At 37.2% G+C, this 133,444-nt stretch overlaps 5 protein-coding genes and 1 non-coding gene across 14 annotated transcripts in view; 3 read left to right on the top strand and 3 right to left on the bottom strand.

Annotated features, from left to right (window-relative positions):
• The first annotated feature begins 636 nt into the window (after positions 1-636).
• Positions 637-67,238, top strand: LOC106057937 (ceramide phosphoethanolamine synthase-like). Of its 5 annotated transcripts, none has more exons than XM_056037654.1 (6): positions 637-735; positions 16,469-16,534; positions 52,675-53,584; positions 57,674-57,796; positions 59,087-59,167; positions 60,454-67,238. In XM_056037654.1, the coding sequence occupies exons 2-6, from the start codon at positions 16,479-16,481 to the stop codon at positions 60,475-60,477; spliced, it is 1,194 nt and encodes a 397-aa protein (XP_055893629.1). In that variant the 5' UTR covers positions 637-735; positions 16,469-16,478; the 3' UTR covers positions 60,478-67,238. The 5 variants fall into 5 exon arrangements, with proteins under 5 accessions (XP_055893629.1, XP_055893627.1, XP_055893630.1 ...); XM_056037652.1 differs by lacking the exon at positions 637-735 and adding an exon at positions 47,667-47,856 and having other exon boundaries at positions 16,449-16,534; XM_056037653.1 differs by lacking the exons at positions 637-735; positions 16,469-16,534 and adding exons at positions 35,687-36,179; positions 47,667-47,856.
• A 1,255-nt stretch (positions 67,239-68,493) lies between these two features.
• On the bottom strand, positions 68,494-98,779 carry LOC106073537 (ceramide phosphoethanolamine synthase-like). Its single transcript, XM_056039693.1, has 6 exons — positions 98,658-98,779; positions 93,206-93,327; positions 83,309-84,194; positions 81,647-81,769; positions 79,795-79,875; positions 68,494-72,378 (listed from the first exon to the last, which is right to left on the bottom strand). The coding sequence occupies exons 2-6, from the start codon at positions 93,292-93,294 to the stop codon at positions 72,355-72,357; spliced, it is 1,203 nt and encodes a 400-aa protein (XP_055895668.1). The 5' UTR covers positions 93,295-93,327; positions 98,658-98,779; the 3' UTR covers positions 68,494-72,354.
• On the top strand, positions 97,842-97,914 carry Trnar-ucu (transfer RNA arginine (anticodon UCU)). The gene has a single exon. It is a non-coding gene; the product is annotated as a tRNA-Arg (tRNA).
• Positions 98,780-108,215: 9,436 nt separating the features above from the next.
• On the bottom strand, positions 108,216-113,407 carry LOC129927916 (uncharacterized). Of its 2 annotated transcripts, none has more exons than XM_056039751.1 (3): positions 112,722-113,406; positions 111,091-111,214; positions 108,216-108,282 (listed from the first exon to the last, which is right to left on the bottom strand). In XM_056039751.1, the coding sequence occupies exons 1-3, from the start codon at positions 113,188-113,190 to the stop codon at positions 108,228-108,230; spliced, it is 648 nt and encodes a 215-aa protein (XP_055895726.1). In that variant the 5' UTR covers positions 113,191-113,406; the 3' UTR covers positions 108,216-108,227. The 2 variants fall into 2 exon arrangements, with proteins under 2 accessions (XP_055895726.1, XP_055895727.1); XM_056039752.1 differs by lacking the exon at positions 108,216-108,282 and adding an exon at positions 110,681-110,778 and having other exon boundaries at positions 112,722-113,407.
• Positions 113,408-118,234: 4,827 nt separating this feature from the next.
• LOC106073538 (uncharacterized) lies at positions 118,235-119,995 on the bottom strand. Its single transcript, XM_013234133.2, has 3 exons — positions 119,772-119,995; positions 119,292-119,424; positions 118,235-118,593 (listed from the first exon to the last, which is right to left on the bottom strand). Exons 1-3 carry the CDS (start codon positions 119,896-119,898, stop codon positions 118,536-118,538), a joined length of 318 nt encoding a protein of 105 aa, XP_013089587.1. The 5' UTR covers positions 119,899-119,995; the 3' UTR covers positions 118,235-118,535.
• A 7,050-nt stretch (positions 119,996-127,045) lies between these two features.
• Positions 127,046-133,444, top strand: part of LOC106053705 (glutaredoxin domain-containing cysteine-rich protein CG31559-like) — a 49,624-nt gene continuing 43,225 nt past the window's right edge. The window contains exon 1 of one of the 4 annotated variants that reach the window (XM_056039211.1): positions 127,046-127,517. Coding sequence is in view for 2 of the 4 variants with exons in the window: in XM_056039210.1 (XP_055895185.1) it covers positions 127,127-127,137 (11 nt within the window). In the remaining 2 variants the exon portion in view is untranslated. The remainder of the gene's footprint in view (positions 127,518-133,444) is intronic. The other 3 variants (XM_056039210.1, XM_056039212.1, XM_056039213.1) reach the window with 3 other exon arrangements.

Here is a 133,444-nt window from a genome sequence, read left to right on the forward strand (position 1 = left end):
ACTCGGGGGAAACTCTGGTTTGACTGCTACATTTTTTTTCTAAATGTAAATATGTTAAAATTAAATTTGATCTGGAGATCTATATCTTGGACACATCAGAGGAAAGATCCGCTTAAATTTAATAGTGAGAATCAGCACTATTCATTTTTCACTAGGCGACCCCCAATAATATTTAGCGCACCTACTTTGGTAGAATTCTGTTCAGACTACTGTCTTTTTATGTCTGCAAGTCTAGATCTACAATATATACCCTGAACTAGAATTTTGAATTATTCAACACTCGGAGTAGATTTATACAAGGGCCTAACAAAGATTATTTTCGGAGAAAAAAAAAGGGGGCGGGATATGGACCTGTTAATAAATGTTACTTTTTTTTTTTGTATCATTCATTAATAAATTATGAAGAGCAAGGTAATCGTTATTACAAAAATTCATCAGCATCTTAAAAAGGAGAAATGGTCTTTAAAAAACAACAACCCTTTTTGGCTACTTGTTTACATTTCAAAGACCTCACAAGGCTTCAAGAATAAGATAGAAAATATTGGCATTTTTAGAACCATAGAGATTATCTAAATTTGGCTCCTCGCGCCAACATACCTGGCAAGTTTTTGAAACAGCGGAAGTAGACCTCCACTATAGTAGTATAGTATTATATTGTTAAATCTTGATCTACCACTTGTTAAGTTGTTATTGTTTGGATGCCAGTGTTCAACATATAAGTGGATATTTTACAAGGTAGGAACATTAAACATCTATAAAAAATTAGTTGCTAGTTTAGAAGCATATTTGTTTATGTATGCAGGCTGCACAAGATAAGTTGAAGTTTTACGGTTCAAGAAGTTGAACTTGATTTTGAATCGATGAACTTCGATGAAGATTGAAGTTGCAGTGTGTGAGTGTGTGACTGCAGTGAAGTAAAAAGTATTCTGATTATCATTCTGTATTGATAAGTTAAACATTCACGAATCACTGGACACTGTGTAGATATAGACTAGAATCTATCTAGAGATCTTGATTAGATTTCTAGAATCGTCCTAGACCTAGTCCTAGACTCTAAGACTGCCTAGACCTAGAGCCTAGACTAGAGTCACTAGAGACGTAGTACTAGTAGTAGAGTCAAGTCTCTACTCTAGAGTTTAGATTCTAGATGACTACTTCTGACTAGATATAAAATTATCATTCAGTTCTTGACTTGAACTTGACCTAACTAAATCTATAAAATAGATCTAGATATAGATCTAGGACGTAGACTCTACTCTCTAGACTACTGACTAGGAATGCTCAGCGTAGTGTTACTAGTCTAGTCGTAATCATTAAAAAAATTTTCTTTTCTTTTGTGAAGTAGATCTATCTAATCATCCTAATGTCTTTATTTCATAAGTCCCCCAGAGATAAGTCGATAAGTCATAAGATTCTGTGAGTTTGAGTGACACTTGTTACTTGTAGCCTTATAATATAATTATTAATATAATACTTATATTGCCTTATTACCTTGCCTTATACTTATAATAGAATTAGATCTAGATTTAGTAGTAGTAGATCTACTAACTAAAGCTAGAGTTTTAGTATAGAATTTGAATTATAAAGAAATCTAATCTAAGACGTCTAAGTCTAGAGAGTAGAGTCTAGAATTCAGAAAGATCTAGTTCTAAATCTTGATCAATTTATATATATTTATTACTTAGATCTATTTAGTATTATCTAAATTTAGATTCTAGACCACCTAGCTTGCCTAGGCCTAGATATATTATAAGAATGTAGTTTAGATGTAGATCTAGATTTAGATGATAGATCTAAATCTAGATGTAAATATCTCTAGACTCTATAGAGTACTCTAGACTTTACCATTAGATTATTTTAGATCTATACTATACTAAAATAGAAGAAGAAAAAAGGAACGTCAATATGACACTAGCTCCAGCTAGAATAACCTCCCCAGTGTGCAGCCAAACTTTCTGGACTGACATGGATCTCACAGGCCAGGCACAAGAAACAAGACCATATAATATTGAAAAATGCTAACAAAAGTGATTAAAAAATATTTTATAATTAAAATGAAATCCGCTCATGTCATCTTGATTCCACTAAAAAAAAATCATCCTGCTCTTAATATTTGTGTTAGAATTTATTAGGTCATTGGAATTTGAAGGCTGTTAGCTTAAATATTATAGATCAGATATTTCTTGTAGTAAAATATGAAAAGAATTTAATTATTTTGACAACATTTCATTATCTTATAGAGCTGAAGTTCTGCACATAAACTCAGGCTTTACAGCAACACATATTTTATTCAAATTTTAGAAAAATCACATTTTTATTATTTATTGAACTAATTTTAAATTGTTATTTACCCTTGAAACCCAGTGTTCCATCAATGGGACTCAGTGGAAATAACTATCAGCTAGGCATTGATCGTTTATTCTTATTACTGGACAGTAATATTCCTTTTTCACTTGGCCGCCCCTAAGAGAAGTCATACATATATTCTATATTAATTAGAAGTGTTATAAAATTGTGAAAAATAAAATACATACTTTTTACTACAAATGTTTAGTTTACTACAGTACTTGAACATAAAGTAGAAATTGGTTAATAAAACTTAAAATAAAAATTATATAAAGATTGGTTACTGTGACTAATAACACAGAAAACAAGATAATAAATACAAAATATAATCTTGAATCATACAAAACTCATAGCTAACAAAGAAAACAGCTTAGAATATTTTGAAATGACCCATAAATGAAAAGAAAAAAAAATATGTACATCACCATGACTAACCCAAAACTCTTGACAGCTTAGATGGCCCAACAATCCAGAGGTCAAGACTAAAATGCCTCTATGTAAAGCACTTTAATTCATCTAATATTAATATGTTGGTTATTAAAGGTTTAGATGTTAATTTTGATCTTAATTTTACTTCAATGTTAATCTTGGGTTAAAAAAAAAAATGATTGAAACTAAATTAACTAAATAACAAGACAACAATAAAATAGTCACTCACTTCCATTGTTAAAAATACAAGTGAGTGCAGACTTGGGGCAATAGTCATTTGTTTTAATAAGTAGTTAGAATAATAGGATAAGAATCAATAGATCCCAGGACTTCAGTGGTCAATACAACAGCATTTCCCACCGGAACTCTTATAAAGGCTGAAAAGAAGTGTGTTTTTTAAAGGAAGAATGAAGTGTGTCTATAAAAGAAAAAAAGAAGTGTGTCTATAAAAGAAAAAAAGAAGAGTGTTTTTAAAAGAAAAAAAGAAGAGTGTTTTTAAAAGAAGGAAAGAAGTGTGTCTATACAGGAAGAAAAGAAGTGTGTTTATAAAGGAAGAAAGGAAGTGTGTTTATAAAGGAAGAAAGGAAGTGTGTTTATAAAGGAAGAAAGGAAGTGTGTTTATAAAGGAAGAAAGGAAGTGTGTTTATAAAAGAAGAAAAGAGGAGTGTTTTTAAAGGAAGGAAAGAAGTGTGTCTATAAAAGAAAAGTGTCTATAGAGGAAGGAAATAAGTGTGTTTTTAAAAAGATTTATAAATATTATATAGTATTGAAGCTTAGGGTGTATGGGATGGTTGTAAGAAGCTAACTGCTGTATAGAAACAAACATTTGAATATGAAGACATTAAGAGTCATACAAAAAGCAGTTAAGTTTACACACTGCCAACATTGAAAGCAATTTCAATTTTGCCAGTGAGAAATCATTTTAGTTCAAAAGATAAAATTTAAGAGTAGAGACTTTGCAATTAGACAGCTGCATTCTTGTTCTTTGACCAAAATATTAACAATATTTTGCACTAGGCGTGGTATAATTTAGAAAAGATTGTTACTAAATTTAAATATGACCTTTACCCGTGATAGCTATTTTTATCACCGCAAGGTGGAGGCTGCTGGGATATTATCATTGCACTGAACTACAAAATTATCCAGATCACACACATCATTATGTCAACATGAAAAAGGAAAATTGCTACAATTACAAAGATAATCAAAATGGCTGACATTTGCTGCTGCTGCTATAAACACTTTAAAAACATTTTCTTGTGGAATAAAACAAAAAACGGCTTCAAAAATTTTAGGCAGAGATAAACAACCAAGTCTTTCATTCACAATTATCATAAACATCCTAGCAATCTTTCTTATGTTCAGTTCAATGCTAACCATTAAACAATCAATATCTTTGTATGCTGGCCAGACATAACCTATAATATATTATAGTATAATTCGATTTTCAATCATTACCAAAGTATAGCTCAAAGCTTTTCGATTAGGCCATTTTAATAAAATAAAATATGAGCTAAATTAGTTATTAGATAATATTTTCAAACATTTTTTAAACATTAACGTTATATCCTAGTGTTTCGTTGACTTTCTGTTTCATCTTTCTCATTATTATATTGGAGCGTTCAGATGACTAAACCAATATATATGATAAACTGCGCAGTGGTTTCCAAATCAGGAAACTCTCCATATATATAATAGTGTTCTTTCTATGGGGATGTTTTTGGGCCAGTGTCTTGTTCGGGCGGATTTCACTGCTTCCAATTTTGAGATTCCGGATTGTATGTTGTCTCATTCTGTTGTGTCCGGTCCTGAGGCGTTTATCTTGTTGCGATAGCTTATAGTAGGCGTCATCTTTCTTGTGATTCAGACGAGAGCTTGTCCATTTATTTATTCTATTCAGTATTAGTCTCTTCATTTCTTCTGTATAGAGTGCTATGTTCAATTGTGTGTTTGTTCTCCCACGCTTGACAAGTGTTTCATTGGCTAAAATGGAGTTAATTAATCGTCGCTGAAAACCAACTACAGTGAGTTTGCATTGTCAATGTTTAACTTGCGTTCTTGCTGAATAGCCTTTGATAATTTGATTCGCTGTTGCTGGTACGGGTTCTCAAGATCTTTCGATCATGGACATGTGTTTCTTGCCTTCCCTCTTTCGCATTGAAAGTGTCTTCATTGTCATTCATTATCATAAGACCCTTGGCTTGCGTCTTAAGGTTGCAGAGACGGTTCGCGTCACTAAATCCCTGCACTCTTCCCGGTCTGAAGCTGCCCTTAGCAGAATGTCAATACGGAGGGCCGGTCCATCTTTTACTTTGATTTTTGGTGCCGATACCATTGATGGCTTTAAAAATCATTTTATTTCTGAATGTCGAAAAAGTTGAACGTCACTGGGTTTTGGTTACATTTGAATTCTTTAAGGGATTTACATAGACATTTTAGGTCTTGACCTCTGGATCGTCGGGCCATCTAAGCCGTCGAGAGTTTTGGGTTTGCCATGGTGTTATGTTATATACTGTCTACTTCATTCCTGGGTCATTTCGGTAGCATGCGTTAACCCAGATGTCGATCACACCGTGATAGCACCTATCAATTGTGTTGATGGAACGATATCCGCCTAGTGAGAGTGTCGCTACCTAAAGTTCAACAGCACACTGCCACATGCCATCTCACTTTTATCTTTTTATCTAGTTTAGTAGCAGTGATGTTGTCATACCGGAACTGACTTATCCTTTGAAGTTTGACCCGTTCTATGTTGTTTCTGTCTAATATTGACTTAGTGCTGTAGCCCGGTCGATGTCCTAGCGTGTAATGTTAGAACATTGGAAGACTCAAAAGAAAGGTTTGCCTTAACAGTATTAACAGTAGTGTTTGCTCGCTTAGAACTTACACATGCGGTACTTATAGTGTCATCATCGCAGAGTCTTTATAGGGCACTTAAAGCTAAAAGAATTATCAAGCCTAATTCTAAGATGTTTACTGAAAGGTGAGATGGCTGAAACTCAGGCCGGTATAGATCTCGAAAAAAGTTCCCCACAAATGTGTTCTCATATTGAAAGGTTAACACCAAAGTTTGAACGTATAGATTCTCTCTGCAATCCTTCGTCACGACCTCTGGTATTCATATTTCTTCAGCTCGCTACCCTTGGACAGCTGCCACAGTTGGCGATGAAAGGATGTCAATGTAGTTTTTCCCCCCCCCCTCCTATATTAAAACTTCAGCTGATGGGGTGTCAATCAAATAGTTCTTGTTCTGCAACTTTCTGAACGATGGTTCTCAAAACTGCGCCGTGGTATCCTAAAAGGGTGTGGTTGCAAAAAAATAAAAAGGGGGGGGGGGAATAATTACACAGTACATATAAGCACTTAAAAAAAAAAACGCTTCACTTGTATGGGGGAGGGCGGTATGCGGAATAGATTATTTGACAAAAACTTTGACGCAACTGCTTGAACAGCATTCTTCCTATTGGCCACAGTTGGCTGCGCACATTAGTAACTTAATGTCGCGACCTCATTATTAGCCAGCTAACCGTTTTGTAGGCCGGCGGTTATCGAACCGTGTCCTGTGCTGCTCGCGTGTTGCAGACGACAGTATTTTCAGTGGTGGGGCCCCGGGGGCAAGATGTGGCCCATTAGTCTGAAGAGGCTGATGGCAGACACTGTATAGCAGTGAAGAACTGCATAGAGCGCAGTATAGGGGTTTAGGAACTCTCGTTGTTGTTTACTAAACTACAAAAAAATAAATCTCTATCAACTAGAACGAGGACACAAGTCTTTCCATCAAGTGGTATTTGTTACATAGGCGTAATTGAAAGACCCCCCCCCCCTCAAAGTTAGGTATTTCACACTTTGTATCCCGAAAGAGCCAATTCTAGGGTAACAAAAGAAGTACCATCGAACCAAACTGTACGGTCTAGTTGTTGGGCACATTCATTACGTACAGTTCTATACTAATGTACCCGCACGCCCCTTTCGACCATGCTGTAATTTATTTGGACACCATAGGGGTTAATTAATACCATTTAATAATTAAAAAAAAATGAGGATCGGTCTCTTTGTACTTTTTTTTTTTTTTTTCATAAATTAATGATTGAAGACGTTTTTATAAAATGCTTCAAAAATAGACTTTACTAGTATAAAATTAAACTCATTTCAATTTTGAACTACGCAATTCAACAGCGGAGAATACACATTAATATTGATCTATGTAGAGAGGTCTGGGTTTCATACCCCATTGTGACCACAGCTTTAGTAAATATTAGTACAACTCCTGGTTTATGATTGATTCGGTCAAGAGGGGGAAAAATGGGGTATATTTATCTAGAAATGTATACTGATTGTTAAGTGTTTCTTTGTGTGGTGTGCGTATTCGCTTGGAATCAAAGATGTCACTGTCATGCCGCAGACATGTTTTAATGTTGCATACTTGGAAAGTACAAACAGAAATTGACGTTTTGAAGTTCAGCCTGTATACAATCCTGTTCTCCTATGCATGATAACACACATCCAAGCCTCTAGGCAAATTATACTTAACGTTGGGTTGGTGATTAGTTTAAAAAAAGGGGGAGGGGGCGGGGACATGTCTTTCTATACTTGTTATTGCTCTCAGTTTTTTTTTTTTTTTTAGACGGGAAAGTTCTTCCTTGTTTTGTTAATGTGTGACTTAGCTCCCTTGGAAGACAAATTGACAAGAGATTGGTTTTGAGGTTTCATTCATTAACTTGCATCAGAAGTGTGAACGTCTTTCTGTCTAAGTCAATTTGTCTGTCATCCTGCTCTATGGGCGGACACGACTTTCTTAGCCTTCTTGATCCGTGGGCCTTTTTTTTTTGGGGGGGGGGACTCTGTAGAGTCACAATCTTAGTTCATCCTTTGTCTCGTGTCGTTGCATACCATTTGCTGAGTACATCTGAAAAGTTCATGTCTGGATCTGAGCGAGTTTGTCAAGCGCGATCTTCACAGCTCAAATGAAAGAGAGATTCCATTGGAATGTACTAGAACCTTCATGTCGCCACGACGCAAGGCGAAAGTCTTAAGATTAATGGAACAGTGCATCTTCGCGTGAATACGCCGACCCCCGCTGTGACCTGCTTATTTTCGTCACTTAACAGAAACCAAGTCGTCGTCTGCTCATCAATATCTTGCATACTTCCATGTTGAGAAATGGGTAGATCAATGCAAATGTAACATTTCAAAGACAAAGCCTCGACTTGGCTTTGCATACAAGTTTTTTTTTTTTTTTAATGCGCAGCTAATCATTATCGAGTTTGCTGCCATTTCTGTTATAGTGAAGGTCATAGAGCTAAATATATTTGATATCAACTGAGCGCAGAGACACTGTCTGAACTTTCAATTTATTGAACAAGTCAGTGATGTAGCTGTCAAGACAGCTAGTAGACTAAACTTAATATTAGCATACTTAATCACAGTTATCTGATCTTTGTTTACATTTAGGAGTTTTTCAAAAATATCAGTCTTACAATCTTTAAAGAGATAAAATACATTACTAGTTTTTTTTTGGCGGCCCATGAAAGGGGAAAAGTCGCTATTAGTTTTGTGTGGAATGTCTGTCCGTCCGTCCCGTTTAGATCTCGTAAACTTGAAAAGATAATGAAAATCCGACATCATATTTTAGGCCATTCAAAGTTCTGATACAACGTTTTTTTTTTTCTTTTCTGAAAGCGAAAAAATCTATTTTTTTAAATCACACACATTTATGTAAATGGTTTTAAATATTTTGTCTAAAAATATTTTTTTTTTTACATTTGTATTACTATGTTATGTAAGTTCTGTCATACTAACCACTACATTTACACACACACACACACAAAGTTCACATTCTTTTTCAAGAGAAAAAATCTATTTACTAATGCATATAAGTGGTCAATTTTTTTTTTTTTAATATTTGTATTGCTAAGTTAAGTAAGTTCTATCATACAATCAGTGCCGGTCTTAGGCCACTGCAACCTATGCGGCCGCAGTTGGCCCCTCACTTTCATAGGCTCCGCGCGAATTCAGGTGTAAATTATTAAATTAAACCATTTTAACTTATTATTAACTCATGCAAATCTCCTTGAAACAGACATAATCGTCATTTCGGGGTGTCATTTAATATGAAAAACGCCAATCCTACTCGAGGTAAAAACAAATGTCATCGTCAGCTTTCATTTAATTAAAATGTAATAATAAGGCGAATTTTAACCAAAACAACAAGTTCAAATACTTAATTTACTTTAATAGTCACTGGCATATAAAAATAGATCTAAATCTATCTCGACCTCGAAAGAAAAAAAAAGCGATATTTTGCTAGTCGATGGGAAATCTAAAAGGCAGATTCTGAATGTTTATCAGCTTTTTTGTTGGAAAACTATTATCTGCTGTAGTGTGGCTCGTAAAGTTAATTTGACAGGCATTTTGCACTTAGTAAACTGTAAATAAAAAGCAAAGATGAATTTATTTTCTAATATAAAATCTTACTTTTCACTTATTATCCTTATCCCTACCCAGACTGGGCCCCACGCTATCCGTTTCGCATAGGGCCCCGCAATCTGTAGGACCGGCCCTGCGTACTATCCACACCCACACAAAAATATATTTAGTATGCATATAAGTTGGATATAATTTAAAACAACAATTAATTAGTAGTTTTTCATATCATCACGAGAACTGCAGCAATTGACTAAACGAAAAAAAAAATTTACGGAAATGTTTTTTCTTGAGGATTTGAATAAGAGATTGACCTTTTTTCAAAACAATTAGATCAATTAGATATTCATTATAAGACATCAGTTAGGCCAGGTTCACATCGAACTCACATTCACTTTTCCTATCTTTTGGTCTGCTGGACCGCTGGGGCACCACACAAGATCTGTCAACCTTCTTTCTCCATTCTTCTCTCTCATTTGTCTTTGATAGAATTTCATTCTGATGTTCTTTCTGAAAATATTGAAACTTGCCTTTTTACCTGCCTGGGTGGACCACTTTGGGGGCCGATTTTTGTGTTTTTGTTTCCACACAAACTGTCTTTGTAACCATGTTTTTTTTTTTAATACGAGAAGAATAATAAGCGATGTGGCGAAATGAGGGGGCTATGTAAAGAAAAACTTAAGAAAAGAGGAAGATGGTGAGAAAATGTTTCAATTAACGTAAACAAAGTAAACACTATTACCGAAGCTATTTGGAAAGATCATTGTTGCCAATTAAATTAAGAAAAATAAAACTTTATGCAACAAGTGGAAAAGCTTAGAAATGTTGATTCCCTAGTGCTGAAATGAACACAAAATATGTATATATATTGTACTTTCATACTGCGAAGCATATCAGTTCTTTCGTATTTAGTTCTTTCGATACACCAAAGACTCACTTGATGAAAATCCATCCTTGCTCTGAGGATCATTCGGCATGCAAATGACTTCCAATAGAGTGTGAGTTTTGTTATACATGACTTCTCAGTGTCGTCCAACGTGAATGGCCGATATTGGTTTGTCCAGGGCTACCGTCCACTGGCCTGGCGCCAAGTGTGTATTCAATATTTTATTGTGTCGTCTGCTATGAGGAATTCATCTGACAGGGCATGTGTCTGTTGGGAGGTTATGATTTAGCTGTAAACTCACTCTGACCAATTGTAGGGTGAATCTCTCCATTTCCCTCCCCAGACACATCGTTTTGGTGGCCAATGAAGAGACACTGGTGTTTTGGAATTAGGGGCTTAGTGTAAAAAGTCCTTTTTTCCAGAACAGTGACCCCTGGGACTCTCCTATCGAAGCGAACGATCAATTTAAGTATGTATTTGTGTTTCCGCCTCATTTCACCTTTGAGCACCCTCGACTCTAGAAGGACTAACCCCTACTTTCCATTTTAAGTCTAGGCTCATTCTCTCAATGTTAGGCGTGTCATCTTTTGTAATTATTGCCATGCTATATTGTCAAAATGTGTCAAATGTTAATCACTGTAGTACTACAGTACGTGTGAATGCACAAATTGTTTAGTACATATGTCAGAAAATACATTTTAAATCAATTATCACATCCTAGTCGTCTAGTGAAACTTGGGACCTTGTTTAGTTGTTGGCAAGACAAATACACTCACCTGAAAAAAAAAAAAGAATATTTTAAATAAGGTGCTAAGAATCATTGTAGTTTCTAGAATAGTCTTTTGCATATATATCTATGGCTTCTTTCTGTCGCGATACGACTATTGATCATCTCATCAATGAATATGCCTGGGCATTTCTATGTTCGGAACGATGTCGCTCACACATCTGTTGCCCCCTCCCCCCTTCCACACAGCCTGTATCCTAAGGTATCCTAAGTGGAGATACATATTGGGATTAGCAGAGTCGCAGGCTCTGGGTGGAGCAATAGACAATAAAAGAAAGACTTTGTGACTTTGCTCTGTTGTTTTCTTTCTTTCTCCATTCTTCTCTGTCATTTGTCTTGGATAGAATTTCATTCTGATGTTATTTCTGAAAATATTGATACTTGCGTTTTTACCTGCCTGTGTGACCACTTTGGGGGGCCGATTTTGAGTTTGTGTGTTTCCACACAAATTGTCTTTGTAACCTTTTTTCCCCTTGTCTACTATAAATGTCATTTATGCAGTTTTTATAGTTGAAGTCTATGTGAAGATGCCCGATTGATCTAAATTCTAAATCTAGTCAACTCTCTTGTTGTATATGGCAACTTTACATACCGGTATCCTAAGATCACGACTATTATCTAAGGAACGTTTAAGCCAAGTTTAATTAAGATTGGTTTAACTTAAACGGTTTTGGTTTCTATGCAAGACATAGATCTACATAATAAATATACCTTACATTCTACTTTATATATTAGATATACTTGTAGCACTAGAGCTAGCTGTCTAATGGACCTCATTCAACAATCGTAAACAAACATTTAGCCACGTGGTGCTCTATCTCTTCTATATAACGTACGATCTCATGTTTAATTCATGATGGCTGTCACGTGACAGTTTTTTTTTTCTCGTTGTTTTATCAACAAGATCACGTGACTAAATGTTGTTTGTTTACGATTGGTGAATGAGGTCCGTTCATTTGTGTGAAGACTATGTAGCGTAATACACAGGTGGTCTGCTTTCTAACCAGCCGGTGTTACTTCACTGATTTCATAGTTCCTCTAGTTGCAATGTGTCGCCTCTTCCTTTAGCCAATTCATTTGGCTAGGCGTTGTAATCTCCACGCGGGGTCTAGTTCGGTCGTGGTACATTGTAATCCCGAGATTGCCCGAAGTGATGACAGCATTCGACTCGACCTGGACGTGACTCAGCCCTCGGGTGACCCAGTGACCTGCCTCGTATGAGGCGAGATGACTGCATCAATCTGTACTTCTTTTCACGAGACGGGTGCATTGTTTGAGACACTAAATGTTGTCAAAATGCCTAGTCAAATAAGTTGTTAATAGGAATAATGTTTTTTTTTAATGCACAGTGGCGTACATATATAGCTTTAACTCTTTCTCTCCGCCACACTACCTTATTATGGTTAAACTATTTGTATGTAATCAGGGAATGTTATATAAGGTGTACAATTATAGAAGAATGCATGCTCTTTTTTATAAAACACAAATTACATTTTATAAAAATCAAAATTTAATTTAATGGGGTCAAATCAACGTTGGTATTGTCAGTTAGCAGTCAAAGAGTTAAGTTTCCCATTTAAGAAATTTGGAGTTCGAATCCTGGCCACTACAGAGATTTCAAATTCTGGGTTGAGGCGCCTAGCAAATGTAGTGCCATTGACTCGCAACACTTTTTTTACAAAGCTTATATTAGCTCACTCCCGTCTGTCTGCCGGATACAATTGTATACACGATTTTTCTCTCAGGTCAATAGTTCGTGGAAATACGTCAATCAAGTGAAATAAATATTAACGAATCAGTTAATAATTAATAGTAATTAATTGATTTTTATTTTATATAGCATAAGTGAATGAAACTATGCAGTATTGGGAGATATGGTCATGATTTTGCGGTTTTTCCCTTTAACCTTTTTTTTTTTTAAAATTGTATTTTTTTTTTATATTTGCTTGTTATTTTTTTTTACTCTGTCCACATGTAAAATAGGAGATACCGGTACATCGAACACATCAACGATTCTCAAATTGTTATGTACTTTTGTTATATCGTTGTGCAACACTGGTGGCTTTCTTAAATCGAGTTCTTAAAAGTCTTAGTACTCGCTTTCAATGTATATCAGTTATAGGAATAGTAACCTGAAAACTTTTCAAACTAGTTTTTTTTTTTTTTTTTTTGACTTTGTACTTTTAAAAGTCAACACTCTGGCGGGCCGTAGTGACCTAGTTAAGTTTAGAGAGTATGTTAGTTTGTAAATAAATGTGTTACATTATATTTAGTGGCAGAATACGTAGTGACCTAGTTAAGTTTAGAGAGTATGTTAGTTTGTAAATAAATGTGTTACATTATATTTAGTGGCAGAATACGTAGTGACCTAGTTAAGTTTAGAGAGTATGTTAGTTTGTAAATAAATGTGTTACATTATATTTAGTGGCAGAATACGTAGTGACCTAGTTAAGTTTAGAGAGTATGTTAGTTTGTAAATAAATGTGTTACATTATATTTAGTGGCAGAATACGTAGTGACCTAGTTAAGTTTAGAGAGTATGTTAGTTTGTAAATAAATGTGTTACATTATATTTAGTGGCAGAATACGTAGTGACCTAGTTAAGTTTAGAGAGTATGTTAGTTTGTAAATAAATGTGTTACATTATATTTAGTGGCAGAATACGTAGTGACCTAGTTAAGTTTAGAGAGTATGTTAGTTTGTAAATAAATGTGTTACATTATATTTAGTGGCAGAATACGTAGTGACGTAGTAAGACGAATGACGTTACATAAAAGGGTTACATGAAAGAAGAAGATGGCTTGGGCTTGAAGCAAGAAATCTAGCGAAGGAACTGCTACTTAAAACTGACTGATTTACGATCATCCCCATTTGTAAATAAACATCATGTTGAATTCTTCCTAGCTGTTATCAAGTATTTAATTGTTTCAAGTGTATTGTTCGTATTCTTGTGTGTCCGCTTGAATGTCAACGAAGTCGGTAATTCTATGAGCTCTAAGTCAAGAGCAGTGAACAGACTTATTCAAGTACCCAAAACAGGCTAGAGGAAGAGGTCCTCAATACAGTTAAGAGACGGAATACTGAGCTGGTCATATTGTAAGACTGGACTCTCCACCCCTACTTTAAAAAAATCAAGGGGCAGATGAGATCTGAACACACCCCCATGACCCAAACATGATAATGAGAACGTAAAATTAGAAGACTAGCAATTTGTGTATTCTATTCTTGGAGCAGATCATTTTTGACTCTTTTATTTTGTTCACACTGTATCTGAGTTGCTACAGTGAAAGACAGGCGTGCACTGCTTTTGATATTTGAATCTCAAAACATATTGTTATTCAAAAACTTAATTCATCAGTTCTCTGGTGGACCCTCTTTTACCACATCCATCTATTTATTATAAGAGTGGACCCCCTTTTTTCACATCCCTCTATTTATTATAAGTGTGGATCCCCTTTTACCACATCCCTCTATTATAAGAGTGGGCCCCCCTTTTACCACATCCCTCTATTTATTATAAGAGTGGACCCCCTTTTATCACATCCCTCTATTTATTATAAGAGTGGACCCCCTTTTATCACATCCCTCTATTTATTATAAGAGTGGACCCCCTTTTATCACATCCCTCTATTTATTATAAGAGTGGGCCCCCTTTTTTCACATCCCTCTATTTATTATAAGAGTGGACCCCCTTTTACCACATCCCTCTATTTATTATAAGAGTGGACCCCCTTTTTTCACATCCCTCTATTTATTATAAGAGTGGATCCCCTTTTACCACATCCCTCTATTTATTATGAGAGTGGACCCCCTTTTATCACATCCCTCTATTTATTATAAGAGTGGATCCTCTTTTATCACATCCCTCTATTTATTATAAGAGTGGACCCCCTTTTATCACATCCCTCTATTTATTATAAGAGTGGGCCCCCTTTTTTCACATCCCTCTATTTATTATAAGAGTGGACCCCCTTTTACCACATCCCTCTATTTATTATAAGTGATATTTGTCATCGTGTACCGTGAAGGTAAAGCTTTAGAAATCTGGCCCTGTTGAGGTGATGGTAATGTGTTTGTATCTGTTCTCTCGTTTCTTCAGATCTATCTCACATAAATGTATCTCCCAATCCAATATTCTCATTTCCATAGTTTATTTCGCAACAGGTGCCTCCCTATTTTTTTCCCCCTTTTAAGCAACAGGTGGTCATAGGACTTGCGCTATTTGAATTGCGTGCATTTATAGATCTATCTGTAGACACTGTTAAATATTTTACACTCTTTTAAGTAAGTTCAGTTGCTGTGTAGAAGGAAAGATTCTACTTGTGGGTGATGCGCTGTGTTGTTTCTTATTTTATTACATTCCATGAAATCATGCGATAAGTAAAATCAGTTCCTACTTTAGGAAGCTACTTGCGGTCGATCATTTGTCATTCTATTTATTTCTTGTACTGCTTCATTATTGCGAGGCCAATCGTCTTAGAAGGCCTGATCATTGACCTGCAACGTCGCCGCCTGTCGGCAGTTTAAACCACTAGCACAGGTCTGTAGGACGTGCCAACGAGCTAACGGGTCTCCACTCCCCACAGGCTATGACGTCGCAAGTCAGTGTTGAGGCCTGCTATAACGATGGGCCTCGATTGTTGCAAGGAGTTTTACTGGTGAGCTTTGCACAATCAGGTTCGGTGTGCAAAATAGTCACTACGCTTCTGTTTCAAAACATTGTTTTTAGTAAGAGGAGAAAATAATTTCTGAAAACTGTTAACGGTATAACAAAAAGATTTTTACTGTGTGGCTAGTTATCTAGTAATTTTTTTTTTCGCGAAGATATACATAAATTTTCTAGAAAAGTCTTTAGAGCCTTTTTCGAAATCCAAGAATTTCTTGTCATCCATATATTTTTTTTTGCTTTAATGAAGGTGGATGCTAGCTAATAAAACAAAATGTTACAAACTTAATGAAAGGAATAGGCTATAACCGCTTACAATACAAAGAATGGGCTTACGTAATATGTCAAATACAAATTAATGGATAGTGAATGCAGTTATAAAGTAAAAAAAACCCTTGCGATGTATAGAGCAGATGATGTAAAGTCATCTGTTTCTGTGGCTTACGGTTGACCAGGGTGTCACGTGGCCAGCACAACGACCTAGCGCCAGGTACCTATTAGAGCGAAGTGGACTCAGAGGTGCCCTAAATATCACGAAATTAAAAAGCCTAGTTTTCATCAGGATTCCAACCCGGGACCCCTCGGTTCAGAAGAGCAAGCGCTTTACCGCTCAGCCACCGCGCCTCCTCCGTGCAGCGCCTTCTCTTATACTATCTGTTGTTCCCGCGTATTCGTGAACAATCATCTTTGTTTATCTTAACTGTGGCTTGTCACGTGACGCGCAACCTGGACTCAAAACATGTCATTGTTGTCCTGGGTTAGTATTGTATTTCAAGTGTTGGTGAATGCGTTGTGCAATTAGCATGTGTGTACATGAGCCTTCTGTTAGCCCCTCACTACCCTGGCAGTCCTCTCTTGTCTAAATCCTATTGTTATTACAGTTATGTCAACACATTCATTTATATTTATGATTCACTCGTTTATCTGACAGATCTGACCTCATGCCTGACACGAGGCTAGCAGCGGCGACCTCTGAGGTCCAAGTCCAGAAGCTACAGTAAGTTGTTTTATTAAACGTTCTTTTTTGCTTTGTTCATCTTATAAAACGTTTGCAATTTTTTCTCACTCTAAAATACGATAAAATTAACAATTCTTATTATCCTGAAAATTGACCTCTAGACCGTGTACACCTAATGTTTTGTTATAATTATCTTCTAAATTTTTCTTGCATTTCAATCAGTCAGAGGCGAGGGTGCATTCCCTTGATATCTCAAAGTAGATATTTCCATCGCTCTCTTTTCTTGAGAAATTCAAAAAGATAATTGTTGCTGATTTCCCGTGGCTGCGCAGTCCCAGCTGTGAACTATCTATTTTGCCACATACAGGGCAAGCATAACCATTGTCCGCAGGGGGTCGATTTAGATTTTTTTTTCGCCGTCTACGTTTGTCCTCGGCAGTAGATTTTCTTTTGGTCTCAAATGTGTATCCCGTGGCCTTCGTGAGTGACCTCCAGCTGTCTCGTTCTGAGGCCGCAACCAGGTGCTTTCTTCTATGTCAGCCAAGGAAAGTTGACGCCTAAGCTGGTCTTTGAAGCGTTTCCGCCTCTGTTACGTCGACCACCTTTTAGCTCACCATAAAAAGATTGCCTTTGGCATACGTTCGTCTCCTATACGGGATACGTGCCCTACCCAGCGCAACTGTTGGACCAAAAGAAGTCCCTCTATATTATCCATACCTGCGTTTGCAAGGACATCGCTGTATGTAGTGCCATCATGAACATACGGTGACACACTCCATAACAATGAGGCTATTTCATCAAAATTTATAATAGATTTGTAAATGTGCTTGTCTCTTGACGTTGAATAGGAATTCCCGGACCAATTAGAAGGAATCTCCAAAGTAATGTTAATTATAATAGTAAACCACAAATTGTATGTCGCCACAGTGCAGCGCCACCTTGTATTAAAACATATTAAAAGCTTCTATGGTTCCCCCTTTCAGACCTTGTGATCTATAGATCATCTGTTTCTCTGGCTCATTGTTTACGAGGGTGTCATGTGCCTAGCACAACGATCAACCGCCTTTACTTTTCTCAAATCAATGTCAGGTAAGACAGGTACCCATTAGAGCTGGGTGGACTCGGATGCGCAATAAGGATCCCGAAATTTAAAAATCCCAGTCCTCACCCACCAGGATTTGAACCCGCCCAAAGATCCTGAAATTAAAGTCTTAGTCTTCACCAGGAATCGAACCCTGGACCCCCAGGTTCGGATGCCTAGCGCTTTACCGCTCGGCCACCGCGTATTCTCCGTGCAGCGCTATCTTGTACTAAAACATATAAAAAGTGTACATGCATGAAGACAAATCCTCAATATTTTTTTTTTTTTTTTTTTGTATCTGGTGTACATAATACGGAAGTATCGAATGGCGAAGTATTGTCGTAATATTTTTTGTACGCATTATTTTGCTCTGTAGGCTAAAATTTCTAAGCTATCTCCTTTGTAGCGCAGAATAATTTTTTATTATCAAGTTGACATAGTCCTTGACCTTGTACATTTTGTGTAGTACACATTTTCTCCCGACCTTACCCTATTTTGATTTTCTTACGTTTTTCTGTAGGTTCCATTATATCGCCAACACATTTCCCCGTATCGCTTTCCCCCCTGTTTTCTCTTACTGATATCTATTGTCTTCGAGAGCTTAACGGGATGCTGAAAATGGAATTTCGAACAGAGAGCCTGCCGTCCCATCCTAGTGGCGCTACAGCGCATGGAGGGCTCTGGCCTGCATCTTTCCATTCAGATCTCTTTTGAGCCATGCGTCTCCATACCCAAACTTGTTGTAGATCTGCCTCTGCATTCTCAACTCATCATATTCGTGGTTTAAACAAAGAGCCGGCAGCTGTAATTAATGTAATTAGTGAAAATCTTTCAATATGCAACGCATTTAAATTGTTTGAAACCTTCACTTTTAATGAACATGTTCTTTAGAATAGTCAAAGTACAAATCAAGACATAGTAAACCTCATATTGTTTGAAACCTTTACTTTTAATGAACATGTTCTTTAGAATAGTCAAAGTACAAAACAATACTTAGTAATCCTTATGTCTCCAGTTCGAATCCCGTTTAGTGCAGTGATGTTTTTTTTCTTATTGGGAGTCTTAGAACTTGTAGCCATGACAAACACACCGAGTCTTTGACATTTCTTTGGAAAAGTAACAGTGTTTGGACACGCTAGTAACCGCCTGCCTGGATGTTATATAGTCTACGGACTACCTAGAAGATTGTGGCTTACCACGGGTCTTGAGCTGCCTGCGAAAAAAATAGTATCAACCCAGGACTAGCTTGAAATTTTCAATTATCGCGATTATTGATTATCTTCTTATGTCTATAAATAATATATTCGTTTATCATTACTTGACTGTCCTGGCGTGGCTTCGCCTCAGTTGACCATATTCATTAGAAATAGAATCTCGTGGATTCGTCTCGCATAGAGTCTTTCACATTCATTCCATGTTTTTAACCATTGCTAGTAGTAATTACATTTACATATTTAATTTTTTACTAATCATTGGTAGTTAAACGGAATAGCTTCCTATAATAAAACTAGATTTGGAAGCTGATTGAGTTCGGAAGCGTTATAAAGGGGAGATCAGGGCCAGTTTGCCCTTGCTGGCTCATTGAAGAACACTTGGCTGCAAATTACCTCCGAAAGAAACTTCTGGAGAGCTCTTACACGGGGTCCTCGGGCATATAAATGATACCCAAGACGCACCACCCCAGAAGACAGGCGCAGACGGCGAAAAGAAAATTTTAATTGATCTCGTCAAGCTGTGGCTTTTTGCGTCACACTTTACACAAAAAAAGCGCTCCAGTCTCTGCCTCTTGAATCTTCGGACTCGTAGAGTTTCGCCTTTTTTTTAAACGCTATAACGACATTTTGTGGACATCTAATGAATTCATGTCGTTGAAAACATTTAGAAAAGTCCTATGACTCAATTATTTGATATTGTTTTTAAAGCTATTTATTTTTTAAATAGCTGTTTTCCTTTTTCTAAAAAGTAGTCAACCACCAACTGGCAAACTCTGAATCTCCCAGAGTGACAGGGAGAGAGTAAAAAAAAACAACACCCCAGAATGTCGTCTGCTTGGTAAGCGATCCGATAAAAACTAATCAATCTCTCGTCCTGCTGGCGGGAAACTAAATTATAAAATTGGCAGCCAGTCCAGTGACAGTCGGGGAGTGGTTGGGGGGGGGGCGGATGGCGGACAGCACAAGCCTATCTGTTAGGCTTATGGTTTTGAAGATTAGTTTATGGGTCAGTGCACTGGTGATGCCAACTATCAGATTATGGAAAGTATAGAATCTACTTCTGCGCAGAGACGATATTGTAGCAGCACAGAGTGTAATGCATTGTGTGCGGTAAGGCGGGGCTGTTGAGAAATATGTTTTTTTTTTAATGAAATTACTTGTTTAAATGTTAGTAAAATACTTTGATACCTAAACTCACTTAATAATACATTGACGGTACAATTGTACACGATGGCAGGTAGGAAGTCTCAATTTTTTAGAGAATCTCAATTTTAGGGAATCTCAATTTTATTTTAGACAATCTCAATTTTAGGGAATCTCAATTCATTCTGTTAAATGCCCTGCAGTTGCACTGTTTTTCAATGCCAAATAGTTCAATCTAATAGATACGGTGGTGCCATTTTTCATAGCAAGTCTTCATCATTGAGTCATCCCGATAACTGAATAATCAGAATACTTCATCCGTCATATTGATCTATTGTTGTTTAATTATCCTTAGATAGTCCAACCTTTTACGTATAGTAAACTATGGAAAGATATTATAGATACAATGAATTGTAGAGTGTAGTAATATAAATAATGTTTTAACTTGTCAAGTTTTTGTTGTGGTCAATCACTTTTAGCATAATTCAATACTTTCACACATTATACATTTTGATATTTAGGAAAAAAAAAATTCATTAAGAAACGTAAATAAACTAGTTCCTCCCCCTTTTTTTTCTCATTAAAAAAAAAAGTTTAGAAATGCAGTGTTCGGGCAGGAGTTCTTCTTCCTTTAATAAACAATCTGTTGGCATAGCGACCAGCCATATCGACCTAGCGCCCGTCTTTGTAAAGTTTGAAGAGAGAGACATCTTCATTGGTTCAGTGATCGAATCTGTGACCCACCCTGTGCACCAAGTTGCTTAGGAGAAACACATCCTTCTATATTCTTGATGTTTGTCGGACTATTTCACCCAGTGCTTGGCAAACCGTTTTTCTCATATGCAAGCTTCTGATTCACTGCAGTGTCAACTTAATTACTATGATAATTTTTGACGAGGCATCTCTCTCTCTTTCTCTCTCTCTCTCTCATATCGTTTTAGGAAGCATACCCAGATTAGGTCAACTCCTATTTATATTTAGATTCTGCAGATTCGCTGATCGTGGATCAGGTTTCACATCTTATGCTAAGTGTATGTAATTTATGGTCACTAGTTATTAAAAAAAAAGATGATGACTGCTACCTAGTGTGAGATAAAAAAAAAAGATGATGACTGCTACCTAGTGTGAGATAAAAAAAAAGATGATGACTGCTACCTAGTGTGAGATAAAAAAAAAGATGATGACTGCTACCTAGTGTGAGATAAAAAAAAAGATGATGACTGCTACCTAGTGTGAGATAAAAAAAAAGATGATGACTGCTACCTAGTGTGAGATAAAAAAAAAAGATGATGACTGCTACCTAGTGTGAGATAAAAAAAAGATGATGACTGCTACCTAGTGTGAGATAAAAAAAAAGATGATGACTGCTACCTAGTGTGAGATAAAAAAAAAGATGATGACTGCTACCTAGTGTGAGATAAAAAAAAAGATGATGACTGCTACCTAGTGTGAGATAAAAAAAAAAGATGATGACTGCTACCTAGTGTGAGATAAAAAAAAAGATGATGACTGCTACCTAGTGTGAGATAAAAAAAAAGATGATGACTGCTACCTAGTGTGAGATAAAAAAAAAAGATGATGACTGCTACCTAGTGTGAGATAAAAAAAAAAGATGATGACTGCTACCTAGTGTGAGATAAAAAAAAAAGATGATGACTGCTACCTAGTGTGAGATAAAAAAAAAAGATGATGACTGCTACCTAGTGTGAGATAAAAAAAAAAGATGATGACTGCTACCTAGTGTGAGATAAAAAAAAAAGATGATGACTGCTACCTAGTGTGAGATAAAAAAAAAAGATGATGACTGCTACCTAGTGTGAGATAAAAAAAAAGATGATGACTGCTACCTAGTGTGAGATTAAAAAAAAAGATGATGACTGCTACCTAGTGTGAGATAAAAAAAAAGATGATGACTGCTACCTAGTGTGAGATAAAAAAAAAAGATGATGACTGCTACCTAGTGTGAGATAAAAAAAAAAGATGATGACTGCTACCTAGTGTGAGATAAAAAAAAAGATGATGACTGCTACCTAGTGTGAGATAAAAAAAAAGATGATGACTGCTACCTAGTGTGAGATAAAAAAAAAAGATGATGACTGCTACCTAGTGTGAGATAAAAAAAAAAAGATGATGACTGCTACCTAGTGTGAGATAAAAAAAAAAGATGATGACTGCTACCTAGTGTGAGATAAAAAAAAAAGATGATGACTGCTACCTAGTGTGAGATAAAAAAAAAGATGATGACTGCTACCTAGTGTGAGATAAAAAAAAAGATGATGACTGCTACCTAGTGTGAGATAAAAAAAAAGATGATGACTGCTACCTAGTGTGAGATAAAAAAAAAGATGATGACTGCTACCTAGTGTGAGATAAAAAAAAAGATGATGACTGCTACCTAGTGTGAGATAAAAAAAAAAGATGATGACTGCTACCTAGTGTGAGATAAAAAAAAAAGATGATGACTGCTACCTAGTGTGAGATAAAAAAAAAAGATGATGACTGCTACCTAGTGTGAGATAAAAAAAAAAGATGATGACTGCTACCTAGTGTGAGATAAAAAAAAAGATGATGACTGCTACCTAGTGTGAGATAAAAAAAAAGATGATGACTGCTACCTAGTGTGAGATAAAAAAAAAGATGATGACTGCTACCTAGTGTGAGATAAAAAAAAAGATGATGACTGCTACCTAGTGTGAGATAAAAAAAAAGATGATGACTGCTACCTAGTGTGAGATAAAAAAAAAAGATGATGACTGCTACCTAGTGTGAGATAAAAAAAAAAGATGATGACTGCTACCTAGTGTGAGATAAAAAAAAAGATGATGACTGCTACCTAGTGTGAGATAAAAAAAAAAGATGATGACTGCTACCTAGTGTGAGATAAAAAAAAAAGATGATGACTGCTACCTAGTGTGAGATAAAAAAAAAAGATGATGACTGCTACCTAGTGTGAGATAAAAAAAAAGATGATGACTGCTACCTAGTGTGAGATAACAAAAAAAGATGATGACTGCTACCTAGTGTGAGATAAAAAAAAAAGATGATGACTGCTACCTAGTGTGAGATAAAAAAAAAAGATGATGACTGCTACCTAGTGTGAGATAAAAAAAAAAAGATGATGACTGCTACCTAGTGTGAGATAAAAAAAAAAGGAGGTTGGTGGGAAATGCTACATGTTTTCTTGCTACAAAATTACAGCAAAGTATTTTGGGATAAATTAAAAATATTTTTTTGCAATAAGTACTTCATCTTTTTTAATTATTCTCCTTTGTCTATGTCGGTAGTGTCCCTTGTCGTAACTTTCATCAACCAAGATTACTATCTTCGGACTGACAGCCTAAAACCTAGTGTTTGTATTTGATATTCTTAAGACTATGCTTAGGACATATAACCCATTTATGCATAGCTAATTAGGTTTCAAATTTAACAAATATAAAATATAAAAACTAAAATCGATAAATAGAAATAGATTTGGTATAGAAGTTTTGTATAAAGATGTTTCCAACAGTCTGGTGGGACCCTAAGCATCTTAGCTCTTTACGGTTCTCTGCCTGCTCTCAAAACAAATCCGTTCCGGTAGTCTCCCTTCTATTATCGTATCTAGTCATTTGTAACTATTAACTCTTTCTCTCCGTAATTATTTACCACATTCTGGTGGAATCAACGCTGGTATCGTCAGTTAGGAAAGAAAGAGTTAATATCTGTTATTGATAGCACAAATGAGATGATGACCGTTAATAAACCCATACCGGCTCGGCCGTCGCCCGGGTGACCTAGGGCCGCGCCTACCGTTACAGACCAGGGCGGGGGTGAGAATTATACTACTGGTCCATGCAAAACTAAAATAAATACCATAAATAAAATCACCATAGGAACATGGAATGTGAGATCACTAAGAGACGAAGGAAAAGTTGAAGAGCCCACACATGAACTTAACCGACTCCGTTTTAACATCATAGGACTCTCTGAAATGCGATGGAAAAACTTAGGTGAAACAACAACAGAAGATGGCCATAGACTGGACTACAGTGGACTACCAGATGTTCAGGAACAAGGAGTAGGATTTCTTGTACACAGGAACTACAACAACTGCGTTGTGAATTGTTACCCTATATCCAGCCGACTCATCTCCATACGTTTAAAGGCATCACCCTTCAATATCACCATCATTCAAGCCTACGCTGCTACATCAACATATGACGATGAGGCAGTAGAAGAGTTTTATGATCAATTACAGGAAGTGGTCAATAAGGTCCCGAAAAAGGACATCCTTGTTGTACAAGGAGACTGGAATGCCAAAGTAGGAAGTGACTCCTATCAAACCTGGAAAGGCACTTGTGGAAAATACAGTAACCTCTCAACCAATGAACGAGGTCGAAGACTGTTAGAATTTGCGAAATACAACAATCTCTTACTGGCTAACACACTAGGATGCCACAAAAAATCGCGTATAACCACATGGCACAGTCCGAACGGAGAGCACCACAACCAGATCGACTATATCATGGTGCAACAGCGTTTTAAGACAAGCATCCATACAGCTAAAACAAGAAGTTTTCTTGGAGCTGACATTGGAAGCGACCATGACCTTGTTATGACGACCCTTAAAGTACACCTAAAAAAGGTAACAAAACAAGGACCTACCAGGATACAATTTGACCTGGACAAGCTGAAAGACCCCCAAGTAGCTGCCATATTCGAGGCACAAGTAGGAGGACGCTTTGCAGCCCTCAACATCTTGGACTCCAATGACCAGGATATCGATACGCAAGTCAATATGCTAAACACAGCAGTCACAGATACAGCCCTGGAAATATTAGGGAAGCTCCGCCCGCCCAAAAAACCCTGGGTAACAGAGGATATACTCCAACTCTGTGACAAGCGACGGGAGCTTAAAGGGAAAAAGCTGTCCGACCCAAAATATGTCCAAGAATACAAAAGCGTCAACAAACGGATTAGAAAGGGGATGAAAGAAGCGATGAAAAAGTGGATAGAGAATAAGTGTCAAGACATTCAACAGGGACTTAATAGAAACAACAGCAAAAAAGCGTACCAATTAGTAAAGGACCTCACTACTTCAAAGCATGGAAGAACCAACACAATACAAGACAAAAACAACAAATGCTTAACCGAGGACAAAGATGTGTTGAAAAGATGGACGGAATACTGTTCAGAGTTGTATAACTTTGAAATCTCAGGAGATCCAGAGATACTAAATGTCCCGACAGTTTCCAACATTGACGACTATCCGATTCTTCGCTCGGAAGTAGCAGCAGCAGTAAAAGCCCTGAAAAAAGGGAAAATCGGCCGGAGTTGACAACATTCCTGGCGAACTTCTTCAGGCGGGAGGAGAAACTATGATAAACGCACTCTATATGATTTGCAACAAGATCTGGCAATCAGGAGATTGGCCCAAACCCTGGACCCAATCACTCATAATAACCCTTCCAAAGAAAGGCAACTTACAACTCTGTCAAAACTATCGCATCATCAGCCTCATAAGTCATCCCAGCAAAGTACTGTTAAAAATCATATTAAACCGGCTAAAACCGATAGCAGACAACATCATATCAGAAGAACAAGCAGGTTTTAGACAAGGTCGCAGCACAACAGAGCAAATCCTAAACCTCAGAATACTCTGTGAGAAATATCTCCAACACCAAGAGAATCTTTTCCATGTCTTTATTGATTTCAAGAAAGCTTTCGATCGAGTATGGCACGGAGCACTCTGGGCGACAATGGAAAAGTACAACATTAATAAAAACATAATCAAAGTTATCCAGAACCTCTACAAGGAGGCCACCAGTGCGGTGTACTTCAACAATAATATTGGGGACTGGTTCAAAACCACAGTTGGAGTAAGACAAGGCTGCCCACTGTCACCAACACTCTTCAATATCTTCCTTGAAAGGATAATGGAAGATGCCCTCGAGGGCTATGAAGGTACTGTTAGCATTGGAGGAAGAAGAATTACTAACTTGCGCTTCGCAGATGACATTGACGGCCTAGCAGGGACAGAAGAAGAACTAGCTGACCTGGCGATGCGCATTGACAAGACTTCCGCAGCATATGGCATGCAAATAAATGCCGAAAAAACTCAAATTATGACCAATAGCCATCAGGGCTTTAAAAGAGACATCAGTATTGGAGGTGAAAAGCTAACTAGTGTTAACAGCTTCAAAATACCTCGGAGCTATTGTCTCAGATGAGGGAACAAAACCCGAATTATTGGCCCGAATAGCACAGTCCACAGCAGCCCTTTCAAAACTTAAAATAATATGGAAAGATAAGGGCTTAGCCCTCGGCACCAAAATTAGACTGATGCGCTCTCTGGTCATGGCCACATTTTTATATGCTTGTGAGTCGTGGACGTTGAATGCAGAGCTTGAGAGGAGGATCCTAGCAATGGAATTGAGATGCTACAGAAGGATCCTAGGCGTCACATTCAAAGACCGCATCACAAACCAAGAGATCAGAGACAGGGTTACTGTAGCGATCGGAGCTCATGACGACCTGCTTACTATTGTGAAAAAACGAAAGCTTAAAACCTTTGGCCACATTACGAGATCTACGGGGCTCGCAAAGACCTTTCTTCAGGGAACAGTGCCAGGGAAAAGAAGAAGAGGCAGACAGAAAAAGCGATGGGAGGACAACATTAAAGAATGGACAGGCCTGCCATTGAGAGAGGTTCTGAACAAGGCAAAAAAAAAGGGAGGAATGGAGAAAGACGGTCGACAAATCTTGCCTGGTGCCCCAACGGTCCAACAGACTAAGGGATAGGTAAAGGTAGGTAAAGGTAAAGGTATTGATAGCACAATATTGATTGAAGCTCCCATTTCATTTAGTTTGACATTGACGAATTAGTGTATGGTCAGCCTTAATAAGCACGTGATACAAATTTGGTCTAAGTTGGTTGTTGAGACTCGGTCGTTTGGGTTGTAGCTACCGAGAGAGAGGTTCTCCAACTAGGCGTAAACAATCTCTTAACTCTTTCTCTCCGTAATTATTTACCACATTCTGGTGGAATCAACGCTGGTATTGTCAGTTAGGAGAGAAAGAGTTAATGCAGAGCTTGGGATAACACTTCAACAAACTTGAGAAACGAAAAAAACTGAACCTAATTTTTATAGAGAACTATTCACACATTCAGCTTCAGTGTGTATGTCATGAAACCTCAGTGTGTATGTCATGAAACCTCAGTGTGTATGTCATGAAACCTCAGTGTGTATGTCATGAAACCTCAATGTGTATGTCATGAAACCTCAGTGTGTATGTCATGAAACCTCAGTGTGTATGTCATGAAACCTCAGTGTGTATGTCATGAAACCTCAGTGTGTATGTCATGAAACCTCAGTGTGTATGTCATGAAACCTCAGTGTGTATGTCATGAAACCTCAGTGTGTATGTCATGAAACCTCAGTGTGTATGTCATGAAACCTCAGTGTGTATGTCATGAAACCTCAATGTGTATGTCATGAAACCTCAATGTGTATGTCATGAAACCTCAATGTGTATGTCATGAAACCTCAATGTGTATGTCATGAAACCTCAGTGTGTATGTCATGAAACCTCAATGTGTATGTCATGAAACCTCAGTGTGTATGTCATGAAACCTCAATGTGTATGTCATGACACAAGTGGTGATGTTTTTAAACAATTGAAAACGAAATGCAACTCCCTGTATACAAAATACATGTCTTCCTGTCCACTCGTCTGTAGCACGTCCACTTTTCTAGATAGCCTCCACTACGACAGACCACCTCATGGTTACACCAGAGTCTGTTCAGCAAATAACAAAGATAATAACAAACCAGTCGCCTGCCATATTTAAAAAATTTTTTTTAGTAAAGTTTACGTCACAAACACGACCAAGCACTCCTTAACTGGTACAGACATGTAGAGTGAAATAATGCCTTGTTAGAATGGAATGCACTGTAAGTGCTAGTTGGACGCGATAATATATTTATCCTCTTTATTTGATGTTGTGGTTGCTGTCAATAATTGGGTCGCCATTATTTGCATATTTTTTTTAACTTTAACATCTGTATTCCTTGCTATTATTAACACCATCGTAAATATTACACCAAAGGGTGTCTTGTGCTAGTAAGTCTGATAAGGAAGTGAATTATGGAAAAATAGGCTGGGGACTAACTAAGCTGTCCATTGGCTGAGTAAAATTTAAAAAAAAAACGTTGGGTTGACTAATACTTTGTTGGTGGGTCTAGTTAAGTCTTGTAGTATCAATAATAAACGTTATTGATTACCCTGACACCATTTGTCCGAGGGCATAGAATTAACACTCGATCAATGTCAAAACTATCATAAGTTTAATATTATAAATAAATAAAAAGAATGAATGAAAAGTGTTGTTTTTTTTTTAAGAGAAAGTATCCGGGTTAAGTGATTGACCTTATAATATTCCAACCATAGACTTTTAGATCTAGACGTAGAAGGCGATGCGCAAAATTTCCATGAACATTCATTTATTCAAGTCTTCGAGGCATGCGGAAATACCCGAACACGTATAGCCCGTGCAAGATAAATATTTTCTCGTTCTCTTGCCAAAATTTAAATGTATTCCTTTTTTTAGCGGCCCCCGTAAGGGGAAAAAGCCGCTATTAGGTTTGTGCAAAATGTCCGTCTGTCCGTCTGTCACACTCAGATCTCGAAAACTAGAAGAGATATGAAAAATATTATTTCATCATTAAATCCGGCTTGAAAAGTTTAGGTGCAACGGCTACTTTTGGTTTTCTAAAAGCAAACCGTTTAATTTATAAAATTAATTATGCAAGCGATTTTTTCATAAAAATACACCAATTCTAAAACAATTACGTAAATGTAAGGGAGGCAATGTTACAATATGCTAACAAAGATGGACAATTTTTGTGTATTTTCAGTATCACTAAGTCAAATATATTTTTAAAATGTACAGGAAATGTTTACAACAAATACAAATAATAGTTAAAGACGTTTTTTTCTGGTCAACTAGCTGCTAAAATTAAAAGAAAACATTTCTGTTTGTTTATAAAGGCTAATAATGCACTTTGTATGTAAATATCACGCACATTTTTTTAAATGGACTTTTTATGCAGCGATTTTCGTGCAGTAGCGTAACGTCGCAACATGATCAGGTGCTAAACCAATTCCTTAAACTTTTTAAAAAAATCAGATTTTATTTATTTTTTGTTTAGTGCCCCCATCCGAATAAAAGAAGCTTATTTTTGTGCGTTTTGTCTGTTGGTCGGTCTGTCCGTCACGATTAGATTTAAAAAACTAGAACTCTAAAAGCTATTGAAAATCTGATTTACCCTTTAATGTTCCTCCCATAACATCTCAATAGTTTTAAGTATCTAAAATTTATTGTTCCGGATTTTTTTGTGCAAAACTAATCAACGCTAACAAATGTTTGTTTGCTCTTCTAACTTATATTACATTCAATTTCCATGCTTAAACGTTGCAAAAACATATTATCAATAATATGTTGTTCCGTTTTTTATGTAAATAGCATATTAATGCTAAATCATAATCTCTATACTGACTTATATTTCATTAAGTGTAAAAATGTTCCGGATATTGTTTTATAAAACATGAATTATGCCTAATGATTGTTTGAAATCGCATAAGGCTTTTAAAAAAAGTAATTTACTAGAATTGATTACTGAAAATTACTTTTTAGACATTTAATTTTCTTGTAAAACATAACATAGAAGTTTTGTAATCGATAAAGAAAGTTCCGGATTTTGTTTCTTACAAATCGTCGCCAGAAATTTCCGAATTTATTTAAAAATCTACTAACGCCAAATAATTGTTTGAACTCCCTCTTCTAATTAATAAACAAATAATCTTCTCATTTACGAAATAATGTTTTTACGGATTTTTATGAAAAATATTTTAACTCACTACTCTCTTACAGTGCATTTAACTTTCTACCTAAAACATTAAAAAATCTAATTATCGTTAATATTATGTTCCAATTTTTAAGGAAAACAGAATCCAAACACCAAAGTAAGGTATGAAAATCTCTCCACGTGGCTGTAGTACATCTAATTTTTATACGAGACCATCCAAAAAATTTAATTAACGGTATTACATTTATCTGAAATTCTCTTTTTCTTTTACTATTTATACAAACATCTGGAACAATCTATTATATAAACTTTTCAATTGTGTTCATACCTAAAAATTATTGCGATGTTTTGAAACGTAAAATAAAGGTTAATCAATTTTTAATAACTTTTAGTTGTTTTTTTTTAATATCAAGATGACGGACAGACCGACTGACAGACAAAACGCAAAAACAATGTGGCTTTGATCCTTTTTAAATAATATCTATTAGAACTCAGTGCACCAATGTCTATGAACCCTCATTAAATATCTCGTGTAAATAAAGACATTTTTTTTATGGTACCGATACTAGCCTATTGTGAGGTAATGGAATTTTTTTTCTTTGACGTCATATGAATGGACTCTTTAAATGTAATGTTAAAAGAACGCACTCGGTGCACCAATGTCTATTAACCCTCGAAAAAATTGCTTGTATTAATGAAAACATATTTTAGTCTAACTAAGCCGTGTGACGTAGTGTTTTTTTTTCCTTTGACGTCACATGGAATGAATTCTTTAAATGAAATGCTAAAAGAACGCACTCGGTGCACCAATGTCTATGAACACTCGAGAAATGGCTCGTGTTGATAAAGGTGATTTTTAGTCTAGCTAGGCCTTGTGACGTAGTGTTTTTTTTTCCTTTGACGTCATATGGAATGAATTCTTTAAATGAAATGCTAAAAGAACGCACTCGGTGCACCAATGTCTATGAACACTCGATAAAAGGCTCGTAATGATGAAGGCGATTTTTATTCTAGCTAGGCCGTGTGACGTAGTGTTTTTTTTCCTTTGACGTCATATGGAATGAATTCTTTAAATGAAATGCTTAAAGAACGCACTCGGTGCACCAAAGTCTATGAACACTCGATAAATGGCTCTTATAGATGAAGGCGATTTTTAGTCTAGCTAGGCCGTGTGACGTAGTGTTTTTTTTTCCCTCTGACGTTATATGGAATTAATTCTTCAAATGAAATGAAAAAAGAACTCGGTATAGTAATGTTTATTAAGCCTCGTTATGTGACTCGCGTTTAAAAAAGGAATGATATCTTGATTTAGATCTAATCTAGATTTTTAAAACTAGATCTAGATTTTTATTACAGTATATCTAGATCTGGATTTATATTCTAATTAAAATTATTTTAGAGTCTAGTTCTAGATCTAGTTTAGACTAAAATAGACTAGATTAAGATGTAGAATTTCAATTTCTAAACTTAAAGTGTAAAAAAAAAGTGTAGATTTTCATTTCCAAACGTTTTGATCAATATTGTAATGTTTTAATATACTAAAACTAATCTAATATTTTTTTATTAAATTTAAATTTACGGCAAATGAATCTTTGAAACATTATTACTTTTGACCATCGGATGGCTGCCTGGTCGTGCGGTTTGCGGGCTGGACTGTCGTTCAGATTTATGGATGGCCCAGGGTTTAAACCCTGCCCGCTCCCATCCCCCGTCGTCCTGCGGGAGGTTTGGACTAGGAAGTAATTATCTTCAACTCTGAAGGAACATCCGAAACGTGTAAAACATTTTACATCAAAATTAAATCACCTCTTGAATATTATTTGCGAATATGCAGATCCGACAGGGATCCGACTTCGACGGGGGCCGCCTCTGAGTTTGTGTAACACAAACTCTATTTGTAATCTTGTTTTTTTTTTGACTTTGAAAAACTATAACGGTCAAACCAGAGTTTGGCCATTGTGAACAACGAGCTAGTAATTCTTCTCCCGGCGATATGCAGCAGCTATCAATTTTCTAGGGAAAATCGTTGAAGCCGTTTTCGACATCAAGTGTCCTCCCATCTAGGTTTTAGGTTTTTGACGTTTCCACGAAGTTACGACTTGAGTAGAGGTATTATAATAGCTTTATTGTTGAGAAAACTGATCGAGGAGTCGGTTTCTACAAATAGATTACATACATTTCGGAGTCGCAAACGATTTATTAGGTGATGGGGAATCAACTCCTTCAGTGGCCGCGTTCGCTACAACCAATTGTACCTGTGTAGAAAACCTCTTCTATAAAGCGAACTAAGATTTGTTTCCTTTCTTGCTGAAGTAAAAACTAAATATCTATATTTCAATTCACTGTGTGTGTTTATGAGAGTGTACAATGGCTACTTAAAACACAATGTTGACAGTAATGTTTCAGAGTAAATATTTCTATAATGAAGAAAACTCCCCCCCCCCCCCAATTCAGGCTCACGTCCTCTGCTTTTGTTCAGACCATTAGCCGCCATATTTGTCTTTCAGCTGGGCACTAAACAAATCCTGGTTGCTTGGCTTGGTCAGACAATGGATCTTTTGTTACCAGCCATTACAGCAGGCTGATATCTTAGCTACTTGTCCCATTCAATAATGACAGAGATAAGGAAGAAAAGAATGGTGTGTGTGTGGGTGGGGGGGGGAGGCTGACGGCTACGGATATAGTAGAGTTAGTTTATATAGTTAAACGAGGAGTTGGCTAAGGCATCAAACTAAACACACTCATATATAAGCTATACATTGTTGACCTCCAAACAGTGTTGAATTGTAGCATTGCCGCTTATTATTATCTAGTGTGGAACAATATCCCATAATTCCTTATCTTGCACTAAAGCGTTGTGAAAAGCTATACATCTAATTCACTGGTACAGAACAGAGTTGTCTATTTGGTACAAACCATAGCGTGATAATATGTCATTGCAGCATAGAGTTTAACAGAACATTTTTAAATCGAATATACAGGACGACAGTTTTTAACTTCTATAAACACTGTTGGTGGAGGATCGCGACAACCTTTTGTCACTAGTGTAGCAAAGTAAAATGTCCATGTTATTTAGCGTACCAAACCTGCATGTACATATAGTCTTATATCTACTATTTTGATTAAGGTGTATTACTTTGTACTGATTAGCTTACGCGTTGTTTATTTAGGTAATAATAATAATAATAATCTTTTTTGTCCTTAAGGAAATTTGTCTTACAATTTGTGCATTAAACCAAACAAAAAACATTATAACTACAGAAAAACCAAAATGTACATTCACACCAGAGTCACTCATTGTTTACATGTGACAAAGCTTACATCAGATTGTTTCTATTTAATGATTTGATTGCCGGGGGAACAAAAGAGTGTTTGTGTCTGTTTGTCTTTGCTATCGGTGTCTTGCATCTCTTTTGTGATAGTAAAATCACAAAATCCTGACCCAAAGGTTGATTCTTTATTTCTAGAATCTTTTTTTATGGATGTTTGTCTCAAACAGCTGTCCAAATGAGGTTTGTTTGTTTGCCAAGGACTTTACCAGCCGCATTTAGGATTCTAAGTAGAATTGGATATTATTACATTAATCATCACCTCCCCCCCCCTCCTAAATGTCAGTGGACGGGCAAACAAAATTCTGAATACCTTTCTGTTATATTCACTGTTTTGGCAATGTAAAAATTTGTACGATGTTCCACTTAAAAGAAAAATTTAAAACAGAAGTCTTTATTAAACATTCATTCATAGGTATAAAAACCAAATTTATTTCATAAATATGTAATTGATGAAAGATTTCTTTTCCTTAAACAAATCACATAACAACAACATTGTTATAATTTGTTTCAACACATATACACTCTCATACACAAACATGTGCCGACCAGCTCACACATACGCGCGTGCAGCGACCTCCTTGTATTTGTCCTCCATCCTTGACCAGACCCGTGTGAGTGTTGAACAAGCGTCTTCATTGTATCGGAATATCGGCCACTATTTCGCGGAGGATCAATACTGTCTGCTTTATTGTCCAACAGGTTATAAATATTTCACCTGTGGTAATCGCTTGTGTGCGCGCGCTCGCACGGTGCCTTGCAGGCCGAGGAGACGGCGATTCAGAATGTGATATACACCCAGATTAAGCGGTGTTATCAGTTTACATGTATGTATCTGTCGTGACGTTTTCAATATAATACTCAACATAGGTGCCTGAGATGTATAACATGGAATGAGATGCCTCTTGTAAATCTTATGTTTGCCTTCGACTATTTGCTCCGCATTTCTTTCTAGGGGGTTCCTAGCTTAGTGCTGTCCAATGTTTTCCAGCCCTGAGGACATAGTCATTCTTGACTTATTAGTCAAGGGCCACATCGCCGCTAACATTGAGCCCTACTGAACCGAACCAAATCTGTACACGCTATTTCTCCCACTTCCCATTCTCGGATCAAGTTAAAACTTTGCATAATTGCCTAAAACAAAATACGAATCGATAAAAAAGGACCCTTTAAAATTAATAATTAGTTGTAATTAATTATATTTTGTTTTATATAGTAAAAGTGATATAATTCTTACAGTATTGAGAAACACAGCTGCAAATGTGCAGTTCTTTCCTTAATTAAAATATTTTGTTTTCTAAAAAGTCTCGAGGGACCGGATAGCACAGCGTCACAAGCCAGAAGTGGCCCGCGGGCCGTAGTTTTGGCCATCACTGATTTCGTTTCATTCAGTTTATTGTTTTCACTTTTAAAGTTACTCTCGGACTTAGCATTTTGAATGCGGCTATACTTTGTAGGTTGCAGGTGACTTAGGAGTTGTCTTTTAACTTATTGACTATTAGAGTTGACATTTTTAGCCAACAACAATGATGAGGGGGGGAGGAGAAAGTAAGAGCTTAAACTCCCGCCACCGTCAAACTCATCCCCCACCTCATGCAGAAAAACAAAAACAACAAAAAAAACAAAGTAGTTTGTTCTCAAACGTCTACGCTATAATAAGATTGTACTGTTAATGCTTTTGTTTTGAGTTAGCCGCACATGGTGACAATTGAGACCCGCTGTAACAAACATTCTCATACTAACACTCTAACATTGAACTGTGCTCTTGATACAGTGCAGGCTTCCTCGATTGAAACACTCAGACCCAGTTATCCGGTAGGGTAACATTTAATCGCCTTCCCCGGCCCTATCGCTGATCAGCTGGCATTACCATCTCAGGAAAACCACTTGGTTCCCTACGCCTCAGTGTCCAGGGGCATCAATTTCAGCTTCTGGTTGTCTGCAGCCACGAACGTCCTATTCGGTTGCTGGCAATGAGCTCGTCCTTCAGCTTGATCACAAATGCACCATGAAACTTTAGACTTATATTTATGTCCTCTGTGACCAATGTGATTAGGTTTCGGTAAAAAACAACACATTTTTATAGACGTGAAAAAACACAACTAACTACAACACTTATAAGCTAGAGATCTATTATGTCTTCATCGGTGTGTTTGTGTGTGTTTGGTGTTTTTGTTGTTGTTTTGTTTTACTGAAAATAGTCCTCAGAAATTTATATGGGAATCAAGACTCGAGATGAATGTCTGTGTACCATTTACGAATGTCAATGTCTTCTCTGAAAGGCAGAGAGAGAGAGAGAGAGAGAGAGAGATGGCAAAGATTACAATAAAGTTATCAAATAGTATTTAAACAAGAAGCTTTCTTTCTTTCCTTCTTGGTTAATTAAGCGTGTGGCTATGAACAAACAAACAACAAAAAGTGCATTACTACAATTTAAAAAAATCAAATGACAGCTTGTACAGACACGTCTCTTCCCCCCCCCTCCCCCATTCGGCACTCGCTCCCAACCTTGCAGCCCCCTTCTCTGTAGTTAAGTTTTCAGTGTTTTGGTTTCGATTTGTCCCCGTGTTTCGAAGACATTCTGATCGTATCAATGTGATTTGACCTGAACACCATGTAGTTCTGTGTTTATACCCTTAGTGTCACTGCGCACTCCAGCGCTCTGATATCGTGGCAGAAAAATAGGACTCTCGTGCGTGTGTGTCGGTATTGAAGTCAGAACTTGTCTGGTGTTTCAATCGTTTAGTTTCACCTGGTGTGACGGACACACGAGCTGACATTGCTGGTGACCCTCGCCCGAGTTGCTTGAAAGGCGACGTTTTTTTGTTTTTGTTTTTTTTTTTTTGTATGAACACAAAAAGCATGGTTTGTTTAGGGACGTTGGAGACTACACCCCTGTATTGTCTCAGGGGCAGACCTATGTGGGGGTGTGGAAACCAGTTGTATTGAAGCTCACTGTGGATATGTAATGCATCCTTCAGTATTCCGCTTTGAAGTGGTGTAGATATAAAGGATTCATCTAGATTCGATGTACATCTCAGTGATTAAGAAAGCTATGGACTTCCCCAGGTAAGTGGTCCTCACCTAAACACGGCGTTTTCTGATTCACAATGATCTTACTGCAGCCACACACTGCAAACATGGAAATTCGTTTAAGTCACGCTCATACACTCACTGGCTTTTCGCGTCATCATAGTTTTGATTTCACTTCATCATTGATCCAGATCATAGAGTTTGTATTGACAGTAAATTGTGAAACAGAGCATAGTTAACGAGATCTCGTGGCTTCGTTTTGAATCACGATATGGTACAACGATGTATATGTATTGGGTGCATTCAAGATGTCTCTATATTCAGATATAGTACAACGATGTATTGGGTGCATTCAAGATGTCTCTATACTCAGATATAATACAACGATGTATTGGGTGCATTCAAGATGTCTCTATACTCAGATATAATACAACGATGTATTGGGTGCATTCAAGATGTCTCTATACTCAGATATAATACAACGATGTATTGGGTGCATTCAAGATGTCTCTATACGCAGATATAATACAACGATGTATTGGGTGCATTCAAGATGTCTCTATACTCAGATATAATACAACGATGTATTGGGTGCATTCAAGATGTCTCTATACTCAGATATAATACAACGATGTATTGGGTGCATTCAAGATGTCTCTATACTCAGATATAATACAACGATGTATTGGGTGCATTCAAGATGTCTCTATACTCAGATATAATACAACGATGTATTGGGTGCATTCAAGATGTCTCTATACTCAGATATAATACAACGATGTATTGGGTGCATTCAAGATGTCTCTATACTCAGATATAATACAACGATGTATTGGGTGCATTCAAGATGTCTCTATACTCAGATATAATACAACGATGTATTGGGTGCATTCAAGATGTCTCTATACTCAGATATAATACAACGATATATTGGGTGCATTCAAGATGTCTCTATACTCAGAGTACAACGATGTATTGGGTGCATTCAAGATGTCTCTATACTCAGATATGGCTGCCTGGTCGTGAGGTTTACGCGCTGGACTGTCGTTCGGATTTATCGATGGTCGAGGGTTCAAATCCTGCCCGCTCCCATCCCCCGTCGTCCTGCGGGAGGTTTGGACTAGGAAGTAAACTATCTTCAACTCTGAAGGAACATCCGAAACATGTAAAACATTTTACAAACAAACATAGAGTACAACGATGTATTGGGTGCATTCAAGATGTCTCTATACTCAGATATAGTACAATGATGTATTGGGTGCATTCAAGATGTCTCTATACTCAGATAGAGTACAACGATGTATTGGGTGCATTCAAGATGTCTCTATACTCAGATATAATACAACGATGTATTGGGTGCATTCAAGATGTCTCTATATTCAGATATAATACAACGATGTATTGGGTGCATTCAAGATGTCTCTTAGCATTTAGATTGGCGTCGTGTCAAACGACTAACTAAAAGACTTACCTGTTTATATATGACTTAGTTGCTTATTCAACGACTGAAATTGTGTTTATTGAAGCGAGTACATAACTGTCACTGACTCTGAACGTTATTCGTTACGGAGACTTACTTTTTATATCAAACACTTGCATATCAAAGTTTACTATAGCACATATTGCTATTTTAATTTGTTACCGAATTTTACTACATAATCTTGTATAATAATAATTAAGATAAGATATTTTTTATTGAACCAATCAAATGGAAATTCATTTTGACTACAATTGACCATCTCAGCGTAATTACTGTACAATAACAATATAGATGCAAATACGAACAACATTCACATACGAAACACATACACACTCACAACCAGCGCTTTATGAGTTTGACTTCTATGTACTTCTCGATGACGACAGATGATCTTGTAACACTCTGACCGAAAGTGGGATGAAGAAGTTTTTAAATCTTTCTGTTTAAATCCTAAGGAAAGGAGACGACTACTTCGTTCAGATCTTATGTAACAGTGGTTTAAATAAAAATCATAATTATAAGGCATTATCTTCAATTTGGAGGATTATGGATGAGTGCTTATTTCATGTGAGTGCTTATTTCATGTGAGTGCAGTAACCACGTGACAACGAAGACCCAGTTTTGAAACGCATATATTTATCCACACTTAATGCAGACAAAGACCTTGTCCACAGAAAAGCGAAGAAGAGATTCTTCAATAATCCTTATATAATGTATCTTTATTAGGTCTTAAGAACGTAACAGCCTATATATTGTAGGTTTGTATAATAGCTCTTGGAACAGATCAGGTCATACGGCGTAGTCATACGTTCAGGTCTTATAGCAGAGTATGTAAGCATGTCTTATTGTCACGCAACATAATTATTCAACACTTGTTTTACTGCGCTTTTACGTAGCTAAAGAGGAGAAGGGGTGAACTAGTGATTGACAGATTAATTCACTGCTTATTTATTATTATTAAATAAAATGGCAAGCCGTTCTGTTCATAATGACGTAGTACTATGTTTGTTCATGTAAAATGCTGTTCAGTTTTTTTTTTTCGTTACTTTTTAGAACGCGTTGATACGCCCACTTCCCTGAATAGATCTTTTTTTCTCTCCTGACACTAGAGTGTGTGTTCTCTCTCGTACCACGCTGGGGGGGGGGGGCAATGTGTGTGGGGGTGAGGGTTACAAACTGTAACTTCAAAAGTAGGATTCAAACTGTTGAACCCCCCGTTCAGTGGGAACTGGTTTCAGATGACATTGGGTCCTGAACACGCACACACAAAAATTGGGCTCTGAACTTGAACTGTCGTCTGATTCTCACCTGACTGGTACGATGTGGGTCTAGTTCTTTTACCTGCGAGTACGTTCACGCTTGGCTGGTTTCAGAGCAAACCTGCACGAACGCCCACTTTGGATCGGTCGTCTCTTGGTCCGCATGACTGTTTCTTAACTGGCATCGTTGAGGCAGAGCTTAGTGTGACTTGTGTTAGAACTCCGTGACGATGCCTCTTAGTAAAGCACTGGGGGCAGGTCGAGACACTTGAAGTCCTTCAGACCAACTAATCCACATGAACTGGTAAAAGTTTTCTATTGTTAATATAAAACTTAAAGTTGGAAGAGACTTCTTTTAAAACAAAACTGAATGTAAACGTCTTTGACTCATATATACACAGCTTTCAACTTCAGTGAAGATGTCTGTCTTTAAAGTGAAGATGTATGTAGAAACAAAATGGAAATATACTTTTAACTCTTAAAGTGCTGAGCTTTTTTTTTTTTTAACACTTGAGTACATACAGAATGGAATTACAATTCTAATGTTTAGAGGCTAAACTACCACACGCGTCTTAAGGGTTGAACAAAGTGCAACTGACTCTAAAACAAACCCACACGCCCCTCTGTCTCTCGCTTGTCCTCCCCCCGGCTTCCACTTTGACTCTTTTATTGATGACCTCAGCTACGACAGACTGCCTCGGGATTACATCAGGATCTATTCAGCTAATAGTAACACATTGTCCGCCATAGTTTTACTCCTAGGGCCAACATCAGAAACATAACGTACCCCAAACAGCCCTATGGTCTGTCTGCGCCCTGACTCTTACCCTAACCTCATCTACGACATACTGCCTAAGGATTACATCGGACAGAACCTATTCAGCTAATCGAAACAAATGATCCGCCTCACTTGTACTCATAGTTGCATCAGAAACACACACACACCTTATAAACAACATTATGGTCTGTTTGTGCTGGCGGCCCCTGCCCCTGAGCAATGTCTTCAATCATACATTAGAAAAAAAAATTATAATTTAGATTTTTTTTTGGCCACACTTACTTAATTACTTTGAGCATTCACGTGCGTACGCATGACAAAGGTTTGAGAATTACTGACGGGCATAAACATTACACTACTAACCCTAAGGCGTTGATTATAGATTCAGGCGTAGAATAGAAATGCATTTTCACAAGACCTAAAATATGTTGAATAGTTTAAATTTATGTATGCAATGATAAAGGAGAAAAACATATACAAGACCGTTTATTACTCTGTACTTAAAAGGGTTTAAGATCTGTCCCTTGCTACAGCTAAGGTTGTCTGGGCTTAAATTTTGTTTCGATATTTCTATTACTCGATTACAGTTTTGCGAATTCCACTTTAGGATTTGGTTGAAACGAATCGAATCATAGAATCAACAGAAATAGGTGCTATGATGTGTGCTAGTTCGATTTGAAATAGTCTTGAGGCACTTGTGCATTTCACCTAATTGCAGTAAAACATTGATGTGGTTGAATTTTAAACGTGTAGCCTAATTTATATACATTTTTACACAGCTTATATCAACTCACTCTGTCTGGTAAAAAGTGTGTATACGTTATTTCTCCCACACCCATTCTCGGATCAAGCTAAAACTTCGCACAATTATTCGTTGACTTAGACAACACATGAATCAATAAAAATAAAAGTAGACAATTAAACGATTAATTACTTGTTATTCATTATTTTGTTTAATAGCAACAATGGAAACTAATACTCCAGTATTAACAGATATGGCTAAATGTGTTGGGTGTATTCCCTTTAAATAATTGTTAAGGCTATTTCACCCTCATGCATTCCCCGATCACGTTGATACTTTAAACAATTATTTATTGCACCTAACAAAACAAAATTAATCAATAAAAAATACTCATTTAGTCAATAAATTATTGGTATTAATTATTTTGTTTAATATCAAATAAGGGAAATAACGTGTACATTGTTGGTAGATACAGTTTTAAGGATGGAGTTCTTCCCTTTTTGATAAGCTTTTTTTTTTTTTAAAGGATTTGTTATATTTTGCTTATTTCAACATTGGGTTTGCTTTTGACATGAAAGTCTTAGACGTTCTTTAAGTACTGAAGAGTATAGCGACCTAATCCTAACCTCCTAAAGGGGATAACAGCGGGCAAAGTTGAACTCTGGACTTAGTGACGACTGTCCGAATCGCATACCACACCATGTACCACGTTACCATCAGAATTGGTTTCTTGAACCCGAGTCATGTAATGAGTCTAAAAATACTTATTAGCAAGTGAACATTCCTTTCAGAGAATCCATTTAGTCTCACTCGTGTACACTTGGCGTTCTTGATTAACTCTTCTGGACGGACCCATGTCTTGTATGACGTGTCCAGACATCGAGCTGTATGATGTATGTCACACTAACATGACAGTCACAGGACACTGGGCTGATCTATGTCTTGTTTTGTGACGTGTCCAGACATCGCGCTGTATAATAATAATAATAATAATAATAATCTTTATTGTCCGTATGGAAATTTGTCTTACAATTTGTGCATTACACCAAACAAAAGACATTATAACTATAATAAACCAAAGTGTACATTCACACCAGACTCCCTCATAATTTACATGTGCCAAAGTTTATACCAGATTGTTCCTATTTAATGATTAGATTGCCAAGGGGAACAAAAGAGTGTTTGTGTCTGTCTTTGATATCGGTGTCTTGTATCTCTTTTGTGATGGTAAAATCACAAAATCATGACACAGAGGGTGATTCTTTATTTCGAGGATCTTGTTAAGATTTTTTATAAGTGTTAGTCTCAAACAACTGCCCCAATGGGGTTTGTTTTTGGCCAATGATTTTACCAGCAGCATTTCAGATTCTATAAAGTTTATTTTTATTTTTAATGCTAAGATTGCCGTACCAGGCAGTGATATTGAAACTAAAAATATTGCCTGATAAAACATAGCCAAGTCCTTTTCGCTAACATTAAACGAGGACAGTTTTCTTAGTAATCGTCAGTGTTCGTTGTGATGTCACACTGACATGACAATAACTGGTCGGAGCCACGTCTTGTTTTGTGACATGTCCAAACATAATGGTATATGACATGGCAATCACAGGACACTGGACAGACCCACATTCAATCTCAGCCATGATAAGTCCACTTAGCGACTATTTGTGCAATAAACTCCACCGCTTTTAACAAGGTATTAAAAAAGTTAAATGTAAATATCAACCAGTGGCGTAGCTTAGGTGGGGGAAGGAGGGGGGAGAATTTGAGAATCCCCCGGGGGGCCCCCAAACGAGTGTTTTTTTTTTTACAATAAGTATTAAATATTACGCAAAATGCAGGGGTCCCAAAGAGATAAGGCCCCCCCCCCCGGCCTCCAAATGATCGAAAATTCCTAGCTAGGCCCCTGATATCAACAGATGCGAACGACTCCAAATGTGAACAAGTCTCTGTGATATGAAGGTCGTTATTTGTTGGAGATTGAGAAGTTGGTCACGTGAGTTTAAGACAATTTCCTTACGGACAAAAAAGATGATTATTATTATTAATTTTAATTGAAGCACGTTCAATTCGTATGTATACTAGATGACCTTAGTGACCAGCCGGAGCCCGGGACGGCTGACAGCTTCTGAAATAATATTGTTACCAAAGCTTTGTTTGGTGTACATGCCTAATTAATAATTGAATGAGATGCTAATGAATAGGTAGAGCTAGAAATGGATATAAGACTTGTACCGTTGATTAGATTGAACTGGTGATTGGAGATTTGTGAACTGTAGATGCTAGAACTAGAAATGTATGGATCACAATAAAAGTTGCTGTTAAAACGACGTTTGTTTTTCAGAAAACAATAACTCGCATACAACATTCCCTAGTAGAAATTTATTTATTCAAATCATTGTGAACCTTTTTAGTTTACGATAAGCTTATTCCCCCCCCCCTCCTTTTTTTCCCTTTCTTCTCTCCCCTTCTCTCTCTCTCTCTCTCTCTCTCTCTGACCTCTCTTAGTATTATCTATCAGTAGTGAAATATTGTGGCCCCCTGCCCTATCCAGTGTTAGGCGTACTTCTGGGTAGTTCTAAAGTATTGATTTCACCTAATGGAGACTTATTCTAAGCTGTGGACGATCTACACCTGACTTTACGAACTGCCAAATCAATATTTACCTAGAACTGTTGGTTGCTGTTTATGTGGCTAGAGTGTATGCCTAGTGTTGCTCAATGTAAGCATAGTATTACTAGATAAGTGGATACTATTGCTAGGGGTATGGCTGATAATACTAAATTGCGGTGAATGTTGCTAGATGTATAGCTTGTAGCGTTGCTAAAATTCATGTCAAATATTTGGCTAATATTGCTAGAGGTATGGCTGATATTACTAGATTGTGGAGGTGTATGGCTAGCGTTGCCAGATGTATGAATTATATTGCTAAAAAAACATGTCTAATATTGCTTACTTAAGTTTGCTACATGTATGGCTGATATTATTCGATGCCGCTATATGTGCCTTATTTATGTAAATGTGGTTAGTCAATGCCTATGCTAGATTTAAGATTGACAAATAAATAGACTAAACACATTTAATTCTTTTTTATTATCCGGATTTTACATTAAATTTTCTGGAGCATTAACTAACAAAACACCGTCCAAACACCTGCATCTTCTCGACACCAGTAAATAAACATTGCAATTGATAATCTCGAATCAACATGGGCAGGGCCTCCTCCCACCTGAGTGACGTCATGTTGGAAGGTAACTCGGATTTCGATCTTGACAGGTGACCCAATTATAGCTAATAAAATTGATTTTTTTTTTTTAGTTTGACAGGTATTCGCGGCTTGATTGAAGACTTCAGTTGAATAGGTCGAGTGCCCACATTGCAAAGTGTTACGACATAAAATGAACTTATTTGTTTATTGGTTCGAAAGGACTCTATTGATCTAGTCAGGGTTCATAACTCTAGTGACCCTCTTGAAAATGCCTTGCTGCACAGAATGTATTAGAATATGTTCGAGCTCCATTTGATCTATTTTCAGCTTTTACACTTTGAACTCAAGTCAAATAACAAAGGGTCCGCTTAGCTATGTTATTGTAAAGTAATGTAAAGAAACAAGATATTCGAAGACACAATCTAACGATTATACCCCCCTACCGAGTGGCATAGCTGGGTTGGAAGGGGGGGGGGATGGGGTCCGAATTCAAAAGTCCCCACGTGCCCCCCACGAGGCTGGCCTCCCAAATAAATGCCTTAATTTATTTTATTTTTTTTACATTGAATATTAATTATTTCGCCACTGCCATGTTATCTTGCTATTCACGTGGAGTCAAAACTACTAGACAGCATTGATCTAGAAATTCTAGATGCTGCTGCACAGAAAGCACGACTTGAGGTGATAGGAATTGAGATTTGTCACTTGTGCATAATCTCGTTAGACACCTGTAGGCTATTATTCATTGAAAAGATTCTCAATGATTATTTATTTTAGTAAGTACATCATCTCATGACATGATATCGAATGTCAAAATGTTAGGGCTCCTAAAAAGGACATCCCCCCCCCGGGGGCCCCTAAATCCCTAGCTACGCCATTGCCCCTCCCACAAAGTCCTCATTTTAATAACTTGAGAGTGGCTCCTCATTCTCTAAACGCCGTGACTATATGTCGACTGGTTGCTCCAGATTGATATAGTAAGTTAAACTAGTTTTTCGTACCCCTAGTGGTGAACTTGCTCCATAGGTTTAAGACGCCGCCCTGGCTTCAAACAAAAACTATGTTCTGTTCCTGCTCCCGAGGCACGACATCGATCCGTTCTTCCTGGCTGCAGACGATTCTTTGCGTTTCTTGGAATTGAGAGTTTGATAACATTAGCATAGAGCTCGTTCCTGCGTAGTCGGCGGCGCGAAAGGGAACAGGAAGAAAAGTTGGTTTGTAACTCTCAATTCCAAAAAAAAAAAAACAACGCTAAGAATTGTATGCAGCCAGGAATAACGGGTCGATGTTGGAAATGGGCGGTGGGTGGGGGGGGCGAACTTTAAATACAAAATACAGGGTACCGTGTGTTGGTACTGATAAAGCAATACCTTATATACACCACCGTCCACATATCAATGCCTGTATTGAAAAGAGTCATCATTACCATTATTATTATGAACGAGGATTCGTTCTCTGGCACCGCCAGGGTCGAGTCCCGCTATAGAGAAAATTCATTGTAGTCCCTTCAGTGTCCACTGAGGAATTATCTAGTGATGTGGCAGGCAGCGAGAATCTTCTTAGGAACGTTAAGTGCCTTGAAGGTATCTGTGAAGTCAGTTGTCATTATCCCCTCGGATAGTGTTACTGTTATTTCAGATAATTTCCATATACGCTTAATCTCCAAGCCTAGGTCAGTAGGTGCCCCTATATTGTTTTGTTTTTCCATTTCAGTTTTTCTCACATTATGAGCCAGTGGTACGGCGATGTCAATGGATTGTTATTGTTATTGTTGTATTTGTATCACGTTTTACAGGTTCCTATAACTTACTCACCGCTCTTTACTCTTTTTTCCTGAACTAATGGAGGGGGGGGGGCGGGAGTATCTGAGACGTAAAAGATATTTATCAATATCGAGTTATAATATAGGTCAGTGTGTTTGTAACGAAAGTTAGCGGATGTAAAGAAATCATATATGAATACAGAAAGGCTTAAGATGGCGATTAGAGCAGTGACTGTGACTAAGCAGGAAGTATACAATTAAAATACCCCCTAGGATTTGGTTATCATTTCACGCATTTGGGGATGTATGCTGAAGAAGCGAACCGCTTTTATGGCTTTTTATATTTCTGTCTAAATCCTGCTCATTTTATTTCATTATTAATGTTCCGGTGTTCAGCATCTCTCGTCAGATTTGCTGGTACCTACACAATTGATTCTTCATTACGAACAAGACATAAGTTTGATCAATTGCAGATGGTACTCGCCCCGGCATCTGCTCGGCCGTAGGAGATAACCCGTGTATTGATTGTCATGTTCAAGGGAGTTCACTCTCGTGGTACTTTGTAGTCTAAAGTGGAGGTTAACGCGTCTAGTCCGTTTCCGTGTGTAATAATTGCGGCATAAAGTTGGAAAGATCAGCATCGTCACCAGCTACAGAGATTCCTTGTCACTTTGCTACTTTCTGGGTTCCTTAATCCACTACTTATTGGGTTCCTGAACGTCCACAAGCAGTGCATGCCCCTTGATTCCCAGAAATTGTATTTATTTTTTTATGACTGGAACATGTCCCCCCCCCCTTTTTTTTTTAAAATTATAATAAACGGGCCACATTCTTAAAGATCACCCTAACATTCAACCTTCTTGTTTGTTCTCTCCCAGGAACCCCCATTTTTAAATATTATTAATTTTTTTTTTTTTGTTTACTTGCCGCATCGTAATTTCTCCGAAATAGACTTTTGAACTGATTTGGAAAGACCCGCTTTATAACGCGTCCACTGACACAGTCGCACAAATGCTATGGGGGCCCTGAATTCTAGTATCTTTTTTACTTATCATCCCCCCGCATTGCCCCCCCCCACTCATTCTCTTTCCACATCTTTCTTTTTTTTCTCCTTCTCTTTCTCTATCCCTCTTCCTCTCTCTCTCTCTTTCTCTATCCCTCTTCCTCTCTCTCTCTCCCTCTCTTTCTCTCTCCCTTTCTCTTTCTCTATCCCTCTCTCTTTCTCTATCCCTCTCTCTTTCTCTTTCTCTATCCCTCTTCCTCTCTCTCTCTCTTTCTCTATCCCTCTTCCTTTCTCTCTTTCTCTATCTCTCTTCTCCCCCCCCTCTCTCTCTCTCTTGTATGTAAACATCTAAACTACAACTTTTGGACTACAACTTCTCCCCGTTCACAACAAAAAATAAAGTTGTAGGAAGAGAGAGCAGGAAAATGTGTACACATGTAATCCAGAGTTCAATTTGAAAAGAAAAAAAAAAAATTTTATCCTAATTCAAAACTGACTATTGATCTCTTCATCTTTGTCTAAACATCTAATTGGTTCGCGTGATGAGGCTAACCAAACTAGACGGGTCGGCAAATTTATGAGCTAGCCAGAACACATTAGTGTCATAATTCAGCTTGTTTTAAGTCTTAAACCTAGAGCCTAACTTATACTAGTCATTGTACTTCACAGCTGCACGCAGGCAAGATTGCTGCTCTCACGAGATTAGTATTATCATTTATGAAGTGAATCCAATCATTAGGGTTTATATACAAACAAACTATGGCGTCCAACAATGCTCCTAATCTCAAATCCCAAATGCTCGCTTCACTACGCGCGGTTTTAAAACATCAAAACGTTGACCTATTTCAACACATCGTCTGCTCCTGTGGTGTCGGTATGTATGTGTGTTTGTTTGTTGTTTATATTTTGCATTGACTCGCCTTCACGTGATACAACTCGTGAGCTGAGTTTGGGTAGGGAAAATTTACCGCCCTTTGTAGCCTTTTATGAATCATTTTATCTTCTTATGCAGTGTCTTTATTTAGAGAAAACATAAATCGGGAATATCCGTTTTGAATGTGCCCGCTTGGAATGGACAGAACACAAAATTAACACGCATTAATTACAACCAGTTTTAAGGAATTTATCTTTGGCCTTTATTCGTGTTTATTTATTTATTTTTTCTTTTTATAGCCTAGAGATAAGACTGATCAAACGGGTCAGATAAGATCTAAAAAAAAATGTTTTAAAATTTGAATATGGAGAATATCGTGAGATTCAAACTAATTGTTAATTTCTAATTTTTCCCCAGTGTGTAAGAGTTAGAGCTAGTTCATTAGTGGCGTGTGTGTGTGAGTTCTGAGTTAGCATGTGTTTCTTTGCTGGCCTCGTCGCCGACGTGTGGTAGACTGGCTGGTGGAACAGGTTGGGTGTTTTTAAATGGCCGAGAAGATAGGAGTGCGCGGTGACACGAGTAGTTACACCTCACTGATGGAGTGTAGGTGAGTACTAGAACTGTTTATATACTTTCATCTTCGTCACTGTCAATTTCTGACATTCTCTCTTTCTCTCTCTCTCCGTTTTTCTTCTTTAATGTTATTTCTTTTCCTGTTTGTCTCCCTTACTGCTTGTAACGTAGGTCATCACGATGACGTCATCATTGTTTGCGGCTGCCGTCTCATGCTCGCTTTTGGGGCGTAATCTAGAGACACATCTAGGCGATGCTCTTGACTCAATGGGCTGATAGCCATTAGATGGTGGAAATCATCAGCATCAAAGTCCATTTGAGTGAGGGCTTGAGAGGTCTAAATCCTCTCTTGCAAAGGCCCTGGACAGAAACCCTGCTGTTATGCGCAGTGTATTAATGTCACAAATTCAGGTCGAGAATTAGTGGTTTTCCAAATCTGTCTAGACGGTGATGGTGGAAATAAAATCTGCTAGATCTATAAACAGTACTGTTGTAAATTTAAGGGAAGCGCTCAAGTTTGAGGTGATGTCAAGAAACACAAAGCAGTGACTGCATACCTTGGGTTCGTTTCTGCCAAGTAGTCTAGTTCTACCAATAAGTTCTCCGGTCCTTCCTACTACGCTTCAGGCGCCACAGCCGTATAACAGCATTGCCCATTCTTGTTTCAGCTCCACGGCGCGATAGTCTCCCAGAGTGACCTGGTAGGACGAAGAACGCCTCTATCAGTAAACTCAATAGCTCCCTCTTGGGCGGAAGGAAACTTCTCTCCATCTAGACAGCGCACTTTCTTGTCCCGTGTTGAATTGTGGGTAATATCATGCTGGGTGGCAGTGCGCAGGGCCACGCCACACTATTACTGTAACTCGAGTAGAGTAAGAATTGTTGACATCAGTTTACAATGTTTGATACCCACACACACTTTTAAGGTTCTGTATCTTGAAAAGTCCGAGGATACCAAACTGTAAGCTATTACCCCTCATTAGGTGCGGACTGAATTATTAGTCTCAATAAACGTGTCATCAAAACTACATCTGGCTGTTAATATTGAAAGCCATGGGTTCACCTGGTGGCAATGAACTTATAAACTAATTAGGCTAATTAGAAGGTTCCCAATATTATAAAACTTAAATGGACTCGTAAAAAGTCATACAAATGTGTAAGGATTCAATCCTTGTGATTTCCACCTCGGGAGTCAAGCACTTCCCCATTTTGTGGCTGAATTTCATATCACATGTTGTAGCCCATTCAGGTCTGAGGGATGAAATATTACATCCGCCTAGTACTGGGTAGAAAGTAGTGATCGCAGTACGATACCAGGATCGATATTCGATACCACCGCCTGCTCCTCTACTGCTGTACACTTTCATAGGTTGCTTGATGCCCTGCTTAAATAGCCTAAACAAAATGCCCATTCTGCCAGAATCGATTTTCGGATGAGCTGTCGGAAATTAAGGGTTTAAACCATATTTAAAAAAAAAAACAGCTTGTATCCCATTTTTCAACAAGAGCACCATTTAAAAAAACATCCGGAGAAAAAAATGAATGTATGTACTCTTTTCAACAAGTGGGGGATGAATCTGATTTAAATATTTTTGCCCTTTGCATTGTTTCTGTATCGATTCGTTCTCTAAACAAAAAAAAAAGTTCATCTTTTAATGTTTAGTTTGTTAGTCTTTCAAGTCTTTCTTCTAGACATAGCGCATGTAAGGATAAACCCTAACACGAAATGTCTATTGCAATAAATTTTCGAGTCTTTTACAAACTCAACATTGATGATTTTCTATAGTGGAGATTTCCAAGTTCAACTAAAAAATGTCAAGGACGCTAAATTGACCCTCAATATTGCTAACAAAATTTTTAAAAGTTCTAAAATTCTTAACGTTTTTTTTTTTCTATATCTTTGACCACCTTTCAGAACTTTTACTCTTATACTTTTTTGTTTTAGTACTTCCAATAAACAAAGTATATTTCTGAACTATGACCCTGTCTCATCAGCTAAAGAAACTAAGATCATCAATCTTATGAAGTTAGATCTTTGGCAAACTTTTCCCTTCTTACATCGGCTAGCGTGGTGCATATCTCTTATGAATATAAAGTGGCATTCAGTTGCAAAGATGACTGATGTATTTGCATATGTTTGAAACCCTTGGCGTCTTTAGTATTACTTTCTTGGCATAAGTTCTGTGAAGACCTTGAGCGTAGTGTGTGGGTATGCAGAGCCTAGCTGGGGTTGTTTTGTTTTACACAAGGCGGCGTTAGTTATCGATCTATACTCGCATAGAACATTTTAGCAACATCTTATCTGGATTACCTGGCACTTTCTTCACGTATGCGCCTTGTTTATTGTGCCAGATACAACGCACGTCTGGTCATTTCAATGATGTCAAAACCAAAAATACCGCCAAGTTATGTAATCACTAAGCCTATTCTGTATAGGATGATCTAATTGGGAGCGCTAAATTTAGCCCATGACCTCAGTTAGGCTAGTACACACTTCAGCCAACAAGCGACTTACAGATAAGGGAATTTCTATTTCTGTCGCATAGTTCATTTTAAGTATCAGGAGATTGATGATGTATTTATTTCTAAGCTAATGTCTGTTTAGGGAGGGGTATGCTACCTTAGCCAATAACTGTCTCTTAACTTGTTGTCCATCAGTTAGTCAGGGTTAGACCATTGGGGGTCATGTCAACGTGACTGACCGATTCGGACGCTGCCACTCTAATTATTCACATCACAGTTTAGGTGTCCAGACTGTCTAGTCGATAATTCCACTGTCTATCCCACTCCAAACCTAGACCTCCCGTAAGGTACTAACCGCTTCAATAATTGATTGTTGGCCATGGACTCGATGTTTGTTCTTCTGTGACTGATGCATAACTTTAAGACTTTGAACATCTTAAAAAAAAACAACTTAGATTTGGTTTCGAAATTCTTGAATTTAAAAAGATTTTTAAAGCCCTGTAACAAATTTAGAAGAGATAAAAATAATAATGAACTCCATGACTCGGAATCGATATTTTGATTGCCTCACAAAACGTTGTAATCGAATACGTTCGTAAAGCATGTCGTCTGCCTCCGTCTTTCAGAACAAACACATAAACAAAAACTTGCTTTTTTGTTATCAACACAATCTTTCAAACTTCAGTCACGCTGTTTTTTTTGTGTATTAATAGATGCTAATTATTTATTCATAGCTGGCTTTGTGAGGAGAAACGAAATTTTTGTTAAAGAGATGAAATGGTGCAAGAAGTGGCGACATTTACATTTTAACCTCGAGTCTTAATAAAACCTGGCCATTTATGGTTTTTATTGTTCTTGCAAAACTTTATTTAAAAAAAAACAACAACTTATTGGTGCCTTTAGGCTGCTTATAAATCAACACGATTCTCTTGTCTGTCTTATTAGAATGTATTGCTTGATAAATTAGTTCATATGAATAATGCAGCTCTAGTGCTTTTTTCACGCGTACACAGAGACCCTGCCATCCTTATGATAACACTAATCTACTGTGTGTTGGTGTGTATGTGCTGACATATGAGTGTGTCAAATCTGCATTCATTATTAGCAGTTAATGAATCGTAGGCATTGATAACCAAGCAATCAATATAGCTGCAGAGGTAAAAGGCCATTTGTACTCTTATTATGTATAGTGTATGTTATTGTTTTTATCTGGGTTGGATATAAAACATCTGAAGCCCCATCAGATTTTAAAAGATTTATTCATACTTTCCCTATTTTTAATCAGGTTTTTATTTTTCATTCTGAGTGATAGTAGTGGGGCTCTATTTTTTTATTTTTTTTTTGTGGTTCTATGTGATGCTAATGAATTTATGTGGAAAAACTGGAGTGGATCTCAAGGTTCATCTATAGGACATTTGAATTTTCTTTCAAGTTTTCTAAAATTCAGGCATAACTTTATTTGCATCCTTTGGGAAATAAAGTCCTATCAGTTCCCATTTCTGAGAGCTACATTGTGCTATGCTATAGAAAATGTACCCAAGCATTGATTTTTTTTTGTTCTCAAAAATTCAAGTCTGTGCATGTTTTTTCATGTTTGATTCATGGAAATCTGTTTCGGGAATACACTAACCTAAAGGGACCCCTTTCAGTCTAGTGTTTATAGCAACCAAAGCAGTGAAAGGCAGCTATTGTGTGTGTCAGATCAAAAAGTAAAAGCACTATTGTGTTCAAGTGTTTTCTAAATACCCTGATATTTGAACTGGCGTACTTATACACTTATCTTCTTATCCTTGTTATTTATTGATTACATTTGAAAGATAAATGCATTCCAAGCATAACCTCTGCATGTTATCAAGTTGCACACGTTGATAGAGTTTTCTGTTTGATTCAAGTTTTATATGATCAAAAGGTCTACTATCTCTACACTACTATACAAGTCAAGATATAAGCTATATACGCATGTACCTTTGATTTTGATGAAAATGACTGAATGATTATGTCTTTTTGTGTTCTTCAAAATGCACATCCTAAATTTTAATTTCTTTTCCATTTGTCAGCATCAGCAATTTTAATTTTAAAAAAATTTAAAAAAAACTAACAAAGAATAAATCAATGGGACCTGGTATCTGAATGGTAAACCAAGAAGTCTTGGGTTTGAATCTCATCGAAGATTGGTTTTTTTTTTTTGGACACCCCTAAGTCTGTCTAATTCTAATGGGTACTTGACCTTAGCTGGGGAAAGTAAAGACAGCTTACCCACATGACACCCTCGTGTACAGTCTGACATAGATTAGAAACTGATGACCTTTACCAAAAATATTTGATGTTTTATTTTTGATGAATGTTCCTTTGCATTTTCCTCAATAGTATTTATTTTTAATTTTAACAGATTGAAGAATTCACATGTACTATGTCCATGTCCTCAATTGACTGCATACTGGACTCCTCCCCCGTCCTGGGTCAGAAGGGCCTGCTGTTGTGAGACCATCTCCAAGATGTCCCCGTTTGGTTTCAGTGTTTTCAGAGATGCCAAAACTTGCTGCATATTCATTGGTCTGATCCTGCTGACCTACTATCTCATCATGGACATTATACTCTTTATGAGGTTCAAGACAGTGGACATTGTCGAGGATTCCAAAGCAGGGGCCCAAGATGAATTGTACTCGCCCTTCACACACTTGTCCGTCAAAGCCCTGATGAATGACCACACCAGCCAGTACATCATCAGCCCAAGCGCTGAGTACTTTGACACCATCACCCAGTTCTCGACCAGGTTTAGCTTCATCACACCTAACATCATCTCTTTCACTCATCTCTTCTTAGGCTTCCTTTCTGGCAAGTTTGTGGCCTCGGAAAACCTGCACGATCGCAGGGTGGGTGTGGTCATCTTCCATATCCGAACCTGGCTGGATGCTTTTGACGGCGTGGTCTTCCGGTCGCAATCTGGGACACACCTTCAGTTTCAGTCTGTCCGAGCGACTTTGGGATACTATGTGGACACCACCTGTGATGCTCTTGGGGGTGTGTTCCTCTGTTTTGGAATACTTTTCTATCTGTGGAAGAGGTTTGACAAGCCAGAGTTGCCTACTTGGACTAAAGCTCAGGAAGCTGCCTCAAAGACTGGGCTCTTAACCAATGGGCACACTACCAGTGGCAGAGAAACCTACAGTAAAAAGTATTTATTCTGGAAAGTCTTCTGCTATGGCCTGTGCTTGGCTTGCGCTGGGAAATTTTGGGATTTGACTGTAGGAGATTTTAAAGAAATATTTCAGACTCCTTTAAAGGATCCTAAATTATCTGTGAGTAGCTTTTTCTTGTTAAATATCTTAGTGCTTAATGTTTTGCTGTGTTAAATTGTCTTTTTATACAACTTGATCTAGATAAATTTAATATAAATAACTTAATGGATAGCTAGAATGATAGAAAATTTAATATAAATAACTTAATGGATAGCTAGAATGATAGTAAATTTAATATAGATAACTTAATGGATAGCTAGAATGATAGAAAATTTAATATAAATAACTTAATGGATAGATAGAATGATAGTAAATTTAATATAGATAACTTAATGGATAGCTAGAATGATAGAAAATTTAATATAAATAACTTGATGAATAGCTAGAATGATAGAAAATTTAATATAAATAACTTAATGCAGTGATGCCCAAACTACGGCCCGCGGGCCATATCCGGCCCGCAACATGGTTTCATCCGGTCCGCCGAACATCGGAACAAATTGGAAAAAAAAAAGGTTGAAAAATGTATTTTCCCTACGTTAATCTAATGTATAATATTCATATTACTAATTTTTTTACAGAACGTGTATTTTTGGCGAAAAAAGTTAACAGATTTTTATTCTTAGACTATGCCACTGCTTTCAAGAGCTGGCCATGTCCTTGACATCTTGGGTGTGTAACACAGGGCATCATTACTGCATTCTTTTGGTTCGTGTTCTTTTGGTATCAGTGCGAGTAGACTCTGAATGTAGAAAATTGAAGAAAATATGGACAGATCTTTGCTTTTTTGTGTGATACATGATAATAATCCAACATGTTTGATTTGTACAGATTTGTGGCAGCTGTTAAATTTCTTGGTGCTTTTAAAGAATATAACATAACAAAGATATAGTAAAAACATTTTTAAAATATGCAGACATTGTTGGTTTGAGCCGCAAAGAAAAAGATTGGCAATTCACGTATAATTGAGTGAGTTGAACCATTGACAAAAATATTTACCAAAAAGAGACAAGAAAATGAGTTGGCGGTAAGGGAAAACTACAGAATGGTTCGCATTAGAGTTCAGAAATGAAGCGTCAGCATCACTGACTTAATGGATAGCTAGAATGATAGAAAATTTAATATAAATAACTTATGAAAAAAAAAATGAATTTATGTATGTCTTAGTGAGCATCAAGGATTCTGTGTGATTGAACACTCTCTCTAGTGTTAATTTTATTTTTAAATATTTGAATGTAATGTGTAATTACTTAAGATAAATACTTTTATGCTTAAGATATTGCTTGTTAACAAGTCATCTTCTTTAATTTTCCCTTTTTTTTTTTTTTTTTTTTTACAACATATATATATAATATTGATTTCTCAATCTGCAAGGAGGAAAAAAAAAAATCATTATTACTTATTGTATTATTTCATAAGTGCCTGGAACAAAAATTTTAATGATTTGCTTTCAAGACATATTCTAAGGTTTCTAAAGGCCAAACCTTGACTCACAGCAAGCTCCCCCTCCCACTGAGGGAAGAAAAACAAAATTTCGACTGCCCCAGACTTGCTAAATTCGGTCACCAGACCTGGGAAGACAAACGCTCTTGGCCTGTTTAGTGGCATAGGTGCATAGCACACAACTGCAGTGTATGGCTTTTAGAATTTCAGCCTCTCTAGCCCTGAATAGAGTTTGATAATGATTGATGATCTCAGCATTAAAATTGAGAGCTTGTTAGTGGCTGGCTTTAGCTGGGATGATGTTGACTGCCTCAGAACTTCTGAGCCTTCTGGAAGCTGAAGGAGACTTTACAGATCCTAATGGACAAACTAATTAGCAATTAGCATCTTGAAGTCTTTCATGATAAAGTAAACAATTACAAGGATGCTAAATTGAACTTCAACTAGCAAACTAAATGGAAGACCTTAAAAATGGATTCTGTTCAAATGTACAGTAAGTTATACATTTAACTTTAAAAAAACACATCATTTATCAACACTCCCTCACAAGTAAACTCTGCACTCTATACAGAAGAAATGAAGAAATTAATTGTAGATAAAATAAATGAGAAATGGACGATCTCCCATTCAAATCACAAGAAAGATGATGCTTACTATAAGCTATCCCGACAAGACCAACTAATCTTTTGACTCAGGACCAGACACAACAGAATGTGACAACACATGTACTGGAAGCTCAAAATTGGAACCAGTGAAATCTTCCCATGTGGAGTATCACCAGAAAATGCCGACCACGTCCTCCAAAACTGCTCTCTTTACCAAGAGGCCCGTATAAGACATTGGCCCCAAATCACCCCAATAGAAAGGAAACTATATGGAGAGCTCCCTGATTTGGAAACCACTGCGCAGTTCATCTCATGAATTGGTCTAGTCATATGAACACTCCAACATAACAATGAGAACGAAGAAGAAAAATCAACACTCCCTTTATTTTGTATACCAGATGTATACACCAAAAAGCTTGCTATTTATAGTTGTTCTCCATCTATGCAGACTCCAATATTTGTTTATATTTCTGTTCTTTTAACTGATAGGAAGCTTCTATTACTTTTTTTTTTTTAAATATAATGTAAGAGATTAAATTAAAAGATTAGTAGCAGCAGCTATCAGGTGGTAGATCTATACAGCCAGTTCAATGTTTGTGTTTGTCTGAATGTTTCTAGCTTCTAACAAATGTATAAAGCTCAAAGGGAGTTTGGGTAATAAATGTTCCACTTTGCTGGTACTGTTATCTTAGGCAAATGTTATTGCCTGACAATGCTGGACACATTTTCTTATCCCTAGAACACTGTTGCCCTATTTATAGCTAATCAAAATGTAAAAGAAAAATCCTACAATATTTGTAATCAAAGAGATTTTGTCATTCCAGTAAACAGTAAAAAAAAACAAAAAAAAACCCTCCTAGTAGTTTAAAATATAAATATGGAGTTTGAAGCTTTTAGTGCTGAAACTAATTATGAATAAACATTATATATAATAATAGCAGCACTAAGGCACTGACGTTATTTAGAGTAGAAAGGGAAGAAATTAGGGTGAAACAGACAAGAGGAGAACTCGAACAACTGACCCTGACACGGCACCATCGCCTAGCTGCGACCAAATACCAGTCTAACAACCACTTCGGCTATGCAGCTCTCCAAAAAGAGCATTTAAGTCAGCATTGTTAAAATCTGTCGTTGAATCATCACCCACATTTCTGTCGATGTAGTCCCCACATGACTAACATTGAATTGGGTTAATGAATTTGAAAAGTTACTTAACTACTATATTATGTTTGGACTATGTGATGTAAGCGCAAATAGTTTATATAAACATTCTAAATTTTTCATATGAATATTTTGAGTCTCAATATTGAGAAGATAGGGTTGAAAAAGATCTTATTTATGTTATATGCAGTTTTAAGTCCACAATATTTCTTTGATTGTTGAAATCTTCAGCTTTATTGAGAATAATATGAGAGGAGGACAGTGATTTTTTTTTCTTTTAACAAAGCTCAGTGCTAGAAAAATAATTTTTTTAATCATAAGTTTTAATTATAAGGGATGAATTTTTTTTTTACAACTGAAAAAAGTTGTTGGAAATTACTGTAATCAGTTAAAATCCTGCACTCAATAACCTAGCAGTCCTGATTTCTTGGCCACAGGCAGGCAGGGGGGAAAAATAGTTTTTAGGTACTTTTAATTGTAAACAGTTTAATTGCCTTCATAAAAAATTTTATTTGAGGTCTGTCTTGCAAGGTAAATTATTGTACACTAGTGCTTCCCAACCGTGAGTGTCAATATGACACTCCTTGAAGGAGCTCTTAAGGGTGCCTTTATAACGCTTGGTATTGCCAAAAGATCAGACTGTACTGTTTTGGGATATTTTTTAAGATGTAGATCATTGGTTACTATGATATATTTAGGAGTTGTACATTCTGTAATAGTACTTTCACTAAAGGACATGTATAGTTGGTTGACTGGTAAAATAAAAACTTATCACGATGGGAGATTTGTGAGATGAATGAATAGTATGACAATAACTGAAACAGTCCCATGATGCAACATCAGCATTGATCTAGATTCAAACTTAATATCTTATAATATTATTACTATTTGATTCTGTATCACGTCTCTACTTCATCTTGCTTACTTTTTGTCTTATCAGATGCTACAGTTTGAACTGTGTCACTCTACCACAACAGTCATATTGTTCTACTTGTGGAGAATAGTTGAGGGACAAGCGTTGTTACAGTATATCCTTATCCCTATCATCATTGACAAAATATGGGTAGGTTTTGTTTTGCATTGCAAGTAACACTTTTATTTACCTAATTTTTTTTAAATCCCAGAAAACATCTGAGCAGCCAAATTTTTTTAGGGAAATTAAAGCAAACTGGGATGAGTGGTCTTATAGTAATATCCAGTGGTCCACAAACAATAATTAAAACAAAGAACATATAATCAGAATAATGGCTTTCAGCAAAAGTGATGTCTGTAACTTCACTCTGCCATGACATCGGCATGTTAATGAATGCATATATGCACTGCATTGCACCAACTAAAGAAAATGTACATCATGGGGAGAAACTAGTCTCATTCACAACATATATCAGGGACTGATTTAATTAAGATAGTGAAAGGTTTTGAGTTGCCCAGGGTGTCACCCTTATAGGGGGCTCCCACATCTTAATATTTTTTGAGTTGCCCAGGGAGTCACCCTTAATATGCTTATTAAATTTAAAAAAAAATTAGTATCTAATTTTGCTTCAAAAATTTGGCATTCTTTTAAATTTTTTGATATTAAAAAATGAATTTATATTGAAAGTGTAGGGACCGCCACTCCTGTCCAAAGCTTCTACTTTTTATTAAAATCTGGCACAAACATTTATTAAAGTAAAGGTAGTTTAGTTTATGCTGTTAATAACATGATAAAAGTTTAGGTGGTTTTTATTTAAATAATCTTTTTTTCTATTTATATGTATACATAACACATGTTTAATTGGATGCACAGGATGTCAGCAGATTCAAAGTTTGGTAAATTTGTTATGTTGCAAACTTTTGAAAATTTTACAACTTTTGTGTTGTGTTCATTTTAGATTCCATAAAATTGTCTACAGTTTTATTGGCTAATTCTTCTATTCGAAACGGATATTTATATAGAAATACAGATTGTTCCTAATATTAAGCATTGAAAATGTTGCCAAATGTTGCTTATTTGATTGGACAAAATTTGCAAGATCTATACTATAGACAACAGCAACAAAAAAAATTACTAAATTTGAAACATTTGATTAACTATACTGTACTTAATATACTTTTAACTCCTGGCTAGAATAGTACCCATTAAAAACAAATGTTACAGAGGAGTCTTTTCAGATCAAAGTTTTCTTGTTTTTGTTTATTTTTTTGTACTTGTTAACTTGATTAGAAACTGCAGAGATAATTAAATTACATCTACAGGGCAACTGAAATAATCTTAGACAATTTTGTTGCTTTTATTGCATTTAATAGGTAATGCTTTTCCTTTTGGCATAATATTTAAATTACATTTCTCTGTTTTTTGTCTGTTTTCTGACAGGAGTTCTTAAACTATACCCAGTATATACTCCTATTCATTATAGTTGGTCTCTACCTTATCTGCCTGTTATACATAAGACATGTAAGTAGATTTTAGTGTTTTCCTTACATATACACTCATCACTGCCTTTCAAGCTTGACATTGTTATAAGTGAATAGCTTTCTCGGCAGGTTAATACTATTTAGTCCTCTAAAACAGTGTTTATTATCTTGGACTATTGACATGATGCAAACAATATATTCCATTTTTATATCCTTCAGTAGCTGACCAAGTGCTGCTGTGTTCACAAAAGCTTTAATTTGTCAGCGGCCTTTAAAACAGTGTTTCTCTAACTTTTACTGGTGGTGCCCCCTAAACCAAAAAAAAAAATTATTGCGCTGTCGCAGATAGCTAGGCTATCTGAAGGAGTGCTGTACGCTCCACCAGCGTAGTTCTGAAACTAAAGTGGGATAGACATTCAACACAGTAGAACATATTTGTTTGAATTTGGCTTGGTCCTTCAGTGAAACCTTTTATAGCAGTCCTTTTTGGCTCCAGCAAAAGTTGCTAGCAGAATGTTACATCACTGGAAAAAAATGTGACCAAACGTGACTTCCTTACTCTAGAATCACATTATCGAAGATGTATTGAAATGTCTTTTTTAAGTTGTATTTTTTAAATTGATCTTATTGCTGATGCTTCTCACGAAAACAGAATGAAAGGTTTAATTAAAAGATAAATGATAGGACATGACATATTTAATCATTTCATTTTTCAAACATCACTAGTACTTGTTATGCTAATCTATAGATTTCTAACCACAATGCAAATGCAAAAGATATTTTATCCTTGGGGGGAAAAAAATGTAATTTCAAGGGTGTGTCTCTGTATGAGAAACACTGCTTTACAAGGTTAAATTTGTGATTTAAATGTGCTGACCTCCACCTCAGTCTTTTCTTAGATGGACTTTTATCAATGAATTCCATTTTGTTAATTGAAATTTGGAAATGGAAGATAACTGGAAATGTTGCATTCATGAAGATTTGATTAAAAGTTAATTATCCATAGAGTAATAAGCTTTGAAGTGACTAATTAACTAGTTTTGGACAGATTGGGGAAGTACTTTATCAAAACATTTGTCAGCAATTTTGGGCAAAGAGGAGTTGAGTGCATTAAGAATGATTCAGCTTATCTCTCATCAAAAGTGAATCACATTGCTAACTTAAGGTTTTCTAAAAATGTAAGACATAATATGTTCATTACCTTTGTTGAGCTAAATCTCTCTTTACAATGATAGACATTACACAAGCTTCTACATGTCCATATTTATATAGTAATCATAATTTAAAGAAAGTCACTTCATTACATCTGTTGTCTTTGTCTTTCAGCTAAGGACAACATTGGGCCTCTAGCTGAATCGAGTGAAATCGAAGACTCCATGCTGTGTGACTACCACATCGTTTCCTGGCACGCTAGTAATGTGGCCATTAGCATTCTACAGCAGGGCTACAACTCAGCCTCAGGTGTGCCTACCTTGTGATTGCCTCTACGTCCAACCTTACGTGCCCAGATTCATTTTCAGTCTTGTATTTTTTTATTTCCTATATTTTTTTGTTTTGTTTTGTGGTCGCTACATTTACTCTCCACCTAAGCATCATGTAGTTCCAATGCACACAATTACTGGGAGTATGATTTCCTCCACGGATCATATGGCCACCCCTCTCTTTGTGTGTCAGCTCAGTATTCTTTAGAGGACAGTGATACAAAATACTCATATTTAAGAATTCTGCTAGTTCCAAAGAACTGCAACTGTCATCTTCCATAAAATTAAAATTTTACACATGTAGAGTTATTCTGTTTCTACACACCTTACTTCAAATAACATTGTATGTTTCTCTGGATCCAGATTTAAATAATTCACAGTGTAATAGCATGACTACTTATTTGACATGATATTACTGTTTTAATATCAGATACATAATTATATGTACAAGTTAATCAAAACAAAGCTGTTGAAGTTAAGTGGTTTGTAACATACCTGGTCATGTGGTATGTGCTCTGGACTGTCATTTCAATGGTTCCAGATTCATATCTGTCCTGCCATCAACCCCTATCATCCTTAGGAGGTTCGAGCAATACTGAAGGAACATCCAAAACATGTAACACAAACAACATAGATACCTTCAGCGATATACACATTACAAACTGCATGTTACTAAAAGCTTTTTTTTAAAAAAAAAAAGGGCTAAAACTTTTAGTTTCTTAGTATTTTATGAAGGGTACATATGTTATTGTATGATTGAAAAATGTGACATATGCTAAACAGATGAGGCCAGTTAAAATATTTATCATTATGTCATAGAAAGATAAAACTCGTACGCATAATGCTTTGATCATCTGCCATTTTATTCCTTCATATCAATTCAAATCACGTTTTATTTTGTAGTTTTTTTTGCTGCTGATGTACCCGATGCTAAGATCCCTGAAGCTTTTATGTACATTGTAATATTTAAAATTTGTAATAATATAAAAGTATTGTGGGTTTTTGTCCGCTATGTTTAAATATCTATGAATTTTGAAAACTTAAGAATTAGTCACCCCCATGTACTGGCAGAGATTTTATAAATCTTATCCTATGAAATATCAATCTTATATTACAATATCAACGCATTTTTTAAATAGTGTATTGAATTTTTAAAATTTTTTTTTAATTTTCTAAATGTTTAGTTATAGTATCTCCAAATTGTTGACAACTTAAAGTTATAATATCAGTTCAACGTTTGTATTTATATTTGGCCATGACCCAGAACAAAGAGCTTAAACACGGTAGAGTTAAGAGCTGTAGATTCATTGCTTACATTTGTATATTGTTTTATTCTGTTAGTTGGTCTTGAAGTTTATGAACATTAACTGTTGCATAATAAAACAATCAAATATGTAACAGTAAAATGAAATATGCATGTTTAAAACACATTAATATGAACTATTACTTTACCATCTGCCTAAAAATATTTACCTAGAGTAAGAAACAGTCTCCAATTAATATCTAACATAAAAAGGGTCACAGCACCTTTGGCATATTAGATTTTTTGCAATATTTTTTTTGTTCGTTTTCACATTATTTCAAATTGTAGCTCTTGTAGTTTTAACTGCTGCTTTCTTAACTGTCCAGTGTAGACTGTTCATATTGTTTCATAAGGCACACTACAGCATACTAGTTTTTATTTTTCTATTTTATTTTTCTATTTTCTTTTGCTTTCAATGATAGCAAGAAGGCTTTAAGTGAACTTGTTGTTCGTTTTAAAAAAGCCAATTAGTTTTCCGACCATCGTGTTGTAATACACATCCAAAATGTACATAATAGTCTACAGGCATATAGCAACATTCAACATATTGTTAAAACGACTGAAATGGCAATGACTGGAGAGAGGACTTTATTCAGTTCAGTGTCAGTTATCTTACTGTCGAGAATGGGTTTAGTTTTTTTTTTTTTTTTTTTTTTTTTTTTTTTTTTTTTTTTTTTTTTTTAGTTTTAAAACTTGTAGTGCTGATAAGTACAATTTTTTACAATGTCAATAACTGTACAGGGATGCCCAAACCTACGGCCCTTGGGCCATATCCAGCCCATGACCTGCAGCCCCATTGACACTTTTGCTGACGATAAAGCTGCAGTGTTTCAGTTCCTTTGTGATTTTTTTCTGATGATGTGGCCCTCGGCAAGTGTGCCTGAAAGGAATACAGTCGTCCCCCCCCCCCCCGGGCTGAAGAAGGTTTGGCATTGCTGACTCATAAGCTACTGTTTCACAAACTATAATTAACAACTGCTGAATCAGCTTGTCTGTTTGTGTGTGTGTTCAAGTTAAAATTTGTAAAAAAAATATTTTTTTTTTATTATAGTTCAAAAAGAATGTTGAACGTTTCATAGATCTTTACAACTTTTTGGATTTTTTTTATGTGTTTCCAACTCTTGTTTGTTTCTTCTCTACACGCTTATATTTTTTGTGAAAATAAATGTGTTAAAATATTGGCTGCAGTTTGTTAAGTAGAGAGAGAGAGGAGGTCAGATGAAGCCAGAGTTTAACTTTCTTTTTGTTATTGTTATTACCTAGAAAACAGTCGCCTAAGTTGGTTTTTTTTCTTATGTAAGGAAAAATTGAGCTTAACCTGCAGTCCAACACAAATATGTTTTAAAAATATTGGTTTGCGATGTAGAAAATCTGACATAGAATAAATAAATTTAATATAAATTGAAACTAAATTATTGGAAAACTCAACCGTAAAATATTACTTAGACATTGTCCTGTTTGATCATCTGTTATTGTCTGGCCGCATTCTCATTGTAGGAGTGTTGTCACTAGCTCATGTTGTGTTCCTTACAATTGATACATATATCTTGATATATATATATATATATATTACGTAAAATATACATACATTTCAATTATTCTCTTTTCAATTCTGCATGGACATCAATACCTTGAGTAAAAATGTTTCTTGACTTTAACATTTCCAAGGAATGTTCTTTTCTGCCAGATTCAAAGGGAAATAACTATTAGGAATAATTCAGGAGTACTCCAGTTTAAAATGTTAGCCAGTTTAAGCGCCTATTGTGATATCACTTGTTATTGTTTTCTGTGAAACTGAAAGGACATAATGCATGTATAGTCTGCTAGATGTTCTCAGGTCTGTTGGTTTCTTGTAAATAATGTCCTGGAGATAGAGATTACATTTGGGCACTTTTTTTGTTGCGCTCTGCTAGACTTAACATATTGTGAAGGCAATGCACTAATCATCATTTTAGTCTGTGGAAAATTCATGCAATATATTTGAAAGTTATGATTGTGCTCTTGGGGCAGTTACTTGTACAAATGTAAACACATTCCTTAAATTTATTTACTTACAGGATTCAATAACTTGTCAAATAGAACTGTGTTATTGGTGGCAACATTTTTTTTTCCAATAATTCTTTAATAAGTCTTTTGTTTTTTTTTCTTTAATCATTTTATTAACCATCTTGTGTTGTCTTTTTTTTTTTTGTCTGTGTTGTGTAAAAGTAATGTTTTGTAGTTTTGATTCTCTTGGGCTAAAATGAAAATATTGTTCTGCCTTGATATCACATCAAAAAGTGTTTTTTTATATCACATTCGGCGATGTATTAATGTAAAGATTATTTGCTTCAAAAATGTTTCGGTGTCTTCTATTGAACTGCAAATCTGAAGTGTTAGTAAATGAGTATCTTCCAGACTGAACTCTGCTTACAAAGTTGGTTAGACTTTTTTTTTTTCAGAGAACTTGTCAATCTTTGATACCATTATATCAATTGCAATGATACCATTATATCAATTGCAAATAAATTACTGTGTACTTGTCAAATAATTACATATCAAAATTCAGTTGGGTTATATGTCAATTTTTATATGTCAACTTTTCTCAACTTTAAGGAAACCTTTTTTTTTAAGGCTTGTCATTCTACCTGTGAAACTTGCCTATATAATTTAAAAAAACAAAACATGACATTTTATGAAATTTAATCTGGTCATTTATTCAAATACAATAGAGTTTTATGGAAACATTTTTTTCTTTCAATTAGATCAAATACCTTCGGATGAAGATTTCAGATGAAATTTAGATTTTACTCTAGTCATTCCCAAAATGAATCATTTTATCTATAAAGTAAGGGAGATAATACAAAAATCTGTTTCATTACTATATTTTGTAATACAAATATGTTAAACAGAGAGGTCAAAGTGTGTCCACCGAAGAGTTCTACCAATAGTTTTGAAAGTTTCTATTATCATATTTAGCTCACATCTGCTTAATTCTGCGTACTTTGTACGTTACTGATTTGATTTTTATCAAGTTACATTTGTACCTGTGTTAGCATTTGTATTACCAGTGTTAGCATTTTTATATATGTACAAGATTTTTTTGAAAGAAATTAATGTTTTTTCTAACAGCGTTTATTTTTTTACAAAAATATTCCAGGAAATTTAGTGATTAGCAATAGTAGACATAGACTCGAGGCTATTATAATTGAAGTAATAAATGATACAGAAGTGTCATAGATGACAGGAGACAATTTGGTGAATATGTGGGCAAATAAATCAACCTAAGTAAAGATAATTTATCAGATTTGATAATCCCAAAGAAGCTATTATAGTAAGAGACTTAAACACCAGAGTATCCATTTCTGGATGTGGGCACTGAGGGAGGAGTAGTCCCTGAGCTAATTACTTTGTTTTAGAATTTGAAGTGTTTTGTTCTTTTGGTTTCATCTACCATATATTGGGCCCATATGACCTGCACATGCATATATCACGCACAAATTGACTTGCCGTAAACTTGTCACAGTAAATTACTGGTAAATCAAAGATTCTCTGCCGCATCGGTACTCTTTGTTTTCTTGAGGCTTAGAATGAGATGTGCATAAAACTTTCCAATGCACATTTCAAAGCTACACAGCGAACTATAGGAGGTATAAAGGCCACCGGTACGTCCATAGATTTGTTACCCCATGTTAATGGGGAAAAAGAAATTTTGTATACCAAGCACAGCTGCCATCGGTTTGTAAAAACCGTTTGATCGTCTTATGAGCTGAGCCGAAGGCTCTTTGAGCAAAAGTTTGAAAAAAAAACCTGTCTGGGCGCCAAACAGTAAAAAAAAAAAACCTGCGTGAACACACAGTTCTGTTTGAGAGGAGACCCGAGTCAATACCTATGTAAAGAATTGCTGTTTCCAATGCCTTTGGCCCCGGACGCATGCTTGGCTGAACATGGCTGAAGGCCGAGGACACCGGGAGCCTCCGCCATTTTCCTTCGTTATACCAAGCTATACTCGCTATTTATGTATCAGTCCCATTGAGGAACAGCGCATGGATGTGTGACAGGTTTATGGGGACTCTTTTGCAACTCCGCCCGTGCAATGAGTGGACTCTCGTCTACCCATGGGCATCCCCAGGGGAGTTATGTTTCGCCATTCATTTAGCCTAGTTACCCCCTCAAGTAACCGTTTCCACCTGGGTGCCATGATGAGGCAGAACAGCGTACCCAGGGTTTGTAAAAACCTGAATAACTTGTGGGTTATATGTGTTAAAATACGGTATTTCTGTGTAGCTTTTGGGCTGTATGACTAAGGGAGAGCAATTGACTGTTGTAAAAGCCACAGTGTAATCTCATAAACATTTCTTAATTCTATGTCTACTGGCCTTAGCCCTTTTTCCTTTGACCAGAGTACCGCTTTCAATTATTTTACATAATAAATTTGCATAATGAAAGAAATTTGAAATCTATGTTTGGTTTCAATCTATTTGTTTAGTTTCTTTTGGAGATTTTCACTAGGTGAAAATAAAACAAATTCATGTTTTTAATAAGATGAGAAATTGTATTAGACATCATAATAATGAAATCAGTCATTCAATCCTTTTGAAATATGATTATTTTTTTTTGGCAAGTCTTAGTAATTGTGTTATGTACTTTTCAAAGGAAGCAATGATTGTTGATGGAACAAAGCAATTATTTTTGTTTGCAAGAGCTGATAAAATGAGGCTAGAAAAATAACTTTAAACCTTCTCTTGAGTAAACTAGTAGTGCAAGTTTTATGAGAAAATTCCCCACACGCCCTTTTTTTGTTCCCCTGCCACCATTATGTAACTCATAAACGAGATAATTATTTGTTCTCGCCATTTAAGTGGTAGATGTTACATTTCAGCGATATGGTGGCCCCATCATTTGTTTCATCTTATTTGCTTTGAGTGTTGGCTGTGGGTTAAAACTATGTTGCACCGTCCCATCCATCCATTTCATTTTTTTGTAATGTATATACAGGTTAGTGCAGAATGGTAGAACTCTTCTGTGCTGTTTGGTTAGTGTGTGCATTTTGGTTTGGTGTGGATTGTTTAATTTCCATTATTGTTTCCAGTTTATATAGAATGTAGGATTCCTACACTTGTTTATAAATGATATATACAAATATATATATATATATATATATATATATATTCTATACTATTATATATTTATATGTAGCTCTATATAGTGTGTTTCTGGTTTGTTTGAAATATTTGCCTTAATAAGACAGGAACTCAAACAAAGTTTAGAGTGGACTGCCAGTGTATGTGCTGCTCTAAAGTTGTAGTCCAGGTTCTTTTTGCAATTTATTAAAAGATACAAAGAGAGTTACTGTTCCTTGTTTTGATTTTTAAAGAAACATTTTGGTTTTTGTTTGTTTTTGTTTGTGTTAATTTTAGACTTTTTTTTTTATAGTTTTCTTTATCATTTATCAACAATTAGTTACCACTTAATCTGATACATTAAAACAGTAAACTAGAAATACACTTGATTTTTTTTTTTCAGCTACCTGCCAGGCCGTATGTGCTCTGGAGTGTCACATCAGTGTTCCCCTGCTCAAATCTTGTCCACAGCCATCCCCTTCCCCGTCTTTCTGCGGGAGGTTTAGTTAGGGTGTAATAATCTTCCATTCTGTAGGACAGCGTGCGGGAGGTTTAGTTAGGGTGTAATAATCTTCCATTCTGTAGGACAGCGTGCGGGAGGTTTAGTTAGGGTGTAATAATCTTCCATTCTGTAGGACAGTGTGCGGGAGGTTTAGTTAGGGTGTAATAATCTTCCATTCTGTAGGACAGTGTGCGGGAGGTTTAGTTAGGGTGTAATAATCTTCCATTCTGTAGGACAGTGTGCGGGAGGTTTAGTTAGGGTGTAATAATCTTCCATTCTGTAGGACAGTGTGCGGGAGGTTTAGTTAGGGTGTAATTATCTTCCATTCTGTAGGACAGTGTGCGGGAGGTTTAGTTAGGGTGTAATAATCTTCCATTCTGTAGGACAGTGTGCGGGAGGTTTAGTTAAATAGTTTAGTTAGTCTAAATAAAAGTAATACCCCCAACTCAAAGGGTTTAGGTGGGAAGGGTAGTAGATGTATTCGCCCCCCCCCACCACATCCCACTCAATCGGCTAACAGGGAAACGACATAATATAAAGATCGGTTAAAGTATCAATAACAAGTTTTAATTATATAGATATTTAATTAATTCTGTTAACAAGCTGTGATTTTTACACACAAAAAAATTGGACCGCCCCCCCCCTCGAAAATTTAGGGGGGTGGGTGGCTGATTAATGCCATTGCCACGTCCCCACCCCACCAAATCGACCAACTTTCTAGCGGGGGGCGAAATAATCTAAAAATAGGTTGAAATATAAATAATTACTATATATTATTAACATAACTATTAAATTCGTATACAAATCGTGTGATTTCTTTACTAAAATTCGTCATCGGAGGGGGGTCGGCCGAGTGGTGGGGGCGATCGTCCCTTTTCTTAATCGTATCTTTGTAGTCAAGAAAAAAATATTGTCAGCCATTGTTTTTTTTTGTTTTTTTAAAGTTACTGCTAGCACTCATAAACAGGAAATGGTCTAGAAGTTTGTAATCTGACCACTACACTGTTTCAAGCCAGAAAGAAAGATGGCCATTCAGATAAATATGCACTTGGCAAACTGTGGTTCTGAATGTGTAGAGAACATGTAAACATCAGCTGGGTCTCGTAGCCCCGTGAAAGCAGTTTTCTTTAATCTTAAGGAATCGAAGTCGTTTTTATGATTGATTCTGAAATTCTTAAACTTTAAAAAATGATGTTGCTTAAAAAATGAAAGTTTGTTTTAAGTAACAAAATATTTTAACAAAATCAACGCTGATTCTAACGCCCTCGTACCAGACTCACTTCTGAAAGTATATATTTTATTAAACTACACGAGTCACAATTTGATATGTAGTATATGTAAACATACAAATTTGTAAACACACCATGTTGGAGTTGGGGCAAATATTTGAAGTGTTAGCAAGGCGAGAAAGTGACAGGCACTCTTACACAACGCGTTCTACAATAACTATGATAATGTATACACACACATATAAATAAATAAATTGTTATAAATTCTCTCTATTCTTCCGCTCTTTTTTTCTCGTTTTCTCTCTCATGTTTAATAAGCATTTTTAATCAGTTAAAATCAAGCCACACAATACTTGAGGTTCCAAGACCATTTACATACAGTACCAATAAATTAATACAGATAAATGCACTTATAATAATTATCAAGACACAAAGTAAGTGAAAAAAAAATGAATCGATCGATCACTACGCAAAACAAAATAGTCCTAAGTTTTACAAAGACTTAAACAAAAGATACTGAAGCAAAACGATTCAGTTTGGTTCTACATTGCCTAATGGCTGTAATAAATGTGGTACAAAAATCAAATTGATGCGCTCCTTTGGTCATGGCCACATTATCCTTGCGAATCTTGGACGCTAACTGAAAAACTAGAGAAGAGGATCCTAGCAATGGAATTAACTCTTTCTCTCCTAACTGACGATACCAACGTTGATTCCTCCAGAATGTGGTAAATAATTACGGAGAGAAAGAGTTAAGATGCTATAGAAGACTCTTTGGAATCACATACAAATACCGCACCACAAATGAGGAAATCCGAAACTCAATCTGGCCCCGCGATGACATTCTGACCATTGCAAAAAAAAACCCGCAAACTAATTCTGTACAGCCCTATCAGCCATAAGATCCACAGGTCTCGTAAAGACCTTTCCGTGTGTAAAAGTGCTACAGAAATGGAGAGGCAGATTTAAAAAGCCATTGGAAGAAATCCTCAAGGAACGGATAGGCCCAAGCAGGTCAATAAAAGAGACTCTAATCCTGTCAAAAGACAAAAAGAAAGATGGTCAACAGTGGTACCCCATCGGTCCAAAAGACTAAGGGACATGGGAAGGTCATAATAATTTTTAAAAAAAAATCATCCATATTAATTTGCCTACTTAGGACGCCGTCTGCCAACTCTTACTTTTATTGATTCGCACTCAAACACAAAATCGAAAATTTAATAACTTTGTCATCAAAATCATTATCTGGTTTAGAGCCAAGAATACTTGAGCTTCCAGTGGCAGAGTGGGAAGAAGGACATGTAACTCCAATCACTCTGTACCTAATCACCTTAGAAAAATCAACAACAAACTACATTAATTGGCGCTGTGAGCAAACAGGTCAGAGTGACCATGTTTGTCCATTTCCATGAATAAATTAAAATAATTGCATTGAACGTAATTATAAATAATTTGAAAAAAAAAAATTTAATTTTTCAATCCAAAAAGAAAAATAAATTGCTGATCGATTTTATTTGGTTATACTGGAATATTCCAACACGATTTGCAATCTTTAAAAAAAATAGAAAAGAAAAGGAAATTATAGATTATAGTTCTTCCCAAGACCAATCTTTTTTTTTTTCTTCATTTTCTTTTTTTGGTTTAAAAGAATCAGCCAAAAATCTAAATGTTGGCGATTTATCTGACCAAGGCGACTGCAGCCTTAAACTAAAACTAGATTTGTTACAGATCTCAACTTTGCGGAAAACGTCGCCCTACAACATACAAGAGGCTTGAACGCCACGCCACAGCCTCCTTTCAACTAAACTGAGTGATAATAAACAATTAAAGAGAAGTTGTTATAATTTTAAAAAAAAGAGAATACTAAAACAAATAATTAAAAAAAGCTATGAACGTATGGAAATCACTTGTTAATGCCATTTAACTCAAAATGGCAGGGTTCAGTCCCCCTTTTTTTTTCTTATACAAAATTAATTAATTACTACTAATCGATTAACTAATTGGCTAATTTTTTTGATTGATTCATGTCTTAGTCATCGACTGTGAATAATTATACGAAGTGGGAAAATGTACTTTGTAAAACTTATTAAAGAGAATAAATATGTATATTATATAGGCCTACGTCCACATCTCTCACTAAGTACAATACATTAGACTATTAGACTTATTTCGATATAAAGCAAAGTAATCAATTACCAATAAGCAGTTGTCTAATTGTTTAATATTTTGATTGATTCATGTTTCCATTCATGAATAATTTAGCAAAGTTTCAACTTGATCCGAGAATGGGAAGTGGCAGAATATCATATTTAAACCTTTTTCAAACCTTTTACCAGACAGACTAGATAGACAGACAGAGTTAGTCGATATAAGCGTTATAAGAATGAATTAACTAATCTCACAAAATGCAAAATGACAGACTTTTGATATTGTAGATTGCTAAATCTGGACAGAACAGTATCAAAGGACGCATCTTTATCAAGAGAATTAGTCTCTGACTAATTTCAAATATGAGTTGATAGAATATCAGAGGCGGCTGGCGAGTGAGGAACCGTCCCAGGCCCCGTGTATCAGGGGGGGGGGCGCGACTAAGAAAATCTTTTGTCACCGTCAGCCCATCGTACAAATATTCTTGGCCCTAATACAACGTGTACACTTGCCCATGGCTCCGCCCATGCCACTGCTGAGAATATACAGTCTAATGTGATTCAAGACACATAGCAACAATTGTCTTCCGAAATGGACAACTGTAGACCTCTAGTACAGACCGCGAAAATAATATGACCTAAAACAGACGGAAAAGGCAGGCTTCTGCTCCATATGTTCTCTGTGCTGGACTTACGTGATTGCTAGAATTGATTTGCATAGACATTAATTGCATGTCTACGCCAACTTGACGGCAGAGGCGTCCTGAGCAAAACGTGCGCCCGGAAAATGTACTTTTTTTTGGGACCCCCCCCCCATTTTTTATAAACATCACATAGAAATATAAGCTGCGTGGCGCCCAGGCCATCATGCGCCCGCCCCCTCACTACGCCTCTGAATTGGCGTAACGGTAATTGGCATGAAATACCCAGCACTCATCTTGTTAGTATTGTGACCAATGAAATTTTAAAAAATGAGATGGGCTACCTTTGATATCTATTGACTTAACGAAACAAACCAAATTACAAAGCTTCAAGACAAAAAAACACATTAGAATGTTAAGATCTTTAAGATAGACATTTTTCGTTGCAATAGCAACAGTACTAAAAATAGTTGTTGAAATAGATCAATACAATCTTAAAACATTGAACATAAAAAGAAGGTGTTAGCAAAGATATCACATGACTTGGCTGTTTGCTGAAGATTAAAAATGCTAAATCCATAACTAGCGTTACAAGATTGGATGAAGATACAGAAGGGTCAATCAAACACGCATTCTCAAGTTACAGGTTGATTGCCTTCTCGGCTTGCTTGGAAGTCGCTCATAGCCTGGGAGACAAAGGTTAATGCTGATTGATCTATTTATTTATTTTGCAGTATACACCCACTCCAGGGATTTTTTTATTTATTTGTTCTCAGCTGGTTGTCGTAAATGTCAACTTAATGAAATGTCATCTTAGAAATGTCATAACAGAAGTTGATCTTTAATCTAAAATTGAAAAAGAAAGGAAAATTAATTAGAAGTGCAATTTAAAAAAAAAACAAAACATTTTGTTTATAATTAAGAAAAACAATTTGTTACGATGATTGATCTTCATTTTAAAAAAAAAAATTCCTTAAGAAATATTTCAGATGTTTTTATTGTCAACATTTTGTTTAAAATAATTATGAATATAACATGTGGCTATTTATAAAGTCTTAAACTGAACATATATAAGGACATCATGTGGCACCGTAAATCAAATTTTGGCCATAGCCGCGAGAAATATGAGCCAACAGGACAGTGGCCTGTCCTACAGTGTGCTATAATAGCTTGCTCAGGCCTGGACAGCCTCCACCACGGGGAAGTGCGGTCAGGGCGCCTCATGCGCTTCCAGACTCCACGGGCTTTTTGGGACTTGTCCCAGCACTCAAACCACTTTTCCATTTCTGTTTTTTGAATTATAGCCAGAGCATGATAAGATAGACTAGTACTAGTAGACACAGAGTACAGCTATACTTGAGATTTGATTCATGTTTCGCCATTTTGTTTCTTAAAAAAAAATATTTCATTGTATTGTGCGAGGCCCCCCTCAATCGGTAGCCCTAGGCGACACCCTAGTTTGTCTATGCCTATATATGTTAATGGGCGCACCTGCACCTCCGTGGATTCTAGCAATTATTTGTGCTCTGTCAAAGCAATTAAAATTTAACTTGAAACTGAACAAGTGGTGAACAAGTGGTGAACAAGTGGTGAACAAGTGAACAAGTGGTGAGCAAGTGAACAAGTGGTGAGCAAGTGAACAAGTGGTGAGCAAGTGAACAAGTGGTGACCAAGTGTTGAACAAGTGGTGAACAAGTGAACAAGTGGTGAACAAGTGAACAAGTGGTGAACAAGTGGTGAGCAAGTGTTAAACAAGAGGTGAACAAGTGGTGAACAAGTGAACAAGTGGTGAGCAAGCGGTGAACAAGTGGTGAGCAAGCGGTGAACAAGTGGTGAACAAGTGAATAAGTGGTGACAAGTGGTGAACAGGTGATGAACAAGCGGGAAACAAGTAAACGAGTGGTGAACAAGTGAACAAGGGGTGAACAAGTAGCGCTTCCACTGGTGACTGAAGTACAGTTGTTAAGATAAGTTAATTTTGTTGTAACCTAGTCTCAACTTAACAGGAATTGAAGGCCGACCGTGTACGTGCACCCCTCTGAATTCTGAGTAGCCACATTTTCACCATTTTGTTACGCTTTCAAATCAATTAACTTCTGCTAAGTAGCAGCCTAACAAGTCATGCTTCCATTGAAGTAGAGCTGTGCAGATATGTTATTACGTTCAGAAACTAGAATAGACAAATCTGTCGCAAATCTGTCGCAAATCTGTAGTTCATGTCCCACCCTGTCCGCTTTATTATAGGCTTGCTATTGTTTGCACTATAAAAGGCTGTCAAATATTCTATAGCACTTTAGTCGTCACAATTTGTTTTCATTTGCACATAATCATAGTTATAAGGTATAGAGTATGATAGATGTTTTGTGTTGTTTATTTATTTATTTTTGTCTCGGGGGGGGGGGAGAAATCTTGTCTGTTGTCTTTCGACAGTTCTTTTCAAGAAAAGTAAAGAGTGTGTGTATTTACGTATTTCTTCTGGAACAGCCCAAGCCAGAGCGTCGATGATAAATGTACCTCTTTTGTTTGAGACATAATGGACTGAGAAATATGAATCCATTCGCGCTTTAAGTCACAACTTTGAGATCTTTTACTGTTTGGCGTACCTTAAAATAACGGCTGTAAGTGAAACCAGATAAACTGCTTATGTGTAATCAATGGCTGCTTCTCATGTTTTTTTTTTTTTTATGTCTTTTAATAGTCGTCATTTCGCCCGCTCCCATCCCCCGGCGTCCTGCGGGAGGTTTGGACTAGGAAGTAAACTATCTTCAGCTCTGAAGGAACATCCGAAACATGTAAAACATTTTACAAACATTTTTATTGAGCTGGTGCTGCCGATAATTTGCAGTTTACTGACAAATGCTCATGTTTGGATTTTGGGAGTTATTACATAACAAGGCTTTACATTCTTGAACCAGCTTCCCTGATGTTGCAGTCTATCCAACTTAACACAGTGGCCGCTTAACTACACACCAGCAGTCACATAAATGGCGTTTTCAAAAACAAACTTGACTATGTTAAGGAACACTCCATAGATGGCATCTTCAGGAAGGCGAAACTGCTGGCAGAAAAACTTGGTACTGGGTATTTCTGCCTGGTCTTGCAGTTTGCGCGCTGGGCTGTCGCTTGGATCTATCGATGGTCCCGGGTTCAAACCCTGCCCGCTCCCATCCCCGTCGTCCTGCGGGAGGTTTGTACTAGGAAGTAAACTATCTTCAACTCTGAAGGAACATCCGAAACATGTAAAACATTTTTATTGCTGCTGATTCTGACGATAATTTGCAGTTTACTGACACATGCACATGTTTGGATTTTGGGAGTTATTACATAACAAGGCTTTACATTCTTTATCTTGATTCGTTAGTCTCTTCATTACGTCTATCTTTTCAAGCAATAATAATGTTCAGCCCAAATTCTGTTGTCTGCATCCTAAAACGATGCAAAAGCTGCAACGTAAAGAACAATATCAAAACTGCACGATAAGCGTTCATCGACAGCTTTGTCTATTGCGATGAGAAGCATTCATTAGTCAAGTTATTGACAGTTTCGGCAGCCACAGTCAACGTTTGCAGTTTTTCGTTTGATCGACCGTTGGAAGGCACGGCCGCCTGGGCCGCACGGATAAAATTAATACCGTGTATGGTAAATAGTTAGTTCACATGATTACTTTTTTTTTTCTTTTTTATGAAACAAGTATTTACAGTGCACTTAATATTACACAGGTATTGGGGGGGGGGGGGGGGCGGGCGATGGGTGCACCAGTTCTTTTCTTTACTGTTCTCCGTAACAAAAAAAATTGAGGCTACGACTTTGAGTTATAGGTGGCAACTTGCACCCCCCCCCCCCCAATTGCAAAAAAATCCTGCGGGCTCCCATGTATATATATATATAAATGTTTATGATCAAGACTCAACATTGTTTAAAATAACATCAAAAGGACTTTAAGCCCCATTGTCACAAGTATATAGATTTTCCCGCGCTTTTAAAAATAGGTCACATTGCAGTCACTTTGACGTCTGCTTGTGGTTTGGTCATATATTATTAGCCGCAAAGTCTAGTTATGGCTACAACTTACAACAGTGGATTTATTACCGCACCGTATGATTACTGCAGTCCTGAAGTAGATTTGAGTATAGGCCGCATGAATGAATCTTATGAGTGATCAAAGTCCAAGAAGTTGTAAAATGAGCTATCAAACTCCACTTAGTAGAAATATATACATAACGAAAATGAGAATAAAAAATCTATTCAAAATGTAAGAAAAAAAAACCCCTTACTTTTTTTATACACCTTATAGAGCGATTATTTTGCGCTTAATCCTTTATGAATTTAAAAAAAAAAGGATTTTTGTTTACCTTGCCCCCCTCCCCCGAGAAAACCTAGACCTAGGAGAAGATGCGAAAAAAACGTGCCCGTTCCAAAGAAATATCGCCTATAAAAGTAAATGAAAGGGAAGTTCCCCTACGATCTTTAGGGTAGTTTATATAAAAGTCAACTGTTTCTGTGGCCCACGGTTAAGGAGGGTGTCATGTGGCCAGTACAACGACCAACCGCCTTTACGTTTTTTCTTGACTAACGTCAGGTATCCAACAGTGCTGGGTTGACTCAGAGGTGCCCTAAAGATCCCGAAACTAAAAATCGCAGTTTTCACCAGGATTCGACAGTAATGATGGGCCTTACATGTTGTAGGAAAACGGAAACTAGTCCAGAATGTATCTAAAACAAAATTCGCATTAAAAGGATTAGAGATTTATAAATAATTCGATTTTTTGTGGCTTGTAGCCAGAGCAGGGGTGGGCCATTTACGAATTCATGCACCGGATATTTAGGCTCCCGGAAATGCAGGCATCCGGGCATCCACTTTTTCTCTAGCCGTTAGAGTTAGGTTAGGGTCCTGCTCATTCCCATTCCCACTATAAAAAGACAATTTTCTCCAGACTTCCATTTTAGCATCTTTGTACAATGCTATTTCATACCCAGGGGCGTAGCTATAGAGATCTGGGGGCCCGATGGGATTGACCTCATTGAGGGCCCCTTGCATTTTGACATTCGACATTATGACATGAGATAATGTACTTAATAAATATATAGCCCTACATTCAAATTGGTACAGTATACTTGTGTCTAGTATTTGTGACTCCACTGACATTAAAGCCATGCTAAGTCTATTATGCGTCATTGTGCTCCTGAGTTGTTTTTGTTTTTATTAACTTGAGCATTGAGAATTATCTCTCACATGACGCAATGGAAGTGGCCTGGGTTAGCTGTATTCAAATGGATGTTGCAAGGTTTGAGAACACATGATTACCATATGAAGCCAGCTTCCTCAATATGTCAATTGGGGTACCCCGTCAAAATAGCGCTAACAAAATAGCGCGGACAAAATAGCGCCGACAAAATAGCGCCGACTAAATAGCGCGAACAAAATAGCGCCGACAAAAAGCGCCGACAAAATAGCGCGAACAAAATAGCGCCGACAAAATTTGTAGGTCAAGTAGTTAGGAACCCAACAAACTTTCCCTTGACAATTTACTATTATGGTTTAAGATTAAGTAGTCTTCTTCCAATACACAATGATACTCCTCACTATTTTGGTACAGTCACTCATCCATTTTACAGATCTATTTCAAGAATTTTACCTGGTAATGAACATTTAATATACAACAAAAACCAAATAATCATACACAACACTCAAAAAGCTGTTACATGAAAGCCTAGTGAATAGGATTAAGTGGGGGGGGGGAGTTCTTGGGGTGACAGAATGCAAGGACACATTCATAAACCTACACAGCAAAAATATCCCACCAAAAGCTAGAGAGATAAGTTATAGACTTATCTTTGGGATGAACCCTATGGTTAGAAAACGAGCAAATGACCGTGAATGTATATTATGCCATCTTGAAAATGCTGATAATGAGAAACATATGTATTTGGAATGTCCATTATTCTTTAAAGTTAGAAGTACTGTAAGGGACTTATTAGAAGCAAACTGTGGCAACTATGTAAATGTTAACTTGTCTATTGTTTTAAACAAGCTGCCAAAACTAAAAAATAAAATGGTACAAAATTTCAACTTGATTATTGTTTCCGAATACAGGAATCTTGTTTGGGCTAGCTGGCTCAAAGCTCTACACAATAATAAGGTGTTTGATCCTAATCACTTAGAATTGAAATTTAGAAAAATAATGGATTTTTGGTAGAGAATTATCTAGTTTGATTTTCATATACTTGTACAAGGCTTAGGTAGTATTCCGGAAATGGGGTGTTGGGGGTCAGGGCTATTTGATATTGTGTTGATTGTTCTGGGGGAGAGGATACTTGTATCATTTTTCTGTCTCTAGTGGGCTCAATGGTTAGGATGGTTAGGTAGTATGTCTTTGATATTAAATAATATTTCTATTACTATTATTATATTTTTAGGTTAATCACTTTTGAATTGTTTTTGATTTAATACTTGTGAATTATGAGAACTTACAAATAAAAAAGCCCACAAAACAGGCAAGATGGCCATAAAAGAGGCACATAAAGCCCAAAAAAGAGGCGAAGAAAAGAGGCCTAAGGTCCAAGGTTTCCTATGATGATAAAGCTAAAATTGAATAGCGCAAATTCTGAGGTTTCCTTTAAAAAAAAATGTGATTATTTCATCTCGGAATTATGTTTCGTTCTAAAACTTCTTTACCGACGCTCTAAAAGTCTTTGTTAACGTCTAATGATTTAGGCTTACTTCAAGTCTATAATGTATGGTAAGTAACACGTATAGCCTCCCTTTGTTATCTTGTTTTGCTTACCATTGTTAGGCGCCTGTGTCTTGTGCAGACAATTCGTAACGGAGATAACATTCAAATAAGAAAAAAAAAAAAAGCAGTCGAAAGGCCAACACTATAAAGCAGTAATGCCCAAAGTACGGCCCGCAGGCCAGATCCGGCCCGCGACGTGGTTTTATCCGGCCCGCCGAATCGTCAGAACAAAGTGTAGAAAAATCTCCCAACCCACACACACGCCATTTATGTGTTTATGAAAGGTAACTATGAATGAGAATCTACCAGGAAAAGTGAACGGATCTTTACAAGTTGTGGCACAAGATTATAAGCCAGCATAATTGTTTTCTTAAGTAACTAAGGCTGTTTAAAAAAAAAACAACAACATAATAAAAACGGCATTATAAACCAAATACGACTGCATACTTGGTTTGAGCGGCGAATAAAAATATTGTTAAAATACTCCCATAAATTAGAGGATCGATGGCAATATTTACCAAACAGAGACAAGAAAATGAGTCGTTGGTAAAGCTAGCGACAATGTTGCTCACATTTTAGTAGTAGAGAAATAATGCAAATTTCCGACGAGTAAAAAACTAAACATCCAATATCCCATTAATTAATGTAAGTACTAGATCCAGAGTTTGTAATAACATTGTTTCAGGTCAATTTCTTTTCGTATTTGTACCGTTTCGGTCATGTGGCCAGCGACTCGAGTGTCGGAAATTAAAATGGCCCGCAGGTCGAATTAGGTTGGGCATCACTGTAGTATAAAGGTAGTCGAGGCTGATGAACGACGTCGAATAAGAAGTTTAAAACGTTATGAAGGGAACCGTCGAATGTCGTACCATCTAACCTTCTACCTCAGAGACTAAATCCAATCCTTGCTCTAATCTGGAGCTACCAAAAGTCTTGTGTTTTTACTTTCATTATCCTTCCAAAAGTAGAAAACACCAAACTGTGGGAGATGAGTGGACAGAAAAATATAGAAGTGCAGCTCTTAGAGAGGAAGTGGAGATGGATTGGTCACACCCTTAGAAAAGATACCAGCAACAGAGCTAGGCAGGCCTTAGAGTGGAACCCCTAGGGAACAAGACGCAGAGGAAGACCAAAAAGAACATGGCGACGCAGTGTACTTGAAGAAGCAGAGAATACCGGGAAGAGCTGGGAAACCATCAAAAAGCTAGCAAGAGACCGTGGAGATTGACGTGTTTTTGTCGAGGCCCTATCTTCCACGAGGAACTCAAAGGAGTAATGGTGATGATGATGATGATCCTTCCAAAATCCTAGTTTTGTTGTAATAGTCACGTCAGCCTCTAAACTCTAAGCAAAAACTTTCCGTTTGTAAGAAACAAAAAAACTTTTTCGCGCCAAAAAACCTAATCGTGCTGTAACACCTTATGTTACCTTATGTTACTGTGCGGTAAATCACAGACCTATATTGTCTGTGTCTATACTATCCCGGGCCTCGTTAGGATTGGGCCAGGCTAAATTACTAAATACCTACCTGTTGGACATGGATGACCGTGATGACGTATAGCGGTACTGTGACTGTTAATATCACCCAAGGTATGTAATGAAGAAACTCCTAAAAGTTAAAAAAAATAATAATAAAATACTTAAAAAAAAATAACTTGCTTATATTTAACGAAATTGAATTCAATTATTTTGAATCAATCATGAATTTTATTTTTTAATAATAACAATGATGTGATTGGAAATGTTTTTAATTATTTGTGTTGTTTCGCGCTACTTCCATGTATAGCGAATGTTCAGTGCGCTATGGTCCAATCACTTTATTGGACCAATTATTGAAAAAAAAAGGAGGGGTGAGGTGGGGTAATCTGGGAGAAGGTTTCAGTGTTGCTTTTTCAAGAGCTTTTTTTTTTAATTCGAAGTCAAGCTTCCATCATTGTAGGTCGACACGTTAACCATTAAGCTAAACAATTACTTATACAAATAGAAGGTTTTATAGTCTAAAATTTCTATTGTTTAAATTTATATCGAACGACCAAATTCTCTAAGCAAGGCTTATAGATCATTAGCTTAGTCTGTATAAAAAAAGTTTCACCAGACAGACATTGTTGAATTAATTAGTTAATTTCTTCTATTCTTTCATGTGTTGTCATCGACTGAGCAGTTTCAACTTGACCCCAGAATGGGAAGATTTTACCGTGACAGACAAGAGTTGAAATAAGCTTTGCAAAAAGTTTAGGAGGCGCGGTGGTTTCCGGAGTGTCCGAAGTATTCGTTAAAGAAATAATCACTAAATTTAGAAAGCCTTCAGGACAGAAGACTCAAAAGTAAAGTACCAATTATTCATAAAACACTGAACCATAATCTTCAAATACAAAAACAAAATTTAATAAAATACTCTGAAAGACACAAAAATAGAGGGATGTACCTCGTATCATATGCTAGGACAAATTTGTACAAATATCCCTAGTGCTATTAGAGCATGGAATGGGTTGCCTGAGCTAGCCAGGAAAGCCAGTGACTTGGCAGAATTTAAGTCATTGGTTTATGTCACAACACACACGATGTCACAATGTGTGTTGTGGTGCCGGGGATTTTACTTGAATTAAAATGGTTGAATAAATGACGGCCTAGGATTCACAATAAAAGATTCTTTGTAAAAAACACAACTCTGGAACTTTATTTAAATATAAAACGTAAGTACAGCTTATGTACAAGTTACAGATCAACACGTATAAATAACATTACAAAGGCTTTAAATCAGAGCTCTTAGAAACGTGACTATCTACTATGGAATTCTTTCATCGACTGGCCTTCTTTTTCCCTCGTCAATTCTCTGGCGCTAACTCTTTTTAAAAAATGTCTTTATTTATTTTCAAATCAACCAATAGATTTGCAACATCATAATTACGTCTTGGGTAAAACCTGAGGTGCTGTCAAGGGTCTAAATTTGTGGGGTAATTCCTGAGGCTCAGTCAAGGGTTTATATTTCTATTTACACATAAGCAAATAAATCTATAATGGCATCTGTGACAGTTTATATGCATGACTAAATGCATGACGCGTAGGACGTAATCATCTTCTTTTCTGAAGTAACGTCTGTATTATATAAGATAAGATAAGATTTGAATCCTGGTGAAGACTGGAATTTTTATTTCTGGGATCTTTAGGGCGCCCCTGAGTCAACACAGCTCCAATGAGTAACTAGTATTAGTTGATCCCCTCGTTAACAGAAACAGATGACCTTTATAGTCCACGGGGTCTGAAAGGGAAACTTTTTTTTTTAAGTATTCACTATCCAAAAACAAAGTGTCCAATGGCATGTGAACGCGTCTGATCCCCTCCCCCCCCCCAACATATACAAACTTAAGGGTTGTACTTACCAAGACTTTGTCCATATAAATGGCTACCTGAGTGTACGTTATAACTGTTTGTCCACTTAGAAATCTCCAGAAGAAGAAGATGACCAACGTACTAGGCTCGTGACTCAGTTCAAACTGAAGACTCTAGAAACGGTAAAATAATTGTTAGTAAAAATGATTTCATTCATAGCAGATTTTTTTGTATCCTGGGTATTTTACTCCATCTAACTATTGTCTGCGTTGAGGGGAGAGGGGCACTTTTTGCGAGAAAAAGTAAACAGGAGTAAAGTTTCTATTTCAGACCTTGCGATCTATGGGTCAAATGATGTTAAGGTGCCTTCCGGAATTAACTCTCACTGGCATAGAAGAAAGCAGCAGACAGCATATTGTCTCTGAAAGACGTTTAAACTACTGGAAAGCTCGCGCGAAGGTCGCAGGCCGAAGAGAGTAACAGACGACAAAAGACAACATAGACAATATTTATTGTGCTTAAAAAAACAAATTTCTTTAAATTAGTAATAAATAATATATGTGTGGTTGTTTGCTATCGCACAGGAAAGTTGAAATGCTTATTTTGAAGTAAATATTTTGGATACAAATTTTCTTAACACTAGCTTGCATAGAAGGAAATATTCGTCAATTTTAATGTTTCGTCATTGATGTATATCAGTGTTTCCCAAACTGTGTTCCGCGAGGCCTGAATAGGTGTCCCACGAACTACAGAAATAATTAGCTATAAGCCACTACGTGAATTGATCTCTCTAAAATATAATAAAGGGTTCCGCTAAATACTAAGAATGCGAAGTGTTCGTTAAAGAAACAGTTTGGGAATCACTGATCTATAGTACTGTTACAACTTTGTTTCCAGCAGTTATAAGTACTACTAAACTGTGCATTCAATAAAGCCATTTTAAAGATATCAAAATATTAAATAGCAAGTCAATGAAAAAATTCGAACCCGTGAAACTAAAGCAGGTCCACAAACCGAATATTTTATCATGTAGAAGTTTCTTTTTTTTTAAATGACACTTTTATTATAGTTTTGAATTGTCGTGAATGACCCTGATTGATTTTAATCTTCCATGCTACTTGCAACGTCAGAGATTTTGGCGTCTTGTTTTTATTGTGTTTGTTGCGAGGTACTTAATGTTACTAGAGTATCGATCTCCTTGCTAGTATTGATTGAATTTAAGATTATTCGCATTTCAAGGTAGTGTTGTTGTTTTTTGGTCTTCGTGTTTTCAAAAATTTTGATTTCAAATGAAATTGGTTTTTATGGTTACATTTTATAAGCTTGCACTTTAAATATGTCTTGAAAATGTCAACAAGATTTTTAATGTAACTCTTTTGTGGTGTGCTCACTGTCTGAAGTCTCATGTCTGAGATCCAAAGTCTGAGGTCTAAAGTTTCAAGTCTTATGTCTGAGCTCCAAAGTCTGAGGTCTAAAGTTTCAAGTCTAATGTCTCAGGTCTAATGTCTGAGGTATAAATTTTAAGGTCAGATGTGTGAGGTCTAATGTCTGAGGTCTGTAAGACGTGGTAGCGAACTATTGGTCTAAACTGCCCACAGGTAGGGACGTTGCAGGTCGGGGTTGAGGCCTTCTGTAACAAAAGGTCTCGGTTTAACTAACTTTGTTTTTCTCTATCTTAGGGTCTATATGTACTTATGAGGCTAACATCATACCGAGAGTTCTTTACTCGTGAGCTCAGTCTGAAACACTTCAGTAAAGTCTTTTACAGCTCTGTCCCAACAGATTCCGGTCACAGCCAGACACAAACCAAGACCAAAGATTTGAACTATCAGATGCCTGTAGCTCGAACAGTCTAATTTGCTGACCACCGTGTGGCCGCTGGTCATCCCATCGCATGCTGCTTTCTCGTGACAGTATACTGGCAGCGTGGACGTGTATTTGTTCGGCGAGCATGTCTTATACAGGTAGAAGATAATCCCAGCGGTCAAGAAGCAGCCGCCCAGCGTATCGAAGAGTCCGTCGATGACGTAGCCCATGGAGGAATACACGGAGTTGTACTGCAGGTGGACGCCCTCCCTTGACCGGAACACCGTCCCGTCGAAGGAGTCCAGCCACGTCCGAAAGAAGTAGATTAGAACACCGAGCTGTCGGTCGTGGAGTTTGTCAGAGGAGATGAACTTGCCCGCGATAAAGGCACACACCAAGTGGACGAAGGAAATGACGTTTGGGGTCACCATCGTGAAGACGGAAGAGAATCCGGTCAGCGCGTTGAAGTACTCAGCCGAGGGCGTCATGACGTAGTGCCTGACGTGATCGCTCAGAACGGCCTTGACCGACAGATGAGTGAAAGGGCTGTACTTTTCGCCCGGGTGGCCAGCCTTGGAGTCTTGGGCCAAGTCCGTCACTCGGTACCGCGCAAACAAGAACACGTCCATGATGGCGAAATAGGTCAGGGCAGTGACTGAGAGTGTGACCCAGCATCCCCGGCTAAGACTGAAAGAGAATGATTTATTCTCACAGAGTAAACGGCGTGGCCACAATGGGGGTGTCGTCCAATATGCCGTCAACACGTGCAAAGGGCACGCTGAGTTAGATGGTCTGAAAAGAAATAAAAAATTGTTAATACAAAAATGAAGCTCAGTTATTTCTATATAAAAAAAAACAACAATAAACAAGTTTAAAAACTCAGCTTGTTCCAAGATATAGTCGTTTCTCAACTGTTTTGAAAGAGGAAATTAACTCTTTCTCTCCGTAATTATTTACCACATTCTAGTGGAATCAACGTTGTTATCGTCAGTTAGGAGAGAAAGCGTTAAGGATTCGCAAGTCTATGGCATGTTTTGACGGACAGGAAATTAATGAGTTCCAAGTCTATGGAGTGAAATTTGGAAAGTTACAATACCAAAATTCAGACTGTAGACGGCTTAGAGCTAGAACTTGGCTTCCAAAACGAGGGATCTCGATTCGAATCTTGGTGAAGACTGAGATTTCGAGCCTCAAATGGATGCCTGGTTTGTTAATCTAACTACATGACACCATCGTTTAACGCCGGCCTGAGAAACAGAATAGATTTAAAACATCAGCTCCTTGCTTACATTGAAGGTTACCAGATTGATTTACATAGGCAAGTGATGTTTTGGGACATAACATAAAGTATTGCAAGTGTAACTATCTAAAAAATTCTTCATTACTCATCCCTACTTTCTACTAGAATAGCAGAACACAGATGATAGAAGCCTTATTTGTTCTTTAGGTTTGAACTCTTCTCAAAAGAGAGGGACACTTGGATTTAAACACAATTTCAGTAATCGAGTTATGCTTTGTTTATTGACCTCACCATCTTCATCTCTAGACACATATCTCTATCTCTAATGACCTATGCCCTGACCTATGAATCACTCGATTTCTCTTTATTTCGTTCTGTTTCATCTGCTTATATCATTACCCTTGTATCAATAGCCATCTAAATATTGAATTGATCGATTAGCTCCCCTACCCAGTTGTCGATCTTTATTTGTGTCTTTCCAAATATAGAACACCGTGCTCTGTTAGTCTATGAGAAGTTTTAAAAAAAGAAAGGCAAAAGTACTTTGCTCACATCCAATTGTTTCACGCCCTGTGTTAGAAGTACCCGGTACTTTGCCTTTTATATAGACATCAGTGAAGGATCCACTATATACTATATAAGCTACAGCTTACGTCCTGCGCCCCCCCCCTCTTTTTTTTTTCGACAAAAACATTGTCCGAGTGAATAAGTTTTTATTATGAAAGTTTTTGTTATGCAAAATAATTATTTAAAGATGTATTATTTCACAATCTATAACCTATATAGACAGGCTATAAACTGCTTAAATATTTCTCAGTTTCACCTTCTAGGCATTCCAAAAGCACAGACATATAATATCTGGGCTTAAGAAGGGTCAATATCTCAATCAGCTAAGGGCCTGCTTGTCACAAATAAAAATTCTACGTTTATCTATTACTCCAGGGCCTTTGGCAATATTTTACAATAAGTGTCACTGTCACCTATATCTTAGTCTGTTGGACCGTTGAGGCACCACGCATGATCTGTTGCACGTCTTTCTCCATTCATATATATATATATATTTGTTTTTTACAAGAATCTCTTTCAATGGCAGGCTCATGCATTCGTTTATGTTGTCTTCCTATCTATTCCTCTTCTTTTTCCTGGTACTTTTCCCTGAAAGTCTTTTCGATCCCTGAGGACCTTGCGTTACGGCCATAAAGTTTTAGCTAGCGTCACTTGACAGTGGTCAGCAGGTCATCGTGGGACTCAAGTGACACTGTGATTCGGTTTCGAATTTATGCATTTGTGGTGCTGTCTTTTTAGCTGATATATCGGATACTTCTATAGATTTCGATTCTAATTGTACTAACCATTAATATTTGTTCCATTAAATAGTATCGATAGAAGACTAGTATAACATTTACCTTAAACTGTTGTTTATAATGAACCAGTTTTGTTTGTGCTCGTGTGTTTTTGTGTACAGGACAGTGTTAGTATTTTCTGTGTGTGTGTTTGTGTTTGTGTGTGTTTGTTTGTGTGTGTATGTAAAGTTCTAAAGGCAATAAGATGGACATTACCAGCTATTAGGGAGGACAACATTGAAATGGACAGGGCGCACGCAGCTACTTTCCCCAGGAGACGCCCCATGAAGAGAGGCGTTTTATGGTCATCGTGGTATTACCCGAATCTAAGCCACTTCATTAATGGTATTGATCCTTGTTGAAACCCGTGGTAAACAAAGCAAGATCGAATCTCCACCCCTGGATATGCTGTCAACACTGTCTTTTCACGGCTCGTTTTTTTTAGTGGCGTTATGAACTCTCTTCAACTCGTACTCTCTCACCTCTCTCTCTCTCTTTTTTTTTTTCTCTTTTTATTTCCTCCCCATCTTTCTTTTCCATCTCTTTTTTCCCCACCACCGCTCTCTCTCTCTTCCACATCTCTCTCTCTCTCTCTTCCAACTCTTTTTCCAACTTTCTTCAACCTCTCTCTTCCTCATCTCTCTCTTCCTCATCTCTCTCTTCCTCATCTCTCTTCCGACTCTTTTTCCAACTTCAACCTCTCTCTTCCTCATCTCTCTCTTCCAACTCTTTTTCCAACTTCAACCTCTCTCTTCCTCATCTCTCTCTTCCAACTCTTTTTCCAACTTCAACCTCTCTCTTCCCCATCTCTTTTTTCCACCTCTCTGTCTCTTCCACCGCTATCTTTCAACACTCTCTCTTTCTCTCTCACAGCTTTCTCTCCCACTTTCTGAACATTTCCATCTCTTCCACCTTTCTCTTCCACTTATCTTCCACTTTTCTCTCTTTCCCTTTCCACACTCTATCTCTTCTATTGTTTCTCTTCCACCTTTCCTTTTCACTTCTCTCTTCCATCTCTTTTCTTCTCCCCTCCTCCCATTCTATCCATTGACGACCAAACTTTTCTTGACTGTTTTCTTTAATTAATTAAGATTAAATAGAATTGATTAATAACTAGTGTGACCTTTTAATATCGCACTTTTTTTTAACGCGCTGGCATCTCTTAACAGCTTTTTCTTAGCACGCGCTTGGTCGGATAATCTTACGCCGAGCATTTCGAGACATTTCACATACGAGTTTTATTTCCATGTCACTGTACCATACATTTATATTTTCATCTCCATAAGTTTTAGACCTTTTTTTTTTTTTTAGAGAGGAAAGACATTATAGGGCATGGAGGTATCAGCCATTAGCTCTAGGTGTTTAGATAGGTCAAGCAACATAGATGAGTACATAGAAGCAGCTGATTTGATTTATTGATTCTGTTTGAGTCTTCCATCGTTAATTAGAGGTTTTTATCTTAATTACGTTTTTTTTTAGTTTGTACATTTATAGTATAGATAGATAGATAGATAGATAGATAGATAGATAGATAGATAGATAGATAGATAGATAGATTGATTGATTGATTGATTGATTGATTGTTTAGATAGATAGATAGATAAATAGATAGATAAATAGATAGATAAATAGATAGATAAATAGATAGATAGATTGATAGATAGATTAGATAGATAGATAGATAGATAGATAGATAGATAGATAGATAGATAGATAGATAGATAGATAGATAGATAGATAGATAGATAGATAGATAGATAGATAGATAGATAGATAGAAGGACGGACGGACGGACAGACAGATAGATAGATAGATAGATAGATAGATAGATAGATAGATAGATAGATAGATAGATAGATAGATAGATAGATAGATAGATAGATAGATAGATAGATAGATAGATAGATAGATAGATAGATAGATAGATAGACAGACAGACAGACAGACAGACAGATAGTTAGATAGATAGATAGATAGATAGATAGATAGATAGATAGATAGATAGATAGATAGATAGATAGATAGATAGATAGATAGATAGATAGATAGATAGATAGATAGATATTTGAGTAAGTTTCATTGTATTTTAATATGTGTGTGTTAGAGTAGGCATTAATTTATTAGTGTGTGTGTGTTTGTGAAAGTGTGTGTATATTTATCTTTTATTTTGAAAAATTATAACGGTGAAACTAGAGTTCCCCCCCTGCCCCCATTTGGCCAACGAGCTAGTAATTTCTTTTCTCAGCGATATATCTCAACAGCTAAATTTCTAGGAACATCTCAGAGCCGCTTTTTGAGATCCGCGACGTTCGTCCAGGTTTCATGCAGGTTCCTGAAGTTTGCATGAAGTTCTTACTTGAATAGAGGAATTGTAGAAAAAAATACTAATGGAAGAGATAATGTATTACCATTCATTGCCGAAATGTGGGTGAGGCTTATGTTCAGAACCAGTATGGGATCAAAGATTCATGGATTCATGGAACCTGGATTCAGAAACCTGGAAAGCTTATCTCTTAAGGGGTCTAGCTAGTGGATGCTTTAATGAGTCGGGTTCCGCAACTCTACAGGCTAATGTATTGATTATAGAACAACAGCAAATCTAGTTGCATAATAACCGAACTGTAATTAAGCGGTCATCGATCGTTGAACAATAACACTACTGAATACTAAATACAAAATTCTTAATATTTTGAATAATACTAATCATGTGATACTAAATGAATTCATATCAAATATGCCTTGATAAAAAAATCATATTTATCTGGAGGCAGCAGAGGTTTGAATTCTGAGTTGTCCTTCTCCCTCGGGCTGGAGGAACTCGTTAGCTTTAGGTGGCAACCAACCTTTTGTCCTACACTCTAAGCTCCTGAACGTTATCTCCGACAGCACCTCGGGGGTGGGGAGGGGGCTGGGGGACGCGAGACAGCGGGTAGATTGGTCATGAGGCCATAAGGTGAAAATATGTAAAATCACTAACTCAGATTTGACAATATTATTCAGAATAGAAAAGAAATAAAATAGATTCTAGAAACAACATTTGAACACATTCAGACTAAGACTAAGACTAAGACTGCTTTATTGATCCTTACGGACATTTTTTGTGATTAGAAGGACTCTTTTCTCATATAAAGACAACGCAACAGAAAAATACACATAAATACAACAGACACAACATAAAGAGTCATTCAGCGACTACACACAGGTATCTTGGTGCTTTTCATGTTCCCTGATCAATGAGTGGTGATCAGAGTCTTACCGAGTGAGGTATCAGACCTAGGTATTATAACAGACTAACGACTGAATCATTTATTTCAAAATAAAGTGCTGCACATATTTGAATGACTTCTTGTTGACCGTCTCGCTAATGACACATAAGTCCTAGGTTCGATCCTTATACTAAATGATTTTTGTCAAGGACAAATAAAATATATATTGTTATGACTCTACATTGCGCACTGTCATTAGGTGCGAGAATGTGCACCATGAGACACAGGACAGAGACAAGCAAAGTGGAAGATGGCCGATAATTAGATCTAGGATGTAAACAAAAAAGATGTGCTGCTATTATTGGTTCCTCTAGTGGTATATTTGTTATCGCATTACTATTGTTCTATTATTAATTTTTTTTTTTTTTTTTTTCTTTTTTTTTCTTTATTTTTTTCTTTTTTTTCTTTCTTTGTTCTATTATTAAACTGTAGTTTTGATATATCCCTTTCGTTGAGGTTCGTCGGGCTCGCTGTAAGCTGAGTTACAGCAATATGTTAAATGTTTTCTTGGAGGTTCAGAGTGTGCCGATATAAATTATTCCGACAGCGGATTCCAGCGGTGGTTGATTTTGAAACCAATACGATGCCAATTTCACGTATTCTCGTCGTATGACCTCAAAACCATCCATTCCAAGTTTGTTTATTTGTTTGTTTGTTAGTTGTTGTTTTTTTTTTCTAGCGTGGTTGATTTTGAAACCAATACGATGCCAATGCCCACCCATTCTCATCGTATGACCTCAAAACCATCCATTCCAAGTTTGTTTATTTGTTTGTTTGTTAGTTGTTGTTTTTTTTTTTCTAGCGTGGTTGATTTTGAAACCAATACGATGCCAATGCCCACCCATTCTCATCGTATGACCTCAAAACCATCCATTCGAAGTTTGTGTTTTGTTATCAGTTTGAAAGTCTAACCTACAAGAGTACAAAAGAGAATTAGTGTTTTCTGTCAAGAATTTGATACCAGCTCTTGACGGCTAGAGTGGTTCTCACTACTTGGACTAATATAATGTATAAAGGTAATATCAGAGATGACGATAAAGTCAAGAAACACACTAGTCAATTCTTACCACACACTCCGGACACAAATTTGAAATTGATATATTGATTTACAACTAGGCGTTAACCATCAACATTGAAAATAATTTCAAAAGAAGTAAGTTTATGTTTATTAAGCTAGCCTTTGTTTCATACGACCTTAGGGACTATAGTATGTAAAAAAAATAGTATTAATAGTGATATAAAGTGTTCTCTTTAATCTATGTTATTCCAGAGCTAGAATATAGTAAATCCCGAGACATTAATACTTGGCTACAATGGACTTTCTCTATCTGTCTGTCTGTCTGTCTGTCTGTCCTGCACGGATCCTGGAGCCCAACGTCACAGTCTGCGCAGTAGCCTACTAGTCAGTGGCGTAGCATCCATGGCGCGAAGGGGTTCATTACGCTTGGGCCCATGACTCATTGTCCAGTTGGAGCCCACAGTAGAACTTAGGAAGAACATTTGTTTGTTCATTTGAAACACTTTTAAGTCGTTTAACTCTGTTAAGAAGTTGTAAAAACATTGACTTTTAAGACACTATTACTTATATGCAGCCCTAACTGAATCAAACGTAATGACATAATTACGTATTTAAAATTTTTTTTTTTACATTTAGATTACTCATTTTTTTGTCACACACTAAATTTGTCTTATTAGCTGGAGGGGGGGGGCACCAAGATGTGCTTGAATCAGGACCCACGGGTACCTTGTTACGCCACTGCTAGAAGTGTGATACCGATATTTACTTGTGTATCAGGCAGTGATTACGCAGTATAGATCTACCGTCTCTGGCCGTCACCTAAATTAAAATTTAACGTAACACTGATAGTCCAATATTTAAACTGGATGCTTGCATAGTACTTCCTAATGTGTCTTATAACGAATAGATATTGATTAATACTATCGTTTTATCATGTGCGTTTATAATACTGTCTCTAAGTCAGTCACTAGAAGCACTGGCACATCAATTCGGTCCAACACCATGCCGTGTTTATGCCATCTCCCATTTAGCTCGAGCCTGTATTTATGGTCCCTTAAGCTATGTCTCATTCATTCTCTAATTTTTGTGCTATCACCCAGACTGCTATCACATTTGATAAATTGTTAAGCTCCAATCAAGAGTTATACCACACATGCAGTCGGCACAGCTTTTCAGACGCTCTTGAAAGAACTGGATATCGCTTTAGTAAATCGTCTAAACGTTAATTTACAGGGAGAATGGTCGTCGAGTATTCTACTCAAAGTGTCTCTATTCTGCCCTCCTTTAAATCCGGCACTGCTGCGATAGCTTACAATCAAAGCAAAAGGTCCTGACTGCTAACCCTTGGTCTGAATAGATCCCACGTGAACATTACCTATATGATGTTATAGAGACTTTAAACAAAGAGACAGCAACATTATGTGTTTCTTTTCACGCTTATACCGAGGATGGACGAACAAAGATAGACTTGAATAATAAATAACACTGCCGAGAATTAATCTTGTTTTAAGAAGCACTCATAGCCAGTGGCGTAACTAGGTATCCGTAGGCCCGGGTTCAAGAATATCTTGGTGGGCCCCCTCCCCCAAATAAAACGAATGTAGTGTGTGACAGAACAATTGAGTCATCTGAATGTATGGGTACATTAACCAAAAGACATTCCAATACTTGCTGTTTTATGTAGAGCTTGCTCCTCATTTTTTTTCAACATTTTCAACGCAACGCTGACTGCGCTTACAATTTAGTACTCGACAATAAGCAGGTCAATGAAATCGAATAATTCAAATTTTCCTCTAAGTGCTGCTGCTTCCAGGCATTCTTTTTACTTTGAGAAACACAAAGTAATGTGTGCTAATAGCTTTAGTATATGAAAATATCCGAATCATTCCTTGATGACCACCTTGTGGGCAAAAGTATTTGAGTGTACTATAAGCTATGCTGTTCCTATTGGATTCAAGACGCCGTCGGTCATAGAAATCTGCTATGTTTTGGACACAGCTGACGGAATCATTTAAGACCAAGTTTAAGTCGTGGTTAGCAAAGTGGACATAATGCGCAAGCGGCTTCTTTTGATGAACCAATACTCGAAGACCATTGTGGCCCTACTATCCACTTTCATTGGAGGTATCATCATAGCTTTAGCCTCGAAGTTTAGTAAAAGATAAATGGGGATTATTCATTACTTGGATAATATTCTTGTTGTGAACTCCTGGCTTGGCTTTGACATGAACACATAAACGTGTGTAGTTCAACAATTCAAAGAAGGCCAGGGATATATTAAGAACAGAATATAGTTCTATATTTTATAAAAGAAATCAGAAGGAACTTATAACTGCAAATAACGCCATCAAATGTTGTACTATTAAATCTTCAACAAACTAGGAAAACTGCCTTATACTGTCCTTCTACGATTGGTCTCAAAACTCAGGTTTCTGACAACAATAACAATGTCCCAAGGGACGTCACTCTACCTCAACCAATGGACCAAAAGAAATAACAACAAACCTAGAAATCCTTGACTCTTACACCCAAGATTCTATCAACTTCCATCTACAATACAACACAATCACTACAGCGCTCAGTGCAAAGTAAAGACCTAACTAAAAACACGACTCTATAAGATAACGAAAACTCCACGCGAACATGGCATACATGCCCCTGGTCAAGCTTATGGTTAGTCTATGGTCCAGCCTATGGTTAGTCCATGGTCAGTCTATGGTCCAGCCTAGGGTTAGACTATGGTCAGCCTATGGTCAGCATATAGTCAGCCTATGGTCAGTCTAGGATCAGCATATGGTCAGCCTATGGTCATTCTATGGTCCAGCCTATGGTTAGCATATGGTCAGCTTATGGTTAGCCTATGGTCAGCTTATGGTTAGCCTATGGCCACCCTACGGCTAGCCTATGGTCAGCCTATGGAGAACAGAAGTACAGACCTGATGACCTTTAAAGTATGTGTGTCTGACAGTGTGTCTTCTTTACCCAGCGCCATCTTGGACTGTGTCCAGCCCAAACGTGGAGACATGGACTGAGAAAGATGGAAATCCCGTCTTGTGTCCTGAAAAAAAAACAACTAATTTAATTACAAAGATGTATACCTTTTTTGAGAAACACAAAATCCTAACAGTAAACTATACCAAATAGATATATCACCCAACTATACATATAGTATTTAGTAATAAAATATGACGATAATAATAATAATGAAAGAAATATATATGCACTAAATCATTATGAAAATATAACAATAAAAGATAACAATAAATATAAAAAAACAAAATATAGAATACATATTTACATAAGTCATATGAATAAATGTTAAGCCGCCTTCTTCTACCATCGGCGGATCAGCGCGACGGACCTAGTTTTATGCAAGATATTGTTTTATGGCAACAATGAGTGGAAAAAAAGTTGTTGTTTTTTTAAATCTTATTTGTTATTTGATATTATTTGTCAAGATGGAAATTAAAATTAGGATTATTTGACTGGCGGGTGTAAGCCGTAAACAAACCAAACTCGTTACAACAAAACAATTTAATAAAAAAAACAACATAAAAAAACAACAACAAAAACAACAAAAACAACAACAACAAAGAACAAGTTGTTGGATTTGTGATTGATTACGTGTTCTGATTTCCAGCTGGGAAATGGCCGCCATGTCTTGTTGCAAGCTCGAGCCGAGAGTTGGAAGTGGGAGATATAAACATGTCAAAGATTCCACACACAAAGAGTTCATATAAGCTTTGTAAAAAAAAAAAAAAAGGTGAATTAAATGAACTACTGTCTAGTTTTAAAACCAGCCATCTCCTTTTCTCCATTCGTTGCCTACTGGAACCCCCCCCCCCTTCCCGTATCACGGACAATCACTGACCCTCTCCCTACCACACACATGTAAGTCTATGACGTGACGATGATTCAGGCCAAGACTGCCCACCCTTTTAAACAAACTACCGTTTAAAGAAGGAGGCGCGGTGGCTGAGTGGTAAAACTAGGCTTATAAACTGGGGGTCCCGGGTTCGAATCCTAGTGAAGACTGGGATTTTTAATTTCTGGATCTTTGGGAGTCTCTGAGTCCACAGAGCTCTAATTGGTACCTGACACTAGTTGGGGAAAAGTAAAGGCGGTTGGTCGTTGTGCTGGCCTGGCCACATGACACCCTCGTTAACCGTGGGCCACAGAAACAGATGACTTTACATGCTCTGCCCTACAATCGCAAGGTCTGAAAGGGGAACTTTTCTTTACCATTTAAAGATGCTTTACTTATTGTAAAGATTAGAAGTAGGAATAACAACTTTCTACTTCGCAATAGAAAGAACTATGAAGACAGAATATCTCTTTTTGTAAGAATATCTCCATTTTGTACCTTCGAAATAGGAGATGCCTTTCATCATCTGCTGGTATAATTTTGAAGCAGACAGAAAAGTTAAGTAAAAGAAATTTTTTTTATTCCAGGTCAAAGTTTTAAAATTAGCTGAACTGTTAAATTCTAAACCTGTAAAAATACTGAAAAACCTTTGTATATTTATAAACTTGATTCTACCTGTTTTTACATAAAGTGAAATGTTAAATCCTTCTTCATAGTCTGATATAGTTTGATTGATATAAACGTACATTACGTCCTTGTGATTACTATTCTTATATAATGTGTTACTGTGTTAATGGCTTGAAATGCAGTTTATTCTTACAATAATAATTTATTGTCTATATTACTACCTACATTATTGCTACTTTTGCTTTCATTATGATTATCTTGAGTATCTTGATTATTTGTACATTGTTATTATTTGTAGCTTTACAGCGAAACAAAACAAAATTGTTAAACCCTTTACGACAACTACTATTCCAAGGACAGCTTGACCAAGTCATTGGATACTGAATAGTTGACGTCTTGGTTTTCTGACCACACCGGAGTAGTGACCGTGGTGGCCAGAACAACTTATCTCCAGTCATTCAATCTACAAAGAACGATAATTATGAAAAAAAAAGGTGTGTGCTTAAATAACGATTTATTATTGACCAACGCCTCGAGAGTTCTCTCTCCCCCCCCCCCTTCTCTTCCCCTGGAGTCACTGTGACAAGAGTGGCCTGACTAACCTCAGGAGCGCCCAATGCAATAAAGTCTTAAAGATAAGCTCAGTAAACAGTAAACTCATGAATAATTAACCTCAAAGGGAGACTACAAAACTAAGCCAAAGAATAATTGCCCTTGCAGCATATGGCGAAGACATCTGTTATAATTTTTTCGTATTGATATTTTGTTGGTTGTAATATTTTAAACATTCTATAGTAGGACATTCTTTAGTACTGACTCAGAAGTAGATACATTTTAAAAATAAGAAAGTGGGTCAGCAAATTACAAAATATCTGGGGCAGTCCAGGACATAGATCTAGAACTTCTATATTACAGATGTTAGACATAGATCTAGAACTTCTATATTACAGATGTTAGACATAGATCTAGAACTTATATATTACAGATGTTAGACATAGATCTAGAACTTATATATTACAGATGTTAGACATAGATCTAGAACTTATATATTACAGATGTTAGACATAGATCTAGAACTTATATATTACAGATGTTACTTTTAAAAAGCAGATAATTACACCCTACGCATTTCATGTGTCAATCTAGTTATGCATGTTAATCCATGACATAAACTCTGTGAAGTCGTCTATTTTCATGGCTGATTCAGGCAACCCATTACATTCTCTAATGGCACTAGGGAAGAAAGGGACAAAAGAGAACTTGTAAGAATTTATTCTAGCGTTTAGAAAAAGGAATTTGCCTCTATCTTTCTGAGTATTTCATTAGGTTTTGTTTTTCTATTTGTAAACTATGCTTTAGTGATTTATGTATTATACTCTACTTTTTAGCGGCCCCCGAAAGGGGAATAGACGCTCTGTCCGCACGTCCGTCCCGTTTAGATCTTGTAAACTAGAAAATATAATGAAAATCCGACATCATGATATTGTAGACCATTCAAAGTTCTGATGCATTGGCTACTTTTTTTCTTTTCTTAACGTGAAAATGAAAATTAAAAAAAACCAACTATGCAAACGTTTTTTTTTTCATAAAATTACACAATTTTTTACAACTATTCACTAATCGCAGTGCCAAAACTGGAGGCTATTTAGTAAGGGAAATGACAATTTAATCTGCCATATTTTTAACACATTTATGCAACCGGTTTTAGATTTTTTTTTTTTTAATTTTTTTTTTTTTTTAATTTTTTTTTTTTTTTTTTACAATTTTATTGCTACGTTCAATAGGTCCTGTCCTACTACCTACTACATTTACACAACAATGTTTACTTTTATTTTTGAAGAGAAAAAATCTGTTTTGTATGCATATAATTATAATTTAAAAAAAAAACAATTAAGTAGTTTTTCATATTAACACATGGACTAATACTGCACTGTATGAACTTTCGTATACTGAACTAAAGAAAGTAGAGACTTTATCTTTTTTTTATATTTTTTTTTATACGATGATGTTTTTTTTGTTTTTAGGCTTTGAATAATAAGAGATTGACCCTTACAAAACAATTAGATCAATTAGATAATCATTATATGACATCAATTAGGCCAGGTTCACATTTAACTTCACATTCACTTTCACTTTCCTTTGGTCTGTCAATCTTCTTTATCTGTTCTTCTCTGTCATTTGTCTACGATAGAATTTCATTATGATATTATTTCTGAAAATATTGAAACCTGCCTTTTTGCCACGCCTGGGTGGGCCACTTTGGGTGGGGGGGGGGCCGATTTTGAGTTTGTGTTCCCACACAAACTGTCTTCGTAACCTTGTTATTCTTTATTATGTCACACGTCATGCATGTTGGCCAATGACCTAAATTTTGCCAAGTTACTGGTTTTCCTGGCTAGCTAAGGCAACCCATTCCATGCTCGTTGATTTGACCCATAGCAAAATAAATGGATTTTCGAATGTATAAACTTTAATTTGTTATGAGTAAATAGACCATGCTTTCTCCTGCAATTTAATACCAAATAAAACATTTTCTGATAACAAACAAGAGTTATTGAAATTTTATCATAAAAGGATAGTGAAATACAAATGAGCAAGCTGAATAACTCTATCAAACGAAAAAAAAAATTCTCTTCAATTCCTTTCTTTAAATCGAGAGGAATCTTGACTATATTTTTTTTCCCTACACTTTCTTCCTCGAGTTCAAATAAAGCATTTTCTGATAACAAACAAGAGTTATTGAAATTTTATCATAAAAGGATAGTGAAATACAAATGAGCAAGCTGAATAACTCTATCAAACGAAAAAAAAAATTCTCTTCAATTCCTTTCTTTAAATCGAGAGGAATCTTGACTATATTTTTTTTCCCTACACTTTCTTCCTAGAGATGGGTTCCGTGTATTTTCTTGGTTTTTGCATTATTCCTTTTGAAACACAGTTAATAAACATAAAACTGGTCTTAAGTTGTTTTTTTTTCACGAAATCTGAGTTGGCAATGTCACACAATACAGTTGTCCAGCTTATGTGTATTAAAGGCGCTGACTCAACAAACTTGCGGTAGATACATTAGAAAATTTCAGGTCCGCGTAGCGCAGGGGATAGCGCGCTGGACTTCTAATCCAGAGGTCGCGGGTTCGAATCCCGCCGTGGATGCCAACTTTTTAAGCCCGGTATGTGAAAGCTATTACAAAAGAAAGGTCTACTATGAGCGAGGATACCCATGAGATTCCTTGGTTTGAATTGCTATCTTTAAAAATTTAAGCCATTTGTTGTAGAAATTGGTTTTTTTTTTTGCAAAGCTTATGCCAGCTCACTCTGTCTGTCTGTCTGTCTGGGACAAATTTTCAACGAGTTATTTCTCCCACTTCCCACTCTCGTATGAAGTTGAATATTTTCAATTGTATTTATTGTTCTTAACAAAATTAATCAATTAGTTTATTAAATTGCGTTAATTAATTATTTTTTAGATACATGGCTGTACATGTTTGTTTGTTTTTAAAAATTTAAAGTATTTTTTTGTTTTGTTTTTATTTTGCTTGTTTTAATAAAAAGGATTGGAATCGAAGTTTGTTTAATAAACTTATTTTAATGTAGATCTGGAACTTGACGACCGACATCAGGGCAATAGCGACATCAAGTAAGTAAAAGGTAATACAAAGAAATAATAACGAAACGCTGGTTGGTACGTCTGTAGAATGCCAACACCTATGTAGCTGGACAAGAGTAAGATAGTAAAGCGAACACTGGAAAACTTAGAACAGATACAAATAAATATAATTTAAAACAAATAAACATAAGAAAAAAAGGATTCACATACAAAAATAAATGAGGAAATACATTTTTTATTATATTTAGAAAAAAAAAAAGTCAAAAATATAATTTGAATAAAAAGTTACCTTTCAAGTATTTTTGCGAGTCTTCTAAATGATCTACCCAGAGGTCACAGCTCTGTTAGTCATTTCCTTCTCAGAATGGCTTACTTTATGAAAGAAGAGTTTGGAAACAACTGGGACACTCGTATCCACTTTATATATTTGTATACTATAAGGGGTCAGTATGTGTAACAACGACTGACAGACGAGGCGCGAGCAGGAATCGATCTGATTGGATTCACCGTAGTCACGTGAGGTTGAGCCAGAAGAATTTTATGGCGGCTTGTTTACATGTGCATACTAAAGGACTGTGGCCATATGATAGCGGAGCGATAGAGTCTTTGGGTGTAGGGAAGAGGACTAAAACATAATCGTGGTTAGTCTTGATTTGTTTTAGATTTTTTTTTTTTTTTTAATTTACTCATCGTCACGTGATCTGGGCTGGAGTGAAGAGTTGTCTACTTTCCATTAGGACTAAAACAGAAAGATTTAAAAACTCCTTCATCCCACTTTCGGTCAGAGTGTTACAAGATCATCTGTCGTCATCGAGAAGTTCATAGAAGTCTAATTCATAAAGCGCTGGTTGTGAATGTGTATGTGTTTTGTGAGTGAATGTTGTTCGAATTTTTCATCCATATTGTTTTTGTAAAGTAGCTACGCTGATGTTGTCAATTGTAGTCAAACTGAATTTCCATTTGATTGGATCAATAAAATTATCTTATCTTATCTTATCTTATTTTAGAATCTACTGCTAACTCATACGTTATTCACGAGGACACTTTTTTGTCATCCAGAGGTCGTTGAACTGTTTTGCGGTCTCTGAACTGTGGTCTGTTCTGTGGTCTGTAATCTGTTCTTTCGTCTATTCTGTGTTTTTTTTTATCTGTACAGTGGTCTGTTCTGTGGTCTTGGTTCTCTGCAGTGGACTGTTCTGTGGTCTTGGTTCTCTACAGTGGTCTGTTCTGTGGTCTTGGTTCTCTACAGTGGTCTGTTCTGTGGTCTTGGTTCTCTACAGTGGTCTGTTCTGTACTTTTGTCTGATCCGTGGTTTTTGATCTGTGATGTGGTCAGATCTGTGGTCTTGATCTGTACTGGGGTCTGTTCTGAAGTCTGTGATCTGTACTGTGGTCTGTTCTGAGGTCTATGATCTGTACTGTGGTCTGTTCTGTGGTCTTTACTGTGGTCTGTTCTGAGGTCTATGATCTGTACTGTGGTCTGTTCTGAGGTCTGTGATCTGTACTGTGGTCTGTTCTGAGGTCTATGATCTGTACTGTGGTCTGTTCTGAGATCTACGATCTGTACTGTGGTCTGTTCTGAGGTCTGTGTTCTGTACTGTGGTCTGTTCTGGGGTCTATGATCTGTACTGTGGTCTGTTCTGAGGTCTATGATCTGTACTGTGGTCTGTTCTGAGGTCTGTGATCTGTACTGTTGTCTGTTCTGAGGTCTGTGATCTGTACTGTGGTCTGTTCTGTGGTCTTTCATCTGTACAGTGGTTTGTACTGATGTTATGTTTTGTGGGCTACATTGTGTTCTCTGACCTGAGGTCTGATTTGTGATTTAAGATCTATTATGAGATCTGAGTTATATATATCCTACTCATGCCTATGTGACTCTATATACTTAAACATAACGGTAGGAACCAGGTCTCACACCCCACCATTACTCCACCAGGAAGTTTGAATGGTGGCTTGGTAGGTTCCCTAATGCTACCATTTAATGTATTGCAGCTTGGACAATGGACACTGTGGGTGAAGTCTTGTAAAATAGTATGTCTCTTTTCGAATACATTGAACAACATTTCTGAAGAATTTGAACTCTTTTATAATTAACAATCACACGAAGACAGACACGTGAAAACATGATTGAATTCTAGCGAAACGAATTGAGTCATTCTCTATTTCTGTAAAGTAATCAAATCACTTCCCTTTTTCCCACTTCGGGTCACTACTCCATTAGTTAAAGTTTTCAAAATACTCCCCCTCTTTATTTTTCCCTTCTTCGATCAACCCTTTTCTTTGACCTGGGATTTAGATGAAAGCATTGCTACCTCGCTACACCCCTTCCCTTTTTTTTTCCCCACTACAATTTATGGCTAGTCTGTCTACAGGAAACCGATAGTATTAAAAATGTTTTATGTAACCATCTGTAGACGAGTTATACAACAAGGCGAGAGGTCACTAAGTATAACAAAAAGAGTCCCCGATAACGTGACACTGATAAAGGCGGAACCGGGCTTGTTGGGAAGAGTTGCGGCCCGCCTCCCAAAATAACAATGTTATTGTAGTGGATAGATCTGGAACGAATTTTGACAGTAGAGGCTACAGTGAATCTAGGAAATTTAGGCACTGGATATTTAGGCACCGGACAGTTAGGCACCCGGAAATTTATGCACCCGGATAATTAGGCACCCGGATATTTAGTTACCGGATAATTAGGCACTTTTTGACAAGGCGGAAAATTAGGCACCGTAAAATTAGGCACTCTTTAATAGAGACCTTAATTTTGAACATAATTAAAAAGGTTTAACGTATATTTTATCCTTAGACTATGGGCTATCGATGACGTTATAAAAAAAATAACAACTATAACGATTTCTAACTGCATTTTCATGATACAAAAGAAAAGCTGACAAAACGGGGGGGGGGGATGACAATCATGAAAATGTGTGTGGAAAATGACTCCGGATAAAGAGTCATTATATAATATAGACATCACAGGATACAAGGGTGGGGAGGTAATGATTATCCTCTCATTGCTTAACCTCCTTAGCCCCCCCTCCACGCACTCCCAATAAAAGGAGAGGATTTGTCGCGGTAGATGTTGAATTAGGTCGTGAAAATTACGGTGCCTATATATCCGGTGCCTACATTTCCAGAGACCGGCTAGAGGCCGCTAGAGTATAGGAACATGAGGTAAATTCCCCATGGTTAATGCTGCCCTCGGCCACCTGGAACCAGGAACGAGGCGCGATGTGCTGTGTACGCGGCACGGTCGCCTTACTCGGTCCATGGCCGTTACTGCTGGGGGCCCTCAAGCAGGACCTGGGGGAAGAGGAGCTCCAGGTCCAGGCCTGTTCGTTGGATAAAAGCCTTTTCCAACGATCAAAGGTTATAATGGATTCCCTACTGGACTTTATCAAAGGGACGAATTCCAAGATTTAACCAACACTTAGGGCTGGGATATATTTTTACATTTTATCTGAGTTACGAGCGATAAATTGCTTTGAGTTTTTTAAATTTAAAATAATGGTTAAACATTTGCTTTTTATGTGAGATTGTTAAAAAAATGTTTGTAAAATGTTTTACATGTTTCGGATGTTTCTTCAAGTTGAAGATAATTTACTTCCTAGTCCAAGCCTCCCGCAGGACGACGGGGGATGGCAGCGGTCATGGTATGAACCCGTGACCATCGAAAATTCCGAACGATAGCTCAGCACGACCAGGCAGCCACCCGATGAGGTTTCTATGACTCTTTTATTTTTTTGTCTTAGAATTAAAAACTGAAGAAAGTCTTTACATTTGTTTATGATACTTTTTATAAGGCATCTATTTCTCCTACGATTGAACACGAGTTATTGACCAGGAAAGTGCCCAACATTTAAGAAGCTGTGATGGGTTTTTAATTAAGTAATTACTTTTCCCCAAAACCAACTAATTGTCCTTCTAGTTTATCCTTATTAAACAGAGAGCGAAATCTAATGTAACTATCATCACAAGCTGAAACAACAAAGCACACACAAAATTAAATAGACAAATAACAATTGAAAGGATAAAGAATGGACCTGGAACTCTGGAATAAACACGATGATACAAGGGACGCAATCAGGAAAATAAACACATCTTCACAAATAAAGGGAGAGTAGTCTTCAAAAAGGTGGTAAACACGACAGCAAATCCCCGCGGCACTTATTGTATTTTTTTTTCCTGCCCCTATTTCTATTATCTTCAAACGGAGTGAACCTCACAAAGCTTTGCACCACACAATTAATTTCTCTTTCAAATTGTACACTCCCAGTAATAATAAGCGTATTAAAAAGAATAATAATAATTAAAATATCAAAAGATCTTCGGTGGTACTACGGTGCATTCTTTACTATTCTGCGCTCAGATGTAGTTACAACCCATGCACTATTTCACCTTCATAATGCAGTGGCTTCCGAGCGAGATATGTCGAGATCGAATCCTGGTTAAGACTGTGATATTGAAATTCGTATTTTAAAGAGTTCTATAACTCCACTCAACTCTGAAGGGTTTGCCGCTGTGCTGGCCGTATAATACCTTAGTTAACCGTCTTAACATCACCTGTCCCTATAAATCGCAAGCTCTGAAAAGGATATTTTTACCTTACTCTTTTTTTTTTTTTTAATTCCAAAGAGTGGTGTAAAATCTAAATTTAGAATTTTCGTCACCAAGAAGTATAAATAAAATTTAAAGGGGAAGAATTATAACAATCTCATATCGAAAGTGGCCTCGTTCCGCAGTATGTCTGGACGAATGGATTACAAAGATCTCGACATCCTGTGTCCTAGTGTTCGGTACTTGTTGAACTGAATTATATAGTCATCTAATTTTAATAAAATAAATGTTTTATCTATAATGCATTATATTTCCGGACATATCAAATATGTTTCTTTTTTCAAAAGCAATTCACTTCCAACAATAATCAATAATACAGTGTAACTACTTTGTAACAAAGAATTATCTGCTGTAAGATCCCTTTGTAACAAAGAATTATCTGCTGTAAGATCCCCGACAAGCGTAACGTCTTATGATCTCTGTATATTTCTCTATGGCGTATCAATCATAGCACGTTCATTGCACCCTCTCTTAATAAAAGCGCAAAGGGGTCTATTGCTCCCAGGTATATGGCCAATAGGGACCAGCAGGGGCCATTAGAATAATACTTGGTTTTAAGTTTTTTTTATTAAAAATAAGAAAACGTAGACGTATTCATGAGAATGCTACCTACTTTAAAGTTTAATTGGATTCACATAACATGAACTATTAGGTTGCATAAAAGTATAGTACACAGTATATGCCTTTATTGAAACAAATATCAAGTAAAGCTCCCATTTCAATTTGCGATCTACAGGGCAGATGATGAAAACGTCATCTGTTTGTGTGGCCCACGGTTAACGAGGCAGTCATGTGGCCAGCACAACAATCAACCGTCCTTCTCTTTACCTTACTAATGTGAGGCACCCTCTGGACTCCGAGGCGCCCTAAAAATCCCGAATTTAAAAATCTCAGTTTTTCACCAGGATTTGAACCTGGGACCCCTGGTTCGGAAGCCACCTCGCCTCCGTTGGTCATCCGACTGTGTGGTCCTTACGGTTAACCAAGGTGTCATGTGGCCAGTACAACGACCAACCATCCTTCCTTTTACCTAATTAATTTTAGTTACCCTCTGGACACAGAGGCGCCCTAAAAATTACGAATTTAAAGTTTTCACCAGGATGCAAACCCGGGACCCCTTGGTTCTGAAGCCACAATCTGTTTGCGTGGCCCACGGTTAACCATCTTTCCTTTTACCTTACTAATGTGAGTTACCCTCTGGACACAGAGGCGCCCTAAAAATCCCGGATTTAAAATCTCAGTCTTCACCAGAATTCGAACCTGGAACATCTGGTTCGGAAGTCACTGCGCCCCCATCGTTCTGTAAATAAACCAATATATACAGGAGGACTGAATTAGGTATTCACCATACCTAATCTTATAACTTCATTTGGAGCACCGACCATCATATCAACCTGAGCTTACGCCGCTGAATATACGGTGCACATTAGTACAAAAAGTTCACCAGTTAATGGAGGGAAAAAAGGGACAGGGTGGGGGGGGGGCGGTAGCAAGAGGAACGACAAATTGATGCTCATATGACGTCACGTGGCTTCACCAAAAAAAAAACAACAACAACCAATCACCATCTCCTCACTCACCGCTTTAAAAAAAATAAACCATAAAGCTTTACGCTTGACCCTATCCATAGCACCCTAACCTAGACGAAAGGGTTCCATCCCCACACATGATAATAGTCCCCCCCCTTAATTAGTAGCACAGTATCTGTAAGGTAAATAAAACGCACCCACGCGGGCACGCGACTAGATCAGCCGAGTTGCAGTCGATAATAGCGATTACGTCATAATAAACCAATTCAGATAACTCTGAAGTAGAGGATTCATGATGGCAACAGCGATGATTAATATAAAAACCCCCTCCCCTCCCCTCCAGTTCAGTGGTCATCTATTGAATATAATGTACGATTTGAGTCATAAGATATAAATAGCCAAGTAAAAGATAAGTGAGGGTAAATAACTGTATTTTGATTCCTCTGACAACAAATTAGCCACACAAAATGGTTAAAGAGTTTTTGGTGTTTTTACATTTACCTATCACTTAGTCTGTTGGACTGTTGGGGCACCATTCGGCACTCATGTAGATTTGTCGACCGTCTTTCTCCATCTTTTGCCTTAGAACCTCCTTCAATGGCTTGCCCGTCCATTTTTTTTTATGTTGTTCTCTCATCGCTTTCTCTGTCTGCCTCTTCTTCTTTTTCCTGGTACTGTTCCCTGAAGGAAGGTCTTTGCGAGTCGAGAAGACCTTGTTAAATGGCCATAGATTTTCAGCTTGCGTTTTTTACGATAGTTAGCTGGTCATCGTAGGGCTCAATCGCTGTAGTAACCCTGTCTCTAAGCTCTTGGTTTGTGATGTCTAGGATCTTTCTGTAGCATCTCAATTCCATTGCTAGGATCCTCCTCTCTAGCTCTGCAGTCAGCGTCCAAGACTCACAAGCATATGAAAATGTGGCCATGATCAGTCTGATTTTGGTACCGAGGGCTAAGCCTTTGTCTTTCCATATGATATAAACTTTGTCACATGTAAATTATGAGTGAGTCTGGTGTGAATGTACATTTTGGTTTCTTATAGTTATAATGTTTTTTCTTTGGTGTAATGCACAAATAGTAAGACAAATTTCCATACGGACAATAAAGATTATTATTATTATTATTTGTATTTTAAGTTTTGATGTAGAAACCAAAAAAATAATAATAATAAAGGTCTATATGTAGGAAGCGTAGTCAAGTGGCTAAGTGCGCTTGAACTCGGCTTGGCTACCTATGAAGGGTTCGACACCCAACTCGAGCAGAGTTCTGTTTATTGAGCGCCTTAAAGGCAGCACGGAAAACCTTCTACCAGATACCCCTTCCCCCACTGGTCCACAAATGAGATTGAACCAAACGCTCTGAGCATGATATAAGCATGAAACTTAAGTAGCGCTATATAAAAGCTATAATTATTTATCTTGTATTCTCGATTGTATGGAGTTTATTGCAAACAGTAGTCTTATTATAGGTTTTACATCAGAATGAGAAGACTAACCGATAAGACTGTGAATGTTATTGTAGATTAAACTGCCCTAGTAGTAAATCTCTACTATTAACACACTCACTTTTTAAAATATTTGTAATTATGTAGTTTCGACTTCACTTATACTCAGTTTGGATTTTTAATTACAATGGGGGAAAAAATTGGTTGTTTTTTGAACCAAAATAATAAGCAAGTAGAAAAAAAAAAGAGAATGCGCATCCATAATGTTAAATCGATTTTGCTATTAACTTTTAAAAGGTCAAATAATAATAAATTTGTGCTATTGGAAATATTTTTACTGATTTTTTGTTTGTTTAACGCAACTTTCAGGCTTATGGTATATTCAGTGCGCTATGGTCCAGTAGGAAGAAGGTTTCTGTGCTGATTTTTTTAAAGCTTTTTTTTTTTAATGTTGTTCGAGTCTGAGTTTGAACTCGAGGTATCCAGCCTCCATGATAGAAAGCCAACTCGTTAGCCGCTGAGCTATTCAAGCGCTTATAAAAAATTGAAGGTTTTATTGACTGAAAATCGTAGTTTTAATTTTTCAGCGAACGACCTAATTCTCTACACTTGGCTTATCTCCCCTTAGCTAAGTACAGTTCTAAAAAAAAATAATTACGACTTAGTGATTGACTAATTAGCCAATGTTTTTGATCGATTCATATGTCGTCATCGACATTGAAAAGGTATGCAAAGTTTCAACTTGATCCGAGAATTGGAAGGCGGAGAAACAAGGTGTACAAGATTCCTCCCAGACAGAGCATGCTCCAGGCGAACACTTCTAAACCGCGACAGTTAAGCCGCCCGTAAGATTGAAAGTATTTAAAGTATTGTTACGAATCTCACTATCCAGGCTCTCTGCAAACTGCACCATACACCACCAACTTAAAGAACTTGACAACTCAGGGCTCCAAAGTAACGTAACGCTTTAATAGTTGAATAAATAACAGCCAATACTGTACAATTGGCAACACGTACACTGTACAAATATCTCTCCGATAACACCGTTCCGCCGTATCAACTCTTGCACTGGCCTCTCCGTCTCGTTCCGGGCTTGCACTGGGTTCAACAGGTCAGGACTGACTTCACACACAAGGCTCGTTGTGTTGGACATGATCGCAGGCCAAGATCAAGACGCCAGTCGTCTCAACTGTACTTGACAGTACTCCGCACTGAACCGTCGTAATGCTCCGTACAGAATCACACCGCTGAACTGTGCTGTAGTCGACCGGACTGTAGTGAACCGGGCTCTGAACCTCACTGTATTAGGCCCCTTTTCTCCACCGTCTTGACTGCGACACCTCCGCACTTATATAGGGTCCCTACTGGCCTTCTCGAACCGGACAGAACGGCGCTCGACGTTTCTAGGTGGTCAGATGACTACAACTCTCGTGACGCTCATGAGCTCTGTTCACGACGGCGATCCTTCCCGAACCGTCCTGTTGATACTCGTCTCGGCTGACCGTCGTAACTCGTCACGGTTGACCGCTCGTCTAGCGCTGGCCTGGGGCGATTTGCGTCGGCTGACTACACACACACCACTACCCCTCTCTGTGCCACCACCAGGTTTATAACAGTATTGTCGGTAATAATGCGAAGGTAGTTGGTGAAGCCAAGTGACGTCATATGACCATCAAGTTGTCGTTCCTCTTGCTATCGCCCCCTTTTCCCTTTTTTTCCCCATTAAAAAAAAAAATTTCGACGGGTCAGCAACTTTTAAGTGTTTTAAAGTTTTTTTTTCCTTGGAACTTTTTTTTTTTTCGCATTTTTTCCCTTCGCTCTTTAATATATCCCTGTAACCACTCCTGCCCCTCCCCCCCCCCCATTGCATGTAGGAGCCCCTAAGCTAGACCTTATGTTGAATATAAGCACCGTAAATCCAGCACTTAGTCGGAGACTGTCCATACAATAAATGAATCTACCACCATGAGTGGAGTGGCACATTTAACATGTTGTTTTGCACAGGTGTTTGTGTGTGTGTGTGTGTATATGTGAGAAAGAGAGAGAGAGAGAGCGAGAGAGCGGGGTAAGTAGAAAGTCATAAAGTATATTTCTATGCTTTCGTGAAAGGCGCCACATATCATAGAAAGTTGGTCCTGATCTTAGTGTCCAGCAAAAATGTTTACTAGAATGAAAATGAAAACACTAAACGAGGCTAGTGAGATAACATTTATAACAATATATTTTTTAAACTTATAATTTTATATAGTAGTCATCTTAAGAGGTGCATATCATTGTCTTGAGTTCTGGAGGTCCACGATTATAGCATCTCTTTGAGCCATGAAACTGTGTAGAGAGAAGTTATAATAAATTAAGTACAAAATAATAAATATATATGGAACTAATTATTCATTATACAAATGTATTGAAGAGTAAATAAATAAAATGGTTGGGTGCCTGTTTGTAATGTGTTGGCTCTGAAGTGATAGTAAATAGCCAAAAGCCTGACTTGTTTTAGTTAGTGAGTCATGATATGAATTTGAGAAACATGTGCCGTCATCGTGCGGTATGCGCGCTGGACTGTTCGGTCGTCTCGATGGACCCGGGCTCATATCCTGTCCGCTGCCATTCCACATCGTCCTGCGGGAGGTTTTGGGCCAGGATGTAGATTATCTTCAACTCTGAAGGAACATCCGAAACAGGTAAAACATTTTACAAATAAACCTCAACCTATATTCAACACAAGGAGATGGATGTTTAAACAATAGGGTCTACATGCTAAAACAAACCATGCATAAACAAACTACTTTTTGACGCCAGTCTCAGTTCAAATCCATGTAAATAAACAAACTAAACATTTAACGAAATAACTAGTTCTAAGTAACACGGTTGAAATACAAGGGATGCAACTGTGGAAATATAAATGAGTATTCTCTACTTTCAGTTATGCCCCTTTACTTAATAGATTTTTAAAAACTCACATTATGTATAAATATCATGGGCGTAGCCAGGGGGGGGGGTTCTTGGGGTTCAACCCCCCCCCCCCCCGAAATGAAATCCCCCCCCCCCGAAAGGGGAGGGGAACGGAATTAAGTGACTGATTTTTGCTTTTATTTGGTTTATTTTAGGTGAGATTTTAATACTAAATCATCACTTACCACAGCACAGCCGAGGCAGTTTTGAGTTAAAAACCCTCTACCAGGGGTTTTGAGATTAAAAAAAAACTATCAGGGGGTTTTGAGATACAAATCCATCTACCAGGGGGCTTTGAGTTTAAAACCCCCTACAGGGGGTTTTAAATTTTAAACCCCCTACCAGAGGTTTTTGCAGTTAAATCCCCCTCTTCTATAAAACAAAACAAAAAAAAAGGAAACAACAATCCCCAAATTCCAACAGCACAGTTGAGGAAGATTTTAATTTTAAACCCCCCGCCAAAATTTACGATAAACCCCATCTTCAAAATAAAAAAAGCAAATTACACACTCAAAATTCTATGAGCGTAGCCAAAGGGGTTTTGAGTTTCACCCCCCCCCCCCTCTAGTTGGGGTTTGAAGCTAAAAAGTACCTTTTCAATATAAAAAAAAACAAATTACACACTATAAAATCTATGAGCGTAGCCAAAGGGGTTTTGAGTGTAAATCCCCCTCCTCCAGATAATTTTGAGTTTAAAATTCCCCTACAGGTGCGTTTAGAGTTGAAAACCTCTCTCTTCAATATTATTTTAAAGCAAACTATAGTCACCAAATTCTATGATCGTAGCTAAATGGGGTTTTGAATTAAAAACAAAACAAAAAAAAGTCTAGAGATTTCTTAGTTTAAAACCCTTTAACAGATGATTTGACGAAAAAACTTTCCTTTTCGATATAAAATCTAAAGCGAAATACAGGCATGTAATTCCAAGAGCGTAGTCAAGAAAGGTTACAAATTTTTACCAGTGGCTTGGGCTCCATTAATAAAGTGTGAATAGTCTTCTGCCGAAATTGAAAATCATTAAATGTATCTCAACAAAGATGGCTAAGAAAGATTTTAATAGTCAGTCATAGCGATCGGGTCTAAATCAAAGAAATCATATGCCGAACTGGGAGTCGAATCCTTAGTAATGTTGTGACAGAGCGTCGCATGAGGTTTTGCGGGACATGTTCTCACACAAAATGAATTACGTAAAATAAGAGTTGCGGATATAGCTTGCCGGAAAATACGCCGAACGGCGCGAGAGGGTCTAAGTCAGTAAGAATAGCACATTAGGTTTTTGAAATAAAACTTTTTAGTAGCAAGATAATGCACTGTAGATACCTCAGAATATGCATTTTGTTGGCTTTCAATACCAGAAATAGTGCCCGGCGGCGGGGCTTTGCCCCGCGCTGGGGGAGCGCTGCGAACTCCCCCAGACCCTCTTGCTAGCAAGGGCGGGGAGTCTACAATGCACAATAAACTTCCGAAAGGGTCAGATGTAATAAAGATTAATTATGTACACACACACACACACACACACACACACATATATATATATATATATATATATATATATATATATATATATATATATATATATATATATATATATATAAATTTTTTTTTCGCGGGGGGGGGGGGGTCGGGGGGAATCCCCCCCCCCAAAACCCTCCCCGAAAAAAAATCCTGGCTACGCCCATGATAAATATACAACTAAATATGTGCGTGTGTTTGTTTGTGACAAGAGAAAGTTATTAAAGTTTTAATGAGCATTAATCTATTCAATTATAACTAAATTATCTGCACGTTTTATTACAAATGTTATTTAATACTTAAAATGCTATACCAGGTCTGTGAGATGCCTATATTCAAGGCCTCTAGTATACAAAGCTACAAAGAATTATAATTGTGAGCTATATTGGTAGGCCTGGCAACAAGATTCTTTATAGGGAAACGCTAATGATAATCTATTTTAGTTTCCTAAGTTCCCTCTTAGTAAACAGGCAGTCGCCAAATCACTCATTCCAGCCATATAAAAAACAAAATACAAATTCATATAGACTATAGCCATATGACATAGTGATCACGACAACCGTTATAGAAATTAGTATAATGAAACTTAATATTTTCATCATAAAACGAGCGAAAATAGAGGTTCATATAAAGAGAAATCACGATACAGTGCTAGATATCAAGGCCTACCTGTAGCCATTGCTTCTTAGAAAATATAGGACGTTGCTATGGACGCTTGCTCCTTGGTCTTGTCTCCTTCCGGTGATGATGGTGAGGTAACGTCGAGAGTTCTGTCTGCCGTCGATGACGCAATCTGGATGAAATTTAGCAAATGCTTTAATTCTACGAGCTAATATTAAGATAAGTTTCTGAGTTAATGCTGCTTTCTATTTCTGAGTGGATGTCTTTCAAAGTGGATAAGTGGTTGATGGATAACTCTAGAAACTCTTCAGAAGAGAAAATTGAATATATCTACTGACAATCAGTTTCTGCATCTGTTGATCTACAATAAAGAAGTGCCCTGCTTCTTTATTGAACGGGTCATCCCAACTATCCTTAAGAGAGTACAGTGCTCAGACCACAATGCTTTGAGTTGTGCCGCTTTCTACCCTAAAATATTACTGCTTGCGGCCTTTTACAGAGCATGGACCAAAGATTTCCAACTCCCTAGTGTAATGTTTTTATAGCTCCTTACGTATGTCAATGGCGCTATGTAAATAATTTTAAAAAAAAGCAAAGTACCCCTTTCAGACCTTGTGATCTGTATGACAGATGGTGTAAATAACATCTGTTTTGATGGCAGACATTTAACGATATTTACTTTCCACTACTAATGTCAGGTATCAATCAGAGTTGGGCGGACTCAATTTCGACCTAATAATTCCGAAATTCAAAAACCTAGTCTTCACCAAGGTTCGAACTTGAGACCTCTACGTTCGGAAGCAAAGAGAATGAACCTCATTCCCAATCGTAGACATTTAGCCATGTGATTCTCTATATCTTGTATACAAAATATTTAATCCATAAAGGCTTTCACGTGATAAGTATTTTTCATTGTTTTATCAATATTATCACGTGGCTAATTATTGTTTGTTTACGATTGGTGAATGAGTTCCATTACGATTGCTACAAATGAATTCAATATGATTTTATCAATATTAAATTATTAATATTCATTTTTTCTAACACATGAGACTCTATTTATTTTCTTAGTAGTAATTAGTATACTTGCGCTACGATAAACATTTGAGTTCTATTAAAAGATTTCAGACGATTCTAGAATAAGCTATAATACCCAAAGACTAAACCATAACTTACAAATAGAGAAAAGAGTCCTTGTAATCACAACAAAATTCCATCAATAAATTAGTCTTAGTCTTAGTCTTAGAAAAACAAAACCAAACGAAATACTCAGAAAGATACAAAGATAGCGGCAAATTTCTTATTCCATACGCTAGAAAAAATTCATACAAGTGCTCCTTCTTCCCTAGTGCCATTAGAGAATGAAATGGGTTGCCTGAATCAGCCCGGAAAACCAACGAATTCGCAGAGTTTAAGTCATTGATTAACATGCATGACTAGATTGTACATGGTTAGGACGTAATTATCTTTTTTTTTGAAGTAACGTCTGTAATTTATAAGATAAGATAACACTGTCATTAAACAAATTCCGTTGTAATTAGCGACAAGTGGCGCGACGCACTATGTAACACAATAGTTAGCTGTCGGCTGTAGAGGTTTAATATTTAATTTGTATAGCCAAGTCTTATAATAAATTATTTAAAATCCATGTTAGGTGCGCTACCAAGAAATACAATTACCTTTGACCTTGACCTGTAAGAACTCCTGAAAGACCATCATGGCGGTAAAGTAAGTGTATCCCACTAAACTTATCCTGTCATCGTCTGATTTTATAGCCTTCAATATGACGTCACGCTCGTCGTGACCTAGGCATTGCTCCAGGGTGACCACGGTCGAGTCATTTTTTTCATCATCGCTACTCTCGTCACTGCTCTCGTCTGCGTCGTCATCGGTGACGTCATCCGCCTCGTTCTCGTCGAGCAGCTCCTCCAAAATGGACACCAGCACCTCTACGTCATCACAGCTCTCGCCGTCGTCTGCCATGAGATATCGTCTGCTAGGGATATTAATGATATGACCCCTTACATTACAACTTAGTTGAAAGCAATGACGTCGTGGTGGCCGAGTGATAGTGTGTTCAGTGTACGAGACTTGGCTCTCAAGTTTGAATACCGTTGACGAATCGATCTTTGAACTCCTGGAGCACATAAAACATATTGAAATAAAGTTTAAAATCCAAATTCTATTTCATCATCAGGTGTTTTTATGGCTACAAGTGAATGACTAGGGAACAAATTATTGTAAAATTCTAGCGACAACTAACAACTGTGACGAGATTAAAGGCAGAAAAAAAAAATCCACAATCTATGAAGATTACTATGCAGTACACGGTGTTATGACTTTTACTGAGGATGTGTATAGGACTTGATATGAAAAGCTTATATTGAAGTTATTTTATTGTTACACGTGAACAGTTTTATAGACTGCTGACAGTGTGTGTGTCCGTAAAAGAAATTTTAACTTCCTAAGTGTTATGTATCTTCCTAGCTAGAGTTCAGCGGTTCTAAATTTGTTTATTTGTGAGTTTTAAAGATTGGGCGACTAATAATGAGTGCAGCATTTTACGTGGCTGCGATTTTGCCAAATCCAGCGCAAATCCAAATCCAGCGCAGACATGATCATTGTTCGTTGGTGGTCGATTTAGATTCTCTTTTTATCGCCTGCGTCTGCCCTCGGGAGTGGATTTTTTTTTGGTCTTAAATGTGTATCCCGCGGCCTTCGTAATTGATCTCCAGATGTCTAGTTCTGAGGCCACCTGCAGCAACGTGCTCTTTTCTGTGTCAGTTAAAGCAAGTTGGCGCCTTAGCTGGGGCGCCTCTGTTTCGTCGACGACTTTTCAGCTCACCAAACGAGATACGTGCCCCTGCCCAGCGCAACTGTCGGACCATAAAGATAAGATAAAGGCACATTCCTCTTTCCATATGCTAGGACAAATTTGTACAAATACTCCTTCTTCCCTAGTGCTATTAGAGCATGGAATGGGTTGCCTGAGCTAGCCAGGAAATCCAGTGACTTGGCAGAATTTAAGTCATTGGTTAATATGCATGACTAAATGCATGACGCGTAGGACGTAATCATCTTCTTTTTTGAAGTAACGTCTGTATTCTATATTACATAAGATAAGATAACTTCACATCTGTAAATAATAATGCTAAATGTTTCAATTTTTTAAATTTTCAGACTAGAAATCAAATGAAATAGAATGTATGTCTTGTAAGCGTGAACTATGTTTCAGACTTAACTGAAGATGTTGGCCTCTTTCAGACGTGGAAAGACATCATATTTTGGAAGTGACATGAAAAGCTGGGCGTCACCCAAATAGCAGCTCCCTAATTTCCACGCTGCTTATGTATACAAAGGAACGACAGGTATCCGATACAGATTAAGATCAGAGGCGTCGCCAGGGACTTCCAAAGCATTTATCATGTTTGGGTAGAGCCGCAACACTGCTTAGGTTTTGTATTGAATCCTTCTCCTAGGCGGGTAGACAGGCAAGGCTATTGAGCCCCGTCTGTCCGAAGTTGACCAGTATTTGCCTTTGCCAATTCTCCTGTTATTCTAAAACACTTCCGCCGGACCCAATACCTGAGTCACAACTTAGGATTAAAAGTTAGACTAGTTTTAAGAGGCTTTTTGAGACTCATATAGGTAAAAGAATGCTTATATCCATTACCATTTCCAGCAAAAAAAAAAAAAACGTGCACTCTATATGTATCCAGCATTAAACTTAGCTATCAAGCCTATCATAGATAATAAACAACAAAAACATTTAAAACACTTTTTTTGTTAATAAAAAAAAATACAATTCCTCCTTTACACAACTTCTACAGCGATTGTTTTTCTCTTAATAACTCATGAATGTTAGATTTAACAACAGTGGAACATTTTTACCCCAACACATCCCCCCCTCCTTTCTCCGAGAAAAAATCCAGGTCAAGCAACTGCATACATTTACTGCACTTTATAATAATCCAAAAACAGTCAAACTAGAGTTTAACCAGCGTGGCCAACGCGCTAGTCATTCTTTTCTCAGCGATGTACTTCAACTGCTAAATTGCTAGGAAAATCTTTAGAGCCGTGCTTTAGATCCGTGTCCAGGTTCTAGGCTCAACGAAGTTGTGACTTGAATAGAGGTATTGTAATAAGTTATTTATAAAGAAACGACAATAAACTGTTCGTGTCTTGACATCCTTATTACACCTTAAGGATGTCAGAGAGGGTACGAAAGAACCATGAGATGAAAACAAAAATGTCTCGGGACAGACCAGGAAGGAACAAAGGGTTGTGAGACTGCCTAGAGATGTTAACTAAAGATTAAATTTTACTTAGAATATAGGCTCTGCTCCAGTAAGACAATACGTTACGCTTCTGTGAACTCTAGTTTCTGCACTTCTCACGTCTTCTTCACCTTCACCTATCCCTTAGTCCAGTGGTTCTCAAACGTTTTTCCTGAACGGGATACTTCACACATTCTGAGTATTTAGTGAAACACTCCGCATATTTTTTTTAGAGAGATAAATTCACGTGGCGGCCTACTAGTTAATTTGTTCAATAGTTCGTCGAACACCATTTCTGGCCTCGCGGGACACTCAGGTTTTCGCGGAACACAGTTTAGGAAACACTGCCTTAGTCTGTTGGACCGTTGATTATGAACTGATGTGTCGACCGTTTTTCTTCGTTCCTCTCTGTCTGTCTGTTTGTCTGGTAAAAAGTTTGTCCACGTAATTTCTCCGACACCCAATCTTGCATCAAGCTGAAAATTTGCCCATTATTTCTTTACCTGACAATACAATAGCATCAATTATAAAATTAGCCAATTAGTATATTAACTATTGGTAATAAGATATTGCGTTTGTTGTCTCAAATAAGGGAAATAAATAGTACTTGACTGAAGTGTTGGTATTATTCAATTATTATTCAATTAGTTTTTGACTGAAAATGGCGACGCTTAATTAGCGTCCTTGACATTGTATAGTTTATATTATGGAAGTCTTTAATAGAAATAAGATAAGACTATCTTAAACATAATTTTTCCTTCCTCCAGTGAAATGAACAGCTCGCAGCAAGGTTATAAAAACAATGGGATGTGTGGCTGAGAGGCATGGCCATCTAATGCGGTAGCTTGAGTTCGAATTCTAACTGTAGCAGTTTTTTTTTGTTAGCTGAGCGCCTATAGGCAGCACTGAAGCCTTCTCCCAGCTAATCCCTACCTCAACTAGTTTTTAAAAGAGCTTGGACCTTAGCGCGCTGAGCATAAAAAAATGTCCTATTAGTTATATTCAGAAGGTAAAAGAGAATAAGATATAACGTAGTAAATCTGCGGTAAGAAACTAAACGTCAAAAAACAAGAAGCAAAAAATAAAAAAATGTTTTGTTGGGTACAAGAAATAGATCTACTTGTTGAAGGTATCAACTTGTTGAAAGTATCAACTTGTTGAAAGTATCAACTTGATCGGAGAATGCGGGAGGGAGAAATAGCGTTCACAATTATTTAAGGGGACTAAACCTGTGACAAGAGGGACAATAAGGGTAGCTACTTTTAAAAAAAATTAGAGTTAGTCTCCTTTAGTACATGATTTAAGTCCCTGTTAACTGTTTACAATTGCCACTCTCTCTTGCGTCCTTGAGCTGACCAGTGTAGTTTGAACTAAGTCTCCATAATGTTTAACTAATAGTTGTGTTGTTGTGCCCTAACTGTATTACTCAAGAGGAGTGTGCCACTGTTATGGGAAGAGTGTTTCGATAATGAGCTAAGTAGACTTTATTTATTTGTTAGTAATGAGTTGGTTTATGTAAATAGTATGAGTATATGTCTACTTACTCTCTTATCTTACCCTATATATTTTGTTTGTAAAAGACATCTTTTGTTTTAATACGAGACTGTAGGTTGTCTTATGGATGATGTCATTTAATTGTCATGACATGTATTATATTATTGTAAACCATCGTTTTGGTTTTTGAGATAAGACACTATTGTGCCTCTGTGATGCTGGTTCTTTGATTATTTTGAACTGAACCTGTCCTACTATTTTGATTTGTTTCATTATTTCAGTTTCTTTTGATAGCTTTTATTTCCGTTTTTATTTTACATGATCTATTTCCTTTTGTTTCTAAATAAACTTTTTGTTTTTTGTTGCAACTGAAATCTTAGTATTATTACTAGTCTTTCTTAGTAATGATGTATATCTAGAGGTTATAGTTAATAGCCTAGATAATATAATTTGGGACCACAGAGTACCACTGGACTAACTTGCCAGTACAGCAGAGGTCACTGGTCTTATGACCTAATCAAAATACTAGGTCACAAAACCCAACAAATTTAGCCATATATGTGAATACTGAAGTATTAGTTTCCCTTTTCGCTATTAAAAAAATAGGCCTAATAAATTGCCGTTACTTAATTGTCTAATTGGTATTATTGATTTATGTCTTGTCTATATCAATGAATAATTGTGAGAAGTTTAAACTTGATCCGAGAATGGTTGGGGGAGAAATAGAGTGGACACACTTTTTACCAGACAGAGAGACAGAGTTGTTAAGAGCTTTGTAAAAAAAATGACAAGGGTTCAAAACCACATGAAATTGCCTATAAAGAATTATGACTATCCGTCTTTGGCTGCCAATTCCTGCAATACGTAAGCAGAAGTAAAGTCAGCAATCAGTCCCACCATGTTGCGTGCTAAATAGTGCTCTGGTGCGCACCATAAACGCAAAGGAGGCCCTAGCAGTTAGCGGGGCGGGTGTCCTCCACATTAGAAGGGTAGGATGAAGGTGCCAGAAGAATTTCCTAATCAATAGGGGGCATCTCGCAATCTCCTAAGGCTTTCTCTAATAAACTTCGGTTTAGGGCAGAGTTATAAAAAAATGGATCAAGCCAAATTTCGAGTTGCGGTGCCCTCGGGAAGAACAGGAAACAGTGCCTCATATTCTTTTTGACTGCCCCAGACTTGCTGAAAAAATTCTTGACCTGTATGGCAACATTTATGCACTACGCATATCAGCAGGGTTTCTGTCCAGGACTTTTGCAAGAGAGGATTTGAGCCTCTCAAGCCCTCGCTCAAATGGAGTTCGATGATGAGTACAAAAAGAAAAAAAAAATTCTTTGGCTTTGTTGAGTAGCAATATTTGATACTAAAACGTTGCAGAATATGCCCACAGGTATTACAAAAAAAAACAACAACAACAAAAAAAAGGCTTTTATAAAAATTTTATGTATTAGAGCATCATAAAATTAAGTGTATCACATAAAATCACATTCACGGATTCACACAACACTAACATAGATAAAATGTATGTTAATGTATGAATACATATTTACATGTTTAAAATAAATAAATTATATATGCAATTTCTAAAATAAAATTCAACATAAAATAATATCAAATTTGCAATCAAAGAAAAAAAAAGTGGCTGAATTGAACTGTGACTTCACATCCAGGTTTTCCAATAAAGAATTCGGGTTGATTTTGAAAGACTCAGCAGACGATACTACATCAGGTCGAATAATAAAAATCGATTGTCACTCGGCCACCGCCATGATCCCACTCATAACTGAAATAAATAATTAAACTTAAATAGACACATAATATAGGCCAGTGTAATTATATTAAATTAAAACAATATAAAAATAAATCAAACCAAATAATGGAAATACGATACAGCATAAGTGATACTATTGGAAGATAATCATTCCAGAACACCAAATTGAGTAATCTACCCTTTGTTTACACAGTTCAAAAAAAGAAATTGATTCATTTTTCACCAGTATAGATCATATAGAGGGGCCGGATTTAGGGGAGTGCAGTCGGGGCTACTGGTCCGGGAATTCCATCAGAGAAGGAGCGGTTTTTAAATGATTTGTTTTTCTGAATTTTTAAAGACAATGCGTTTTCTTGGTTAAGAAGAGCCCTCTGTTTTTTATAGGCCTATAAATTCAGCTCCGAATTCACGGTAGTGAGTCAACCCAGGGTCGCCCAGGGGCCTGGGCTTTAAACTCCCAAACATGAAATTAACAATGAATTTTTTTACTAAAATAAATGAATATTAAACATTTTTTCTTAAAAGACAGAAAAAGAGATTAAATTTTTTTAAAAAATATATTTCTTTGTTATAAAATATGGCGTGTTTTTTGTTTTTTAGATATAAATATTATTATTATTAAGTGGGTTTTTATTAAAGCTTTCCTGCCCCGGGGCCTCCAAAAACTTAAATCTGGCCCTAAGCATATAGTTTAGATGTTTCTACCTTACCTGTAATCTTTTCTGTCCAAGAAGTCCTCCACGTCCTCTTTGATGACGGAGTAATGCCTCCAACTGTGTTTGCCCACCCCTGTGATGATGTCAACGAACCTGTGTGCACGACTCTTATCACTCCTGAAGTACTCTACCAAAGAAATCAAATATTGGCGCACATATTATAGGCTGCTCCCAATAAGTCGTGTTGCTCTAAGAATTAATTTATTAATTTATTAACCAACTGATAAATTGCTGTTTTTTTTTATATTGATTATTTGTTGTCATCAACAAAGAATAATTATGTAAAGTTTCAACTTGATCCGAGAATGGGAAGTGGGAGAAATAACTTGTAAAATATTTTCCCCAGGCAGACAGAAGGACTGAGTTGATATAAAGCTTGAAAAAAACAACAACTAATGAAAGTTGAGCGTATCTAAGATGTAATGTTATCACTGGGTACACTGTACAGCGTAAACTCTAGAGCTGCCAACTCACCTCTTTTCATGTGATAAAGGAAAGATTTGACTTTTTTCATGGCCCCACTCTCAGAGTAATGATGTAGATCCAGGCATTTGTTTCCGTCCTCGTCCTCATAGTAATGCTCTGTCCAGTGTGTTGGCATTGTGTCTGATAAAACTCTAAACTGGTTACATCTGTTTCTGGTTGTCGTAGATTTGTTTATAAACCTAAGCGTTGTGTCTTTTATAAAGGACAGGTGACGTCACAGTTGGGCTACGTGGAGGTAGATCAAGTAGCCATGTAATAGGGGATTTCCCCAACACCTCAGTATGATTCAATATATGCGCGTTCAACCATATCTATTTCTCTCAGTAACTGGACTTTACTTATGACTTCTATTTTAGAGTCAATCGGAGATTCCCAGTCTTTAACTAGGTCTTCCCGCTAAACGTTTCTAGATCTATTTATAGAATGCCGAAACCTCGTTTCGAAAGCAAGGCAAAACCCACTACCTTATCATTCCTACTTTCAATATTGAAACACAAACATTGAATTTATAAAAATAAAATTGGCAAAAGTGAATCAAAAGCTGCAAACATTCACTTGGAGAAGAAGATTGAACTGACCACATGTCTACACTCTGTATATTTACATTGACCATTGAATGGCAGTCAGTACATGGCGTTTGAGGATTTTGTTTCCTATACAGCAGCTTTTATCAATATTTAGATTTAGCTGTGATTCTTTGAGAAAGGGGGGGGGAGGAGCTAGCTAGAAGTGTTGTTATCATCTGCTTACAATAATGTGAACAGCTTTAATATCATGCTATCAATTTTCAGATTTTGGGATCATTTTCTCCTGAGTTAAATAATTTTAACAATTTTTAAAATAAAATAAAATAGGGTTCACGTCTGCATTCTCTACTCCTCCCTAATATGCAACGAAGCGGTCAGGCCAAACTGACCAGACTGTCTAGCGCTCCAAAGCACTGTCTCCACAGAACATCATCCGAATCCCTAACACAAAGGTTAAGTCGGTTTTTCTAGAATATATAATGTTCTTGGAGGTTCACATGAATAAGTATATTTTAAAAAAAGCAATGTTCTCTTTTCAGACCTTGCGGTCTATTGGGTAAATGATGTTTTAGGATCAAACTTTAAGATCATCTAACACTACATGAACATCTCGGGTTGGTAGTCGATGCCCAATCGCCCACTACGTCATTACAGAATTATAGCTAAAATAGTCTCGGGAAAATATCATTTCTCATGAATCTATAATAAATTATTAAACCGAGCAAGACTGGATCACCTGACAAATAAATTGCAATATCTGCAAGATAAACTAAATTAGAAATAGACTGACAGACACATTCTAACTTTGTACCTGCCCTAGATAAACTCAAAGAGGAAAAAAAAAAAAAAAAAAAACATCGAAAGGGAGGTAACCAGTAAAATGTAAATGGGAAATATTATTATCTCCCTTTTTGTTTCCTCTTCTGATTATTTTTTTTTTAAATCATTAAATATGCATTCATACGTTAATATGGGATAATTGAGCTATCTAGTCTCTTACCTACAATAGCCACGTGCCATGGAAGAACCAATCAGGTCATAGAACCCATCAAAGGCGTTATGAGATTATTGATAAGACGTCTGCATTGCCCTCCCCCACTCTCTCGAAGGGTCCCCGTGCTCTAATTATACGGCTTGTGTTTGGAAATAGTCAAGAATGTAAATGAAATATTTTACTCTGTAGAAGAGGGAGGTGGCGCGTTGGCTGAATGGTTAAGCGCTTAGCTTCCGAACCTGGGCTCCTAGGTTCAAATATCGGTGAAGACAGGGATTTTTGAATATCTGGATTTTTAGGGCTCCCCTGAGTCCACCCAACTCTAATGTGTATCTGACTTTAGTTTGGGAAAGTAAAAGCGGTAGGGCGCTGTGCTGGCCGCATGACACCCTGCTCCTTAACCATTGGTCAAAGAAACAGATGACCTTAACATCATCTGCCCTACAGATCGCAAGGTCTGAAAGGGGAACTTTACTTTTTTTTACTAGGATGTTATAAGCATGACACTCTATCAATTTTGTTACGTGCAAAATTTTAACTGGAAATAAATGGTTTCATTTTGTTTTCGACCAAACTTCCAAATTTTTACCACCCAAAGAAGAAAATGTGAGCTTAAAATACAGAAAGACCTCCCGCGTTGTTAAGCGTATGAATCTTCACGAAGACTATTAGATACCTGACATAAGTTTGGGAAATCTAAAGTAATACTTTTAAAAAAATGTTGAGTTTCTGCACGACATTTTCGTGTAGGTCGATCAGCGGCCAGTGGCGTCACTAAGGTCGGTGTCACCAGGATAGCTCATGGTGTCACAAGGTGTGACCCGCACTTCTTGCACTCCCCTTAGTGAAGCCTCTGACAACAGCATGTGTGAGATTTAAACACAAATTTGTTGTCCATTTATTTTGTTTGTTTTTCTTTTACAAAGCTTACATCAACTCACTGTGTCTGTCTGTAGGGTAAAACGTTTGATCAAGCTGAAATTTTGCACAATTATTTCTTTTTAACTAACAAAACAAGAATCAATTAAAAAAACAACAACAAATTAGTTCATTAACTATTGGTAATTAATTATTTTGTTTGGTATCACTAACAAGGGAAAGAAATTGTACTTGACTGAAGTGGTGTTATAAGCTGAATTAGTTCCCTTTATAGGTGGCAGCTCTTAGTTGAGATGTTTTATAAATTCGACCCCCGAAAAAAGCGATCATCGTAGACTGGATATACGATTCAAAAAGAGCTTAAAGACCTGATGGCATATTTTCCCGTCATCCGTTTTGTTATAAACCTGGTGGTGGCACAGATGAGGGTAGTGGTGTGAGTGTAGTCAGCCGACGCAAATCGCCCCAGGCCAGCGCTAGACGAGCGGTCAACCGTGACGAGTTACGACTGTCAGCCGAGTCGAGTGTCAACAGGACAGTTCGGGAAGGATCGCCGACGTGAACAGAGCTCAGGAGCGTCACGAGAGTTATAGTCATCTGACCACCTAGAAACGCCGAGGGGCGTTCTGTCCGGTTCGAGAAGGCCAGTAGGGACCCTATATAAGAGCGGAGGTGTCGCAGTCAAGACGGTCGATAAAAGGTTCAGAAAGGAGGTTCACGACAGAAGGTCTACGACAGGGCTCAGAACACGGTCGACTACAGCACAGTTCAACGGTGTGGTTCTGTACGGAGCATTACGACGGTTCAGTGCGGAGTACTGTCAAGTACAGTTGAGACGACTGGCGTCTTGATCTTGGTCTGCGATCGAGTCCAACACAACGAGCCTAGTGTGTGAAGTCAGTCCTGAACAGTTGAACCCAGTGCAAGCCCGGAACGAGACGGAGAGGCCAGTGCAAGAGTTGATACGGCGGAACGGTGTTATCGAAGAGATATTTGTACAGTCTTGTGTTACGTGCTGCCAATTGTACAGTATTGGCTCAGATTTATTCAACCATTAAAGTGTTACGTTACTTTGGAGCCCTGAGTTGTCAAGTTCTTTAAGTTGGTGGTGTATGGTGCAGTTTGCAGAGAGCCTGGATAGTGAGATTCGTAACAGATTGATGCTAGCCACAAAGAACAGATGTCTTTTACAAAGCGTGTTATGGACAAATCAGATCCAGAAGTTAAGGTGGAGAACACTTCGAGTTTATGTAGTTAAAAGGTCAATAGTACAGTACTTATGTAAGTACTTATGTAAGATAGCATGTTTTATGTGTTTTTTTTATGTAGTATGTTTATGACATTCGCCCAGGGCCCCGCGCACTGCCTAATGCCGCCTCGACGTGGAAAACCTATTCAGGCCTAACAGAACATAATTTGGGAAACACTGTCCTACACTATTTGTATCATTTACTAGTTGAATGTCTATTAATTTCTATGTCTACCTTTTTTGTCAGCTACTGTTGTCTTAAAATATGTGTCATTTTAATAATGCACGAGTGTACTTCTATTCTTAATGTAAATATATATAAATACATAGTCATATATATATAAAAATATATATTTATATGTGACTGAGTATTTCAGCGTCAACGCATTTGGCATCTATGCTCTAATCAAAACTTGTAGCCAAATGACAAAGTAAGGGAGATAACTTGTAAATTACATTTTGTACTGCATCTAATGGTAGCAAAAGCTGGCCATAATGATATGTATAGTCTGTATTGAAAGAAAATATGTATTGTATATGTGCATAATATTAAATAAATTTGGGTATTAAAACTATCCTTTTATTCTATTTTTAAAATGCAATTAAAATATATATAAGAAATCGACTTAAGATGATATTATATTTCAATAAAATGTTAATAAATTATCTTTCAATAACAATTTCCATATTCCGTACGCATAATTTTAGTTCCCTAAAAAAGTAATATAATTCTTCATATCTGAGGACATATTATAACCAATACGATACAAATTAAACAGTTAGGACGCGTTTCGTTTCTTGGATCTAAACTAAAAAAAAGGGCCTAAGTACCCTTTTCCTTGTATATCTTTTTCAGTTCTCCTTTTATATTACACTGACATTATTGGGCTGTGAATTTAGGTGTAGGCCTACCTGATAGCGAAAAAAATCTTCACAAAAATACGGTGAGTTGGGATCAAACCCGCGACCTGAAACAAGCGCGTAAAACTACACATTTACAGTACTTTGACGAGTTTTTTACTCAAGATCTGTGTATTTTGTTTTTAGAACTAGCTTATTTCTAGTAGGCTACCCGACATTTTCCGATACACAATTTCCCACACAAAAATAACTGTAGAATTAAAATTGTAGTGATTTAAAACATGTTATTAACCAGATCATTTGTAAAATTAAACTATATAAGTTAAGACCTAAACATAAAAGTATGAATAGAAACAATCTGGTATAAACTTTTCGCATGTAAATTATGAGTGAGTCTGGTGTGAATGTACACTTTGGTTTCTTATAGTTATAATGTTTTTTGTTTGGTGTAATGCACAAATTGTAAGACAAATCTCCGTACGGACAATAAAAGATTATATTATTATTATTATTATTATTATTATCAAACACAGACTTATATTATCAAACACAGACTCTTACATTATCAAACACAGACTCTTATATTATCAAAATCACAGACTCTTACATTATCAAACACAGACTCTTATATTATCAAAATCACAGACTCTTATATTATCAAACACAGACTCTTACATTATCAAAAACACAGACTCTTACATTATCAAAAACAGACTCTTATATTATCAAAAACACAGACTCTTACATTATCAAACACATACTCTTATATTATCAAACACAGACTCTTATATTATCAAAATCACAGACTCTTACATTATCAAACACAGACTCTTATATTATCAAAATCACAGACTCTTATATTATCAAACACAGACTCTTACATTATCAAAAACACAGACTCTTACATTATCAAAAACAGACTCTTATATTATCAAAAACACAGACTCTTACATTATCAAACACATACTCTTATATTGTCGAACACAGAATCTAATATTATCAATCACAGACTCTTATATTATCTCATACACACTCTTATATTATCGAACACGGACGCTACTTTTAAAAAAAAAAAGATGATTACGTCCTACGCGTGTCCCTAGGTCAGTCTAGCTATGAATGTTAATCAAATGACTTAAACTCTGCTAATTCATTGGTTGTCAAATGTGCATATTCTTTTGTTATGAATCTCACTTCTCTTTTTTGTGCCTGTTCTGGTTTTTGAATGTTTTCTTGAGTAAAGGGCTCGTGTTTGTTTGTGTTTGTACGAGATGTGGAAAAAAATGTGTAGAGTCTAAAACTCTGTGAAAACTGATAAAGGGACTACGATGAATTTTGTTTTCTCTTTAACGAAACTCGACCCTGGCTGCGCCAGAGAATGAATACCCGTTCGTTTCTAACATATAATAATAATAATAATAATAGTTTTTCTATAGCGCTATTTTTATGTTTATAGCATGCTCAGAGCACTTTGGTTCAATCTCATTTGGGGGGGGGGTGAGGAGGGAAGGGTATTTGGGAGAAGGTTTTCCGTGCTGCCTTTAGGCGCTAATCTCTGACTACGTCCGTTTGATCTGTTCCCAGGCTTTACATTATTTATTATGGCCGGTTCATCTCCTCTTTTTCTTTTTTTTTTTGAAATTTCAATAAATGAACGACATTTTAACATCTCCTTAATATACTGTTCAGCCCATGATTTAGTGTATCTGTTACAATTAGCTGAAATAACCCACTCTCTTTCTCTTTCCTTCTCTCTCTCTCTTCTGGAGCCCACATGTTTTGTTACATTTTTTTTTTCACCCTGCACATCGTAATTTCTCCGACATAGACTTTTGACTTGACCCGCTTTATAACGTCCACCCCGACAAAAATACGCACTTATGCCTTTTGGCGCGTGACTTCTAGTATTATTTCATTAACCACTTTCCCAGCCAGACCTCCCGCACACACAAAAAAAGTTATTTATATGTTTAATCTCTCTTCCGCTTCTGTCTATAATAGTTAAAGTACCCTAGTTGCTTTGACATTTTTTGGTCCTTTTTCATTACAAAGACAATCCTTAACTTTTTTACCCCTTCCTATTGATAGACATTTCACCACACAATTTAAATTAAAAAAAAAATATAAACTCTACCAATTACGAGAGGCGAGGTGGCTAAGTGGTAAAGCGTTAAGCTTCCGAACCGCGGGTTCCGGGTTCAAATCCTGGTGATTACTGGAAGTTTGAATTTCTGGATTTTAGGGCGCCTCTGAATCCACCCACCTCTAATGGGTACCTGACATTAGTTGGGGAAAAGTAAAGATGGTTGGTCGTTTCGCTGGCCACACGACACTCTTGTTAACCGTAGGCCACAGAAACAGGTGACCTTTACATCAACTGCCCCTTAGATCGCAAGGTATGAAATGGGAACTTTGCTTTTCTTTGCTACAAATTACGATCAAAGCTCTTAGCATGATAATAAATGCAATTCGCAAAGGCAGCCTCTTGTATATCCACAGTTAAAAGGCTCGTTATCTATAAAAACTGCACACTTCTAAATAAGTTCGATAATCCACACAGGTATTTGTTTGCTGACTTCAAGCCTTCATTACCTCCCTTATCCCCCCCCCCTCCCCCTCTTTCCCCCCCCCCCCCCCATATTTTCGCTGGATGTCGCTTCTAGCCTCGCGCGACGAGCGGCGGTCGCCTATTTCAGATCCTCATCGTGTGTCACATTGTCTTCTCCTCTAAACGCCCTCCCTCCCTCTCCTCTTCCACTTGATCAATCTTTGTTGTGTCAGGGGGGATCAGGTGTGGTGCCGGGACTACGCCCCACCAGTAACTTATCTTTTCATGACATTTGTGTAGGTTTTATTTTGCTAAATGATTTTGAATCGAGCAGTCGGATATATTGTTTTTGTTTTTCTATTTCATCTCAATAAGGCGTGAACTTGTATGAATTAGTCAACTATTTAGTCTTGTATTCTCATTGTTTATTCTAGTGTTCAGTATATCTAGTCTAGTCTTTATAGATGTAGACTTGGGTCTCGATCTAATTAGAAGGATTTATAGGCCGGTCACGTGTTAAATTGTGTACTGGATATAACAGTTTCCTGGCAAGAAGAACAATAAAACTGGTGTCAGGAGAAATTCTTGTTTTGTTATCAGCTATTATATGACACGATGGAATTGCGTAATTGACTATAAAAGTGTCTCACATTGAATAGTGTTGTGCTTTTTACAGGTAAAATTGTATAATCATAGTATGTAGGTATGTGTGTTGGTCTAGCTGTTAGTCCATTTGTTTTAAAGTAAAATACCTAGTGAAGTATTAACCCTTCCCCCTTTCAAATCCTTTATACTTACTTTTTTAAATCTACCATAACCAGAGGCGTATCTAGGGTGGAGGAGGGCGGGGAAGAATTTTAAAAAATCACCCCCTGGCCACTTTAGTTGGGGCCCCCAAAAAGAGTGTGTTTTTTTTACATTAAATATTAAATATTACTCAAAATGCAGGGGCCCAAAAAGAGGTCAAACCCCCGGGCCCCCCAAATGATGACAAATTCCTAGCTACGCCGCTGACCCAAACTGTACATAACATTACCTTAAATCTAACCCCCTATTATACAATCTTGAAATATATCTCAATGTATCTATCATTGATTGTTTGTCTATAAGGCAACTCTTGCCTTAGTTCTCTCCGTGTTTATGTCCCCTTTCTATCTCTCAAGCTCTTTACTAGCACACACTAAGTCTATCCTTACATAGGCCTGATGGTATCAGAGGTCCCCTTATGCCGTAGGGGAAAAGCAGCTATAGTTATTTGTGGTGTTCATGTGCCTGTGGTGTTTAGGTCGTGTTTAAACCCCATAATCCGATTTCGTCACTGTGTTTGAACAATATGCTTAAAATTTTGTTCTGTCTTCTGAAACAAAACCGTTGTTGTTGTTTTTTTAAATTAACTCTTTCTCTCCTAATTGACACTGCTAACTACGATTAATTAAACAATTAAACTAAATTGATTTTTTGGATTAATAAACGTTACAAAGTGTTGTGTAAAAAAGAGCACGCATTTCCCTATAATTCGATACCAAATATAACATTTTCTAATATCAAACGAAAACGTTTTTGAAGTTTAATTATAACAGGATAGTGAAATACAAAATGAGCAAAATGAATAATTCTATCGGAACAAGGAAAATAATTACAGAGAGAAAGAGTTAATGTGTAAGCAATGTTCTCACATGGGCCTTAAACATACACCATTTTTAAAACACTTAATTGACAGTCTTCTTCTTTTAGGGGAGATAGTTCATATACAACAACATGCACATATCTATTGATGTGTGTCAGAATGTTTTTAAAGAATGCAATGTTCAAAATGTATTCAAAGGTGTATCAGGTACCGACGATGTCTGGTGCTCTGTTTGCTAACACATTAGTTTTCGTAAACTAAATATGCAAATTTTATGCACATACATATCAACTTTTTTAAAAACAAGATTAAATATGCACGTCATGGCAGTCTGCAAAACTTTTAGATTGGCGCAAACACACTTACGATTTTCATTTATATTTGCAATAGTGTCATTTTGTTATTGTTCGTTTGACAAATGGAGATCATTATATTGTATTTCAAATGATGAAGTCATATAACATCTCAGTCTTCAATCATTTTACTATCAATTATGTTTTTTTTTTTGGCTTGCAATTATCTATTATATAACTCTTTCTAATAGAGCATGGAACATGTCTAAATCAGTCAGGAATGTCTTGATCTATGACTTCTTCGTTTACATGTGAAATAAGCAAGAAAGATAGGAATTAAAACACCTAACAAACAAGACAAGTAAAACCCCAATCAATCATACAGCCGAGTGTCTTACATAAAGCAAGAACCACAACTCTCAAACAATACCTCAATTTAACCTTAGGTTGACTCCCATGAAAAATAAAATATTGATACCGGTGTATGTGTGGAGTCTCTCCCAGAGGGATGCTAAATCATTAAGTAGCCGTCTCTTGGTGTAGTCGCCTCCGAACCAATTCCCTCTCCACCACCTTTATTTCAGACTCAACAATAAATCTCATCACAGAAATACCAAATACGTGTCCGAGAGTGGAGCTCTGTAATATTAGTAAAGTAACGCCAAGTTCCCCTCTCAGGCCTTGCGATCAATGGGGCAGATGATGTAAAGGTCATCTGTTTCTGTGGCCCACGGTTAACCAGAGTGTTATGTGGCCCACGGTAAACAAGAGTGTTATGTGGCCCACGGTTAACGAGAGTGTTTTATGGCTAGCGCAACGACCAACCGCCTTTACTTTTCCCCAACTATTGTCAGGTACCTATTAAAGCTAGGCGCCACAAAGAGCCCCGAGATTAAAAATTCCAGTTTTCACCAGAATTCGGACCCGGGACCTCTCGGTTCGGAAGTGAAGCGCTTTACCACTGTGATATTATTGAATGAACATTTCGTTATGTTGTGATATTAATGTTAAGAAGAATGAACACAACACTATTTTTTTTTTGTTCGACCCGGTGATGAGTTTCTAAAGAAGATTTTTTTTTAATAGGAGGGAGAAGGGGACGCCCACATTTAATTGAGAGACACTGATAGAAATGACATATGATTTACTAGGATGTGGTCGATGTGGCTTATGCTGTGACCACAAGTTCTAGTCCCAGTAGTACCAGGCATGACCACACGTAGTAGTCCCAGTAGTATCCGTCATGACCACACGTAGTAGTGTCAGTAGTATCCGTCATGACCACAAGTAGTAGTGTCAGTAGTATCCGTCATGACCACACGTAGTAGTGCTAGTAGTATACGTCATGACCACACGTAGTAGTGTCAGTAGTATCCGTCATGACCACAAGTAGTAGTGTCAGTAGTATCCGTCATGACCACAAGTAGTAGTGTCAGTAGTATCCGTCATGACCACACGTAGTAGTGCCAGTAGTATCCGTCATGACCACACGTAGTAGTGCTAGTAGTACCCGTCATGACCACACGTAGTAGTGCCAGTAGTATCCGTCATGACCACACGTAGTAGTGCCAGTAGTATACGTCATGACCACACGTAGTAGTCCCAGTAATATCCGTCTTGACTACACGTAGTAGTCCCAGTAGTATCCGTCATGACTACACGTAGTAGTCCCAGTAGTATCCTTCATGACCACACGTAGTGGTGCCAGTAGTATCCGTCATGACCACACATAGTAGTGCCAGTCTTATCCGTCATGAACACACGTAGTAGTGCCAGTAGTATCCTTCTTGACCACACGTAGTAGTGCCAGTAGTATTCGTCATGACCACACGTAGTAGTGCCAGTAGTATCCGTCATGACCACACGTAGTAGTCCCAGTAGTATCCGTCATGACCACACGTAGTAGTCCCAGTAGTATACGTCATGACCACACGTAGTAGTCCCAGTAGTATCCGTCATGACTACACGTAGTAGTCCCAGTAGTATCCGTCATGACTACACGTAGTAGTCCCAGTAGTATCCGTCATGACCACACGTAGTAGTCCCAGTAGTATACGTCATGACCACACGTAGTAGTCCCAGTAGTATCCGTCATGACTACACGTAGTAGTCCCAGTAGTATCCGTCATGACCACACGTAGTAGTGCCAGTAGTATCCGTCATGACCACACGTAGTAGTCCCAGTAGTATACGTCATGACCACACGTAGTAGTCCCAGTACTATACGTCATGACCACACGTAGTAGTCCCAGTAGTATCCGTCATGACTACACGTAGTAGTCCCAGTAGTATCCGTCATGACTACACGTAGTAGTCCCAGTAGTATCCGTCATGACCACACATAGTAGTCCCAGTAGTATCCTTCATGACCACACGTAGTGGTGCCAGTAGTACCATGCATGACCACACGTAGTAGTCCCAGTAGTACCGGTCATGACCACACGTAGTAGTGCCAGTAGTATCCGTCATGACCACACGTAGTAGTGCTAGTAGTACCCGTCATGACCACACGTAGTAGTGCCAGTAGTATCCGTCATGACCACACGTAGTAGTGCCAGTAGTATACGTCATGACCACACGTAGTAGTCCCAGTAATATCCGTCTTGACTACACGTAGTAGTCCCAGTAGTATCCGTCATGACTACACGTAGTAGTCCCAGTAGTATCCTTCATGACCACACGTAGTGGTGCCAGTAGTATCCGTCATGACCACACATAGTAGTGCCAGTCTTATCCGTCATGAACACACGTAGTAGTGCCAGTAGTATCCTTCTTGACCACACGTAGTAGTGCCAGTAGTATTCGTCATGACCACACGTAGTAGTGCCAGTAGTATCCGTCATGACCACACGTAGTAGTCCCAGTAGTATCCGTCATGACCACACGTAGTAGTCCCAGTAGTATACGTCATGACCACACGTAGTAGTCCCAGTGGTATCCGTCATGACTACACGTAGTAGTCCCAGTAGTATCCGTCATGACTACACGTAGTAGTCCCAGTAGTATCCGTCATGACCACACGTAGTAGTCCCAGTAGTATACGTCATGACCACACGTAGTAGTCCCAGTAGTATCCGTCATGACTACACGTAGTAGTCCCAGTAGTATCCGTCATGACCACACGTAGTAGTGCCAGTAGTATCCGTCATGACCACACGTAGTAGTCCCAGTAGTATACGTCATGACCACACGTAGTAGTCCCAGTACTATACGTCATGACCACACGTAGTAGTCCCAGTAGTATCCGTCATGACTACACGTAGTAGTCCCAGTAGTATCCGTCATGACTACACGTAGTAGTCCCAGTAGTATCCGTCATGACCACACATAGTAGTCCCAGTAGTATCCTTCATGACCACACGTAGTGGTGCCAGTAGTACCAGGCATGACCACACGTAGTAGTCCCAGTAGTATCCGTCATGACCACACGTAGTGGTGCCAGTAGTATCCGTCATGAACACACGTAGTAGTGCCAGTAGTATCCGTCATGAACACACGTAGTAGTGCCAGTAGTATCCGTCATGACCACACGCAGTGGTGCCAGTAGTATCCGTCATGAACACACGTAGTAGTGCCAGTAGTATCCGTCATGACCACACGTAGTAGTCCCAGTAGTATCCGTCATGAACACACGTAGTAGTCCCAGTAGTATCCGTCATGAACACACGTAGTAGTCCCAGTAGTATCCGTCATGAACACACGTAGTAGTCCCAGTAGTATCCGTCATGACCACACGTAGTGGTGCCAGTAGTATCCGTCATGAACACACGTAGTAGTCCCAGTAGTATCCGTCATGAACACACGTAGTGGTGCCAGTAGTATCCGTCATGACCACACGTAGTGGTGCCAGTAGTATCCGTCATGAACACACGTAGTAGTCCCAGTAGTATCCGTCATGACCACACGTAGTGGTGCCAGTAGTATCCGTCATGAACACACGTAGTAGTCCCAGTAGTATCCGTCATGAACACACGTAGTGGTGCCAGTAGTATCCGTCATGAACACACGTAGTAGTGCCAGTAGTATCCGTCATGACCACACGTAGTAGTCCCAGTAGTATCCGTCATGACCACACGTAGTAGTCCCAGTAGTATCCTTCATTTGTGGCATAATGTTGCCTTCATGGGCATGGTTTTGTAGTGTCAATCAAAGATATTCGGGTTAGGTTTTAAAGTACTATGTTAAACTGTAACATGGCCTGTTTACAAAAGACAGTTATACATCTACAAATCTTAGCATCCTGTGTTAGAGTTACTATCTTAACAGTATGATGACGGCGTATAACCTGGGGGCGAATATAAAAAAAATAGAAGAGAGAAGATGGAGTGTGGTGAAGATTGACAGAGGGAATTAGAAAGAGGATGAGAGAGGGGGAAGGAGAGTAAGGGTGTGGGGGAGAAGGGGAGTGGAAGATTTGGAGAAAGAGGGTGAAAAAGAGTGAGAGAGAGAGAGAAAGAGAGAGAGGTAATAAAGAAAGAGTGACATTTGGGGGAGTGGGAGAGGGTTAACAAAGGAAGAGAGAGATTGAAAGAAGTGAGGGGAAAGAAAAAGAGAAAGAAGAGAGGGGGGAGTGTAAGAGAAAGAGAAAAAATAAACATATGAAACGACGGACAGAAAATAAGAGAGAGAAGAGAGAAAAGAGAGAAGAGTGCAAGATGGGCAATAGGTGTGAGAGATTGAGGG

The sequence above is a fragment of the Biomphalaria glabrata genome, chromosome 8, assembly GCF_947242115.1.
Source record: "Biomphalaria glabrata chromosome 8, xgBioGlab47.1, whole genome shotgun sequence".
NCBI lineage: Eukaryota > Metazoa > Mollusca > Gastropoda > Planorbidae > Biomphalaria > Biomphalaria glabrata.

Excerpts from the sequence above, each read along its gene's own strand:
- LOC129927916 (XM_056039751.1), bottom strand. The coding sequence starts at position 113,190 with ATGTGCTCCAGGAGTTCAAAGATCGATTCGTCAACGGTATTCAAACTT. Across the intron at positions 111,215-112,721 it reads CTTACAGGTCAAGGTCAAAG|ATTGCGTCATCGACGGCAGA; the intron begins GTAATTGTATTT and ends AATTTCATCCAG. Across the intron at positions 108,283-111,090 it reads CTAAGAAGCAATGGCTACAG|TTTCATGGCTCAAAGAGATG; the intron begins GTAGGCCTTGAT and ends CTCTCTACACAG.
- LOC106073537 (XM_056039693.1), bottom strand. The coding sequence starts at position 93,294 with ATGTCTCCACGTTTGGGCTGGACACAGTCCAAGATGGCGCTGGGTAAA. Across the intron at positions 79,876-81,646 it reads TTTATATGGACAAAGTCTTG|GAGTTTCTTCATTACATACC; the intron begins GTAAGTACAACC and ends TTTAACTTTTAG. Across the intron at positions 72,379-79,794 it reads CGGTCATCCATGTCCAACAG|ATTAAAGATCAACTTCTGTT; the intron begins GTAGGTATTTAG and ends TTTCAATTTTAG.
- LOC106057937 (XM_056037652.1), top strand. The coding sequence starts at position 47,795 with ATGGCCGAGAAGATAGGAGTGCGCGGTGACACGAGTAGTTACACCTCA. Across the intron at positions 53,585-57,673 it reads TAAAGGATCCTAAATTATCT|ATGCTACAGTTTGAACTGTG; the intron begins GTGAGTAGCTTT and ends TTGTCTTATCAG. Across the intron at positions 59,168-60,453 it reads GCCTGTTATACATAAGACAT|CTAAGGACAACATTGGGCCT; the intron begins GTAAGTAGATTT and ends TTTGTCTTTCAG.
- LOC106073538 (XM_013234133.2), bottom strand. The coding sequence starts at position 119,898 with ATGCCAACACACTGGACAGAGCATTACTATGAGGACGAGGACGGAAAC. Across the intron at positions 119,425-119,771 it reads CCTTTATCACATGAAAAGAG|AGTACTTCAGGAGTGATAAG; the intron begins GTGAGTTGGCAG and ends TTTCTTTGGTAG. Across the intron at positions 118,594-119,291 it reads TTGGACAGAAAAGATTACAG|TTATGAGTGGGATCATGGCG; the intron begins GTAAGGTAGAAA and ends TATTTATTTCAG.